Source organism: Carya illinoinensis, chromosome 3 (genome assembly GCF_018687715.1).
Source record: "Carya illinoinensis cultivar Pawnee chromosome 3, C.illinoinensisPawnee_v1, whole genome shotgun sequence".
Lineage (NCBI taxonomy): Eukaryota > Viridiplantae > Streptophyta > Magnoliopsida > Fagales > Juglandaceae > Carya > Carya illinoinensis.
The window spans coordinates 9,463,517-9,607,695 of record NC_056754.1 but is presented as its reverse complement, the minus strand read 5'-3'; the positions used below and the strand labels follow the sequence as shown (position 1 = coordinate 9,607,695).

At 35.0% G+C, this 144,179-nt stretch overlaps 15 protein-coding genes and 1 long non-coding RNA gene across 22 annotated transcripts in view; 9 read left to right on the top strand and 7 right to left on the bottom strand.

Annotated features, from left to right (window-relative positions):
* Positions 1 to 4,388: 4,388 nt before the first annotated feature.
* On the top strand, positions 4,389 to 4,793 carry LOC122304452 (gibberellin 2-beta-dioxygenase-like). The gene has a single exon (XM_043116727.1). It carries the CDS (start codon positions 4,389 to 4,391, stop codon positions 4,791 to 4,793), a length of 405 nt encoding a protein of 134 aa, XP_042972661.1.
* A 10,908-nt stretch (positions 4,794 to 15,701) lies between these two features.
* On the top strand, positions 15,702 to 16,979 carry LOC122303143 (protein EXORDIUM-like 3). The gene has a single exon (XM_043114767.1). The coding sequence runs from the start codon at positions 15,759 to 15,761 to the stop codon at positions 16,788 to 16,790; it is 1,032 nt and encodes a 343-aa protein (XP_042970701.1). The 5' UTR covers positions 15,702 to 15,758; the 3' UTR covers positions 16,791 to 16,979.
* A 4,757-nt stretch (positions 16,980 to 21,736) lies between these two features.
* On the bottom strand, positions 21,737 to 25,856 carry LOC122303019. Its single transcript, XR_006240588.1, has 2 exons — positions 25,659 to 25,856; positions 21,737 to 22,134 (listed from the first exon to the last, which is right to left on the bottom strand). It is a non-coding gene; the product is annotated as an uncharacterized LOC122303019 (long non-coding RNA).
* Positions 25,857 to 32,638: 6,782 nt separating this feature from the next.
* On the top strand, positions 32,639 to 45,887 carry LOC122303141 (probable serine/threonine protein kinase IRE). 2 transcript variants are annotated; one of them, XM_043114764.1, is made up of 17 exons: positions 32,639 to 33,250; positions 33,372 to 33,439; positions 33,589 to 33,765; positions 33,900 to 35,276; positions 35,847 to 36,019; positions 36,140 to 36,386; positions 36,770 to 36,862; positions 36,952 to 37,092; positions 37,191 to 37,283; positions 42,303 to 42,501; positions 42,599 to 42,684; positions 43,149 to 43,237; positions 44,173 to 44,224; positions 44,312 to 44,368; positions 44,451 to 44,609; positions 44,965 to 45,045; positions 45,388 to 45,887. In XM_043114764.1, exons 1-17 carry the CDS (start codon positions 32,788 to 32,790, stop codon positions 45,475 to 45,477), a joined length of 3,645 nt encoding a protein of 1,214 aa, XP_042970698.1. In that variant the 5' UTR covers positions 32,639 to 32,787; the 3' UTR covers positions 45,478 to 45,887. The 2 variants fall into 2 exon arrangements, with proteins under 2 accessions (XP_042970698.1, XP_042970699.1); XM_043114765.1 differs by having other exon boundaries at positions 33,175 to 33,250; positions 33,935 to 35,276.
* Positions 45,888 to 47,315: 1,428 nt separating this feature from the next.
* Positions 47,316 to 49,564, bottom strand: LOC122303142 (MYB-like transcription factor ODO1). The gene is made up of 2 exons (XM_043114766.1): positions 49,248 to 49,564; positions 47,316 to 48,351 (listed from the first exon to the last, which is right to left on the bottom strand). The coding sequence occupies exons 1-2, from the start codon at positions 49,508 to 49,510 to the stop codon at positions 47,817 to 47,819; spliced, it is 798 nt and encodes a 265-aa protein (XP_042970700.1). The 5' UTR covers positions 49,511 to 49,564; the 3' UTR covers positions 47,316 to 47,816.
* Positions 49,565 to 56,803: 7,239 nt separating this feature from the next.
* LOC122303140 (UMP-CMP kinase) lies at positions 56,804 to 62,425 on the top strand. Of its 3 annotated transcripts, none has more exons than XM_043114763.1 (9): positions 56,804 to 57,086; positions 57,795 to 57,848; positions 58,608 to 58,751; positions 59,893 to 60,010; positions 60,109 to 60,265; positions 60,570 to 60,650; positions 60,730 to 60,837; positions 61,566 to 61,631; positions 62,025 to 62,425. In XM_043114763.1, the coding sequence occupies exons 3-9, from the start codon at positions 58,691 to 58,693 to the stop codon at positions 62,043 to 62,045; spliced, it is 612 nt and encodes a 203-aa protein (XP_042970697.1). In that variant the 5' UTR covers positions 56,804 to 57,086; positions 57,795 to 57,848; positions 58,608 to 58,690; the 3' UTR covers positions 62,046 to 62,425. The 3 variants fall into 3 exon arrangements, with proteins under 3 accessions (XP_042970697.1, XP_042970696.1, XP_042970695.1); XM_043114762.1 differs by having other exon boundaries at positions 56,805 to 57,086; positions 58,697 to 58,751; positions 62,028 to 62,425; XM_043114761.1 differs by having other exon boundaries at positions 56,805 to 57,086; positions 58,697 to 58,751.
* A 583-nt stretch (positions 62,426 to 63,008) lies between these two features.
* Positions 63,009 to 65,314, top strand: LOC122303138 (pentatricopeptide repeat-containing protein At4g25270, chloroplastic). Its single transcript, XM_043114760.1, has one exon. The coding sequence runs from the start codon at positions 63,056 to 63,058 to the stop codon at positions 64,688 to 64,690; it is 1,635 nt and encodes a 544-aa protein (XP_042970694.1). The 5' UTR covers positions 63,009 to 63,055; the 3' UTR covers positions 64,691 to 65,314.
* A 2,896-nt stretch (positions 65,315 to 68,210) lies between these two features.
* LOC122303137 (21 kDa protein-like) lies at positions 68,211 to 69,121 on the top strand. The gene has a single exon (XM_043114759.1). It carries the CDS (start codon positions 68,313 to 68,315, stop codon positions 68,904 to 68,906), a length of 594 nt encoding a protein of 197 aa, XP_042970693.1. The 5' UTR covers positions 68,211 to 68,312; the 3' UTR covers positions 68,907 to 69,121.
* A 3,372-nt stretch (positions 69,122 to 72,493) lies between these two features.
* Positions 72,494 to 73,195, bottom strand: LOC122302639 (pectinesterase inhibitor 4-like). Its single transcript, XM_043114008.1, has one exon. It carries the CDS (start codon positions 73,193 to 73,195, stop codon positions 72,608 to 72,610), a length of 588 nt encoding a protein of 195 aa, XP_042969942.1. The 3' UTR covers positions 72,494 to 72,607.
* A 1,667-nt stretch (positions 73,196 to 74,862) lies between these two features.
* Positions 74,863 to 75,631, bottom strand: LOC122302382 (pectinesterase inhibitor 4-like). Its single transcript, XM_043113606.1, has one exon. It carries the CDS (start codon positions 75,616 to 75,618, stop codon positions 74,986 to 74,988), a length of 633 nt encoding a protein of 210 aa, XP_042969540.1. The 5' UTR covers positions 75,619 to 75,631; the 3' UTR covers positions 74,863 to 74,985.
* A 2,525-nt stretch (positions 75,632 to 78,156) lies between these two features.
* On the top strand, positions 78,157 to 82,834 carry LOC122304450 (the record flags this gene model as incomplete). The annotated part of the gene is made up of 3 exons (XM_043116726.1): positions 78,157 to 78,756; positions 79,850 to 81,094; positions 81,635 to 82,834. Coding segments are annotated over 3 exons (3,045 nt in total), but the record flags the coding sequence as incomplete, so codon positions are not given.
* A 5,118-nt stretch (positions 82,835 to 87,952) lies between these two features.
* LOC122304449 lies at positions 87,953 to 92,630 on the bottom strand (the record flags this gene model as incomplete). Its single annotated transcript, XM_043116725.1, has 3 exons — positions 87,953 to 89,152; positions 89,693 to 90,937; positions 92,031 to 92,630. Coding segments are annotated over 3 exons (3,045 nt in total), but the record flags the coding sequence as incomplete, so codon positions are not given.
* Positions 92,631 to 113,989: 21,359 nt separating this feature from the next.
* Positions 113,990 to 115,000, top strand: LOC122303136 (21 kDa protein-like). Its single transcript, XM_043114758.1, has one exon. The coding sequence runs from the start codon at positions 114,084 to 114,086 to the stop codon at positions 114,684 to 114,686; it is 603 nt and encodes a 200-aa protein (XP_042970692.1). The 5' UTR covers positions 113,990 to 114,083; the 3' UTR covers positions 114,687 to 115,000.
* A 3,188-nt stretch (positions 115,001 to 118,188) lies between these two features.
* LOC122303135 (pentatricopeptide repeat-containing protein At5g62370) lies at positions 118,189 to 126,801 on the bottom strand. 4 transcript variants are annotated; one of them, XM_043114755.1, is made up of 8 exons: positions 123,234 to 126,801; positions 122,991 to 123,052; positions 121,784 to 122,332; positions 118,983 to 119,609; positions 118,802 to 118,892; positions 118,568 to 118,703; positions 118,415 to 118,475; positions 118,189 to 118,320 (listed from the first exon to the last, which is right to left on the bottom strand). In XM_043114755.1, the coding sequence occupies exon 1, from the start codon at positions 126,296 to 126,298 to the stop codon at positions 123,287 to 123,289; it is 3,012 nt and encodes a 1,003-aa protein (XP_042970689.1). In that variant the 5' UTR covers positions 126,299 to 126,801; the 3' UTR covers positions 118,189 to 118,320; positions 118,415 to 118,475; positions 118,568 to 118,703; positions 118,802 to 118,892; positions 118,983 to 119,609; positions 121,784 to 122,332; positions 122,991 to 123,052; positions 123,234 to 123,286. The 4 variants fall into 4 exon arrangements, with proteins under 4 accessions (XP_042970689.1, XP_042970690.1, XP_042970688.1 ...); XM_043114756.1 differs by having other exon boundaries at positions 118,983 to 119,141; XM_043114754.1 differs by having other exon boundaries at positions 118,983 to 122,332.
* Positions 126,802 to 133,638: 6,837 nt separating this feature from the next.
* LOC122303429 (NAC domain-containing protein 7-like) lies at positions 133,639 to 139,121 on the top strand. Its single transcript, XM_043115213.1, has 4 exons — positions 133,639 to 134,501; positions 135,867 to 136,047; positions 136,136 to 136,407; positions 137,938 to 139,121. The coding sequence occupies exons 2-4, from the start codon at positions 135,888 to 135,890 to the stop codon at positions 138,589 to 138,591; spliced, it is 1,086 nt and encodes a 361-aa protein (XP_042971147.1). The 5' UTR covers positions 133,639 to 134,501; positions 135,867 to 135,887; the 3' UTR covers positions 138,592 to 139,121.
* Positions 139,122 to 143,770: 4,649 nt separating this feature from the next.
* LOC122303134 (monocopper oxidase-like protein SKS1) overlaps positions 143,771 to 144,179 on the bottom strand; it is a 4,494-nt gene continuing 4,085 nt past the window's right edge. The window contains exon 9 of the mRNA XM_043114753.1: positions 143,771 to 144,071. Within this exon, the coding sequence (XP_042970687.1) occupies positions 143,972 to 144,071 (100 nt within the window). The 3' untranslated portion in view covers positions 143,771 to 143,971. The remainder of the gene's footprint in view (positions 144,072 to 144,179) is intronic.

Here is a 144,179-nt window from a genome sequence, read left to right as displayed (position 1 = left end):
TCGTCCCGAGATCCATGGCTGGGTATTTCAAAGTCGAATGGAGTTGTATTTCTCTTTTAAGTTAATTCCACTTTCTGTTGGGTTTTAATGAACTATTTTAGTTAATACATAATAATATAATAAAAATTATAATAAAATTAACATGAAAATGAAATCAATTTAGACTAGGTACGAAAATCTCATTTTCTTGAAAGAGATTCAAGTCTTCTATACTATACGAAATTTCAAATGAAACGGTGCAGCAGATCTCCTCTTGACTTATTTTTTTTAAAATACAACAGCTCAACTGATCGTTGTATAGTTCAAACCTACTCTGCACAAGTAGTTGAACCCAAAGCTCTACTAAAAAACACACATCTCGTCTGCAAATAATCCAAAAAATATGACCTACATTTCTTTAGTAATGTAGAATATAGTTATACTAAATTACTGATTCACCGCAACTAATATTAATAATATATAGCTTTACTAATAGTCTGATGCTAATACTATTATATAGTTATACTAATCATAATAAATAAATCACTATAAGTCTATAAATATATATATTTAGTATCAACGTATTATTTTATTTTTTAATGTATAACTGTAATATATAGTACTAGTATATATTAATATATTAACATATTATAAGAGTTATTGTATAAATTATAATATATGTATAAATTTATAATAATATTAGTGTAGTTAACGTATTAAATCACTATAATTACATAGATTATCACTAACATATAGTGTTTTAGTAATATTACTAGTCTACTAGTATAGTTATTAGTTAATATAGTTATAGTATTAGTACTAGTGTAATTGTGTATTCTTAATTTATTAGTTATAGTAAATAAGTTAATAATGTATTATTCATTATAGTAAATACGTTAATAATTATTACTATATACTAATAGACTAATAGTATTATATTTATACTAATATATATATTAATAAATATATATCATAGTATACTATATGTATATATATTAAATTATTTAATGTATCACGATATAAGTATTAAAAAAATGCTCATTATGCATTAACTATCATAATACATTGATATACTCAAGTAGCAATTAATATCATCAATATAATTTTAATAAGTTATTTTTTAATGAGTTAATTAAATAATCCACATTAAATAGTTTATTTTTCTTTCTAGTTCTTTTTTAGTATTTTGGCTTAAAATTGGATAAATTGTTAGTGGGCTTTTATTATTGGACCAAAAAATATGGGATATGAAAATTGGTCCATTTGGAATAGGGTTGGACCTACTAGACCAAACCTAATTGGCCCGGTCCTTAGGTTGCTCAGTCTGATCCAGGGTGGGTTTTGAACGAATAGGTCCAGTCCGATCCTATCCACAGAACCTCTCGGGATTGGACCAAACTCCCCTTAGTTGAGTTAGCAATAATGGTTTGTTTTATATTTCCAGGCACAATCATCCACATTAAAAACATAACGTGTAGTTGAAAGATAATCACTCGACAAAGTATTCCAATCGGCATCATTAAAGCTTTCGAGCACAGCAGAATACTTTTTATAAAATAAGCCATAATTTTTTGTATTGGATAAATATTTCATTATCCTATCCATTGCATACTAATTGCCTCTTCCAAGCTTGGTAATGAATATACTAAGTACTCCTACCGCATAAGCAATGTCAGGTTTAGTACAATCAGTCGCATAACGTAAACTCCCACAATCATGCTAGCATATTCATTTTGATTAATCACATCATCATCATTTTACATAGAAAATAAATAACACTAGGATCAAAAGAAGTAACAACATGCTTGCATTCAACATAATTATATTTCTTTAATAATTTTTCTACACAATGCAATGATTAAGAAAAAATACCATCAAATATTTTGGTGATTTTCATACCCAAAATAAAATTAGTCTCACCAAGATCTTTTGTATCAAAATAGTTACTAAGCATGCTTTTTGTTTCATCTATCACATGCAAATTAGAACCAAATATCAATAAATCATCCACATATTGGCTAATAATAACATGAGAGTTTTTCCAAGATTTATGATAAATACATTTATCACTTTTCTTTGACTTATAGCCATTCTCAATCATGCAAGAGTCAAATTCGCATGCCACTGTTTAGGGGTCTATTTTAAGCCATATATGGATTTTGTTAACTTACACACTTTGCTTTCTTGCCTAGGCTCAAGAAAGCTTTTGAATTGATCTATATAGATTTTTTCATCTAGGTCCCTATTAAAAAAATCTGTTTTAAAATCTATTTGATGATTTTTTAAATAATAGATTGTTGCAATGATAATCAATAATCTAATGGATTCTATTATTGTGACGGGAGAAAAAGTATTAAAAAATAAGATCGATTTTTTGTTTAAAACTTTTTGTGACTAGCCTAGCCTTGAATTTTTCAACCGTTCCATCCGGTCTAATTTTTTTTCAAAGCACCCATTTACACACTATGATTTTGCAACCTGGTGGTAATTCAACTAATTTTCAAGTTTTGTTAAAAATTAGTGAATCCATCTCATCATTCACAACCTCTTTCCAAAACATAGAATCAGGTGATGTTAAAACTTCTTTTAAAGAATTTGAGTTTTCCTCAATATTATAAATATAATAGTTAGGACCAAAATCTTTTTCAATTCTAACTCTCTTAACGCACTCTTAATGGATTAGTTAAAGCTAAATGACACTTTTAGTTAATGGGAGATGAATTTTAGGGCTGTTCAACCGGGTTCCAACCCGGAAAGTCGGGTCCACCCAAATCGGAATCTGGGTTTTCAATCCGGGCTGGAACCCGGACCGGGTTAACCCGGGTCAGATCCGGGCCGAAACCCGGTTGAATCCGGTTTTTTAAAAACCCGGATTCCGGTTCCAGATTCAACCCGGTTTTTTTTTTTTTTTTTTTAAGTCTGCAGCTTGGATAAATAGGAAATTAAGACATACATGTTTCGGTCATTCTAGTTTTATTCTCTTGAACAAATCAAACTCACTCAAACTTTCTTAATGAATCATTGGAGTAAAGGTTTTATACTTAATTGGTACACCGCCTTCATAAAACTGTGGAAGAATCCTTTTAAAATTGGCTTTTTTTTAACTGCCTGAACCAAAAAAGGGGGAAATATTAATATTTTTCCACCACTTCAATGATTTTATCTTGTCAAACCTGTTTTAAATGAACGGTTTCAAGTACCAACTCTTAAAAATAAAATCTAGCATACTAATTGATCAAAAAAGCTACATTTAAATGCAAACAAATCTCCAAAAAATATAAGAACGATTGAAGTAAAAACTTCAGCAGCACTTTAGACTTCAATTATCTTCCCCCATTAGATTCAGCTTATATAAAATATACTCAGCAGCACTGTAGAAAAAGAAAGATGCAATGTGTGAGCAAATAAATAAATGGTATCTTAGCTATGCACACAAAATTAGTCCAACAAAGACCTATTTGAAAACTGAAAAATAAAAACAGATTTTGATACAGATTTTCTACAAACAAGAAAACAGATGCAAGCAGTAGAAAGCACGTTATACATGCAGTGTTCATTTCCAAAAATAGATCATATCATCCTTTGTTTTGATAAAATCCACTTGGCATATCCAAATACATAGCACATTGTTTTGAATTCAAGTTCCCATAAAACATTGACATTTGTACATATCCAAATATCATCTTAAACCCAACAAAACCAACATGTTCAAATCAGTTATTTGTGTGTTGATTCCAAACACCCTCTGCATAAGCAGTAGCATGACCTTCCTCTTTTGCTGTTCTCATAAACTTTTCATTCTCTCCTATAACATACTAGGCATTTTCAGTGTGTAAAATCTCTGGTTGATAAAGTACATGCATGAAGTTTTTATTTAGGTGGTTAGAGTTTGAAACTCTGGTTTTTGACAAGAGGAGAGTGAAAATCTCTAGTTGATAAACAGTCAAGTTGCAATAGGTAAAAATATTTTGATAACAATATTTTTACCTTTCAGCATAGTTAGAATGTATTTAGGTCTTTTTCTGTATACTTCCGGTGTACATGGCTTTGACCTATCTCATTCATATCAATAATATCTATCTTTTACTTATAAAAAAATTTTGATCCAATATTAGTCCCTGATTTTGTAGGGTTTTAGCTAGCTAGCTAGGATTTAGACTTAAAGCAACAAAGTTAAAATATGAGATATAAAAAAAAGTGCAGAGGAATAAGAGAAAGCACGCATTGCCTAATGGCTAATGGTGACAAAGTCAGAAATCAGAAGAGCAAAAAACCATATAAAATTCGCTCATTTAAACCCCCCATCAATCTCATCACCCTCTCAACCAAACGAGTCTCCTTCTCCTTCTCCTCCTCCTCTTCCTCCTCCTTCTTCTCTCTGAAAAACCAAAACAGCAGAAACAACTACTATGGTGGTTCTTTCTCAGCCTGCAGCATTAGACGACTACTCTTTGATACAGACACACAAGCCCCCTGACTTGTTCACTGGAATTCCAGTGGTGGACCTCTCAGACCCTAATGTCAAGACCCTTATAGCTAAGGCCTTGGAATTTGGGATCTTCAAGGTGGTGAATCAAGGATTCCCAGTGGAGTTCATGAAAAAGCTGGAAGCTGAAGCCCTCAGGTTCTTCAACTTACCCCAGTCTAAGAAAGACAGCGTTGGCCCTCCTGACCTATTTGGCTATGGCAGCAAGAGAATCGGTCCCAACGGTGACGTGGGTTGGATTGAATATATCCTCCTTAACACTAATCCTGAAGTCATCTCCCACAAGTCATTTTTCATTTTCCAGGAAAACCCAGTAATATTTCGGTAAAGTCTCTAAACAGAGTCCTCTGTTTCTCCTACAACCTCTCTTTGAAAAATACTTCTGTTTAAAAAAAATCGTCCATCTAATCCATTTCAAATGCAAAAACAACCAAACAAACCAGAGATTCTGAACAAAGCAAAGGTAACATAGTAGAAAAACATTTAAGCAAGACCCAGAGAGAGGAGAAAAACTGACCGAACGGCACACAGCAAACTAATGAAGACGATCGCGCGACGTGAGGAAGAAGACGGCACGAGGATGAAGACCAAGCACGCGGATGAAGACGAGGCACGAGGTTGAAGATGATGGCTAGGGTTTCGGAGAGAGTCCTCAGACTGATTTCGGCGTAGAGAGAGAGAGAGAGAGAGAGAGAGAGAGAGAGAGAGAGAGAGAGAGAGAGAGAGAGAGAGAGAGAGAGAGAGAGAGAGAGAGAGAGAGAGAGAGAGAGAGAGAGAAGCGTTATATATAAACCCGGGTTATAATCCGGAACCCGGATTTCATACTCGGGTCCGGACCGCATACATGCGGTTTTGAAAATCCGGATTTCGACCCAGATAAAATCCGGGCCAAAACCCGTAACCGGAAATCTGGTTTTCCGGTTTCCGGTGCGGGCTGGGTAAAACCCGGCCCGTATGAACAATCCTAATGAATTTGACTTTAGCTATTTTAGTCTCTAAATTTGAATGACTATTTTTTATTATATTAATAATAAAATAATATGAGATGAATTTAGCTCTGGTTATTTCATTCACATCAAATCCCTAACATTAGATTATCTATTTTTTCGTTACATAATAATAAAATAATTATTAATTTAAAAACCACAAACGTCTAATTAAATCAATTATTAATTTATTTATTTTTATCGTATTATTTAATGCTAATAACCACAAATGTCTAATTAAAAAAAGAACTAACTCTAAATTAATAGTTATTCATAACAAAATAAATTAATGTATGTACACTAATCCCAGTAACATCGAGATGTATGTACAGTAATAAAATGAATTTATTCATGTAAAATAAATTCATCTTAGTAACATCGAGTATATCCTAGTAATGGACGTAGCAAAATGAATTTATTCATGCAAAATAATTCCGTAGCAAGAGAATTAACATCAAGTATATACTAGAATGAGAACTGAGAAGATGAGAAGGTGAAAGAAAAAGAATAATAAAATATTAATTTGATGTATGTACATTAGCTCTCAAATTTGAAAATTATTTTAACGTAGCTAAAGTCTAATTTTTTAGAATTTAGCTAATCCATTACGCTTGATTTTTGTTGTCTAATAGCTAAATACTCAATCTAATCTATTGAAAATGCTCTTACTCATTCTTAATTCGCAATTTTCTTTATTTTATAGAAAGGTAGAATAACTAGCTTAAGGTTAGGTTTGGCAAATAATATAAAACATAAAATTCTGATTTTATCTTATCTCATTATTATAATTTTTTTAAATTCATACATAAAATATAATAAATAATTTAATTTTTTTAAATTTTAATTTAATTTTTTTAATTTTATAATAATAATAATATTTTAAATTTTCATTTAAAACTAAAATTTTCCATATCACTTACCAGAAAAAGTATTTTACCTAAATTCTTGACACGCACTGTTTTTTAACTGAGGTCTTATACCCTTGTTGACATAGATTCAAAAGAGTCAGAAAATTTTAAAATTTCCGCAATTATTTCATGTATATAATGATTGACCTGTTTGCAATCATGTTTCTGGTGCAAAATAAGGATTGGGTATAAAAAAGAAAGTAATGTTATATATAATTATATAGTGTATAAATATTATATAGTCGTTTAAAAAATAATAAAATTTATGATAAAAAAATTAATTTTTTTATGTGAATTTTATATTAATTTATATTTTTTAAATAGACTGCATGGTACTTATATAATCACTATTATAAATATTTTTTTTTTTTAAAAAATACAATACTGCACAAGATACTCAATCCTAATAAATAAATAAATCACACATGCCATAAAAAAAAGAACTTTATATACAATCTTGTTTAAATTAACAGAATATGTGTTATATTTAATACATGAATTGGTAGAAGATGCAAAAAGCTAGCTCAAAAATAGAACATCCAAGATACCCTATTCTGATCATAAGCCATCAAAATCAAACAACATGAAAAACCTGGCTACTAATTAATCTCAGTTACAGAAGTTTTAACCATTCTTGAGTACAAGACAAGAAAGAGAACGTCATGGTGCTGCAAATACCATGCATTTGGAGGCTCTGTTTGTGTGTGTGTGAGAGAGAGAGGCCCCAGTCAGATGAAAAGAAACAAAAACAGTCTCACGATAAGCATGATTTCCAATCACATACCGATTCTGACGATTACTGTGGGTGGTTTTATTTGTTGATCTTTTGTAATAATTTGATGGTGTCGAGCCACATCATTTCATTGCTTTTGTTTCACCTACAAATCATGACTTGGAGAGTTTCTTTCGGTTCTTTTTCATCAAACAGGATTGCACTCTCTCTTTTCAGTCATTCGTGTCCCCCCCCCCCCCCCCCCAATCATCATTTCTGAAAAATTATCTTTTTCTTAAACCATAAACACCACAACTCAAGCTTTAATTATCTTCATCAACGCGTTTTCCTATGTAGAAATTATGTCGTTGAACTAATTAATCGTTTCAACCCTGGAAAGAACATCGTCAAGAAAAGGAATCAACCACCCAACAATATCAATTTGCAGAAGATATTTTCACCTACGAGGGTTTCTGTGGAGATTAATATGGCACGAAATTCAAAGGGCTTTGAAGGTTGAGACCCAAAATTCAAGGAAACAAAGGCGAGTGATTTTGATTTTTTTTTTTTTTTCCTCATAACATAAAAATCGCTGCTTTGATATCAGGAATAAAGTAATTGACATCATCGTTGCAGAAACCCAAAAGGTTCAGATTAGGGGCGCTACCCGCACCGTATGGTGCGGGGTAGCCCGCACCCCACTCCGCACCATGCGGGGGTGGGGTTTTTCTTCCCGTTATCCACTCTCGCATTTTCGGGGTGGGGTACTTTGCCCCGCTAGGTGGGGTGCGGGGCAGATACTCAATCCGTCCCGTTTTATTTTCACTTCAAATATTAACTATATTTTATTATTTTAAAAAATTATTTCTATTATTAAAAGCAATAAAAAATATATGTTTAGATCTAAATTATAAATTTAAATTTTATAAATATGACTATAATTTAAAAATTATGTCATTTTTAAATTTACTAATGCATATTTTGTATAAGTTGTAGTGTAGTAGTTTTTAAACTATATAATTTTTAAATTTGTTAATGCATAATTTGTGAACAAGTCTAACAAATTATAATATATATATATTTATATATACACAATTTGTAAAATATAAATATATATTTATATATATAAACATATATTTATGTTTTTGTAAATATAAATATTTATGTTTATATATATATATATATATATATATAATATATATAGGTGAGGGCGAGGCGAGGGAAATGCAGGGCGGGGTTGGGCTCTCCCCGCCCCCCGCCCCCTCTAGGGGGACTAGATGCGGGGCGGGCGACCCATGCGGGGCGGTGTATCCCGCCCCGTCGTGCGGGGGCGGGGCGAACGGGAGCGGGGTAGCGGGATGCGGGGCCCCGTTGCCCACCCCTAGTTCAGATCCCTATCTTGCCAAACCATTAACATTTCTAAACTTGTCCATAACCGATACGAGAGAGGTCTTTGATTACAAGGCCTGGAGCCACGGCGGTGGGGGCCTCCACAGGGAGATTCCACAGTAGTGGGGGCCTTGACGCAGAGGTAAAATGATTCTCGCAAAGCTGTGTTGGCCTCTTTTGCCAGTCCTTCTCTATATATGGTCATTGGAAGTTAACCTCATCCACTTATTCTTTTGCATCACGAAACAAGTAAGGAAAATAATTTACAAAAGGATTATGTAAAAAGAAAAAATTATAAACTCATGTGGTTAAATATGGTCTATTAAATTATAAAATTATTTTTTTATAAAATAAATTTAATGAATTTTATAAATTTATATCAATTTATAAGTTTATTTTATATAATTTTTTTATATTTATAGAAGTTCTTAACAAATAATCAAAATGACTTTTCAAAGAAAAAATGAAAATTACATTATATTTCCAAAATTAACTTCAAGGTTTTCTCACCGCTTTCGGAGCTACTATTGACATTTTTTTTTTTAAATTTTGTGATTAAAGACATGTTTTTTAATAATATTGTAAATTTTTTTAAAAAAATATATTTAAAAGTATTAAAAATATATATATAAAAATAAAATAAAATACTAACATAACTAATAATCTCATTGCAAGCGGTGGACGTAGAACTATCCATTAGAATTACATAAGACAGGAGAAGTGTGATTTGTTATATATAAAAATTTCATTACATTGATTGCAATCCATGTTCCTTAATTGAGCCAAGGAAGAGACAGCTAAAGGCAACTTGTTTTGATCCAACAAATAAAATTGGATTTGGTTTGAAGTCATATTCAGTAGAAAGACAGTGCGATTGTATGCTTTTTTTGAACATTTCAAATCAATTACGACGTAGATGCTCTTTAATGGTGTAATTTAAAGAGAGATGGACTTGAATCTTAATATTGAATATCGTTTTAGCTAAAATCTTTAGATACGATAAACTCTACCATCTAATGGGCACAGATTAATATGAATTGAGTTAAGTGAGCGGTTGAAAATATCATAGTCTAAAATATGTTTTACATTTTAAAAGATAAATATTACGGTTATAAAAAGATTTTTAAAAAATAAATTAATATTATTTTAATTAATATATTAAATTTATTTTATAATAAAAATAATTTTATAATCTAATATTTCATATTAAATTATATTAATTTATAAATTTATTTTTATAATATCTATTTATGAATCTGGTATTAATATTTAAATGCAAAATATAGATATTTATTTTCTGAGAGAATCATTTTGGTTTCCAAATTCCATCCGTACACTGACAGCTTAAAATCATTTCCCCCACTGGGAACCTTTGCGTTTTGCAGCAAATGTTGGACCATTTAAATCCGTAATGTTTTGTCATATCTCGTGATTATAAATTTTTAAATAGTTATATAAAATATAATAAATAATTTAATTTTTTAAAAATTTAAAATAATAAAAATAAATAATATTATAATATTTTATTTAATTTTTAAATTTTATTTAAAATTATTTTATCTCATCTCATTATAATAAAAATAGAGTCAATAGATTTGATGGAGAGCGCTATACGAATCTTCACCTTTAATTTTAATTAAAAATTAATGACAATTTCACTGTATCAAATCAAATAAGATGAAAATAAAATGAGTAACATTTTCATTGAATATGTTATATTTGAATGCTCAGGAAAAAAAAAAAAAAAAAAAAAAAGGCATTAAGTTGAAAAAATGTGACCATGAACTATTTATTTATATTTTATCATTTTACTTCTCAATAAACAGTGGAGCCATTGAATTCAGCTCACGAAAATAAGTAGAGTTTAGTGGCTGAGTGAGACTATTTAGTTTTTCATTTTATTTTATTTTATTTTTATCATGTATCCTAATATCTGGTTTATTTAAAAGTTGAGACACGAAACAATGGGCCAAAAGTTAAGGGGATGAGTAACTTTTACCAAAGTCTGGTTTAAAAGTTTCACATCCAAAGTCGCAACCCCATACCCAAAACTCAAAAGTGATTTTCCACCTCCCCAACTAATTATTTTAGCTCGTTTTGTTTACCTTTTCTAGTCTATTTAGCTTATGAAAAATATAAAATGTGGCAAAAATAAGTGTTATGGGATGTGACGCACCAATTAGATTAAGGTCTGCATCATTTATTACAAGTTATATGAATATTTCAGACAACATTAAATAAATAGTAAGTATTGTAGTCAATAAGATTTATATTATATATTATGTGTTTATCTCTATCGTACAGACCCTCTAATTTGTATAAGAATTTGAATGATCTCCTTTTCACATCAATTTGATCCCTCATTACTAAATTGATTTTAGAAGAAAGTACTTACCCCATCCAAATATGAGTCCTACTATAATAAAAATAAAATTATTTGTTGACGTATTAAACAACTAATTGATTTACAATTCTATAGCGTCAACTAATACAGACAATGTTTATAGTTTATTTTTTTAAAATTATTTTTTAATAAAAATTTCTATCTATAAACCGTTAGAAAAATCACATTTTCTATGTAGTTGGCATGACAATATTTAATTTAAAAGAAAATTGTAAATTTAAATATTTTTTAAATTAAATATTGTCACGTTAGTTATTAAAAAAATACTTTATACATCGAAGAATAATTTTTTAAAAATGATTAGTTATACCCGATCCGTCAGGCAGTGGATTAATCACGAGAGAGTAGCATTGGAGACTCTTGACCATCTTCAACTGGCCGCTTCAACCTAATTTGAACTTATTTTTATGTATTATTTGGTTATCAAAGATTTCTTATTTTAAATATAAAATTTTTATCTTATTAAAATATAAAAATAATTTAATTTTTTGTTTAATTTTTAAAATAATAATAATATTAAAATATTATATTTAATATTTAATTTTAAAATTTAAAATTTTTAAAAATCTAAATGGCAAGCAGAACCTTATTCTTTTGCACTTCTTTTTCATGGAACTCTTGAAGACACGCGCCTAGACAAGGGAGTACGGTGCTCGTCATACTGAGGAAATTAGGAATGTAACCCATTTCACCCGCATATGCCCCAAAGTTTCCGCAGTTGTGTCTAGCACTAGGCGCGTGAGAACGCAAAGACAGGGACAAACATGTCAGCGCACGCGTGTGTTGTCTCGACTCTTGCGCGTCGCAGTCAAGCTGCGGGACCCATCTCGAGTTCTTCACGGTTTGTTCATCCTCAGCTGGTGATTTTGCATAGGGGAGTGCCCCACACGGTCGCTCTCAATCCCTGCTGTTCGATCGCTACTGTCCGTCACTCATCATTAGGAGTCGCGCAATTTACTCCGTGATTAGATTAGAAAAATGCACTCTGAAATTTTATTTGTAATAAATATTTACGAATGCCAAGTCTTCAATGGAACATAATTCTGTAGAATTTATTATTAAATTACTTTTTTATTAAATTTATATATCAATCCCTTTTCTTTAAATATGAAAAAAAAAAAAAAGTAATTTGAATCTCTCTCGCCTCTCATTTGTTGTCTCTTGAGGGATGACATGCAATCCTCAATGGTAGGGCGGAATTAATATTTATTATATTTCAATATAAATGATAATTTTATTAATTTTATACTTTTTAAAAACTCGAATTATGATTATAATGTATAGTTTCTCATCTCGTATATACAATTCTATTTATTGATATACTAATCATATTGTTGATATCAAAACTTGTTACATAAGCTAAGAAATGTATTTATGCACTGAATTTTTAAAGACAATAAAATATGGTAAGTGATATTTATGCATTGATTTGTAAGAAACAAAATTATTTATTTTAATTTTTAATTCATTAAATTAACTTAAATGCAAAAAACTTAAATTCTTCATATATATATATAATATAAGAAATAATATTTACAGTATTAAAATGGATAAGTTTCGTATATTTCTTTTAAAAAAAGTAAGTAAATATGAGATTTACGTAAAAATAAATTATTTTTTTAATAATAATTTTTTTTTTTTAAATTACGTTAGATTTATGTATTCTAAAATTGTATATAGCATTACTTATACACAACAAGAGTTGTACTTTAAAACAATAATAGTCACGTACCTCCCTTTCTTTTCTAGAAAGTTAACTAATATACTAGACCCACTTCACAAGACAACGACATGACGAAATGCACTTTGCTTATCAACATTCAACACAGCATGCAATATGCATATAAAATCTTTATGTAATTTTGAGTAATTATAATATATATAGCTAATTTACAACTCAATTTATAATTAACAAATATGCTTTCATTATTTTGTACAAAATAATAATCGTATGAATTTTCTATTCGATTTGAACATAAAACTTTATACAATTAATTTTCATTTAGAACAAAGTCGTAAAAAGAGTTGAGTTGTATATCGTTATTCATTTTTTAAAATTCAAACATAGTTGTTAAAATTATTGTAGATAAGTATATGAATAGGTTTACATCTTTGAAAATACTTTTATTATCTAATCACTGAAAAAAAAATTAAAATAAATCCCCCCAGCTAAATCACAAGTTTTTAAAAGATAGATAAATGAAATAGATTTTTTAATGTTTATTAAATATACAATAACTATTATAAACATAGTTTACTTTAAGTATATTTATTTATCTCATTTTATGGTTTTATTTAAAATAATAATAATATTTACACTTGTAAAATTTGTATACTATTTTTTAAAATAAATAAATAAATATAAGATTTATATAAAAAATTAAAATTTTAATAATAAATTTAATTTTTTTAAAAATAAGAAAAATATGCTTGTCATCCTTAGACAATACATTATACATAATTTTTAATTTTATTTTTTTACTAAATATGTATTGTATCAATGTGAATGATAAGTATAAAAATCTAATTAATTTAAGATAAATAAAAAAATGAAAAAAATGTGATATATAATATATAGAGACAATAATAATTACAAAATTAAAAAAAAAATACACGACGTTAGACTCTTGCACGAAAAAAGGCCCAAAAAGTTTTAAAAAGATAATGGGTGACAGCAACTTTTTACTGGAGAGCCTAAGGAGTAGGTGCCGGAAACAGCACTTCGTACAGGCATGGGTTGGGTTTAACGCCCCCAAAGTCTTTAGTGTCGCCCCCGAATACGACTTCTGTTTCGATAACTGTTACAACATCTGAGATTATATTGCCTTCAAAAAAAAAAAAAATCTGAGATTATATAAAATAAATTTATAAGTGGATATGAATTTATGAAATCTATTAAATATAATTTATAATAAAATTAATTTTATAATTTAATTGTATTATATTAAATTATATATTTATTTTTATGAATTTATTTATGATTAAAATATTTTTCTTTATTAATATTGGAGATGCCATTTGAATGCCACCTTTAGATGGAATTCCCTCTAACTCCCCCACTGTACAAAAAGGGAACTTAATTAGTCATATAGGTATGGGAACTTCATCACGATTCACGAACCAAAAAAAAAAAAAAAAACATCGTACGATTGAATTTTCCTCTCAGCTTTCAATTTGTTTAACATTTTAAATCACACAGTTATCTATGTTGGATACGCTAATAAATGTCAATGTTCTGGTTCTACTTCTTCTCCTACCACGCATCTGGTCCATTTGGGAAGGTTTTTGCAAATTATTGTTCACGTACGTATAGATTTACATTCAAGTGTGACTTCTTTAAGCATGATAAATGTGGAAACTTAGGACTGCCCTTTCTTTTCTTGTATTCCCATGTCATTTAAAGGGAATTTTGGATAATAAATTGAGATAAAAATTGAATAAAATATTATTTAAATATAAAATTTTAATATAATTAAAAATTTAAAAAATTATAACAATAAATTGAGATAAAGTAAAAATGATATTAGTTAGGAGTTTCTTTTATCCAAACATAATCTAAAAGTGAGATAGGGAGTACGGAGTTTAATTTTCAAATTAGTAGCTCCCCAAAAATAGTAAATTCAAGAGCCTGCATGCAAATAAGGCCGATGGTTGTCCTATCGTAGATTCGTAAGAGGTTATCAAAGGGTTTCTTTCATGTTTCCATTTTGTATCGAATAATGTTATTTTAGCTTTATTTCCACGACAAAAGTGGCAGCTTCACGGAAGCAGCAACTCTTTTGGGTTGGCTGAAATAACACCCTCAATTGTAAAAATGGTTCAAAAGTTAGCTTTGAGGATGTCCCATGCATGTTTTATTTATCTGTAATGTTATATATAATTTTAAAGTGTATAAATCTTATTACTAGATGGCACTACTTGGACAAAGAGCATAACGTAAAGATTAGTTTGAATTTAGAAATAAGATGATTGTAGATAAAAGTTAAATAAAATATTATTAAAATATTAATTTATAATAATATTATTATTTTAAAATTATATTATTTATTATATTTTGTATATAAAAATTTAAAAAAATTATAATAATAAAAAGGGATAAATGGACTCTCTGAGATGAAAATTTTGAGTTTAAGATAAAATATTAAAATATTATATTTTAATATTATTATTGTTTTAAACTTAAAAAAAATTAAATTATTTATTATATTTTATATAAAAAATTAAAAAAATTATAATGATAAAATAAAAATTTTAAATTTAAAATAAAATTTTTTTATTATCAAACCATAACTAAATGTCCAAGAGTCCACGGTTCGTGTCTTTGGTCTGGACCACGCACTGCACCCTGGTCCAACCCCCCCCGCCACCCCACTTCACCAAAATTATCCCTCTCCTACTCTTTTCCCGCGCTGTACGAGCAAAGTACTAAGACAGGATTTGATCAGATGAGAACAACCATTATCACGATCATCATCCTGATCATCCCTCTCCACTCCCTACCTGCACGGTACATTCTCTCCCAATTTACGTAGGTCCCGCCCTTCCCTACTTTAAGATCCACTCGACAGCTGTCCTCCACTATCCTCAAATCAATGCCTCCAATTTTTTTCAAGAAATATTTTTAAAAAAGAAATGATTTCTATACAACCCTACTTACAATGTTGTGAATTGACGTAAAATAGGATATTTAAAAAAAAATATAATTGTAAAATATATAGCTAAAAGTATTTTATTTATTTATTTTTATTTTAAAAAAGCTAAAAAAATAAAAATAATTTTAGGTACAGCGGACAGTAATTCCCCTCTAAAATCTCCTACTATATAATATATATGGACTTTGCCTTCCTTCACATTTGTACTGAAAGCTGGTCACTCATTCTCACTCGTCACTAACATGCGCCTGGGTTGTCCTCGCCGGTATCCGGCGCTCCGCCCCCTTACCCTTGTTACGACACTCTTCTTTATCAGCCCGGTGATCGGGTGGCGCCCATGGCCTCACAACAAGACCAACGCCCATGATTTAGTCTTCGGAGACTCCAAAAAATTCGAGGGCTCATCCGAGTTCGTCCGCTTAAGGTACCACATGGGACCGGTGCTCACCGCCAACATTACCGTCCACACAATCTGGTATGGCACTTGGGAGAGGAACCAAAAGAAGATCATCCGCGCGTTCATCAACTCCATCTCTGCTGTCGATTCCAAGCACCCCTCAGTGTCCGGCTGGTGGAAGACGGTACAGCTCTATACGGACCAGACCGGCGCCAACATTTCCCGTACGGTGCGTCTCGGCATGGAGAAAAACGACCGGTTTTACTCGCACGGGAAATCACTCACGCGCCTGTCCATCCAGTCGGTGATAAAGAGCGCCGTTACGGCCAAGTCGAGACCTTTGCCGTTAAATCCGCAGAGTGGGCTCTACCTCTTGCTCACATCTGCTGACGTGTACGTCCAGGATTTCTGCGGACAAGTGTGTGGCTTCCACTATTTCACGTTCCCGTCCATTGTGGGGTACACGCTGCCTTACGCATGGGTTGGGAACTCGGCGAAGCTGTGCCCGGGTGTGTGCGCTTACCCCTTCGCCGTGCCGAATTATATCCCTGGGCTGAAGCCGTTGAAGTCACCAAACGGCGACGTAGGGGTGGACGGGATGGTTAGCGTGATCGCGCACGAGATCGCCGAGCTGGCGACGAATCCTTTGGTGAACGCCTGGTACGCCGGGCAGGATCCTAGCTTCCCGGTGGAGATTGCAGACCTGTGCGAGGGGATATACGGAACTGGCGGTGGTGGGTCCTACACCGGTCAGCTCTTCAACGGCGAAGATGGCACTACGTTTAATATGAACGGGATCAGGCGGCGGTTCTTGGTTCAGTGGGTTTGGAACCATGTGGTTAGCTATTGTACCGGCCCAAATGCACTCGATCAGTAAAAACCTCTCACCCTCTCTGTCTGTCTTTTCATTTTTCGTGTATTTGGTATTTTTTGCTGTTGATGTTTGGTTTGTGTTTTGGGAGTGATTAGTTAAGGTAGTTAAGTTTGTTAATTATGTATTAATAATATTGTCGACAGTTGTATACCGTCTTTGTATACAAATTACATGTGGGTTGTTCCCGCCTCATTTGAAGCCAGCCAGACAGTTCGGGTTAGGTACTGCTGATCTTAAAGATATTTAAAATTGTGCTTAAACCACTTTTGTCTTAATACTACACAATACAATACCCTTCTCGACCACTGCAAATTTGGGTTCGAGAGGGGCCCTTGCCTTAGGTGGTTTGAATCGACGAAGACAAAGACCTGAAAGACAATATTGCATTTGGATTTGGATTTGCATTTGCTTGTGTGTCCTCCCTTATCTGCTCATTCCTCCGATCCTTTTTCTGTGGACTCTAGTACTCTGTCCAGTGTTGTGTGTGTCTCTCTCTGTGTCTCTGTTTTTTGTGATTTCGTTTATACAACTTCATTTATATGGTCTTAATTTTAACGTTGTGCCTATACATCTTCATGCCCTGTTTCAATTTGGTGCATGAAAATGTAAAATGCAGAAAAAATGATTGAGGATCTCCATTGGAGTAACATGTTTAAGTAGTCATTTTCTAATATCTATATTTAGAATGATTATCTATGTACCCTTATCTTAATTGTTTGGGAAATAGAATACCTCTCCCCTATAAAAAAAAAGTCGATTAGGAGAGGTATAATGCTGCACCACATACAAACAAATTCTATAATAATACTGTTGCGAGAGACATGTTCTATATCCCAAGTAGAGACATCCGATAAAAACATATATACGAGAATAAGTTCGTACTCCTAGATTAGACGTGCCTCATTAAGAGAGCTCTTTTTTTTTATAAGAGATTCGAATAAGAAGAAGGATCCTTCGACTGGCCGCCCGTCCCTAGTACAATCTTATTTCTCCATTAAAGAGAGCTCTTTTAGCGGTTAAATGCAAACTAGCATTTTTGAATTGGACCTCATTTCGCATTTTTCAGCCAACCTATGCTTAATATTTTGAAGTGTGGGGAAGGAGCTTTAGCATATTTAGGGACCCACACACTCCTAATTTTTGCCATTTTCTGAGGGAACTTTATTGGGATTTGGAAAGCTTAGGTTATGATCGATGTAATATTTTTATCATATGAACGCTTTATTTCAGTTTCCCTTTTTCTAAAGGTCCATTGTTTGTTACGTACTTTGAAAACAAAAGTCATCGATTGCTCGGTGCCCATCAAATAAAAAGGCTGAAAAAGATGACCCAAGTGCCAGTAATACCTGGGTAACATATTGTTATTGTAGGGTCAGCTTGCAGACAAACCACCCCCCCCCCCCCCCCCTCTCTCCCTCTCTTCTTGGGACAGTAAAATCATTCCAAGAATTTAAGAACACACATAGTAAAATTTCAAAACTTTGTCAATCGGTTCAATGTTGTAAAATGGCCATTTCAAGAAAAGTTTGCGTGAGAAATACAGCATGGGTGACATCCAAGCCAGAGGTCCCCCCCCCCCCCCCCCCCCCCCCCCCCCCCCCCCCAATTTTCTAATAATGGTTCCCTGCTCCGATCCCTCTTCGCCTCCATACCCATTTAATAATGCTAATCAATCTTCACCAACTCTCTTTTACTTCGAACGCATGTGTATAGGCATTCTTCTCCTATCATAATTTTTTCCCTTTTTTTTTTATCTTTTGGTTTGGATTTATACAATAACTCCCTGCAACAATAATTTACATACGCATCATGCATACGTGCAGCAAGCTTGTGACTAGAATTTAAGTACGTTTAATGCCATTGCCACCTTCACGGCTCATTGAAAAGTAAGATCACGAGTACCATGAAAATAAAAAGCAAAATGAAGTAACAGACGTATCAATAAAAATAAATAATAAGAGGTTGAGAAGATAAAAAAGGATTTTCAAATTTAGAAAGATAAGTATTATAGTTATAAAAAAAAAAAAAAACTTAAAAGATAAATCTATAAATTAATTTTATAATTTAATATATCATATCAAATTTTTTTTTAAGTGAAGAAAAGATTTTTAATTTTAGAAAGGAGTGGACTATAGAAGCTTAAAGATGAAAATGAAAGACCAACCTGATGAGGCGCCGCTTCTGGTTTAGGCCTTTACCGGCTGTGCCAGCTATTAATGTTTTATATATTGTGGTTTACTTTTGTAGGAGCTAGAATTCAACCTACTCCGACGACCAAGAGAGTCGATTAGAGGCCAAATATACAAGACGATGTTAGGGGTACTGAGTATTAAATGTGTACGATATTATAAATAATTTTTTATTTTATTTTTTAAACCTTCTTAATTATTAAAAAAATATAAATCCATTAATAGTTACTTACTCAATTATTTTAAAAAAATAAACACATTTAATAAACATTTTTAATATATTACCATTTTCCAATATACAAATATCTTTTTGCATTAGAGGAAGTGAGAGCCAGCTGTTTTGTTCTCAAATGCGTTTAACGATGACTTTGAACCCAAAATTGTTTTTTTTTTTAATGCATATATTTCTGGTGGGGTCCGGTTATTACCCAACCAGATTGGTTCAACTCCATAGGAATGGTAGTTGTTGAACATTCCTGTAATCTTCGAGACTTGTATCAAAATTGTCGGCATTTTCCCTAGCTGTCCCAGGGATTTTGTACCTTTTGAGACGAGAAACATTTCACTTACCACTCGAATCCACCCAAAGTATGAGATCAGTGGTTGAAATAATTTGTGGAAGGTATTAATTAAGAGAAGAAAATTTACTGTCTTATTGCTTGTCACCCCCTTCAATCAAATCTATAACAATCACAACAATTTTCAAGTCTTTGTAGACCTGGTCCTAGTAACACTTTGACTAAATCAAAGACTAGGGAAAAAGAAGAAATTATGAGATGAATACGAACAATCAATAATCAGTGCTACATACAGGAGAGCATCAGCCGGTCCGGATCGGATCATTTTTTGACCGCATTGAATTGGTTTGGTTTAAAAATGGGAGGACCGAATTCATTTGATCCAGTCTATAGTTTAGAAATTTTTCATTTTGGACTAGATGGAATGGAAAAAAAATTATATATATTATTTATATAAATTAATTATATATATCACAATATTACATAAATATTATATTTTTTAATGTATAACTATAATATATAGTACTAGTATATATTAATATATTAAAATATTATATATTAGTATTAGTATATATTAGTTATATATATGTAGTATTAGTATAATTAACTTAATATATTAGTATTAAATCACTATAATTACATAGAGTATTATTTATATAGTATTTAATATAACTACATAGAGTATTAGTATAACTATATAGAGTATTAGTAATAAGAGTATTACTATTATTTAATATAGTATTACATATAGTATTAATCAATGTGGAGTTTGAAGAGATATAGTAAAACTAATATATTACATATAGTATTACCATTATTACCTATAATTATAGTATTAGTACTAGTGCATTATTAGTTATAGTAAATAAGTTAATATTTATTACTAATTTACTATATATTAATAGACTAATAGTATTAGCATATTATTAATATATATAATAGTATACTATATGTATATATATTAAATATATCATAATATAATTACATAAGTATTAAACAAAATTTCATTGGATATTAAAAAAAGAAAGAAAAAAGAAAGAAAGAAAGTGTATAGTGGACCGAACGGACTAAACCAGTACTTAGGGAGGTCGGTTCTGTCTAGGGTGGGAAAAATTTGGATCGAATAAATCCAGTCCGGTCCACAAAACCTCATTCGACAGGACCAGACCTAACCGAACTCCTCCCTAGCTACAACTATTCTAAGGCTAATATAGATATATCTATCCTAACCCAGTTATTATGTGTTATCTAGGGCTTTACAAGAACCAGTCAAATCAACGGGGATTGATTTAGATAAGTTGCCAGTGCTCAGAACTGGTCGGTCGACAATAGTTTTTTTAATCAAAACCAACGTCCAGCAGTTTAGTCTTGGTTTCAGTTTAGATTGGACCGCTGAACCAACCAATAATTTAAATGTAATTTTTTAAAAAAATTATACATATATGAAATGACGTTGTTTTACTCGTCGTTGTTTTAGGACTTAGTGTTTGAACAAAATTTAAAGGAAATGGTGCCCGCCCTTTCACCCTAGGATTTAAACACCCTCATCCTTCTTATCTCTCTCTCTCTCTCTCTCTCTCTCTCTCTCTCTCTCTCCACGGTGTCATCGCACACTACCATGCAGGGCCACCTCCATCGCCACCAAAGACACTAACGAACTGAATGGAATTATGCCGAGACCAATGTCGATAGTTTTCTCCCCCTTCATCAGTCAATTTCAATCAAGATTTACACTTTTTTAAGGAATTGGTGTGGTTTCGATTTAATACCTTCGTTTTTACCCCTAGTTTTATCTTTTCATCTCTATGTATGGGATATTTAATTATATAAAATATAATATAGAGTCAATATTGGAACTTGAGATTCCTATTCTGTTACTATTTATCTAACAAACTTAAGAATTAACTTATGAAAATAAATAGATTTTATTAATATTAACAAAATCCAACGATTCTATTTTTCCCTCATTCTCAACACTGCAAGTTAATTGTATAGACTTTGTTCTCTCTCTGAGTCTCTAATTCTAGTTTGAATGATACTCTCTATATTTACCGTAAAAAAATAAACAAAAAATTAGTCACTCCAAAAGAATCCAGCGGCATGTTTTCAGCTCATTTTCGTTAGCCGCCTCCAAGTAAAAGTGAACCATTTTGCACATAAAGGCCAAATTGAACAGCACTAGCTACCATGCACCATCGATCATTGCATACAACTGATTATGGTATAACAAAATTCATATATAGTCTCGAATGGCTGCCAATTAAAGAGATAATCCCACTGTGCCCAATATATAGCTGCATGTAGAAAACAAAATCCTGCACTAAAAACGATCAATACAAGCTAGCTGTGGGGTTTCATTCTGGTTGAATCACAACTTGGACTCATAAACACTGAGTCCCCATATTTTTATATTGAAAGCGAAGTACAAAGTTCACGAACACCACATAATTTTGGATGATCAAAGCATGATTGATAAGGGGAGATCAGACACTTTAGAAGAACAGATGCTCCACCAGGTAATTGGCAAACAATTTACTTAAGGGATCCACCAGAGATGATCCTCATTCCCTGAAAAAAACCTTTGCAGTTTCACTCTTCATCTTTGTTTGTAATTGGCATGAAAGGCACTTCGAATTCAGCCTAAAGAAAGAGGAATCAGATAATTAAGAAATTGTTTGCAGAACCTGAATATCAATCAGTCTACGCTAATTAAATATCATTTGTGATCTTGAAGTTTGTCGTTCTACAAGTAGTTGAACACTCCGTAAGCATTATCAATGTTCTAGCAATAAACAAGGACAGTCGTGTAAATGATGAGTATAAACGAGAGCTATTACAGACACAAATAGATTATATAAAATAAAACCTACAAATTGATGTGGTTTCATAAAATCTGTTAGATCTATTTTATAATAAAAACTACTTTACAATATCACGTATCACATTAAACTGCATTAATTTATAAATTTACTTTTATATAATCCCTTTGTGACTAAAATATTTTCTTAAATAAATACTTCACAAAGAATTGATCATCCCACTTTTCCGGTTGGAAAGTCTGAAAATACAGATTAGCTTATCAATTAAACCATTCAAGCAATACAAGTAATAATTTTAGAAATCAAGACACCTCAATTTCTCAACTTATATTTATTAGAAAATTCTGCCCTACATTCTTATTCCACTATGATGAAATGGTATTCTCTATCAACCTTTAAAATTTTCTTTGAACAAAATAAAAATTGATCCAAGAGTGATTAAAGTGCCACGTTAGATACTAATTATAGAATGAGAGTGTGATCTTGTCAATCCGCGTTTGATGAAATGCAAATACTAGACAAGAAAGTGCTCTTATCATAATATATATTTGGAGTGAGCACTCTTAAATGGATTATTCATCTTATTTTTTAAAATACATAATCAAAACTTATTTTTTCTATTTTATACATTGATTTTTATAATATACCATACATATTTATTTTTTATTCATATCATTTAAATACTATACTTTTTAATATTTTGTGGGAGAAAATGTACAAAAAGAGATAAATTATTGTGAGATAAAAAGTACAATAAGAGATAGAAAATAAATAAAAAAATATTTACATTTGTGTACAATCCCTTCTACATGTAGAAGCAACACTGTAGATAAATTGAAAATAGAAATGGAATGCATTATCCATTGGATGCATTTTTAAACCGATTTCCTTCAAATTTTACATAAAAATTAGTTTTACAAAACCTATTGGGTGCGCTCCTTGGTCAAGTGAATTTATTACTTTTCAGCCACGTTATTATTTTTAATAAATTAGAATCTGAAAGGGTACGCCATGCTCCGCATTTTGTTGGTTACACAAATTAAATTATTATTATTTATTTAATTATTATAATTATTTTAAATTTTTATGTAAAATATAATAAATAATAAAATTTTTTCAAGTTTTTAAATAAAAATAATACTAAAAAATAAAATTTTAATTAATTTTTATTTTATCTTGTATAATACAAGATTAGAAATTTAAGGGAAAAAAAATAAAGAGAGGCATTTAATCAGGAAAAAATATAGTTGCAAGCACAATTGTGCATTAATCTATGCATCAATGTAATGTGATTGGTCAAAAAATAGATTTTATTGAAAACAATATTAATTTAAATTTTAAATATAAATAAATCAGTATTGGTACACAGATTAATGCGCAACTATATTTATATGTAGCAAAACTCTTTAATCAGAAAACCTTTCGAAGTGAATTGGTACAACAGCAGTTTGAGGTGGTAATAAGACCTCATGGCCAAAGTCGTGTTGAGAATTTGAAAAAATGCATTGGGTGGAGAACATAAATGAATTACCAAAAAACATTGCACGTCCACGTGAAAATATTCATGTGCAACTACCAATAAAAGAACTAGTACATGATAAATGAAGGGGGTGCATCCTCATCCACATCAACCTGGACAATACCAAAATCATCAATTAAAAATTTAAAAAAAAAAAGTCCAAAAAGTGGAATAATGGATGAACCGGATAGCCTGTACGTAGGTACAACTTTAAGATTATATATACATAAATCTCGTATCAGATGTCGCAAACAGGTTGCTTGCAGTTATACAATCATAGACAGTAACCGATTAGGCCCATATCAACGCGGCCCATCAATAGCAAACTTCATCAATATATCTTCTATATATAAAAAGTGTGTATGAAACGGAAAATCTTGTTTTAACGGTTTTTCCGTTAAAGTTAACACCGTTTGTTTTAACGGTTTGACATATAAAATGAAGACATAAATGTTGAGAGAGATAGCATTCAATGTTATTATATGATTTATTAATCTCAATAATTATAATACTTAATAGTTTATATAATAATAAGTAATTAAAGATTAGTTATTATATTTTTCTCTTTCTCCTTAACATATACACTGTATTAGGTGCATAAGACGTGAATCCCTAAGTATAATATACGTGTATTATACGTTTCATTAACTCAGATTATTGAGTATTTCAAATTTAAAAATCTCATATAATATATAATATAAGTGTGTTTAATCAAAGTGTTTTTTTTTTCCCCATGGTAGTAGGACGTAGCTTCCGCTAAGTCATATTCCATACATGGGCTTGCTATGATAGGCACGTGACAAATGCCGTGATCCTTGAGCTAATCAAGCAAGAGTAAATTCGGCCAACAATTTCAAAATATATTTTATGATTTATATATATGCTATATATAGAAAATATTATACCACAAATTTTATAAAAAGATTATGTTTTAACTTTATGTTGTCCCTGATCGACTCAACCAACAGCAAAATAAGAATTTCAATGTTGTCTCTGTTGATTGTCTACAGGATGACATAAATTGATGAATTATAATACAAACATCAAACGACACATATTTTGAACTACCATTTGTGTTAGACTTTTATTAAATTTTTCGTATACATCTTTGCTAAAATTATAGATGTTATAAACATGTATTGAATTATATGATACTTTGAACTAATTTTTTTATTTTCTCCAATATGCCTTAAATTATTAAGTGACATCAATAATTTCTATAAAATATATATTATTTTTTAGAAATAATCATTTCATAAAATTAGACAAACGTGCTTTGCACGTTATTCCCACCTAGTATATATATAAAATAATTATACGTGAAAACAGCTATAAATATGAAAAGATTATATAAAATAAATTTATAAATTAATGTAATTTCATAAAATTTATTAGATTTATTTTATAATAAACGTAATTTTAAAATCTGACATACCATATCAAACCACCTCGACTAATATATATATTTGTATACATATATATATTAATCCCAGTTTGTTTCGATTTTTCCTTTTATGGCTGAACTTGGATGATCTGAATTCTTAAGCCCTTTGTAACTAAGTTGAATTTCACCCAACCAACTTAATTTCCAGAAAGCTCAGTTGAATTTTCAACTGAATCAATCGGTACTGAAAAAAGATGATCGAGAACTTCCCATGCCACAAGGTACACACAACCAGATCGAGCCAGACAACAAACAAGAAATCAATGACACGACTTCCAAGCCAAGTCCCACAATACTGCATCCGCTAATGACTTTGATGAGCTCAACCAACGATTTTCGATGATCATAATTTTTATCACAAACTAAAAACAAGAATTCACACCTGATGCAGAGAGAACAATGCCCGCCACAACAATGACATGACCCCGCCCAGCCCCAACGTACAAAGCAAGAAGAAAAGTACTTTCATTCCTGTTATCCTCTTTCGCCTTGACATGATGAGTAAGTTTGGGTTTGGTCGGAGAGTGGAAAAGAGGCTTGGTCGAGGAAGATGAGGTTGTGGTTTGCTGGTGTAGGAAGATGCAGAATGGATCTGGATCACGTGTGGCTCCATTTTCAGTTAATTTTTAGTTGGTTAGTAAATGTGTTTTGGTTTTTGCGTGGTGTCGTCAGTCGTGTTAAAAGTAATCGACACATAAAATTAAGATTAAAGCTTCTTAATCTAATTATAAATGGAATTAAAAATTAAGAAGTTTATTCGTAAATTCGTTTCACTGACACACTATAAATAAATAAAAATTTAAAATTAATATAATATTTTTGTTGTGAATTGTTGAAAAGAGAGAGCCTCCATATTATTGATTCATGAACCTAAAAATATCTCCATATATATAGGGGTATAAAAGTCTTAATTGACTGCTAAGATTTGATCAATAATGACGGTTAAATGTGGTCATACAATACAAGATGGTTTATAACATTTTCTCCTTGGATGACCATATTTAAAGAATATGCCTCATTAAAACCTTGTAAAAAAAAACCTTGTAGGAAAAAAAATAATGGCGAAGGAAAAAGAGTACAGTATTCATATGTACCGCCAAGTGCTTTAGAATTGTCTTATTAAAACCTTACAAAGGAAAACCCAGTGAGATAAAACCTTAGAGAAGGAAAAAGAGTACAATTAGCACAAGTATTCAAGACATTACTCCTCCTGAAAAGTGTATGATAATAGGTCTTCAAGTATCCGTATTCCAATGTTTTGCATAATCTTCTTAAATGTTGCAGTTGGTAATGTTTTAGCGAATAAATTTGCCAAATTATTACTTGACCGTATCTGCTTGACATCAATTTCATATTTCTCCTCATGAATTGTAATGATTTTTTTGTGTGGATCTAAAAAATAACCTGCATCCGTATATCCAACTAATTGTGGACTTGATCAATGTTGATAAAATAATCACATATTCAGGGCTTCAATTGCACTGAAATAAGGTATTTCAGAACCAAGAATTTCTTCATTGTATTTACAAGGATGAAACGGATCTTTCTGCTCATCAAATGATCGAGCAACCATTGGAGTACTCAGGGGATGAGTTTTTTCATATAAAAGTGCTTCAAAACTTTATAGTGAAATTCACCATATTGAATTCAAGATCATTTTAACATTAAATTCACTACTCTTATAGAGTTATGCTCTTCTGGAGTTCTTGTAAATAACATAGTTAGTGGAGAATTCATCAAAATTAAACCGCCAACCTCATTTTTCAATAAAAACGGTGGCCATCTTTTTAAACCAAACACCGTAGGATCTTACAGCTCTTATATAGCTATCAGGCGCCGCAGGGTTATGATGTTATATCTCTTATCTCTTGTAGAGAGATGCTTTATGAGAAATGTAGTGAAGCAATAGAGATGTTTTGTCATACTTTTATCTATAAAAAAAATATTAAACTCATCTTCATTCGCATATCATCTTCTTCACTTTTCTGTAATTAGTCTATATTCTTACTCTGCAATCTCTTTCTGCATTCTTACTCTGCAATGGCCCAGCAATCTTCTCATAACCAATATATGAGGTATTCTGCACCTCGTTCACCAGTTATTTCTGTTTCTTCCATAGATGCTATAATGCAATACAATAATAATCTGATTAATAAGTCAGATAATGAAACTATCTACGAGCTTGTGAGTCTCGGTACTCAATACTCATAAAGCATTGTCGCATTTTCTTAGCGACTACAATCCAAAACTTGTGGGGTTGACAAACTCCACGAGAATATTTATATCCTTCATCGACTTCTTCTGGAGTCCAACATGAAGATATGAGTAATAAAGCAAGAGAATAGGAATTTAAAATTCTTGATTAAATCTTCTTTTCGATTGCCTACTCTTTTAGATAAGGATGCCATGTAGATTCTTGAAGAACAAGAGCGTTTAAAGAATGAGGCGAAAAGCCTTAAATTTCTGTAATTTTGTTTCGAGATAATAAAATAATATTTCTCAAATATTCATATTTGTGTTTATATCTTCTAGTAGATGTTCTGTGTGCTCCATTTTATTTCTCATTTAATAATGCACACATCTTACAAAATCGTAATATGAATTTGAAATACTAATTGTATTTAAGAGATGATATTTCAGAATTAATAATTTCATTCATCTCTCCTTTGAAGCTGCAGGGGTTTTAAATTTATATTTCAAATATGTGCAATTTTTATGAGCTCTTTTGGAGTCTCAATGACATTTAAATTATCTACATAACCTGCAATAAAAATTAATATAGATACTAAAAATATATTGACAATAGTTTGTTCCACGTGTGTTTAGATTGTTTTAGATCATATAAGGATTTTTGAAACTTGATATAATACATATTTCTGGATGTATTCAGTTTAGAAGTTTCAAACATTTTATATCCTTCATGGATTTTCATATATATGTCGTGATCCAATGATCCATATAAATATACAGTTAATCATGCATATCCAAACTCTCGGTAACTTTCAAACTAATAAAAATTTCAATATAATTTCAACCACTTTAAAAATATATCTGTATTATTTTTGCAAGAAACCAACTTGTGATTTATATATCACATTTTAATTTCTTCTATATAAATACCCACTGATATTCAACAAGTATCACCTCTTTAGGTGTTTGGACTACAAGTCTTTATGCATCATATTTTACTAGTGATATCAATTCTACAGAAATTGTTTCTTTCAAATTATGCCAATATTTTTACGTCGGTATTCTTCGACGGTTTTTTATTCACTTTTTTCATTACTTCTGGTAATGTCAATTACCATCTTATATGAAAATATGTTGTTAACAACGATTTTATGTCTATCCAGAATTTCTCCAATATTTATGAAATGTATCGATATATCGTTATTTTCAGGTACTTGTCCTTCTTCAAGAGAAGACATTTCATGAAAAACCTCTTCAAGAGGCACTCTTCAGGAGATTTATATTCTTCAAAAGTTTATATGGGAGAATTTTATACAGAAAATTTGGATGGATCTTATTGTTTATTTTGTGGGTACGGCCTCTTCAGGAGTACCAAATTATTTGTGTTTTTTCTCTTTCGAGATGCTTTGTTTTTTGTATCAATAGGTCTCATATACTTTTAGACATGTCTTATGTTCATTAGACTGCTAAATTTCTCAATTCTCGCTGGAATTTTAGCTGCTAGAATATGAGATATTTTTATCTTATTGCATCCATAATTTAATTATCATCTGAACTTCCAGTTCACCTATGATAATCAAGATAACGTCGAATTATTTCATTTTATTTGCTTTTAGCAATTTTTTTTTCCACTCCTGGTTGTAAGACTTTATAGTAAAAGAATCTTCTGATTCTTTTATGGATGTCCATATTAAAATTATTTGACTTATCGTAATTGATTTTGGGTGATCAAGATAATCATGAAAAAGATACAAATATTTTGAATCATATCACTTTTGATGCATCATAATATTTGATTCAATAGTTGTATAATATCATCTCAAAGATAAATCTATTAGTTTTTCCAAGACGAGCTTTTGACCCGAAATCATAAAATTAATATAAAGATATTCGTTATCATGTCCAATCTTTTTCCTTTTTTTGAATAGAATGCATCATTCTCTTCACTTTCGGGAAGAAAATGATATAAATTCAATATAATTCATTTCAGGGAATGATGTGGAACTAGTAGGACGTGACTAATGATTTCTTAATAAAAAACTCATTATTTTACTTAGCCACTAGAAGACCAGATATAAATTTAAAATATATTGTGAACTTTTGTACTCGATATTACTAATTCAAGAGTACATTCGAGGCATTTATTTAAACATATATTCTTTAGTGGCTTTTTTTAACACAATTTCAATTATGCAACTTCAGGTGCATTAATCATAATGAGCTTTTAGTACACCTATCACTCATTTAAATTATGAGATACTCAATAAAATTATTGATTTATAACGATCTTTCAGGGATGTTACATTTCCATTCTAAGATGAATCATATCATCAATAATTCATAACAAGTATAAAAAATAAATAGAACTTATATATAAACTATGTGAATAAAAATTTACCACAGATATAATTGAAATGTAAATTATAGAAATTTTAATTCACCATAGATATAACTGATATGTAAACTATGTGAATAAATATAGAATTTTATCAAGTAATAATAATGAATATAATCTTTAATACTTACTTTGAAGATTGCAAATAATATATTAAAAAATTTACTTGAAGTAGAAGACTAATAACTTCAGAATCATCAGAACCTCCGTGCTGAATAGAAAATCCAATTATCCCTATAAAAAGTGTGCCCACATGGGATGAATGTCGTGCCTTTCTTCCTTACCATGCACACGCAGCACACTGAATCACTCCCCACGGCCCCTCTTTTGTGCTGATCAGTCTGTCTGCACGCTTTCTCTCCTTTTTTTTTCATAAGATCCTCATCTGATCTTGGTTCAGCTGGCCTATCTAAGATAGACTCAAACCCAGGATGGGCAACCGAGTCGGCGCCCATTTCGGATCTGGGTGAGCTGAAGTGGAGGTCATGTTGACTAGAAGGGTTTGGAACCTGATGGAGGGTTCGGTGATTCGGTAATGGAGACACTGAGAGCAGTGAGGGGTCTGTACCCGTAAGTCCGTGGCCCGTCGAGTTCCTGGGCAAGCGAACGGTGAAGATCGAAGCTAGCCCAAGCCAGTAGGGGTGTACACGAAACCGGCAAACCGGCCGTGACCGACTCAGACCGGCCGCCGGAGACCGGAACCGGCCGAAACCGCCAAGGAACCGGTCGGCGGTCGGCAGCGATTTAGCAAAACCGACGTTCGTCGGTTCGGTCGCGGTTTGAGGCCGGCTCAAACCGTTAAACCGGCCGACAACATAAACATATATATTTTTTAATTTATACCTAAATAAAACGACGCCGTTCCACTAAGTGGAACGGCGTCGTTTGATTCTGTTATGATAAAACACATGTAAACGACGCCGTTGGATTTAAAACCAAACGGCGTCGTTTTGATCTCCTTCTTCCTCCTTCTTCTTCTTCCCCCGATTCTCACAGCTTCTCTCTCTCTCCTCTGTAACTCTCTCTCTCTCTACTCTCTTCGAGCACCAGCGCCGCTAGAGGAACCGACAACCGACCGAGAACCGCCAGAGAACCGCCGGAGTAGATACGGACGGTTTTCCTCCCCCCCATCGACCGGTTACGGTCGGTTGCTCCGGTGAATCTCACCTCATCGGTCGGCGTCGGTTTTACCCAAAAACCGCGCCGATGAGGTCGGTTTTCACCCCTACAAGCCAGGGCGGAGACGGGCCCAATGTCGCACCAATGAATCCACTCCTTTCGGTAGGTGGTGCCGTCTACTTCGACGGTCCAACTGGCCTCTTTGTAGAGAGCTTTAAGGACCTCATTGTTGTCGCAATGCTTCGGGAGCTTGTTGTAGCAATACTTCGACAGTCCAACCGGCCTCTTTGTGTTCTCCGGTGTAGCACCAGTCTCATTCTCGTCCCCTCTCGACGGCCAACCCGTCTCGGAGATGTGAACAGGCAGCTTCTTGTAATCAGCGAAGCTAGAGTGGCGTACACGGCGTCGATCTATGCAATCAACATGTTGTCGTAGCGGAGGTTTGTGGAAGGGTCTATGATCCCTGAGTTCAAATGGAAGATAACGAAGTCCAGTGAGACCTGCTTCGGGAGCTTGTAGTTCCCGTACATCTAGAGATTGGTGTAGATCTTTGCGATGAAGGCCCGCCTCCTTGGCTCCCTCCTCTTGTTTTTCTCCCTCTCCTTCCACGTTGGCATTCTCGCCCTCGACGTCATTTTCAGCTACTACTCTTTTCTTCATCAGGATCTATAACAGCACTGGTACCATTTTGGTTTTGAGCTCAAGCTACCTCAACCATGCCAAAGATGCAAGCAACATAGATGGCATCAAAAGCTAAAACCGGTGTTCTTGTCCTCCCACAGGACCCTTTTCATGGTGCTTTGGATCGCGGCCTTTACCTCAGTTTTTGCATGGTAGAATAATCTCGTGGGCCGGTTTACCGACGTTGACTCAGTCACTTGTGATGGATCGACTTTGGAGGTTGCAAATTGAAGGAGGAAGATAACTGGACAGGTCTACCTCACTTCCTCTCTCTCTGTTGGAAAAGCCATAGTTTCAAGTTGTCAGATTTGGAAGTGAGCGTACACGAACCTCATCTTGTACCGGTAGCCCTTGGTGACATCGATGATGAGGTTCTTGACGTGGCTGAGAGCAGTATAGATTGCCAGTGGCCTCGTTAATGATGAGGTCTTTACCCAGATCATGCTCGGCAGGGGCAGCCCAGAGGCTGAGCCTTAGAGCTTCGGTTATTGTTTCGCCCAGATCACGTGATTCTCAGTTTCGGTTCGGCTCCAGCTGAATAAAAATCCACCGACTGTTTGGTTTTTCGAGGAAGAAGACGAAGTTTTTAGAGAGAGAAGAAAGACAATAGAATCGTGCTGATAACATGTCGTGAATTGTTGAAAAGAGAGAGCCTCCGTATTATTGATTCATGAACCTAGAAATATCTCCATATATATAGGAGTATAAAAGTTTTAATTGACGATTAAGATCTGATCAATAATAACGATTAAATATGGTCATATATAATAAGAGGGTTTATAACAATTATAGATTTTTTCACCGACAACTGTAGCATAATATATAACTATCGTCTCATGTAATTAAAACGACGTTCTGTTTCCGTGGAGGAGCAACGTGTACGGACAGGAACTGAAAAGATGCTGTGTGGGACCCACACCAAGTCCACCCACAAAACAATCTTAGCGGGAAGCACGTTTTGAAACTGAACCCACCGAGACCCGCTTTCGTGTCGCCCTCTAACCCACCTTCCTTCCCGCGAAAATCTCTCTCTTCTCCGAACGCGTCCTCCCGATCCCTCATCCTCAAATATCACTCCCATTCAGCCCTCGAAATTATGCAATGAAGGACCCCAATCCGATCCCTCATGTCCGACCCGCCTGTTCCTCCTCCTCTAGCTCCTGCGACGACGTCGTCTTCCTCCCCATCCGCTGCTGTTCCTCCTTCCTCCCGAGCCAAGCTCCGCAAGATCCCTCCCATACCAATCCGCGGTTCCCCCAACCATGAATTCACTACGAAAAGCGATGAAGACCTAGATGAAGGACAACAAGAAGATGAGGATGAGGAGGAAGACGAAGAGGAAGGCGACGACGACAATGAGAACCCCGACGTATCAGACCCCGTCGATGCCGATGCGCCGGTGCTCCTTGCTTCCCTTCTGGGGCTCAACCGCATTCGCACTCGCTCAGCTCCTTCTCCGCTCCGGTTTTCGTCATCCATCGGTGCGCCTTTAAATTTGGGAGACGATTCGATCAGTACTACGGCCGCCAACCCTCCCGCGACCAAATTGTCCAATTTGCATCACCGTGCATCCTCGTTGTTAGAGCAAGGTGTAGATCGCTTTGACAACAAATTTCAACTTTTTGTTAAAACCAGGATTAATTTTGTCCCAGAAAAAGAAAATGAAAGTTAACTGTTTTTATTTTTATATGTATTTATAACTATTTGCAGAGAAAAAGGTTCAATGGAGTCAATCGAGATCGCTGAGAACCCCATTGCCACTCAATCCGAGGTTGGAGGTAATGAATTGTTAATGAATAATACAGCTGTTTTTCTTAAAAAAAAAAAAAATTTGTTTTGAATGTCTACATATTATTATTTATTTTGGGTTTGTTGGAAGAATATAGATAGCTCATGTTTATGGCATTGTGGTGTTTTATATATACAGGCTAATCATGCGGTCCTTGACAAGGAAATTCAATCCCCGCGTTTCCAGGCGATACTGCGTGTTACAAGTGGGCGCAAGAAGAGAACCCCTGATATCAAGAGCTTTTCCCATGAACTCAACTCCAAAGGGGTTCGACCATTTCCAGTTTGGAAGTCTCGTGCATTCGGGCACATGGAGGTATGTGTATGAATTGTTGGATTAGTTATTAAGGAGAAAAAAAAAATGTTAGTTGCCCATGGATGCCCAATTATTATTCTTGTTGCCATCTCTTACTCATTTCTATATTTACTTTCCTCTAATTTTCCATATAGGAGATTATGTTGGCAATAAGGGCAAAATTTGACAGGTTAAAGGAAGAAGTTAACTCAGATTTAGGTGCATATGCTGGAGATTTGGTGGGTATACTAGAGAAGACTTCAGAGTTTCACCCTAAATGGAAAGAGGACTTGGAGGATTTATTGGTCACTGCACAGCGCTGTGCGAAGATGTCTTCTGGTGAATTTTGGGTAAAGTGTGATGCCATTGTTCAGAATTTGGATGACCGGCGTCAGGAGCTACCGATGGGGATCCTCAAACAAGCGCATACACGACTCCTTTTTATCCTCACTCGGTGCACCCGGCTTGTGCAGTTCCAGAAAGAGAGTGGTTATGAACAAGAACACATTCTGGGACTTCACCAACTCAGTGATCTTGGAGTTTACTCAGAACAAGTTTTTCAGGCTACACGGAAGGACTTTTCTGGGCGATTGGGTGGGAAGGAATTGAATAAGAAGCAGACAAAGAAATCACATGGGCAGGAAAAAGTCAGCCAGATTAAGAAGCAAGTTCAAGTAGATCAGGATATTAGTAGTGGAGCTGATGGCGTGGAAGTTAACACTGCCAGAAGTGCTGATTCATCTTCAAGCAGTTTTAGAATGTCATCTTGGAAGAAACTTCCAGGTGCTGCTGAGAAAAATCGGAAAGGCCCTGATGCTGTAGATGCACCCTCCAAGGATAAACCGGATCAGGTGCAACTTAAGGATGAAAAACAAACTCGTGGAGGTTACCATATTGAAAACGTGGATGCTCCATTATGCCACCCTGAATATTCAGAGGCTTCTCATGTAGGTTTACAAACACTGGGACTCTGGGATCAGCAAAATGTTACATATGAGAATTCAATTATCTGTCGTATCTGTGAGGTCGAAATACCAACTGTCCATGTAGAGGAGCACTCTCAAATATGTACGGCTGCTGATAGATGTGACTTGAAAGGCTTAACTGTTAATGAGCGGCTCGAAAGAGTAGCCAAAACGCTGGAAAGGATCCTGGAATCTTGGACTCCAAAGAGCACACCTGGAAGCACTGATACTCCAAGGCGAAGTTTTGAGGTTGCTAGAGTGTCTACTTCAAGCATGCACGACTTAGATGACATGTCACCCAAGCATAACAATCTGTCTCATCAATGCTGTGAAGACATCCTTGATGTTGCTTCCGATGTTCATAACAACTTTGTCATGGATGATCTGAACGTTTTGCCTGAACTATCATGTGAAGCTCGTCCTAAAATGACGCCTGATGAATGCACAAAATCTTCGCCAGCTCGAAGCTCGACACCAAGATCACCATTAGTGACGCCACGAACCAGCCAGATTGAATTGATTTTGAGTGGACGGAGAACATTATCAGAGCTTGAGAATTATCAGCAGGTAGGCATGCAACTGATAAATTAACATTTCCATGCATATTACAATCCCGCTGTACTCTGTGTGTTTTTTTAAGACTATTGGGTTTTGATATCCCTGTTTGCCATCTTGTTTATTGTTATCTTGGATCATATTCACCTGGCTTCTCATCTTAGTAACTCTTAGCGCCCCCCTCAGGTTCCCAAAAAGAAAAGAGGCCCTATTGCCTTTCATTTAAAAAAGAAAAATAACATGCTGAAATTTTACTATTTATCTTCAGCAATCAACGCTTAGCTTTCTTTTTCTTCATCAATTAACATTTTCCCTCATTACACATCAATTTCTGTTTTGTCTGGTTAAGCATCTTCAACAGTTTTTTTATCTTGCTTAGTCCTTTATATAAATTATTGTAATTCAAGGAATTCTTTTAATATATTGTTTTGATGCTTACCATGTATGTTTTAATAACATTACTGGTAGAACTAGTTCGATTATCTGGATTGTAATGATGGAAATTCTTTCAATTGCTGTTATTCTTATATATACACGGTTTTTGCTGTGACTTCCATTTGTTAATCAAATCATGAATGACAGATAAACAAGTTGCTGGATATTGCTCGTTCTGTTGCAAGTGTAAACAATTGTGACTACGGTGCGTTGGAGTGTATGATTGACCGACTAGAAGACCTAAAGTATGCCATCCAGGACAGAAAGGTGGATGCCCTTGTTGTGGAGACTTTTGGAAGGCGTATAGAGAAACTATTGCAGTGAGTCAAGTTTTGATGTTAGACCATATCCCCAGTTATCTATGCATTGTGTCTAGTCCAGCATCTCTGCATACGATCCCATTTCCTCTAATTCCGTGTTTTTAATCCTGAAATTTACAGGGAGAAATATGTAGATCTTTGTGGGCAAATAGAAGATGAAAAAGTAGACCCAAACGCCATGGTTGACGAAGAAAGCTCGATGGAAGATGATACAGTCCGTAGTCTACGTGCAAGTCCTATTGATCCATGTTCTAAGGACCGGACATCAATAGAAGACTTTGAAATAATAAAACCAATTAGTAGGGGGGCATTTGGACGAGTGTTTCTTGCCCGAAAAAGAGCAACTGGTGACTTATTTGCTATAAAGGTCAGCATCCATACCGACCTGAAATGGCTGAAAGAGAGGACGTTAATAGGACAGGCTTTTATTGATTCTGTAATTGGACATATCTGCATAGTCACCATGCAATAGTACGATTAAGGGTATGTGACAAGGACAGACCAAACTGTTTCTCTTTGATTTCTCGAAGACTTGTGAATTCAGTGCCTCAGCTCTAGTAGATTTTGTAATGCATGATTAGGCGAGTAGTTCGAAACTTCGAATAGAGGACTCATTGCATCTCTCTACGTTCATTAGGATATTACTGGGTGTATATTCACATGGTCTGAAAGTGTCAATTGCTTGCATATGGTTGAGACTTGAGGCAATCTTTATCTCGAAGTCTCTTATACGTTCTGAATGTCGTACAGGTTTTAAAGAAGGCTGATATGATCCGCAAAAATGCCGTTGAAAGCATTTTGGCGGAACGCAACATCCTTATATCAGTTCGCAATCCCTTCGTGGTAAGCAGGTCCCACAATGTATAAATCTTTGAGACTGCAGTTTACATAGATATATACTTCTAATGTGTATGTAATGTGATGACGGACAGGTCCGATTTTTCTACTCCTTTACATGCAGGGAAAATCTTTATTTGGTAATGGAGTATTTAAATGGTGGAGATCTCTACTCTTTGTTGAGAAATCTAGGCTGCTTGGACGAAGACATGGCCCGTGTATATATTGCAGAAGTTGTAGGGACATTTTTACGTCCTCGTTTGTTTTGTATTTGCATAGCATCTATCGGTTCACAAGTAGTACAATTGTATAAGTTATGTTTTATTTTCCTCAGGTTCTTGCTTTGGAGTATTTGCATTCTTTAAATGTCATTCATAGAGACTTGAAGCCAGACAACTTGTTGATTGCTCAAGATGGTCACATCAAGGTCAGTATTTTGCATTTAAGTTCAATTAATACAAATTGGCAATAGCTAATATTTCTGGCGTTTTATAAGACAACTTAGGTTTATAGAATCTGATAATTTTATTAAGAGCTGCTCATATAAAACTATTTATTTTTTTATGAAAATAGATTATATTTCATTTAATGAATCTGAAGTTATAACTATGACTTATCAATACAGAAAAAACTCAGACTATAAGCTAAATTACGCATATGTTCTGGAGTACCTCCACATAAATTTCCTTATGACAGATATTGTCTTAACTTCTATAAACTCTTCTCTTACACAGAGAAAGTACTTTGTAAATACAAAACTAAACGACCATTCTTCCAAAAGAAAAGAATTACTATCACGCTCCTCCTAAGAAGGAAGAGTACTATCCCACTCCCTCCTCTCCTCCCAAGGAGGAGGACTATCAGCCACAATCCTTCAAAGAAGGATGAGGACTATTACCTCTGCTATGGACAACAAGTCCAATAGCTTATTTTTTTTTAATTTTTTAATTTTTTAATTTAGAACAAATAATAAAGCATAAAAAACATAGAAAAATAAAAGACACAGATTGAGGAAAAAATTGCTCTAGGCTTACATCTCAATCGCTTTCTACCACCTTTTTTTTTTCCTGCCTTATACCCGACGCTGCCTTCTTTCCCCTATACTCGAGACCCCCTCCTTCGTTCCTATTGCAGTCGCCACTCATTGGCTTTGCACGAGCACTAGCTCCGTCCAAGCATCGGCAAGTCACCTCCGCATGAGCATCAGCGAGTCTCCCATCCCTCGCGCCCATCGCCACCCTATCACCCACGACCACCCAATCCAGATCCGCTCCAGTCGATCCTGTTGCCACCACCTACGCAGGCGGCCTACCCAGATTTGCTCATGCGATCTGCAAGTCTCTTTCTTCTGGCTGCTGCCTCCGCTTCCCGCTTCCCTCATCCCCTCCTCTCTGTGATCCCTTTTACGTAGAAGAACAAAAAAAAAATAAACAAGCAGATAAAATAATAGGGGGGGTCACCAGAGAAACTCAGATGAGTGTTTTCCTCTTATTAAACTAGAAAAAACACAAGGAAAGTGAAGTAAGAGCATTTCCATCCGGGTCTACATATCTCCCATATCCTCAAAATTTAGGAAAATTTTTAGGGTTTAACCCAAAAACCCCTCTCCATCTGCGTCTTCATTTTGCGGTTGCCATTTACGATCTGTATAGAGTTTCCCCATATTTGTTGTTTCACTATGCGTCCGCATCCCCAACAAACCCCATTCTGGTTTTCCCTTCCCCCGCGTCTTCTTCTCTCTCGCCAAGGTAAACGGTTGGCCCCTCCCTCTCGAAGCATCTCTGTCGGTTGCAGCTCTCCATCGGTTGTATGTTTCTCTTTAAAATGTTTGTGGTTTCATGATTTCATGTTTCTCTGGTTCTCTATTTCTTTCTTTCCATTGTTGTTGGTCTCGACGCTAAGACCCATTTCTCTTCCTCAAGTCTGTGAGAGATCTTTGTGAAGAGAAAAACAGAGGTTTTTTTGTGGAATTTGGATCTTTTACTGGGATATGATTCTCGATTTTTAGTTGAAGATTTGGAGTTTTTTTGATTTGGTCGAATTGCTCAATCCTTGCTCCGAATCTTTGCATCATGAAATGGTTGATTTTTTATTTATTTATTTGATATTCATCTTTATGCTTGGTTTTTGAATCATATTTTTGTTGGTTTATTGTGTTTGAATCCTTACTCCATCTATTCAGTTGTTGTTTTTATTTCTAGTGCATTTTCGAACGAGGAATTTTATTCTCTGTAAATATTATTTTGATATGTAGAAATTGTTTGTATACTGCTTTGTTATGGAATATGAGAAGCCCTTTTCCTTTATTAAGATATTGACCAGTTGATTGTTTAGAGCATGAACAAAGCTTTAGAAGCTTTCTTAGGATGAGCACTGGCAGTGCTTAGTGTATTTCCAGTATCACTATCAAGTGCCAAGACATATTAGTCCTTTGTTGCCACAACCACAATTTTCTTCTCAAAACTGTGTAAACTGTAGGTTTGGAATTGATGCTTTGTTTAGGCATGCTGTTTGTTTGGATGCTTGGTTTATTGGTGCATTGGGGTTGCTCGTTATAATAAAAAAGTTTGATGAAGTGAATCAAACTGATTTAAAATGTGATCTCCCACAGAAACTAAAACTATATGGTGCCTACCCTCTTCCAATGCATGTATTGAATCAAAATACATGGCCATATTTTTTGTCTCCTCTCTTGCTGTTTGTTGGGTTAAAATCTTTGATTAGTAATGAAAAAAACTTGATACCAAGGCAATATTCCCCATAAAGTTTGGGTGGAAATTGTTAGGACTTTTTGGCTCTTTTAAGTTTGGTTTTGTTTATTGCCTCTAATGCGTTGTGAGTCTTTGAAAGATATAGATAGTGACATTAATATTTGTTTGAATGTTGGTTTGTTGTTAATGCACTAAAGGCAATCGGTTAACCTTATATATTTTTGTATTAAATATAATAGTTTGTATTGATTTGTTTTTAACCGTCTCCTATAACATGATGGTTATGTACTCCCTGCATTTTGCATTTTTGTGTCTCATATCGATGCTCTGTTTTGTACAGCTATGATTTTTTCCCATGCAAATGGTACTGTGTTGTTGTTGGGTCATTTGGATTCTTGTACAGTTATCTGCACTTTGATTGCTGTTTTCCAGAAAATACGTAATTTCTTCTATGTTGTTGGGTCATTTGTAGTGTTTCGTTTCTTTCGAGGGAGGGGGCTATTATTAGGTTGTGATGATGGGGTTAATTCAGAAGTGTTAATAGGGCCCATCGATATGGCGGGGTAATCCTCACCCGAATGGCCCAAGTTGCAGTTTGTGGTACTTTCCACAAAAGGCAATTGGAGTTCGGGTGAGTTTTTACAGCCATTCCATGTTGGACTCTTTGCTTACGCATGCTGTCAATATTTACACCATACAATCAATGCTTCCTAGCATTCTTGGGAATCCTTGTTGTTCACCAACCACAAGCAATCGTGCAATATTATTAACATTTGGAGACCGCAGATATTCATATGGAAAAAACACTTACTTTTGTCTCAAAGAATTTTTTGAGACTATCCATTGCGGTTTTTTCACCAATATGTATGTATTCATCCATAAAATCTCTAGTAACTCCATACGCCACCATTATAAGTGTTGCGGTTATTTTTTGCATACAAGATAAACCCAGTCTTCCGGCATTATCTCCCCTGGACGAAGTACGGCTTGTAAGACTCTACCTTATTTAGAATATGAAGAAATAGGAGACGGGTCATCCGAAATCTCATTCGAAATAGATTTGAGGGATATATTGAATTTTCTGCAAAATAATCGCAAAATAGGCGCTCGTGTCCCTGAATATGATCACGCTGAATAAACTTATGACGTTGGCGATTGCCACGATGCTTCGATGACTGTCCATCGGCCTCCTCATTAAGAATATCGCTATCATCTTCAGAGGATACATATGTCAACAATTTGCAAAAGAAGGTACGAGTCATTTGATGAAGGGAGTGAGAGATCAAAGGATACAATAGAATTTCGGTTCTATAGATGAAATGAGACTTAAGTTTGTGAGAATGTGAATGCTAGCAATATAGGAAAAAGTTACCGTTATATATAGGATAAAAAATGTTACCGTTTGAGAGAAGACCAAAAAAGTTGCCGTTGGAGAAAAGATAAAAAATATTATCGTTGTAGAAAGGATAAAAAATATTACTTTTACAAAAATGACAATTTTATCATCAATACGTGACTATCCATTAGAGAAACTGATAAAGAGTACTAAATAAAAAAATTGGCCATCACGTTAGAAAATGCACTAATAAAAAAATTACTATTTTTATAATATGAATTTCGGTTTGAAAAAAAATACTGTGTTGGATAGTTAAAATCATATAAATATTTAGTAGAGAGTGATATTTGAAAAAAAGATAATAAGACAAAAGAGTTAGTAGTTAAGAATGTAAATGGAAGAGAGAAAAAAAATAATAAAAAAGAATAAAAAAATATTATTTAATAGAATAAAGATAAGGATAAGGAATGAGATTTATGAGATTTTTAAAAGATGAATAAAATTTAAAAATAAATTTTAAAAAATATGATTTTGAATTAAATTACACAAAATTTTATAGGAATCTGAAAATCTGGATGGGATGCTCTAATGGTGGCGCCAAACCCCCTCTAGCTATTTTCGGTTTTAGAGGGTATTTAGACAGAGGTTGGAGGTTTATCTCTTCATATAAAACTAATTGATATGACCTGAAGTGTGCTTAAAACTAATTGATACAATGCACAGTGACATCTTGGTCCTAATTTATTTCGAAAAGGGTTGTGTTACGTCTATTGATTTTGGGTTCGATTCTGGATTCCAAGATGTTTAATCATTTTTTATTTATAGGTTTTTTCATACATTCTTTTAATTCACATAAACATTTAAAAAGAATTCAAAACATCATTAAAAAATATTTTTTTAATTATTAATTAAATAATAATAATTATAATAATAATAATTATTATTATTATTGAATCCATTGGCGGGACCCATAGCATTTTCCTTTCGAAAAACCTGACTCAATCTGACCTTTTCATCATGTAAGTTACGTTGCGGAGATTCAAGATGAAATATTTCCGTGAAATATTTAACTCGTTTTTTTAATTATTGAATTTCTATCTTCACCAACCTCTTATATTTGAAGAGCAGTTTTCCTCTCATCCACAAATTATCAGAGAAAGCTACTTATCTAATATGTTTGAGTTCTAATGCATATATGTGGGAGTCGCATTGATCTGAATAAAGACGCTACCTTCTCCTTCTCGTATTTTTTTTAATGTTTCTTGTTTATTAATTTATTCGTGGAGAAGTATATGTTCTATTTTTCTATATTTAATGTGATATTTGTCATTTTCTATTGTATTTATGCTGCAAAGCGTTTATGTTTCTTCTCACAAATTTCTAATCCCTTCTGTTACAGTTGACAGATTTTGGGCTTTCAAAGGTTGGCCTTATTAACAGCACAGACGACTTGCGTCCGTCGGTCAGTGGTACTGGTTTTCTTGGAGATGATGATCTAAAAAGTCAATCTTCAGTGAAAAGAGAGCAGCGCCAAAAGCAGGAAGTTGTGGGCACTCCTGATTATTTGGCACCCGAGATACTACTTGGCATGGGACATGGTTAGCAATTTATCTGCCGATTAGATATTATATCATCTACTGACAAACAACGTTCTTCAGCTCGGTCTTATTATTTTCCCACCCTTTCTTCTTGAAGGTGCAACTGCAGATTGGTGGTCTGTGGGTGTAATTATTTTTGAGATGCTTGTAGGTGTCCCACCATTCAATGCTGAACATCCACAGGTAGGCTATCTGTATAAAATCGTCACCATATTGAGAACTATGGCATTAATTTACAGGGTTTCTTTACAGTATACAGATTCCCAAAAGTTGAAAAATCACGTACATTCAGTTTTGTGCCATTCATTTTAGTTAGTTGTTTTTTTTTCTCCTAACAAAGAAAATTATTTCCCTTTTCTTTTCTTCCCAAATCTTCTTTTGCATTTCGGCACATATCTTGGCACTTTGTATGTTGCTGTTGTAGGTCTTCCGTTGGTTGTTCTTTTTGTACTGTAAGGAAGACTTTATTGCTCATTAAAGACTAAAGTTAACTCTTTACAAAACTACACACTGGTTTTGTGGTTTACTTCTTTATAAATGGACTCTTTCGAACCTTAAAACAGCGATTACAGCATTTAGTGTTTTATCATTTGATAATTATGGGTCTAGAGTAGCAATTTTTACCAATGAATTCTCTTTATTTGCAGCAAATTTTTGACAATATAATAAACAGAGATATTCCTTGGCCCAAGATACCTGAGGAGATGAGCTATGAAGCGTATGATTTGATTGACAAGTAAGACTTATAATTGGCTTGTGCATTTCCTGAGTGTACAAAACTTCAGGGTGCTGTTGTAATATCTGTGATTTCTTCTCGCAAGTTTTATGGGTTAGTCTTGTTATCTGAAGAGAATTGTGAAGTAAGAAAGTCTTGTTTTCCAAATCAAAATGACTCTGTTTCTTCCTAGGTCATCTCATTACTCATTAGGGGAACTTTTTTTCTCATGCCTTAAGATTCTACTGTTACTACTATAGGCTACTTCTCAATCGTTTCTCCTCAGAATATCTCAATAATGAATATGTGGCAGCTTTTCAGAGATTCCTCGTTCATTATTCAATCAAAACTGAGACGGTATTGAAGTTAATAGTGCAAACCATTGAGTTAGAGCGACTATGAAGGAGAATAAACTTTTTTATTTTATTATGCGTTGTGATGCTACTGTTACTCATGGGCTTTTCAACCAATTTTGTACTTTCTTGGCCTAAGAAAAACGCTAACTGTGGTCATCTTATAAAATTTACCGCTGGAGAAGTATCAATCTTAGCTGTTCAACATTGCCTCTATATTTGGTGTGACTTACATTGTTGCTGGAATATGCAGTCTTATCCAATTACAGCACCCATATAAAGCATGTAACCTACTCCAGGTTTGTTATTGTCCATCAACCTAGGAAACTGTGGCCGCTAAAATCAAGTGCTTGGCTAATAAATTGCTGAACTAACTCATCTAGCACACTACTAATCCAAGTTTAAATTTTTTACATAATAATTTTCCAAATAGTCTGATTTCCAGTTGCTTCTTGGTTACTTTCTATGGGGCTGGCAGTGGCTGCTACATTACCTAAACCAGTATATTAGTTATGTTATTGATTGGTCTTATGAAGCCTGCTTCTAATCTGGAATTAGGAAACTTCTTCTCTTCATATTACCCTAGATTGCTTTCCATTTCAGATTTTTGACTGAAAATCCAGTGCAAAGACTAGGAGCAACAGGAGCCAAAGAGGTAAATTTTTAAAGGCCAATCGGCACAATCTTATTTGCTAGTCATGGTGATGATAAAAACTAAGGAGCACCTTGACCTTCCTGGCAGGTGAAGCAACATTCTTTCTTCAAGGATATTAACTGGGACACACTTGAAAGGCAAAAGGTCCTTTCATCTGACTTAGCTGGTTATAAAGACAACTATTGACAAAGATGTGATTTTTAAAAGCACTCTTAATTGGCTGCAGGCTATGTTCATACCAACAGCAGAAGCGCATGATACAAGTTACTTTATGAGCAGATACATATGGAATCTAGAAGATGATCATAGAGTTGGAGGTTGTGAATATGATGACCTGAGTGAAACATGCAGCAGCAGATCATTCAGCAATGAACATGATGAAGATGTAGGCTTGCTTCCTATATGTGATCTTGTATGTCTATGCGCTGTGGCTTTCAATAAGCCAAAGGATGACCCTGATTCCAGTTGATATCAGTGGCTCTCATAGCAGACCAAGTTGTGATGAAATAATTATCAAAATGCTTACAAAATATACTTTGCTGTTCCATGACGTAATTTAATTTTAGAAACCCAAATTCATAAGGAATTGTGTGGAGTCACAGCTTGGTTGAATCCAAATATCTAAGTAAAGCTGAAGATCCTAAGAAATTATTAGCAAACTTGTATGAACTTTGTCTTTTTTATCCACTTACCATCGTGTCATTATATGATGTTCTTACCATTATATGTCTGTGAACCAGGGTGATGAATGTGGTAGTCTGGCAGACTTCAATTGTCCAACCCTTGCAGTGAATTACTCATTTAGTAATTTCTCATTCAAGGTAAGATCTCCCTCACCTAGTTATTCTCCTTTGATCATCAGGGAACATCAGATGTGCATGAAAATGAAACTCTTTGCATTTTGCTTATGTCTTTTCAATATGAGCCGAGTATACTTACGTACTATGTGATAGGGGTTTGAAAACTTTGCTTATATATTATTCTGGTGTGCTGGGAGGTGATTTTCAATACTTCTCATTTTCAATATTAGTGAAGAGTTTTATATTCCCTCCCTGAATTTATAAACTTATATTATAGCATTACGGGAAAGAAATATGTTGTTTTCATTCTTAACGTTCTGTCTAAACTATGGAACTTTTGATAAATGCTTCCTGTGTTCTCAGAACTTGTCTCAGCTGGCCTCTATCAATTTCGATCTTGTTGTGAAGAACACCAAGGAATTGCCAGAAACCTCCAAATCATCCATTCCATGACCATGGTTACATTGCAATCCTTTTGATTTCACCTATGAGACATCAAGTCATCTTTTGCTTTCTGCTTAGCTTTCATCACCTTTCATGGAGTCAGTCTGTATTTAATTTTTGGAGGAAAATCTTCAACTTTAAGAGTTCAAGGAAAGGCTCATCTGATCTGATATGCTTTCTATTTCTAAAATAGCAGTTTTTCTTCCTGATGGCAAGGATATGTCTAAGTCTCCGTCCATACTGACCAGCTTATTGCTAGATAAAATAAACCGGTATAGTTCTTTTCTTACTTTTACTTTTTCATTCGGTCTTCCATTTTAAGAATTGTAGTTCTATTGAGAGAGAACCATTGGTTTTCCATCACCCCTTGCGCATACAACAGGATATTATAAATAATGACTTGCTGCTTTAAATTTTCATGGATTTTTCTTGGTGATGTATTTGTTGTTCTCAAGACCAGATATCTAACAAGAGAGTCAGCAAAATTTAATATGATTGCTATATTCCTGAATCCTAGCCTCTATATTCATAAAAAAAGGTCACATTGTCGCTCCACTTGACTTTGGCTCTATGGAGACACACACAAGATTGCTAGTGAAGACTGTTCTTTTGCTTGTGCTCTCATGGTTCTTGAGGACATGTTACTGCTTCTATGGGATGCTTCCTGAAACATATTTTGGCAACATATGTAAAAACCCAACACTTTTCAGAAAATAAGAACATGATGTGGTTCAGAAGCTCCACAAAATATGAATGACACCTCATCGTGCCATACTCTGTTTCAGGGCTCTACAAAATATGAAGTACACGAAAGTTGTATTCAGGGCTCTACTAAATAAGAAGAACATGATGTCAATCATTCACAATATCCACCCCCCCGGACCCCGATTTCATTTCATTTTAGTCTTTAGAAGGATCGAGCAGTATGATGCTGTAACATTACCCAATGAAAATACGAAACCAAACCAACGAGGTGGATTATATTGTTGTGGTCATTCAAAGTCAAGGCTGGTTTTTGCTTATCAGTTGTTGTAACATGCATAATGCTATATACCACTCTCATCTTGTTTTTATTCTATTAAATAAGATGTGACACATTCATCATCATTAAATGATAAAAAAGTATGTAATAAAAGATTATTAAATAATGATAAATGTGTCACATTTTATTTAATGGGATGAAAGTGATATGGTAGAATGGTGTATAGAATTTTTCATTTTTAAAAATTAGGATACTTTTTCATCATTTTGTGCCCCTTTTATAAGCCTCCTTTTTTTTATTGGTTCATGATTCCAATGATGTCAGGATTTAATTTAGGTTGGATTGTCTTCCAATGCATTGATCTCCTTTCGTGGCTTTAGCAACCTCAGCTTACTTGTTAGAGCTCGTTATCTTCGACTTCCATCACACTTATTGATGCGGTAAATTTTAAGTGGCCTCGTGTCATCAAACATCAGCAACATGATTACTTATCAAATAAATAAAGCAATCCAACCAATCATTCCTCTAGGGAATAACGAGCGGCTGTATTGGTTCACATGTAACTTGTTGTAAACTGGAGAAGCACATAAGATCATTGCTAGGCCTCAAAAGTAGTGCCCACTCATATTTGGGTTACTTTTTGTGGCTAAAACTTGGTCGTTTCACCAATAACATGACAAGCACCTGAAACTGAAAGCAATGCGCACAAAAGTTGGGCAATTGGAGCGTCTTCCAATACTGACTCGATCATTAATATATTAAGGGCAAGAAATACTTAAATGCATGATGCCACTGCAAATAGAGAGAAAAAGTTCACGATATTTCTGGGATCAACTCAGGATTATTCCCTACCTACTCGATCTTATTTTAGTAATTGCTTGTTGTATATAGCGTAATTTATTATACACATGAGAGTAATATCATTTACATATATTGGGGTCCTGTGCTTCAACCACACGACTCTTTTGAGTGTGGGGAGCTTTTGGTACGCAGCAACATTACATCTTCTAAAATCTGAAAATAAAAACATGCTATATAGGTACGTAGCATATCTGCATTATCCTATGCAATTAGAAACCCTAGCTGGATTGGCTCCAATCAGTCCAGTAGTAACACCACATTATGAGCTACATCTAGTTTCAAAGATAGGCATCCTTGCATATCCATATCCATAACATATAGGTATGCCCATATCCTTGATAAAGTGACTATCCAATCAGAATTCTTGTAGGCTTTCTAATTGCATAAGTTTCTGTGATCTCTAAAACTTTCTCAAAATAAATGAGAACGAAATTGGAAAGTGGAAGCAGAACCAAAAAGTGCCCCACTTTTGAACCACAGCTTGGTGCCTTTTGAACTTTGTCAGTCAGTGTTTGCCACCCATGTCTAGAGAATTCATGTCCATTTCACTGAACAAACCAAGCCCAAAATCTTCTCCAAAATCCTTGCATGAGTTCAATAACCATTCGGAGTTATCCTCTGATGATGGCAACCCAAAGTTACTGCAGCTCTCTGATCTAGTGCCTGAGAGGTTCCAGAATGAATCATCTACAAATGTCTCGGACCAGATGTAACTCATCAAGAGGTCGTCGTCTCCGGGGTTCGACCATTGAAGAGACTCAGCGGTGGAGGGATTTCCAGTTGGGGCATTAGAATTATCACTGGAGGAGACATGGTGATCATGTACTTTTGGTGAATTCTGACGAGTGACTTCGACATGATCTCTTTGATCATTAGCGTGACATGATGAGTCTTGTGGGGTGTTGGCTTCTTTATGAAGAGGTTCATGTGTAATTGGATCAATACCCATTTTGATAAGCTTTTTCTTGATGTGGGTGTTCCAATGATTCTTGATCTCATTATCGGTTCTTCCTGGTAATCTTGCAGCAATTTTCGACCACCTAAAGAAAATGAAAGTGCAACGGTATTTTAAGGAGAGAAATTGAAGGGAAAGGATGAAAAGAAAAACACAGGCCCATTTAGATTCAGAAATCATCTTATCTTATCATTACAATTTTTTTAAATTTTCACACAAAATATAATAAACAATTCAAAATTTTCAAATCTCAAAACAATAATAATATTAAAAAATAATATTCTAACAATATTTTATTCAATTTTCATCTTTCATCTAAAACCATCTCTTCTCATCTTTGAATCCAAACCATCTTTACTTTTTTAAAGAACAAGTTCTCCATTGCTATTTGTTATTGTTATAAGCTAGCACTTCTACTTTTTAAGGGCCATAATCATCTGTTATCATCCACTCTCAATACTATAAAATCAAACTTCTTTGGAGCCATATGATCATAAACTTCAAAAAATAGTAAGGGCCTTTTGGACGTACATGCATCCCGCACCATCTCCGATCATATGTTTTCCTAGCTTTTCATTCACGTGTGTACAGATACATATGTGCAGTAAAAAACCTAGTTCTTTTACTCGCTTCTTTGGATTGAAATCAAAATTTTCTTCTGTGAACATATACAACCATGGAAAACGAAAATAAATCGGCGTTATAAATGCATTGGAAAACGAAAAATAAGTCAGCAGTTGGGCATATCAATGCATCATAACGTTACATATCATCTTTACTTGTTTTCATACTCACATTCCAACAAGTCGAAATTTATAAGGTTTTCTGGTGATCTCTAGTCTGATCAGTTTTCTTCGCATGCATGCATGTGTTTCCACACAACTAGACGTAGTTGAAGCTGACCAAAGTTTTCAGATTAAACCGAAAAAAGCAAAAAACTAAGAGGGATCACAAAGATCATGAGAAGAAAGATGGCAGCACCTATTGCCAAGACGAGCATGAAGATCAATAACAAGTTGTTCCTCGTCTTCATTGAGAAGGCCTCGCTTCAAGTCCGGCCGGAGGTAATTAGTCCAGCGGAGACGACAACTCTTGCCGCAGCGGCGGAGTCCAGCGAGCTTGGGGATGGCACGCCAACAACATTGGCCGTGGGTGAGGATGAAATGAACCAATTTCTTGTCCTCCTCAACTGTCCATGGCCCTTTCTTCACTCCAAGCTTGTCACAGCAAGGTTGCCTCCCCATCACTACTAGTCTAGAGCCTTGTAATCCACCAACTTTAGGAGGACCCAAGCCCCACCCCACCCACCTTTATATACTTGGGGAAGGGAATTACCTTTCTTTAATTGGGAGAAATCAAATGTCTATTTTGGAGGTTAGCCAGTCTCCAACTCGTTTTGTGCATGTCATTATTCTGATCATCAAAATATATATTTAAAAATTAATATTTATTCTTATTAAGGTCTTTGCAAAGTCATGACATATATAATGATGTCTACTAAATATGTTATTCATTAGTCTTTTATTCACCAAGAATTCTGTGATTATCAATGCAGTGTCTATAGTAAAAACTCGATGTACGTATTTGGGCAATAAGGAAAAAAGGAGAAAGGAAGTTGATAAAAGAAGTCCAAATACTTGTTTGACATTACAGATTTTTCTAAAATATATATATATATATATATATATATATATATATATATATCAAATAGTCATGCATGCACTTTGCATGGAGAAGTATGTTAAATGTGATTATATAGATCATGAAGCTTAGACATTGACAAGAGACTCGGCCTAGAAATTCCAAAAGTCGAAGCCAGTTAAGGATCAAATGTCATTGTAAAATGAAAAAGCTTTCGTAGTCCTTGTAGCTACCATTCATATATAGAACTGAATGGGATTAAGAGACTTTCGCGTAATGTGGAAGAATAAACATCGTACATATGTTTAGTGTTGGGTCTCAATCCTTTTGTAAATTGTATATGCCCACACCACACGTACATGAATGTCTTCACAGGATATATGATGCATTTTTTATTTATTTATATTTTTTTCTGTCGTTGATCGCTCTTGACATGAAGGAGCTGTGGTCCTGAAAAGAAATTAAAGAAAATAATCGCTGGTACGTATATAATTAGAAGTGTACATATGCAGGAGGAAGAGAGTTTAAGGCGGCTTGTTTGGGAAGACAAATGTTTTCTTCCACGTATTGTCAAACTTCCAGCTTTATTATTATTTAGAAAAATCTATTTGTAAATACACTTATGTATTAATATATGCACTAATTTATTGTGATTAGTTAAAAAATAAATTTTATTAAAAACAGTATTAATTTAAATTTTAAGTATGAAAGAATCAATATTAATATGTAAATTAGTACGCGACTTTATTTATATATAGCAAAATTCTTATTATTTACGTACCATTAAATATTATTTACAGGTCATTTACTATTATTTTATTATTATTGACAAATTATTTAAAATATTTTTAATATCCAAACAAAGTATTAAAATTATATTTTTGATAACAAATCATTTTATTATTATTTAATATTTTATTATTATTTATTTATATTTTATTACTATTTACTATTATTCAACGTTTTATTATTACTTTTTAATCATTATTTTAAGGATAATTTGATATCATATCACTGCAAACCTAAATGAGAAAGTGTAGAGAGGAGTGGGTGGCCCACCCATCACTTTTAGGAAAGCAACGTGGGACCAAAGATTAGAGGTGGGGTCCAGGATCGAGCATGGATGGTGGAAAGGTGGGAAAAGTGGTGTACCCACTTAACCACATAAAGCTAGCTACATCAAACTAGTTCCTTCTTTTTTTAATATGAAATTTTCCAAGCCAGCTAGCTAGCTAAAGGCTGCTGCATCAAACTAGTTCCTTCGTTTTTCATGCTTACTCATGTCTTCCATCACTCCTTTCGTCAGCCCTTAGAATCTCACCCGATCTTTGTTCTTCATATTTTTATTAGAAAAATTATATTTATAATCTTAATTGTACAAGTAGTATACAATCGATTTGAAAAAAATAAATAAATATAAAATTTACATGAAAAAAAAATTAATTTTTTAATCGTGAATCTCACTATTTTTTAAAGCGATTGCGTAGCATTTGCAATTCCACGACTGTATGTAACATTTTCGTTTTTATTTTGACTAGTTTTATTTTAGTTACTTAATTTCGCGATGATTTATAATTTATTCTTTCTTTTCAAAACTTTCATACCCAATTTCTTTTTGACTGTTAAATTACCTAATCTCGCTATAATTTATCTTAGTCAATTCAATTTAAAGCTAGATTTTAGGAAAAAGAAATGTTGAACCTAAAATTTAAATTTTCGTGTAATTATATATCTACGTATAGATTTTGGTGATAACAAATAAATTCAAAAAATAAAAAAGTCTCAATCTCAAGTTATCTACACAATAGAGTCAAGTACATCAAGAAACCAAGTATGAGCAAGAAGGAAACAAGTTCACATTAATACTCATAGAGTAATATTGTAAATCTCTTAAAAATTTGAAATTAAGATTAGGTACAAAATTAATATTTTATTATAAAGCATTAAAATACATTTTCCACATGTATATGAATATTTTGAAAATTAAATTTAAAAATTCTAAAAGATGATTGATTGTCATATTTCACATGTGTATGTTTTATTTGAATATTTTAAAAAATGATTAATACTCTTTTTAACTTATGCAAAACGTAGATGATTTTGTTTGAAAATTTTGAAAAGTAAATAGTACTCCTTTTGTCATATTCGAAAAGTAAAAAGATTAGGATTGAAATTTTTGAAAAGTGAATGATATTATCTTTGACAAATGAAAAAGAATAAAATTTTATTTGAATTTTTTGAAAAGTGGATGATGTTTTTGACAATTGAAAAATAAGAAACTTTTATTTGAATTTTTTAGAAAAGTGAATGATCATGTCTTTGACATATGAATCTTTTTAAATTTAAATATGAAGTCTCATATGCCTATAAATAGATCATTTAAGAGTTTCAAATTAACAACACCAAGAATATACAACATTCATTCAAAGTTTTCATTCTCTTTTTTCTAAGTATTGAGCTTTAATCCTTGTTCATTTTGAGAGAGATATAGTTTGCGCTGTATTGTTCTTATTTCACTCATTGATGAGTGTTATCTGATAACTTATTTACTATAAGTTCTTGTATCAATAAAAATGTGTGTATAATCCTTGTGCGTGTAGAAAGTGTTTTACACAAGGAATAGTTGAATCACCACGTGTAAGGTGATTGCAAGCGTAGATGATATTCTACATGGATCATTCGTAGCAGTATTGTTCAAAAGTGTAATATGTTTCTATCTCCACCTGAAGGAGGTTGAATAATGAATTTGAGGATTCTCAATGGGTAGCTTGAGGCAAGGACGTAGGCTGTTAATAGTAGCGCAGAGATGAAAATATAGAGCAAAGGTTGGAAAGAAGATGAGAGTTAGGGAACGCAGAGATGGATGAATAACTGAATTATATTTTTTTATGAGCGTGCTATGTTACAAGTGTGTATTGCTATTTATAGATTATAAACTGTAAAAATAATGAACGAATAAAGGAATGGATTTACAACTCATGGCCTCTAACAAAATTACATTCCTCATTTTACTACTTTATCCTTATTGGGAGGAACTGCAGGCATCTTAGATTCAATTTCATCTTGTAATTTCATCATCCCCCGCAAGATGGAGAGTAGATGTTTATCACTCCCATCTTGGACAATAATCTTTTGAAGGCTGGAGAATGGAGCGGCTTGGTCAGCAAGTCTGCTACTTGATTTGATGAAGACACATGCGTAGTGGAGACTTGTCCGACCAAAACTTAATCACTAACTAGATGACAATCTAGTTCAATGTGTTTCGTGCGCACGTGAAACATAAGATTTGCAGCAATATGTTGTGCAGCTAAATTGTCACAATGTAAGATCGTGGGAGCTGAAATGATAATGTTGAAATCCTCAAGCAAATATCGGAGCCATGTAAGCTCACACACGACAGCGCCCATGGCCCTATATTCTGACTCAGTAGAAGAGCAGGAAACAGTGTTTTGTTTCTTGAATTTTCATGCAACAAGGGACTTGCCAAGAAGAACACAAAATCCGGTTGTTGATTGTCGTGTATCTAAGCAATTTGCCTAATTGGCATCTGAGTAAGCCACAAGTTGAAGTTGATAAGTGCTTGAGAAAAATATTCCTTAGCCTGGAGTACCCTTTACATACCGAATGACCTTGATGATGGCTTCATAGTGAGGTACTTGTGGATTCTCCATGAATTGGCTCAATAAATTTACACTGTAACTAATGTATGTGCATGTATTAGTGAGATAAAGTAGCTTGCCAACTAGTTTTCGGTAAAGAGCAGGATCATGAAATGATTCTCCTTTATTTTTTTGCAGCTTGAGATTAGGCTCCATTGGAAGAGGAGATGGTTTAGCTGCAAGCAGTCCTGTCTCGGCTACTATATCCAATGCGTACTTTCATTGACATAGTTGGAGAATTTGTAGGTTTAGAATTTCCGATTTGCATGTCATTTAATATATTTTGTGTTATAGAACTATGGCCAAGTCTATAATGCCAAAGAGTAAAATCATCTAGCTTGGAAACACTTGTGGTATTAACATGATTGAAACGTAAGGTAGGAAAAAAAATATGTAATTCATTGAGGTGAGGTCTGGAAAGTTGGAGATGATAGAGTCCATTATGCACCTTCCCCACTCCAATCGTCATCCAAGATGAAAGGTCCTGAATGTAACAAGAGTTAGAGAAAAACATTAGGCAACAATTGAAATGAGTAGTAAGAGACTTAGCCGAAATCAAATTGAATGAAAAGTCAGGCATACACAAAACATTTTTAAGAATCAAACAATTGGAAATGTGGACGTCACCAAGATGAGTAGCTACTGTGGTTGTGCCATTAGGAAGCTTGATGGTGTGTGAATCTGTGGTGACATTATGTGTAAAGAAGTGAGGGCTACAAATCATATGATCTGTAGCTCCCGTATCAATTATCCAAGACACAACAACATTAGTGACGTGATTGAGTGTGTGTGTGTAAAATTGCAGGACAAGACACCAGACATAGGAGATTCGGATGTCGAAATGTTGGTAAGGACTTGGTTGGTAGCAGGTGTATGAATAGAGGAATTGGAAGAATTGAGCAAGGCAATGAGCTAGCTGTACTGCTCCGGAGTAATGGATGGTCCATTGCTGATGTGATCCTGCTCAAGAGAAGATTGGTTAGCAAATGATTTATGTTCGGTATGGTTTTTATGACTTGGAGGAAATCCATTGAGTCTATAGCACTTATCTTTAGTGTGTCTTGGTATATGGTAATGAGAACACACTGGTAAAGTTGAATTTGCTTTGAAACATCGCTCCAATGAATGTCCTGAAATGTTGCAATGAGTGCAAAACAAACGGTCTCGACAAATGGAGGAGGAACCACGATGGTCTGGTCCATTGGCAGCCATTCCAATAGGTGTTGGTGAAGAGTTGAGCTGTCTTCTTCGCTCCTCTTGTTGAACCAGAGATAGAACACGGTTCAAGGTAGGGAGAGAGTCATTGAGCAGAATTTGAACGCATACCGAATCATAAGAATCATTTAGTTCCATGATAAATTTCATGACCTTGTTTCGCTGAGCATATTCCATCAGTGTTTTCATCGATCCACACATACATGATGGCATAGGTTCATATATTTCCAGTTCATCCCAAAAACTCGTTTGTTATAATATTGACTTACCGAATCATCATCTTGGGTAAGTGATGAAATGGATTTGTTGAGTTGAAAGATTCTTGGAGCATTCTAAATCGAAAATCGTTCGCGAAGATCGTTCCATACACTAGCAGCAGTTTCGGCATGTGTGATGCTCGAGCGATGTTCAAGACCAATTGAGTGTTGTATCCAGGCAATCACCATATCATTGCAACATTCCCAAGGGGCATAGAGAGGATCGACATTGTTGGAAGGTTTGAAGATTTTGCCATCAATAAATCCGAGTTTGTTCTTGATACTGAGGCCCTGCACATGGTTCTTGACCAAGTTACATAGTTCTCCGTGGTGAGCAAGTCTGGGACGAGTGGAGAGGAAGCTCCTTCTCCAAGTTGGATGTAATAGGGATTGGCAGGATGGTGGGGATTGGTCTTAGGATGAGGAGGCATAATTGGTTCTTTGATTTCTGTGTTTGGAGGAGTATTTGTCATAGCTCTGGTACCATGTTAATAGTAGCACAAAGATGAAAATATAGAGCAAAGGTTGGAAAGAAGATGAGAGTAAGGGAACGCAAAGATGGATGAATAACTAAATTATATTATCTATGAACGTGCTCTGTTACAAGTGTGTATTGCTATTTATAAATTACAAACTGTAAAAATAATGAACGAATAAAAGAATGGATTTACAGCTCATGGCCTCTAACATAATTACATTCCTCATTTTACTACTTTATCCTTATCGGGAGGAACCCGGGCATCTTAGATTCAATTTCATCTTGTAATTTCATCATAGGTAGTGGGGCTGAACTTCATTAATATAATGAATTTATTTATTTTATTTTTTACTTTTACTCTTTATATTTATTGTTGTTTCGTATTTTATTTATATTTTATATTGTGTATTTGATTTATAATTATTAATTTTTAAATACAACACAATTTATCCCTCCTCTTGTGTTAGTCATATAGGCAACAAGAAGAAAAGAAAACTCTATTTACAAGTCTATTTATTTACACATTAAATGTATTATTAAAATAAAATTATGTTACATCTATTAACATAAGAAAATATTTGTTTCTTGACTTTTTTAATGACTCTCATGATTACACAGTATGCAATGTATTTATACATTGACTAATTATAAATAACAAAACTATTTTAAGATTAAGATTTAAAAAAAAAATTATAATGTGAAGTTGTAATATCGTAGTTTTTATCTTGGAGGCTTCCTACAGTACTATCATGACCTTATGGTATGTATCCTACGTCCTCGAGCTGAACGGAGCCTGCCAATCACATTTTTGCCACTTTGCTCTTCTTAAGTAGCAAACTAACTGAATGCAAAGTTATAAGGTTGGAAGTTTTTACCTTGCAGGCTTCCTACGGTACTACCATGGCCTTATGGTTTGTATGTCACATTCCCAGGCCAAATTGAGCCGGTTGCCTTTTTGCCACTTTGCTTTTTCTAAGTAACCAATTGAATGTAAAGTTGTAAAATTTTAAGTAATAGAATTATTTTATAATCTTCGTTGGATACGAATATTTAGTATGATATTTTGAAGAAAGTCATATTGTTACATAAATGTTCAGATCGGAAATAAGAAAACTTTTTGCCAAACATGATCGCCTAACTTAACGATCATGGGTTCTCATACCAAACTTAATTAGAACCGAACTGGAATCCAAGCCATTACTTTGGGCAGGGAGGCCCAGGGCGAGGCAGCTACAGACCAGCTCGGCCCGAATTAGGTTATAAAAAATGAAAGTTAAAAGAGTGAGAAAGAGAAGCAGTTTAGTGGGGGCCCACTCATCCCTTGTTCATCCACCTCAGGTCAACTCATTCGTCCGGGCGATGCCAACGTGCGTAGTGAGTACACGTTTGTGGAGGCCATACTTTGCGCACTGCTCGTTTGACGTAATGCGTCAGTGAACTGATACCATATCCAAGAACCCAGATCAAGAAAGAGCACCCCATAGAGAGACAGACGACGGGAGAGATGTGGAGGCGCGTGGCTTCATTTTCCCCATTCATTTCTTCCACCAAATCATCCATTCTCAGCCAGGTAACAACTCTGCTGACAAACCTTCGATGAAAAAAAAAAAAAAAAAAAAAGATCTTGAGCTTAGTTGTGTTTGTAAACAGAGCTGACTTTGCTTGATCATAGTAGTATAATTTGTTTTCCCTGAGACCATGCGAAGCCAAGAAGTGTGATAAGGGCATTAGAAGCGTCCTGATATGTATTCCTGTAGTTTTATAATCCGGCGGAGCAATTGGGTGGGATCCCACTTGTAAATTCGTTAGCAATGTTAGACTAGCTTTCAAGCTTGAAATTGATTAAGCTTGAAGAAGCGCTGCATTTGGCCACGACGTGGTGGTATATTTTCGCGTGGTTCCAACCAGTCATATTGAAATGTATCTTCTGGTAGTTTCTTTTTTGATAAGCAAGAAGAATTTATTATCCACGTAATTGGGCCATGCCTACACAGGAAATATACAAGAGAGTATTTTGTGTTAGTTAAAAGAGGAGTTTTAAAATTGGGACAACAATGAGTGTTGAAGAGCAGCCGGTTTCTCGTATTCTTGTAAGTTGCTTGATATTTTGGATGATTAATTTGCATCCATTTATGTTTACCCGCAGCTGGAAACTTTATCAGTTTTTAAGATCTCCAATATAAATCCTCCATCCCGTTTGGCATTTTGACTTTGTGTTCCTTTTGTATCCAGATTTCCAGCCTGTTTTTAACTTTTTTGTTTCTAATCTTAACTGTAGTTGGTACCTACGATGAAGATTTGGGAATCATTTACCACAGAGGCACCCATCCCGGTACTATAGGAATTCTATTTCGTTGTTGCTGTAACTTTTGTGATAAAGATTGCTTTTTGCACTCGTGCCAAAGTGTTTACTACTTTCTAGTTATTGTTTCTATGTACGAACTTTTCCAACGAATTATGATTTTGTGCTGAAGCTTGAAAATTTTGGTGACTATATTAAAGATGTTCTTTTAATGCCTATGCTAAATGCCATGTGCTCAATGTTGGATTTTGAGCGAAAAACGTGTTGTAATAGGAATTGCCTTGTTTAGGTCAAGTCTGTTTCAGATATTCATGGAATCATGGAACAACAGCATCTACCCATGTTAAAACCTGGTGAAATCATAGGCCACATAGACTTGCTTTCTAATGTCGATATGCATGTTTTTTGTCAAGATTGGCATAAGTTTGTTTCAGATATTGATGGAGTCATCGAACAACAGATTATATCCATTTTCTATGTGGCCTGCAATTGATATTGTAGTACTCCCTTTTTTTGTATGGTTTTCTAGTGTAGTTGCTTCTACTCTTTCTATATGGTGTGTAGAGGTTGCGTTCTTACACACTTGTCTTAGGCCCAAGTAAAGCATATGGTAGAGTAATGTTGCCGGCCAGTGTAGAGGATCAAATCTTTTAGTCAATCTCATCAGTTCGTAATTTGAATTGTATTAATTACTTAAGTTGTCAATTTGTAGAAGTGTTTTACTGAGATTATTTGATCGAATTGCACCTACCTTAGGTGGGGTGGTAAAGTTAATTGTTTATCATCCAGGGGCCTATTTGCAAAGTTTCTGGCTACTGAGCTTCATCTCAGTTAATTTGAAGGAAAGCATTTCTTGTCTGTTTCTTATTTTGATGCAGGTAAATCATGGAATATCCTCCAAAGATAGCACTCCATTCATAACTTTTGTCTTAGGTAATAGTTGTTTGTTATTGGGTGACTGAGTGATGGATGGGATTTTTTATTTTTTATTTTTTTGTTGGGAAGGATTCATATATAGACTGTTATGAATCCTTCCTGTTTGAAGATAACATGGTTAAATTATTCATTTAGAGTGCTAGCCATGAGGTCTGAAGAAAGTCAAAACAAATGTCACAACTTAGTTCACCTTGATTTCATCTCTTGAGGCTTAATTCATGTTTGCGTCTTGCACTGACTGCTTGTTGAGTGTTTTACTTCTTCCAAGTTAAGAATTTAGATAAATACTTCTTCCCTAACCACACAAACTCCGCGAGAGGAAGAAAAATAAATACCACTTAGCTACCAATGCTGGTTGTAGATGATCCGTCAGACATGAGATTTATTAATAAGAACTGGATGTTATTAATCACTCTTTTAAGCAAATGTTAAAAGGAAGGAAACGTATTACCATAGCTTGCGGCATTTGGGCTAAGTTAATGCCAAGAAACATCATTGTTTCTAGACCATACTGCAGAAAACATGCTTTGCCGGTAACTTTGGTAGGTATTTTGAATAGTCTTATCATTAGTAGGGTTCATGCATACTTCCTGTGTACCTGGGCTAGGCCTACTCTTTTCTATTAATAAAATTTTACTAAAAATCATTAGTATGGTCAATAGGTCAATAAAATATCTGGAATATCACTAGCGTACCAATTTTTATGCTGCTTGTTTGTGGCATACTGTCAATGGCTTGTCTGTTGACACACCAACATAGTAGAATTGCAGGGAAAATATAAGTTCTTGCATCCTCAATGTTGGATGTGTGTAGAGTATGTCAACTTAGCAGACATAAAACAACTAAGCTTTGCAACACATTTTCTATCAACATGCAGTAAAGCAAATTCTTTTCTGAGCCCCTACACCTGGGCTTCTAAACTCTCCCCTGACAGAAACAAATTATTTTTTGACTAGAAAATTATGAAATAAAATGAAAACATAAAAGAGCATATAACATATTTTTTTTCCCTGAGAAAAAACATATGTGAAGATGGAAAAATAGACGCTCTCTTGTAAATATAACTTGCAAATTTGTTGAAATGCTGAGATTTTCATTGCTTTTAAGCTGATAAATAAATTTGTTCATGTACTCTCAGGTGGCCCTGGTAGTGGAAAAGGTACACAATGTGCAAAGATTGTTGACACTTACGGATTTAAACATCTTAGTGCAGGAGATCTGTTAAGGAGGGAAATAGCTCGCAACAGTGAATATGGGTGATGATGCCTCATCTTCCCTCTTCAGAATATTTTTTTAGCACACTGTCAAATTTATGATTTTTTTTTTTTTTTTAACAATGGAATCACAATTTCAGATCCACGATTCTTGACACAATTAAAGAAGGACGGATTGTTCCTTCAGAAGTGACTGTCAGACTGATACGAAGGGAGATGGAATTGAGTGACAATCACAAATTTCTTATTGATGGTTTCCCGCGAAGTGAGGAAAACCGCATATCATTTGAAAGAATTGTGAGTCTCTCTCCCAAATATTTGTCTTATCAAAACTGGCCAAAGAAAATTTAGTCTTCCTCCATTTCTCATAATTGCCAAATGAACTCGGGGAGATCCGTACTTTTGCATTACAATATATACCCTCGATCAATAGAAACTTTGTTACACCTGCAAGAGTTAACTCTATGGCAAAATAATGATATTTACAAATAGATGTAGGACTTTAAAAAAAGTGCTATCAAGATTCCACTTAAAAAAAATTGATTCATCATTACTAGCATTATAACACTGTTAGTATGTAACCATTTTGTTCCAAATGCAGATTGGAGCTGAACCAAATATTGTGCTTTTCTTTGATTGCCCTGAAGAAGAGATGGTGAAACGAGTGCTTAACCGTAATCAGGTTCTTTTGCATTATATATTTTCATATAAGTTGCTCTGATAGAAACCATTATTCAAGGGAATGATGTCTTTTGTTGTAGGGCCGAGTTGATGATAATATAGATACCATCAAGAAACGTCTTAAAGTGTTTGAAGCATTGAATCTTCCTGTCGTCAATCACTATGCGAAGAAAGGAAAACTTCATAAGGTGCTTAATGAGTAAATGAAGATTATTAATTATCTATGGGCTGGTAGTGTTCGAGGTTCACAGCCTTCTTTTTTATATGGATACATATCTCATTGGCTTGGCTTTCATGTATCTAGTTTATTTATTTATTCCTTTATTTTAGAAGAGGGAGGTACCCAATTTTATTGATTAGCCATCACTTATGGTGGAGGAATATCTTATACAAGGAGGAGCAAGGGGGCTACAGAAATCCCAAAACCAGGCTCCAATAAAAAACTAATAAAATCTAGTTACAATCAAGATAAGGAGATAAATGAAATTAATAATGCAACATGAGAATTTCTGGACAATCCAAAGAAAAGATACCAATCATATGTTTAGGTAATTCATAGAGGGAGGAAATTGCCCATTGTGTCGAAAGTGGCAGGGCTATCTGCTAAGGCATTGCCTTCTCTGTATACATGGAATATATCAAAGTGGAAAGCCCATTTGAAATGAAGAATGTCATCCCAAATATTGAAATAGGACCAATGGGGCAGCAAATCGTTCTTGAACAAATTAACAATAAGAAGAGAGTCTGACTCCACAATAAGATCAGTAGTACTCAATTGATAACATAAGGTATGACCCAACTTCAGAGCAGAAAGTTCAGCATAGTTTATTTTCTTTCCCCCTTTTTGATGAATTTAGAGCACCTATTTGAGATTTAATGTTATAATACATGATGTAACAGAAGTCAATGTGTGCAGATCTGGGCAGTAGGAGCAGAAGATGAAATATTCGAACAAGTTCGCCCAGCTTTTGCTGGATGTGAGGTATGTTTTATTATAATCGTTCCCCCTTTCAATGCCAATAATCAGGAATTTGCCGCTTATCATTCTATTAGTGCTGCTTTATTATTGTCAGGGGCCCCTAGATTCGCGTTTGAAATCTAGAAGTCTAGGGCTAGAGAGTTGGATGTAGTGTGCGGCCCTACAATATTTATTATTTTGGATAGCAGTAAATTCTCACTAAATATTATAAATCTCATACTCTTGTTACTATCTTTCTCACATTATGAGCCTAATAGGAATTCTAGGTGATGTTGATACCTTGTGATATATATATATATATACACACAAACATTAGGAAACTAATTGTTATGTCGTAAGTTAATTCATACTCTCTCCCATTCGTGAAGGGCAATGACTTGATTCTTTGTTCCGCAGCAGGTGATAAGCGAGAGTTAATTGCGGGTGTCAACCAAAGTTCGAGCTAGGGCAGATTTAGTTGGGAGTTAGGCTTTACTAAAAGCCTTTTAAAGAGTGGGAATTCAGCAGAGGAAAACATACATAAGCTTAGAGGGAAAATGTTCTTTAATTGTTGTTTTTTTTTACTGTGTTTGTACAGAGATTAGGCTGCAACATAAAATCTGTAGTGTTACTGCTCTATTTCGAGTTCCCTTATGTTTTTTATAATGCAAAAAAAAGGGAACTTTGGGAAACAATTGCTACAGCATGAGGAAATGGGACTCGTTTCATGTTTGATGGAAGGTAATTGCCACCCACCCACAGAAACTAAAATTGTATCAGACTCTTTGAATATACATGATTTTTTTTTCCTCTTTGAATATACATATCTTTCAAAATGTTGAAAGGTTTGAAGAATTTCTGCAACCAATTCAGCCGACTACTTGAGATTAAAAACACAATTAAAGACTTATTACATGAGTAATTATTAGATAGTTTAAAGTTCCACAATCTTACCATGGTGGTGGTAGTCCAGTTGGTATGAACTAGTATTTTATGGCTTTGAAATCAGGAGTTTAAGTCGGGACATAAATTGAAACCACTTGTAGTAGTAAAACCTGACCTTTGGGTCATAGGATTGGGCTTTGGACCAACTTGATATTTTGAGAATGTTGTGGTAACGGACTTGTCCTTAAGGTAGTAACTATGATTCAAATTGGATATTTCGTAGCAAAAATGGACTCTTATAATCATGCTTAGTGAGGTTTTTTATACTGGTCGCCCCATCTCTCATTTTCTAAGAAAAAAAAAATACCAATATGTCAATGTTTTTTATATCTTATGTCATTAAAAATTTTTATTTATACTAATAATTTATTAATATACGATTTTGTGATATGAGGCAGATTTTTCATTTTAATAATTAATAAAAAGCAAAGTCACTGGGGGAACTGATTGTCACGTGACAGGGATTCCCCGTGAAGGCCACACACCCCACACCCCAGGGCTGTATGCATATGAAAGCAAATCATTTCCCTCCGAATTCATATTTCTTCCTTCGTTGGTCCGATATGGTAAGCACTATACAACTACAGCCAGTGGCTTTCCACACAACTACTTTTTCCGCCCTCCACGGCTACTACTGCTCTTCCAAGAGCAAGAAAATTAAACAAAAACGAATCCACCGAAACAAAAACACCTCCCTCTCATTCCCAAATTCAACCCCAACCCCACTCCTGATCAACCAAAAACCCTACACCCAAACAAAAGCCCAAGCCCTTGACGCCATCGTTGATGACCTCGAAGCCTCCGTTGACAGACGTATCAAAATTGACACCGAAATATTTTCTTCCCTCTTAGAAACATGCTACCGTTTACAGGCCATTGATCACGGTATCCGAGTTCACCGCCTTATTCCCCCAAACCTTTTACGTAGAAATGCAGGGTTGTCTTCGAAACTTCTGCGGTTATACGCGTCGTGCGGACGCATCGAAGAAGCTCACCAGGTGTTTGATCAAATGGTTGATCGTGATGCTTCGGCTTTTCCGTGGAATTCACTTATCGCCGGGTACGCTGAGTTGGGTCTATATGAAGATGCCATGGCGCTGTACTTCCAAATGGAGGAAGAGGGTGTTGAACCAGACCCATTCACGTTCCCTCGCGTATTGAAAGTTTGTGGGGGAATTGGTTCGATTTGTGTTGGGGAGGAGGTGCATCGCCGTGTGGTTCGTTCGGGCTTTGCAAATGATGGGTTTGTGCTCAATTCTCTTGTTGACATGTATGCGAAGTGTGGTGACATTGTAAAGGCTCGGAAGGTCTTTGACAAGATTGCTTCCCGGGACTTGGTTTCGTGGAATGCAATGCTCACGGGTTATATTCGTCATGGGCTTTTGGTGGAGGCATTGGAGATCTTCTGCCAAATGCTTCAAGAAGGGCATGCGCCAGACTCGGTTGCTATATCCACAATACTTGCCAGTTTGTCATCACTGAAGCTTACACTCCAAATTCATGGGTGGATTCTTCGTCAAGGATTTGAGTGGGATTTATCTGTTGCTAACTCATTGATCGCTGTGTACTCGAATCACGGAAAGTTGATACGAGCACAATGGTTGTTTGACCACATGCCTGAGAGGGATGTTGTGTCATGGAACTCCATAATTTCTGCTCACTCTAGAGACCTGGAAGTTCTAACGTACTTTGAGCAGATGGAGAATTCTGGTACTTTGCCAGATAGTATCACATTTGTGTCATTACTATCAGCTTGTGCCCATCTGGGCTTGGTTAAGGATGGGGAAAGATTATACTCTATGATGAAGGGGAAATATGCAATAAACCCTATCATGGAACATTATGCTTGCATGGTTAATCTCTATGGGAGGGCAGGACTGCTCATGGAGGCATATGCGGTCATAGTGGATAAAATGGAGTTTGAGGCTGGTCCAACAGTGTGGGGGGCATTGCTATATGCTTGCTTTCTTCATAGAAACGTGGATATTGGAGAAGTGGCGGCTGAAAAGCTTTTTGAGTTGGAACCAGATAATGAACTTAATTATGAGCTTTTAATCAATATTTACCGCAATGCAGGTAGATTGGATGGTGTGGAAAGAGTGAGACTGATGATGATGGAACGAGGACTGGATCTGTAGACCCATCTGTGGATAAAAGGGTTCCATATACCACGGATCAGATCCTCCATCTTTGCTCGCTAAGGCCGCAAGATGCCATTTGAGTCTCTCCTGTTTGCCCCAAAATGGGTACCAGATGCACGTTTAATGATATCAATTATCAGGTTCTTTATGTACATCTATTGGACCTGCATCGCCTTCAATTGATCATTTGGATTACAGAGAATTGGCTGGTCGTGCACAAAGCTAACCTGTTCATCAACTTTGGATTTTCATTGGGATTGTAGTACAGATTTTTGCCATACCCATGCCTAGTCATTATTCGTTCATATTTATGCTCAACTCCTCTAGCCATTACAGACTTGGGATGGAACAAAAAAAGAAAAGTTTTGTGTACATGTAATGAATCGTATCTGTTGCCAACATATCTAAAAAGGCAAGAAAATCTAAATGAAATTGGAATGTTTGGAGAAAAAATTTTGCAATCCTTGGGGAAGTATTTGTTTACAGGGTCCGCAGCGGTGGTAGATTTCGTTTCATTTTTCACTCAGCGAGGTGCCTCTCTTTATCACATTGAGTGTGGATGTTTTCTGGAGTGATTGACTGGTTATTGGCTTGGAATCATGCGTGAGTATTGCATAATATAGTGATTCTGCGACTTTGGTTCCATTTTCTTACGGACTTCCTAAAATAGTAAGTGTCCTTTATCAGTTGCATAATTCTCAGGTCCAAATTCCCAGAATGTCTTCTGCTTATGGTACGGTGTTCAAAACTCAGTATTCAGTTTTGATATTATCTTCTGCTTATGGTACGGTGTTCAAAACTGGTATTCAGCTTTGACATCGGTTTGCTCACTTGAATTTTGAGAAGAAAATTTTGAATTTTAAATAAAAAATTAAAATATTATATTTTAATAATATTATTATTTTGATATATAAAAAAGTTAAATAAATTAAATTATTTATTATATTTTATAAAAAATTTAAAAAAATTATAATAATAAAATAAAAATTTTATGTTTAGAATGAAAATTTTATGTTGACCGGATATGTCTTGGACCAAACTTCAGTTCACAAGCTAACCTTGCAAATTGATCATAAATAATTAAATAACCAAACAATCCCACAAATCATTCTTTATATTTATTGACCCGGATTTTTGGAAATTGCGCATGTGATGATTTATAGCCACCGCCCACGATTTAATATTCTATTTAGTCATGTCGGAGATCACGTGCAATAATTCAGGGATCAGGCTGGACTAAGAAAGAGTTGATTTTTAACGAATTTGGTGGGGTGATATAAAAGTTAAAAATTATTATATTATTAAATTTAAAAAAATTAAATTATTTATTATATTTTATATAAAATTTAAAAAAATTATAATAATTGAATCAGATAAATTGAAATGAATTAAAAATCTTTATACCCAAACCTAGGGAATCGCCTGCAGTCCTGATGCCATGCAAACGTCTCCGTCGTTTCTCATTCATCTTCATCGCAATTATTTTTCCCTTTTCGAAATTTCGATGAGAAAAACTTCAGAAAATAGCCCTTTAAGATTTTGGGTGAGTGCTTAGATAAACCAATTGAAATTAAGATTTTGTCAGATTCATTTCAAGAAGCATAGTTTGTGTGCCGCCAGCACTGCTATCTTTCGGTAAAAAAAATTTTAATTTTTTTTATTTAGTGATCAAGTGTATTTATGTATTTTTTTATTTTTTAAAAATATTTAAAAAATATGAAAAGAAAATTAAAAAAATAAAAGAATTAGACCGCATGTCCAATAATAAGAGCTAGCCGATACAGCAATCCGACTCTTCCTAAGAAAGCCTAAAATCCAAAGAGTGCCAAAACAAAGGTTTTGACAAATGAAGCTTCACGAAATAAAACAAATGAGAGATGAATGATCTCTTCAATCCCTCCGGAGCCATTACTTTTTTCAGACAAATACCTCGTCAATGAATAACTGTTGCCTACGATCGACAGAACGTCTTTTAACTCTCTTTAGTAATCTTCCTAACTTTTAAATTCAAGAACTTTTTGTACAATTTATTTTTGTAAACTTGGCCGAAACCAAATAAATTGAAAATTACAAACTTATACAACAACTACTTCCATTAATGTACCTTAAATAAAATACAACTATTTCAATTAACAAAAAAAAATGTAGGTGACCCGTACTGATTTTTCAAGGCTCAGATGCATGCTGGTGGTCCCTGCATTTAAATGAGCAGGTCGGTCTGTCAGTCCGTCCATTTTTTAGCCACACGACAAGAGTCAAGACACTAGACTCGAATTAATATTTGGGTCACCTATGATTTATTAGCTTTTACTTTTAGTCGCACAAAAAATGAAAAATGCTGGTGAACGGTTTCACATTACTTTGGGCGTGCCACTTCTTTTTCAAGGGTTTCATAGCCCTTTTGACCCATCTGCCCTCGCTTCTCATTGGATTCGCTTTTTTCAAGTTTCACACCATTATCAACTAGTCGTGATCAACAATATTCGAGATCAAATCCATGAGTTTTCGACAACGAATCGAAAACCCGTACGGTTTATCAAATGTTATGATGTCTGTCTGTTTAATTGGACCCTTTTCATTATTACAAAGCAAAGAGTGATCTTACAAGGAAAAAAAAAAAAAAAAAAGAAATGTCGTCATATGTGAAACAAATAAAATTTTGCTTCCGCACAGGAAGGATAACAACATCCATCATATCCAAGCATAATGACCGTACCTATTAGGTAACCAAAAATGAAAAAACAGAGAAGGAAAATGATTAGTCCAAGTTGTAGAGCAGAAGTTTTGGGTCCAGGTCGGCATCATGATTAAATTAAGAAAAATGATATTTTTAATTATAAATGTTGTATATTTTATTTTAAAAAAGAGTGAATAAATATAAACATTATAGAAAAAAAATTAAATTTTTAATAATAAATTTATTCCCTTTCTAAAATAATGTGTAACACTTACATAATTTAAGCATCATAAACTTCATTTTATCCCTTTCATTTTCTTTTTAATATTAGCATATTATGTAATGATGTTGGCACTAGGATTGAGTATCAGGTGGTGGGACACACATTTTTTCCCCGTTTGGATTGGAACCATTTAAGTTAAAATAAATAAATAAAATAGATTATGTACGGCCCTTAATAGGTCCCACCCAACTAGAAATACCAGCTATTATCTCCAAACACTAGAACAAATTACTCCAAAATTAGGTACGGGTCATGTCGGTAAGTAATGGTCAAATGTACAGCCTCCAATGTACACATGGAAAGGCCCCATATGACATTAAAATATAGAAGATCCACATCCACCCATCTCGATCTAGAAGAGAAGTGCAGCAGATCAAGATTTTCATATGATACTAATTTAACTCCATATCATGCGCCTTAATTTCTGACAACTTTGGACAAAGATTTCGGCGCTCCTGTCCTCTTTTACGCTTGATTGGTGTTTTTATTTTATCCTTTAATTTGTGTTAGTGCTTATTTCCCAGAACACAACACGAATGGGCGCACACGGCGCACGGTGCCTCATAAACCCGCTATAAATACACACACCCATCTGGCACTCAAACCACTCGTCCTCTCTAAGCTAAACTTAAGACACCCATTTCTCTCTAGCAACGATAATGGCTAAGGTTTCTTATCTTTTGCTACTTTTCTCTGTCTTGTGCTTTGCCGGTGTAGCCATGTCAGCAGCAGCCGCTTCGAGTGGCGGTGCCAGAAATTTCATCAAGGCCTCATGCAGCGCTACCACCTATCCTGCCCTGTGCGTTCAATCTCTCTCAGCCTACGCCGCAGAAATCCAACAAAACCCACGCCAGTTGGCTCAGACCGCCTTGTCCGTGAGCCTGTCCAGCGCTCAATCCACCAGGACATTCGTGTCAAAGTTAAAGAAGTTCAAGGGATTGAAGAACAAGGAGTATGAAGCTATTGCAGATTGCTTGGACGAAATGGGTGATACTGTGGACAGGCTAGGCCAGTCGATCAAAGAGCTCAAGAACATTGGTAAAGCAAAGGGTCAGGAATTTGTGTGGCACATGAGCAATGTTGAGACGTGGGTCAGTGCAGCACTAACCGATGAGAACACTTGCGTTGATGGGTTCGCTGGCAAGGCCTTGGATGGCAAAATCAAGGCGTCCATTAAAGCACGGATTGTCAAGGTTGCACAAGTCACCAGTAATGCACTATCACTAATAAATCACTATGCCTCAAAGCACTGAGCCACTTCCCAGGTTTTGTTTTTGAAGGATTCTTGGTCGCTACTTTTGTGTGGTTTGGTTCTGATGTATATTTCAGTGTGTTTTTTAATCATACATATTATAAATCTCCGTAGCGTAATCCGTAGAATATCCGGTACTCCAACAATCAAAGTTGGTTTAAAAGTTCTAAAACTGTGACATCACGCGTTCTATGAAAGTCTTACAGCTCTTTTTTCTTTGTTGGCGTTTTGTACTGGTCTGAATTCAGAAAAAGAGAGTTACATCCCCATCTTTTCCGTGATTGAAGCGATAACAGAGAAAGTGACAAAAGACTTCTGATTCCCAAAGGAAATTGGTTGATGAATGACATTTTATTGCGTGTTATGAAGTAGAGCAGTGCTACATCACGAGTATAAATCAAATTTAGATTTGGATCCGAGGTATGTTGTCAGCAGTCTGCTATTGACAAGACTTTCGTGGAGCACAGCTCTGCGGGAGTTTTGGTTCAGATGCCTCTCAATAGCTTCAAGGACGTTCAATGCAAATAAGTTAGATTCAAGGACGTTCGATGTAAATAAGCAAGTTGCCGTCCTTTTCTCATAACCCAAGAATTGGAAATACTGTTGCTCTGTACTGATCAGAGCAAACCGAGCATTAACTTTTTTCACGGCAATCTGGATGATAACCCACGCACCTGTGTCCCCTAAATGGCAAGAGTTCCAGCTTGAATAGTTAACTCCAAACGGTAGCTTTCAAATCTGATATTAGAGATAATTTTCCAATTCAATAATATCTTATCAATATTTACGTTAGATATTCATACAATATGTTAAGGGTTGTAAAATGGTAAATATCGAAGGAAAATATCTTATCATTGAATAAAAACAACTAAAACCAAACAAAGTACCTTAAAAAATCTACTAGCTAAATAATGCCAAACTGTAGGAATTAAGGTCGATAGGGGGAGAGATCGAGCATTTTTTTTTTTCTTGCCAATTGGAATAATTAGATATGGGAAAAAGAGGTTAGGCAAACTAAAGAAAATGATATGGACAGAGTGACGTGAAAGATAAAGGTTTGAAAGCAGACAGAGATAAAGGCTAAAAAAAACATCAAATGAGCAGACAAATAGGACCACGTGTGTTGCCAGCTTTGCTTTCCCTGTAAATATATGCATACACACACATGTATTTATATATATATATATATATATTATATATACATATATGTTTAGGATTTTTAGGGAAGGGACAAACCACGTGTGTGGGTTTGTCTTCGATCGGGTTGTGGAAAAGGATAAACGTCGACGCCATTTATATATATAGAAAAAATGAAAAATAAAAATAAAATGAAATGGGTTGGTCTCTAATAAATTTAAGTCCCTACAAACCAGAAAGGCCACATGCGTTCCGATGACAAATTGATTAAGCGATGGGGGCAACGCTGCAGACGGTGCACGCCACCATTGGACCCACCTTCTTTATGTTATTTCACTTTAAAAATATCTAGAATAAAAGATCATAGATCGTCTTTCGTTAACGCAAATGGAAGCTTTAAATTACTTATCTTCCTGATTGAAGATTTTATTTTTAATTTTTTTTTTAAATATAGTAATTGTTATCCAGAATGTTTTCTCGAGAAAATAAGCACGAAACATTATAACAAATCAAGACACATTTTTCACTCGGGAGCACTGGCGGTGCTCGTTGCCGCTCAATTTCTAGAAGGGCCTTGTCGATGCATGCCAGCGTGCGTACGTAGCGTAATCTGGGCCTAAATCAAACTGCTTACAGCTTACATATTTACAATACTGTACTAAGCAAAACGTACGGCTGAATGGGTTTTTGTCTTTGAGATCCTTGTATAAAAAAGAAAGAAAGAGTAGAGCTCTTGAATATCAACCAAGTGTCGTACGGGAACTTAATTAATTGATGAGATCACAATTAATCGCCATTAATTTCATTATTAAAAAAAGGTCAACATAAGCGGGTAGACATGACTTGCCATGCAAGTAGCTGGATATATATATATCATTATTGCACATGGAAGAAGAAAATGGAGTATTAGATTTAATATCTTTTAAAGATTTAATCATGTGCACCCATCCGTATCATATTGCATGGTATACTTGTTGGGGGCTTTATAATTTTGTTAATTTGTCTTTAACAAGCTGCCACGTAGGAAAAGGAAATGGGTTGGTTTCTTTTCAATTTTATCTCATTTAATTATTATAAAATTTTTAAACTCTAAAAAAAAAATATAAAAAATAAATCATTTTTTTAAAATTTTAAAATATAAATAATATTAAAAAAATTTAATAATTTTTTATTAAACTTTTAATTTTCATCTCATATTATTTCATCTATGTAATCAAACGAAGTTAAATAGTCTATTGATTTTGCCCCCTCGTGTGTTTTTAATTTAATTTAATGGTTTAAAAATTAACTACTAATGAATGTGTGTTTTTTTTTTTAAGTATTTAAATTTGTTTAAAAAATACTACAAAGAAAAATAAAAAGGCACTTGAAAATGCACTAAGGGGCGGCCCCTAGGCCCTAGCATTGTCCATAGGAAAACTTTGTTCATAACTAGTACCGCACGCTAATTAAGATGTATATATATATATGTATGTGCAATTAAGACAATCTCATCATTGAATCGGATTCGATCTCTTAGTGGTAAATTGGTTAAAATATAACAAATCTTAACCCGGCCCCTTGGATGTAGTACCTTGACATATGGGATGATGTTTTATTTACCGATCTAAAAGTCCGGGCTTTCCTTTCTATGGGCTTGACTCATATTTATATAGGAGTCATAAATGCTTTAAGTACTAATGATAGTTTTGCAATATATATATATATGAATCTTTGGGTGATACAAAACGAAGATGGATTGAGTAAAGGGTTGGCATTGGATTATAGTTTCTTTTTACATTTCATGCATGAGGAGTTTGTTGCAAGCTGCATGCCCTCGTCATCCTCTTTTTTGTTTTTTTTTTAAGGTTTATTTCAACATTTGTTGTCTTTATTTGAGCTAAAAGCTAGCTGCATGTTCAACAATAAATATAATATGGCCTTTTATATGAATGGATCATCTTCTTTTCCTTGTTCTCTAGCGTACTTTTTTGTTCTTTCTTAGTCTTCAGTATATCTATTCAGCTACTGGAATTTGAGAATTAAAAAAGTAGCAATGGATTGTTCTTTGTGCCAATACCATAAAAGACATTTTGAATAGAGAGGAGTCTCATGCACATTCTCTATTATTATTATTATTTTTTTCGCATTCCAAGCTTTTGAGTACGGTTCTTCGGATGTTTTATTACCCGGCCGTATCATTTTATCAAGTCTTGTTTTAGCTGTTTATTGAGTTAAATAGTATACAAGATGATTTTCAGTAGGACTCGCGCGAGTTGATGATTTTTTCTTCTTTCCATTTTTCTCGATACTCGTATGATTAAGGGAAAAAACCATTAAATCCTCTCGTAGACGTTGGGGCATCAAATTGCATGGGCCGGGATGGTGCAATGTAAAATGGCAATTAATGGAAACATTTCATTAATAATCATTCATTATAAGTACCGAATCGTCAATATATACAACACTGAATAGCCAATGGAAACGCTTCTAATTACTGTCGTACAACATTTAAAACAGAGAAATAAAAAGAAAAGGAAAAGAAGAGAATTAAGTACGTACTTACGTACTAGGATTAAAGAAATTTTATGAATTGGAGTAGAGATTGTTGATGAGAGACAAAGCATTGCTAGTTGGCCTTGCAACATTGAGAATACTCACTCTGATCTTGTTCCTCACAGTCGTGCTTACTCTCTGCCCGCTGAATCCATCTGTGCATGTGCCTTCATCCGTTATGGCAGCGCTGACCCACGTCTTTATATTATCTATCTTAAGCTGCACATCGGAGCCTCCAAGATTTCCCATTTCCTTCAAAGAATCTTTGAGCTCGTCGACGGTGTTTTTGATGTTCTCGATACAATCCTTAATGACCGCCGCTTCGCTACGTGTCAATCCCTTCTTTTTGGACAGATTTGATATCGTCGATGACGCGCTGCGTGCGGCTGTTATGGCCACCGAGAGAGCGGTGTTGCAAAGCTTTTGAGGGTTCGCTTTGATTTTGGAAGCGTAAGGGGAGAGGGAACCGTAACATACTTGTGGGTATATTGTTGAACTACAAACAGTTTTGATGTAAGTTTTATAGTTTTTGGTAGAAACAGCTGCTAAGGTTGTATGAATGTTTGAGAGGAATAGAAGAAGATTCATGAAGAGGATTGTGAGAGTATAGGCTTCCATCTCGACCTGTCTTTTGCATTGATATGCGTGAAGAAGATCCTCTTTTATAGTCAGATTTTGGAGTTTGAACAACATTTTCAAATACGAAGCCATGTGGCTCCGAGGAAGAAAAATGCAGTATACTGACTTGAAAAAAATAATACAAAGAAACGTACAATTCATGAGAAACCGGCAAAACTAATAATAAAAGAAAAATGTCCCAAACACATTGGATTGATCATGCACAAGCTTATTTCTCGGCCCATCCCGGTTCCATAAAATATTCTTTTAGCTTAATTAACTAAAACGATTACATGCATATAAGATTCACATTGGCTTTATCAAAGTCATTTTTAAAATTTAATAAAAACTATAATCTTACGTTAGATTAACTATTGAATTTATCAAAATAATAAAATAATATTATTTTTTAATAATAATTTTTATAATTTTTTTTTTCATATTTTACAATTACACTAACCATATGTATATTAATAATTTAATTTGATAGTTAAATTATTAATTTCCAACTAATTTTTTTCTTCAACCTAATTATCCAATAAATACATTTTACCAATCCTTCTTCTACCAAACAATCATATAAAAATAATTTATATATGATCGTTAACAAAGTTATTATCGTGTATCCCATATTAATATTTAATATTTAGTATTTAATCTTTTATATTTTTCTTCTTGATCATGATCCTAATCTAAATCTTTAAAATCATTTACGGATTAATTAGGACTTAATGCGGCCGGATCATGGTTTGACGTATAAGTTGGGCCATAATAATAATAATAATAATAATAATAATAATAATAATATGACTTGAAAGTGGAGTTTTGAGCGGACGAATGTGAAAAATAATTCGAAAAATATTATTGGACGAAGTTTACTTATTTCAGAATTTATTCAACAGATGCAAACAAATGTGAAAAATAAAAGTCTGTTCGGTTAAACTGAAATAAAATTGAAATGAAATATATGGTTGATGAATGTACAGTAACTCTTCAAATTTGAAAGAAGACTAATATTTACTATAGTTCAAAACTTGTTATAAATGTATTTAACTAATCCATTACAGGTGTATTTTGAATAAATTCATCACATTTTACATTTAGACTAATTTTTTGATGAAGCCAATACTCTAAAATGTAAAGCCTACCTTGCTGCATGTGATCTTGTTGTTTCCACCTGCTGCGTTTAGTCATTCGGGAGACCCCATATACCACATTCTGAACCCGTTCTTTTTTCTGTTTTTTTGTAAGCACATTCTGAACCGGTTCATCTATTTTGTTATATTATATTGCAGATATATTTTTTTTACATCCTGTGTGGAATGAGAACGAGAAAAGGCAAATAAATTAAGGTACTTGGGTTTTGGGCCAAACCCAATTCCATAACTTTTTGAAAAAGAAATGGATGTACAGTTATTTTGTATATTTTATATATATTTTATTGATCTGATCGGTTAAATTAATTATTTTATATTAAAAAAATAATATAATTAATTACATTAGGAGAGTTTGCAAGAAATATATAAAACAAACTGCACATATAATTTTTATTTAAAAAACCTCAAACTCAATCGGCGTCCATTCAAGACATTAGATATATATGTATGTGCATGGATGGGTATATTTAAAGAGCAAAATAAATTGTAACTTATGTTTCATATTTAAAGAGCAAACTTATAACTTTATTTACATATAATTTTCTGATCAAATTAGAAAATTTTCTCGCAACAAAATTAAAAGATCCAAGTCTTGACAAACAAGTAGTAGTACTAAGTAAGATTGCCTTTCTATTAGAACTTGAGAGTATTGATGAGAGCTAAAGCATTGCTAGTCATCATGCTGAGATTCAGTATAGACTCGCTAATCTTCTTTTTAACTGTCGTATTCACCTTCGTCTCGTCCAACCCATCCAGGCACGTATTCTCGTCCGTTATTGCGGCACTTACCCAAGTCTTTACACTATCTATTTGAAACTCCACGTTCGAACCCCCAAGTTGGCCCATCGCATTCTGAGAATCCTGGAGCTCATATATTGAATCCTTCACATTATCAATGCAGTCCTCAATGACTGCCGCTTCAGTACTCAACAATCCCGTTTGTTCAGATATCTTCGATAGTGTGGAGGATGTGTTTTGCGCAGCTTCTAGTGCAACTTCGAGGGCAGTGTTGCAAAGCTTCAGAGGATCTGTTTTGATTTCGGAGGCGTAGGAGGAGAGGGAATTGTAGCAAACTTTTGGGTACAGAGTTGAATTGCAGGTGGTTTTGATGTAAGTTTTGTAGGTTTGGTTAGAAGAAGTGGTGGCGGCGGAGGCTAAGGATATATGTGAGTTTGTGATCATGAAAAGGAGAAGGATGAGGAGAAACAAGAGAAAGCGGCGGCATGAGTATGAACCTGGGCTTGTGGAGCTCATGTATACTTCCATCTTTCATTCCGAAGTGCAGATATTTGTGTGTTGGAATTGTGGGAATGAAGATTGCAATTTATAGGCACTAAGGCAAAGTGTCTGACCGCCCAGTACTTTGATTGTAGCCATACATGCATCTGGTAGCAGTACAGGCCCGTAATATCAGATTATCTTTTATAATTAAGTAATTAAAAGAATAATGGAAGAATACGTGCCTGATGAGATGGCATGGGCACATGCGCGCATGAATATCATTTTATTCTAGTCTTTAGTCTGGGTTTTAGACCTTGCGCTAGCTAGGTTCATAAATTGAGAGAGAGAGAGAGAGAGAGAGAGAGAGAGAGAGAGAGAGAGAGAGAGAGAGAGAGAGAGAGAGATGACCAAAAAAAAAGAAGTTCGTGCACATATGTGCATGGAGCATGCAGGGTCCGGGGCTTCATGAATTAAAGTAGGAGCAGATTAACGAATAGAGAATGAATTGAAATATGTGTTTGTTGTGTGGTACGTAACGACCAAATACTACGTACTGCTGATTGCCGACCGCATGCTGAATATTTTTATTTATTGTAAGAAAAATTCTTATATATAACAAATTATTTATAACAAAAATAATGATTATTTTCAATCCAAATGAATTCATTCTTGTCGTAAATATATTTTTTTTGCAGTGATTCTTACATTTTGCTTCCTACCTTATTGGTATTGGATTCTTAAACTTTTTTATTTTAGTATATAAATTAATATATAAATATATATATATCGAATGTGTGAGATAGATAAATCAAGTGTTTTATGATATTTATTGACATTTAAATATTTTGACAATAGTAGACATTCAATAAATATCATATAACTCATTTTATATGTTTAATTTTCTTCCCTTTTATAATTTATACTTCTTACAATAACTCTTGACAATCTTTATTCACTTTCTCACATACCAAACATACATTAGATAAATCGTGTTCATCCCCAAAATGCCATTTTTTTTTATGTGAATTGCCTTGAAATTTTCTTGAAATAAAAGATTAAATTCATTTTTCTATCATTTTAATATTTTTGAAACAGTTAATAATACGCTGTTAAGAAAGATCATAAAATTGAGTTATAACGTCATGAGTTCTGTTGAACTCAAGATTTCAAGTTTCATGTGATTATAAATCTACACATGGATTTTGATGATAACAAATGAATTCAAAGAATAAAGAAGTCTCAAGCTCAAGTTGTCTACATAATGGAGTCAAGCACATCAAGGAAACAAGCATGAGCAAGAAGGGAACAAGTTCACATTAAAATTATAGAGTAATGTTGTAAATCTCTTCAAAATTCGAAATTAGGATTAATGCTCAAAATTAATATTTTATCATAAAGCATTAAAATACATTTTCCACATGTGCATGAATATTTTTGAAAATTAAATTTGAAAATTTTGAAAGATGATTGATTGTCATCTTTTGCATGTGCATGCCTTGATTAAAGGGTTGAACTTTGAAAATATTAAAGATGATTGATTGTCATCTTTCACATGTGCATGTTTTATTTGAATATTTTCAAAAGTGATTGATGCTTTTTTAGACTTATACAAAAAGTAAAAGATTAGGTTTGAATTTTTTGAAAATGAAAGTGTGCTCATTTTGTCATATGCCAAAAGTAAAATATTAGGTTTGATTTTTTTTGAAAAAGTGAATGATGTTGTCTTTGACAATTGAGAAAGAAGAACCTTTTATTTGAATTCTTTGAAAAAGTGAATGATGTTGTCTTTGACAATTGAAAAAGAAGAACCTTTTATTTGAATTTTTTGAAAAAGTGAATGATGTTGTCTTTGACATGTGAATCTTTTTAAATTTGAATATGAAGTCTCATATGCCTATAAATAGATCATTTGAGAGCTTCACATTCACAACACCAAGAGCATACAACATTCATTCAAAGCTTTCATTCTCTCTTCTCTAAACATTGAGCCTTAATCCTTGTTCATTTTGAGAGATATAGCTTGCGCTGTATTGTTCTTATTTCACTCGTTGAGGAGTGTTTTCTGATAACCTACCCACTATCAGCTTTTGTATCAGAAAAAGGGTGTGTATAACCCTTGTGTGTGTAGAAAGTATTCTACACAGGAAATAGTTGAATCACCACGTGTAAGGTGATTGCAAGTGTAGAGGGTGTTCTACACGGATCCTTTGTAGCGGTGTTGTTCAAAGGTGTAATAGGTTTCTATCTCCACCTGAAGGAGGTTGAATAGTGAATTTGGGAATCCTCAAGGGGTAGCTTGAGGCGAGGACGTAGGCAGTGGGGCCGAACCTCGTTAACATACTGAGTTTGCTTCTCTCTTACCCTTACTCCTTATATTTATTGTTATTTCATATTTTGTTTATATTTTATATTATATATTTGATTTATAATTGTTATTTTTTTTAATACAACTCAATTCACCCCCCCTCTTGTGTTAGTCATCTGGGCAACAATTGGTATCAGAGCTAAGAGCTCTATTATAAGATTAACTATCTTTTGAGTTAAGATCTTATGGCTAACATTGCAGCTTCATTTGGTGAAGGTCAATCTAGTAGTCGGCCTCCACTCTTTTGTGGAGATAATTACTTATTCTGGAAAGTTAGAATGAGAATATTTCTTCAAGCTCAAGGTAGAGAAATATGGAAATGTATTGTAAATGGACCTTATATTCCAACAAAAGTGGTTGGTGGAGTAAAGGTCAAAAAGGAAGAAGAAGAGTTTGATCGTGAAGACGATAGACTTTATACTTTAAATTTAACTGCTATGAATTTATTATATAATGCTCTTAATGGAAATGAGTTTAATAGAATAATGAATTGCGCTACGGCAAAGGAAATTTGGGATAACTTGGAAGTAACTTATGAAGGAACTTCGCAAGTCAAGGAATCAAAAATTTATATTCTTACTCATGAATATGAAATGTTTAAGATGAATGATGATGAATCTATTTCTAGTATGCACACTCGTTTTACTAACATCATAAACAGCTTGACAGCTCTTGGCAAAGTTTATTCCAAGGTGGAGATAGTAAGAAAAATTCTCAACTCTTTACCAAAACGTTGGGAATCAAAAGTTACAGCGATTCTTGAAGCTAGAGACCTCAAGAAGCTCGAAGTCAATGAACTCATCGGGTCACTTATCACCCATGAGTACACATTGAAAAGAGGAGAAGAAGAAGGAAAGCCAAAGAAGAGCTTAGCACTTAAAGCTGTTCCTCATGAAAGTGAAAGTGATGAAGATGAGGAAAATGACGATAAAGATGAAGAAGTTGCGATGATAACAAGAAGAATTCAGAGGTTCTTGAAGAAAAATAGAACTCCTCCGAGGAAATCTTTCAAAAAGTTTTCCAAGAAAGATTCAGGTAAAAACGACACTTTAATTTGTTATAAATGTAATAAACCTGGTCATATCAAGCCAGATTGTCCTCTGCTAAAGAAAGATCGAAACAAGGGCAAGAAAGCAATGAAAGCTACATGGGATGATGATTCAAGTAGCTCAGATAGTGAAGCAAGCAATGAAGAATCAGCAAATCTTTGTCTTATGGCTAAAGATGACATTGAGGTAACAAATCTTGATAATATTGAAAATCCTTCATATGAAGAATTGCAAAATGTTTTAGAAGAGATTTATGAGGAATTTGAAAAATTGGGTATAAAGTATACTGCTTTGAAAAAGAAAAATTCTTCTTTAACAAACGAAATTGAAATTTTAAGAAAAGAAAGTATCATTTTGAAAGATGAAAATCTTGAATTGAATAAGAAGAAAACCGATTTAGAAAATATTGTTGAAAACTTTACGAATGGAAAAAGAAATTTTGAAAAACTTCTTGGTAGTCAAAGATGTGTTTTTGACAAGGCAGGTTTGGGATATATGCCAAAACAAAAATACAAACCTTATAAAAATTTCTTTGATAATCATTCTACCTCAAAGACTAATATTCAAAATTCTTTTCATAAAAATAATTTTGTCAAAAAAGGATATTATTATAATCATTCAAGTTTTTCATATATGTCACATGCTATTTGTAATTTTTGTAATAGAAATGGTCATAATTATCATACTTGTCCTATTAGAAGAAATCATACAATGACTATTAGGGCCATATGGGTACCTAAAAATCTTGTTTCTTCTAATACTAATAAATAAAGGACCCAAAGAACTTGGGTACCAAGAAAAATCATTTTAATTGTTTTTATAGGTATGCATGAAGTCATCCACAAGCAAAAATAAGTGGTTTTTAGATAGTGGATGTTCAAGACACATGACGGGAGACAAGACTAAGTTCTTTGATCTTAGATCTAAAGAAGAAGGACACGTGACATTTGGAGACAACTCGAAAGGGAAGATCGTGGGAATAGGTAAAATTGGTAATGAATCTTCTCTCATAATTGAAGATGTTCTACTTGTTGAAGGTTTAAAACATAATCTTTTGAGCATAAGTCAATTATGTGATAAAGGATTTACAGTTACTTTTAAAATGGATAAATGCATTATTTTGAATGATCATGATTGTAATATTTGTTTTATTGCTTTTAGAAACAATAATGTTTATACAATTGATTTTGAAGAAATTACCTCACAAGATGCTATTTGCTTGTCAGCTCAAAATGAAACTAGTTGGTTATGGCATAGAAGATTAGGTCATGCCAACATGGAACTTATTTCCAAACTTTCAAAAAATGATCTTGTGAGAGGTTTACCAAAAACATATTTTCTTAAAGACAAAATTTGTGATGCATGTCAATTTGGTAAACAAACAAAAACTTCTTTTAAAACTAAGAAACATATTTCCACTACTAGACCATTGCAACTGATACACATGGATCTTTTTGGACCAAATAGAGTTGCAAGTTTAGGAGGAAAATATTATGCATTTGTTATTGTTGATGATTTCTCTAGATATACTTGGGTCATCTTTCTTGCTCATAAAGATGAGGCACATAATGCCTTTACCAAGTTATGCAAGAGAATTCAAAATGAAAAGGGCTATACTATTTCAAGTATCCGAAGTGATAGGGGAAAAGAATTTGTTAATAAAAATATTGAAACATTTTGTGATGAAAACGGTTTTATTCATAATTTTTCTGCTCCTCGAACTCCTCAACAAAATGGGGTAGTAGAGAGGAAAAATAGATCTCTTCAAGAGATGGCAAGAACAATGCTCAATGAGAACAACTTGCCTAGTTATTTTTGGGCCGAAGCGGTAAGTACTGCATGTTATGTTATAAATAGAGTTATGTTAAGGTCTAAATTAGATAAAACCCCCTATGAGCTTTGGAATGAGAAAAAGCCCAACATTGGTTACTTTCATGTATTTGGATGCAAATGTTTTATTTTGAATGACAGAGATAATTTAGGCAAGTTTGATGCAAAATCTGATGAAGGTATTTTTCTCGGGTATTCTACTAATAGTAAAGCTTATAGAGTATTCAACAAAAAGACTTTAACTGTACAAGAATCTATGCATGTAGTATTTGATGAATCTAATTCTCCACTCTCCAAGAAATCTATTGATGAAGAAACAGAAGGTATAAATAACACAGAAAGTCTCAATCTCAACAAAGAGAAAGCAATAGAGGAAGTTCAACATGGAGCCATCAGGAAAGATCATCAAAATTTAATACAAGATGCAACCAAACAGTGGAAATTTGTGAAAGATCATCCAGTGGAACAAATTTTGGGAGAACCTTCACAAGGTGTAAGTACTCGATCATCTCTTAGAAATATTTGTAATCATACTGCTTTTCTATCTCAAATTGAACCCAAAAATATTGATGACGCACTTCTTGATGAATCTTGGATTCTAGCTATGCAAGAAGAGTTGAATCAATTTGAAAGAAATGATGTTTGGACACTTGTTCCTAGACCCAAAAATTATACTATTATTGGAACAAAATGGGTTTTTAGAAACAAGAAAGATGAGTCTGGAGTCATTACTAGAAATAAGGCTCGACTTGTAGCCCAAGGTTTTAATCAAGAAGAAGGAATCGATTATGATGAGACATATGCACCTGTCGCAAGATTAGAAGCTATTCGAATGCTACTTGCATATGCTTGTTATAAAGATTTCAAACTTTTTCAAATGGATGTTAAAAGTGCTTTCTTAAATGGTTTTATAAATGAAGAGGTATATGTTGAGCAACCTCCGGGTTTTGAAAACCATATTTCCCCAAATCATGTTTTCAAACTCACAAAAGCACTATATGGACTTAAACAAGCTCCTAGAGCTTGGTACGAGAGACTCAGTGGTTTCTTGATTGAAAAAGGTTTTTCAAGAGGAAAAATCGACACAACTCTTTTCATTAAATATGAAAATGATGATATTCTTTTGATTCAGATTTATGTTGATGATATAATATTCGGTGCTACTAATGAAAATATGTGTCAAGTTTTTGCTAAGACTATGCAGGAAGAATTTGAGATGAGCATGATGGGTGAACTTACATTCTTTCTCGGATTGCAAATTAAGCAAGCAAAAAGTGGGACATTCATCAATCAATCAAAATATATTAAGGAATTACTGAAGAAGTTTGGGATGGAAAATGCTAAGGAAATTGGAACACCAATGAGCCCATCAACTAAACTTGATAAAGATGAATCCGGTAAGCCAGTTGACTCGAAGATATATCGAGGTATGATTGGTAGCTTATTATATTTAACAGCCAGTAGACCAGATATTATGTTTAGTGTGTGCTTATGTGCACGTTTTCAATCATCTCCAAAAGAATCACATTTAATTGCAGTTAAGCGCATTCTTAGATATCTTAGTGGTACAATTAACCTAGGGTTATGGTACCCTAAGCACACATCTTTCGATCTAATCAGCTACACAGATGCAGATTATGCTGGCTGTAAAATAGATCGAAAAAGCACTAGTGGAGCATGCCATTTCTTAGGTCATGCATTAGTTTCCTGGTTTAGTAAAAAACAAAATTCTGTTGCACTATCTACTGCTGAGGCAGAATATGTTGCTGCGGGTAGTTGTTGTGCTCAAGTTCTCTACATGAAGCAACAACTTGAAGATTTTAAACTCATGTATAATCACATTCCAATCAAATGTGATAATACAAGTGCTATAAATCTTTCAAAGAACCCAATACAACATTCTAGAACTAAGCATATTGAAATAAGGTATCATTTTCTTCGAGATCATGTGCAAAAAGGTGATATAATGTTAGAGTTCACAAACACACACGATCAGTTAGCAGATATTTTCACAAAACCTTTACCAGAAGATAGATTATGTATGATCAGAAGAGAAATAGGTATGATGCATGCTATGAATATCTCTTAAAAGATAGACCAGAGTCAATAAAAATAGAGATAGATTTTTTTTAATACTTTTACATAAATTTGAGATTCTTAGCCTCATGTTTGAGACGCTCATTCTCTTCATACAATATCATGTCATTCTTATTCATGGGAACCGGCAAGCGGAATGAAGAATCTAATAAAGATTTCAACTGTTTATTCTTCTGCCGAATGATTCCTTCCCTTGTGTGAGACTCTTGAACAATTTGTTGAAGTACAACAATTTGTTCTTTGAGCTTTTCAACTTCGTGATTTTTGGCTTGTAGCCGCTGAGAAAAAGCCACAATAGAGGAAGAGTAGCGAGTCCCAAGACTCACCAAGTCATAAATAGCATCAGAATCTGACTTATTAGTCAGATTATTATTTTCTTGCTGCAACATGGCACCAATGGTAGCTGCAGAAAGAACAGGAGGTTGAGATGCAGAATGCCTCATGGATGGATCTAGAGAAATGTTAGAAGAATGAGCCATTGAGAAAAGAATAGAAGACTTAAAACGAGAATGCTGAAAGAATGCAAATGAGTTATAGAGATGAGATGAAAACTTGATGCGGATTAGATGAACTTCAGGACTGATTTTATAGAGATAGCATAAAGAATAAGACAAACTATTTTCTCTTCAAATCTTATTTAGTCAAAAGAAATACAAGATATGCTGGACACACATTGTCAAAAGTTTTCTTACTAAGCCAGCGAGATTAACAGTAGATTGTCCCTATTTTTCTAGTAAACGATGAACCTCTGCTGTTATCTGCCGATGTTGACCTTGTATCTGAACCCTTTCTCGTTCCAGCTCTTCTATTCGTGGTTGCAGATCATGAGCATACCAATCTGCAAATTTTTTCAACTCTTGGTTTTCTTGCTTTAGCCTTTTATTCTCACTATCCTTATTAGCAAGCTTCTGTCGTAACTCAGATATTTGCATGTTAAGATGATCAATCTCACTCACCCTCGCCATTAACCTTCGAGACATGATCGTAACAGAGGCGGCATATTGATTACTGAGCATTCTTGATTCTGCAATAATCTCAGAATCAGCCTTACTAGAAAAACGGTTCACTGCTCCTATCATGGTATTGACGGCCTCAGGAGAGAAGATTGATGATTGATGCGTCAAGGGTTCCTGATTCAAGTCTGGAACATTAGTGGAAGAGAATTGCTCAGCCATTCTATCGTTGTGGAAAAACAGAACTCAGGTCAAGAAGTGATTATTTTTTTGGCATCCGATAGATGAAAATGATCATTTTTTTATAGAAACTCGGAGCCTTCAATCCCGTTTGTCAACAACATCAGGCGATTGTTTAAATCTTCAGCCGTATTAAATTCATAGAGTTAGGCCTCGAGGCTTTGCAGCACTTGTCGGGTCACGGACGGCTCCATTTTTCAACTATCTACAGTGACTATTAAACGCATCGTTTTCTTCAGTCCATTTTCTTGTTGCGGATCCTTTTTAATGATGCCAAAAGGGGGAGAAGTGTTAGACTAGAACATTAACATTGTTTAAATTGCTAAACTTGTTATATATGCTTGGAATTATATTTATACTTTTGCTTGAAAAACTAACGCATATTTTCAGGGGGAGCTTAAGTATTAATATAGGTTTCAAGTTCTATCAAATATTTGTCATCATCAAAAAGGGGGAGATTGTTGAACTCAAGATTTCAAGTTTCATGTGATTATAAATCTACACATGGATTTTGATGATAACAAATGAATTCAAAGAATAAAGAAGTCTCAAGCTCAAGTTGTCTACATAATGGAGTCAAGCACATCAAGGAAACAAGCATGAGCAAGAAGGGAACAAGTTCACATTAAAATTATAGAGTAATGTTGTAAATCTCTTCAAAATTCGAAATTAGGATTAATGCTCAAAATTAATATTTTATCATAAAGCATTAAAATACATTTTCCACATGTGCATGAATATTTTTGAAAATTAAATTTGAAAATTTTGAAAGATGATTGATTGTCATCTTTTGCATGTGCATGCCTTGATTAAAGGGTTGAACTTTGAAAATATTAAAGATGATTGATTGTCATCTTTCACATGTACATGTTTTATTTGAATATTTTCAAAAGTGATTGATGCTTTTTTAGACTTATACAAAAAGTAAAAGATTAGGTTTGAATTTTTTGAAAATGAAAGTGTGCTCATTTTGTCATATGCCAAAAGTAAAATATTAGGTTTGATTTTTTTGAAAAAGTGAATGATGTTGTCTTTGACAATTGAGAAAGAAGAACCTTTTATTTGAATTCTTTGAAAAAGTGAATGATGTTGTCTTTGACAATTGAAAAAGAAGAACCTTTTATTTGAATTTTTTGAAAAAGTGAATGATGTTGTCTTTGACATGTGAATCTTTTTAAATTTGAATATGAAGTCTCATATGCCTATAAATAGATCATTTGAGAGCTTCACATTCACAACACCAAGAGCATACAACATTCATTCAAAGCTTTCATTCTCTCTTCTCTAAACATTGAGCCTTAATCCTTGTTCATTTTGAGAGATATAGCTTGCGCTGTATTGTTCTTATTTCACTCGTTGAGGAGTGTTTTCTGATAACCTACCCACTATCAGCTTTTGTATCAGAAAAAGGGTGTGTATAACCCTTGTGTGTGTAGAAAGTATTCTACACAGGAAATAGTTGAATTACCACGTGTAAGGTGATTGCAAGTGTAGAGGGTGTTCTACACGGATCCTTTGTAGCGGTGTTGTTCAAAGGTGTAATAGGTTTCTATCTCCACCTGAAGGAGGTTGAATAGTGAATTTGGGAATCCTCAAGGGGTAGCTTGAGGCGAGGACGTAGGCAGTGGGGCCGAACCTCGTTAACATACTGAGTTTGCTTCTCTCTTACCCTTACTCCTTATATTTATTGTTATTTCATATTTTGTTTATATTTTATATTATATATTTGATTTATAATTGTTATTTTTTTTAATACAACTCAATTCACCCCCCCTCTTGTGTTAGTCATCTGGGCAACTCAATTCAAAATTTTCAAATTTAATTTTCAAAAATATTCATGCACATGTGGAAAATGTATTTTAATGCTTTATGATAAAATATTAATTTTGAGCATTAATCCTAATTTCGAATTTTGAAGAGATTTACAACATTACTCTATAATTTTAATGTGAACTTGTTCCCTTCTTGCTCATGCTTGTTTCCTTGATGTGCTTGACTCCATTGTGTAGACAACTTGAGCTTGAGACTTCTTTATTCTTTGAATTCATTTGTTATCATCAAAATCCATGTGTAGATTTATAATCACATGAAACTTGAAATCTTGAGTTCAACAATCTCCCCCTTTTTGATGATGACAAATATTTGATAGAACTTGAAACCTATATTAATACTTAAGCTCCCCCTGAAAATATGCGTTAGTTTTTCAAGCAAAAGTATAAATATAATTCCAAGCATATATAACAAGTTTAGCAATTTAAACAATGTTAATGTTCTAGTCTAACACTTCTCCCCCTTTTGGCATCATTAAAAAGGATCCGCAACAAGAAAATGGACTGAAGAAAACGATGCGTTTAATAGTCACTGTAGATAGTTGAAAAATGGAGCCGTCCGTGACCCGACAAGTGCTGCAAAGCCTCGAGGCCTAACTCTATGAATTTAATACGGCTGAAGATTTAAACAATCGCCTGATGTTGTTGACAAACGGGATTGAAGGCTCCGAGTTTCTATAAAAAAATGATCATTTTCATCTATCGGATGCCAAAAAAATAATCACTTCTTGACCTGAGTTCTGTTTTTCCACAACGATAGAATGGCTGAGCAATTCTCTTCCACTAATGTTCCAGACTTGAATCAGGAACCCTTGACGCATCAATCATCAATCTTCTCTCCTGAGGCCGTCAATACCATGATAGGAGCAGTGAACCGTTTTTCTAGTAAGGCTGATTCTGAGATTATTGCAGAATCAAGAATGCTCAGTAATCAATATGCTGCCTCTGTTACGATCATGTCTCGAAGGTTAATGGCGAGGGTGAGTGAGATTGATCATCTTAACATGCAAATATCTGAGTTACGACAGAAGCTTGCTAATAAGGATAGTGAGAATAAAAGGCTAAAGCAAGAAAACCAAGAGTTGAAAAAATTTGCAGATTGGTATGCTCATGATCTGCAACCACGAATAGAAGAGCTGGAACGAGAAAGGGTTCAGATACAAGGTCAACATCGGCAGATAACAGCAGAGGTTCATCGTTTACTAGAAAAATAGGGACAATCTACTGTTAATCTCGCTGGCTTAGTAAGAAAACTTTTGACAATGTGTGTCCAGCATATCTTGTATTTCTTTTGACTAAATAAGATTTGAAGAGAAAATAGTTTGTCTTATTCTTTATGCTATCTCTATAAAATCAGTCCTGAAGTTCATCTAATCCGCATCAAGTTTTCATCTCATCTCTATAACTCATTTGCATTCTTTCAGCATTCTCGTTTTAAGTCTTCTATTCTTTTCTCAATGGCTCATTCTTCTAACATTTCTCTAGATCCATCCATGAGGCATTCTGCATCTCAACCTCCTGTTCTTTCTGCAGCTACCATTGGTGCCATGTTGCAGCAAGAAAATAATAATCTGACTAATAAGTCAGATTCTGATGCTATTTATGACTTGGTGAGTCTTGGGACTCGCTACTCTTCCTCTATTGTGGCTTTTTCTCAGCGGCTACAAGCCAAAAATCACGAAGTTGAAAAGCTCAAAGAACAAATTGTTGTACTTCAACAAATTGTTCAAGAGTCTCACACAAGGGAAGGAATCATTCGGCAGAAGAATAAACAGTTGAAATCTTTATTAGATTCTTCATTCCGCTTGCCGGTTCCCATGAATAAGAATGACATGATATTGTATGAAGAGAATGAGCGTCTCAAACATGAGGCTAAGAATCTCAAATTTATGTAAAAGTATTAAAAAAAATCTATCTCTATTTTTATTGACTCTGGTCTATCTTTTAAGAGATATTCATAGCATGCATCATACCTATTTCTCTTCTGATCATACATAATCTATCTTCTGGTAAAGGTTTTGTGAAAATATCTGCTAACTGATCGTGTGTGTTTGTGAACTCTAACATTATATCACCTTTTTGCACATGATCTCGAAGAAAATGATACCTTATTTCAATATGCTTAGTTCTAGAATGTTGTATTGGGTTCTTTGAAAGATTTATAGCACTTGTATTATCACATTTGATTGGAATGTGATTATACATGAGTTTAAAATCTTCAAGTTGTTGCTTCATGTAGAGAACTTGAGCACAACAACTACCCGCAGCAACATATTCTGCCTCAGCAGTAGATAGTGCAACAGAATTTTGTTTTTTACTAAACCAGGAAACTAATGCATGACCTAAGAAATGGCATGCTCCACTAGTGCTTTTTCGATCTATTTTACAGCCAGCATAATCTGCATCTGTGTAGCTGATTAGATCGAAAGATGTGTGCTTAGGGTACCATAACCCTAGGTTAATTGTACCACTAAGATATCTAAGAATGCGCTTAACTGCAATTAAATGTGATTCTTTTGGAGATGATTGAAAACGTGCACATAAGCACACACTAAACATAATATCTGGTCTACTGGCTGTTAAATATAATAAGCTACCAATCATACCTCGATATATCTTCGAGTCAACTGGCTTACCGGATTCATCTTTATCAAGTTTAGTTGATGGGCTCATTGGTGTTCCAATTTCCTTAGCATTTTCCATCCCAAACTTCTTCAGTAATTCCTTAATATATTTTGATTGATTGATGAATGTCCCACTTTTTGCTTGCTTAATTTGCAATCCGAGAAAGAATGTAAGTTCACCCATCATGCTCATCTCAAATTCTTCCTGCATAGTCTTAGCAAAAACTTGACACATATTTTCATTAGTAGCACCGAATATTATATCATCAACATAAATCTGAATCAAAAGAATATCATCATTTTCATATTTAATGAAAAGAGTTGTGTCGATTTTTCCTCTTGAAAAACCTTTTTCAATCAAGAAACCACTGAGTCTCTCGTACCAAGCTCTAGGAGCTTGTTTAAGTCCATATAGTGCTTTTGTGAGTTTGAAAACATGATTTGGGGAAATATGGTTTTCAAAACCCGGAGGTTGCTCAACATATACCTCTTCATTTATAAAACCATTTAAGAAAGCACTTTTAACATCCATTTGAAAAAGTTTGAAATCTTTATAACAAGCATATGCAAGTAGCATTCGAATAGCTTCTAATCTTGCGACAGGTGCATATGTCTCATCATAATCGATTCCTTCTTCTTGATTAAAACCTTGGGCTACAAGTCGAGCCTTATTTCTAGTAATGACTCCAGACTCATCTTTCTTGTTTCTAAAAACCCATTTTGTTCCAATAATAGTATAATTTTTGGGTCTAGGAACAAGTGTCCAAACATCATTTCTTTCAAATTGATTCAACTCTTCTTGCATAGCTAGAATCCAAGATTCATCAAGAAGTGCGTCATCAATATTTTTGGGTTCAATTTGAGATAGAAAAGCAGTATGATTACAAATATTTCTAAGAGATGATCGAGTACTTACACCTTGTGAAGGTTCTCCCAAAATTTGTTCCACTGGATGATCTTTCACAAATTTCCACTGTTTGGTTGCATCTTGTATTAAATTTTGATGATCTTTCCTGATGGCTCCATGTTGAACTTCCTCTATTGCTTTCTCTTTGTTGAGATTGAGACTTTCTGTGTTATTTATACCTTCTGTTTCTTCATCAATAGATTTCTTGGAGAGTGGAGAATTAGATTCATCAAATACTACATGCATAGATTCTTGTACAGTTAAAGTCTTTTTGTTGAATACTCTATAAGCTTTACTATTAGTAGAATACCCGAGAAAAATACCTTCATCAGATTTTGCATCAAACTTGCCTAAATTATCTCTGTCATTCAAAATAAAACATTTGCATCCAAATACATGAAAGTAACCAATGTTGGGCTTTTTCTCATTCCAAAGCTCATAGGGGGTTTTATCTAATTTAGACCTTAACATAACTCTATTTATAACATAACATGCAGTACTTACCGCTTCGGCCCAAAAATAACTAGGCAAGTTGTTCTCATTGAGCATTGTTCTTGCCATCTCTTGAAGAGATCTATTTTTCCTCTCTACTACCCCATTTTGTTGAGGAGTTCGAGGAGCAGAAAAATTATGAATAAAACCGTTTTCATCACAAAATGTTTCAATATTTTTATTAACAAATTCTTTTCCCCTATCACTTCGGATACTTGAAATAGTATAGCCCTTTTCATTTTGAATTCTCTTGCATAACTTGGTAAAGGCATTATGTGCCTCATCTTTATGAGCAAGAAAGATGACCCAAGTATATCTAGAGAAATCATCAACAATAACAAATGCATAATATTTTCCTCCTAAACTTGCAACTCTATTTGGTCCAAAAAGATCCATGTGTATCAGTTGCAATGGTCTAGTAGTGGAAATATGTTTCTTAGTTTTAAAAGAAGTTTTTGTTTGTTTACCAAATTGACATGCATCACAAATTTTGTCTTTAAGAAAATATGTTTTTGGTAAACCTCTCACAAGATCATTTTTTGAAAGTTTGGAAATAAGTTCCATGTTGGCATGACCTAATCTTCTATGCCATAACCAACTAGTTTCATTTTGAGCTGACAAGCAAATAGCATCTTGTGAGGTAATTTCTTCAAAATCAATTGTATAAACATTATTGTTTCTAAAAGCAATAAAACAAATATTACAATCATGATCATTCAAAATAATGCATTTATCCATTTTAAAAGTAACTGTAAATCCTTTATCACATAATTGACTTATGCTCAAAAGATTATGTTTTAAACCTTCAACAAGTAGAACATCTTCAATTATGAGAGAAGATTCATTACCAATTTTACCTATTCCCACGATCTTCCCTTTCGAGTTGTCTCCAAATGTCACGTGTCCTTCTTCTTTAGATCTAAGATCAAAGAACTTAGTCTTGTCTCCCGTCATGTGTCTTGAACATCCACTATCTAAAAACCACTTATTTTTGCTTGTGGATGACTTCATGCATACCTATAAAAACAATTAAAATGATTTTTCTTGGTACCCAAGTTCTTTGGGTCCTTTATTTATTAGTATTAGAAGAAACAAGATTTTTAGGTACCCATATGGCCCTAATAGTCATTGTATGATTTCTTCTAATAGGACAAGTATGATAATTATGACCATTTCTATTACAAAAATTACAAATAGCATGTGACATATATGAAAAACTTGAATGATTATAATAATATCCTTTTTTGACAAAATTATTTTTATGAAAAGAATTTTGAATATTAGTCTTTGAGGTAGAATGATTATCAAAGAAATTTTTATAAGGTTTGTATTTTTGTTTTGGCATATATCCCAAACCTGCCTTGTCAAAAACACATCTTTGACTACCAAGAAGTTTTTCAAAATTTCTTTTTCCATTCGTAAAGTTTTCAACAATATTTTCTAAATCGGTTTTCTTCTTATTCAATTCAAGATTTTCATCTTTCAAAATGATACTTTCTTTTCTTAAAATTTCAATTTCGTTTGTTAAAGAAGAATTTTTCTTTTTCAAAGCAGTATACTTTATACCCAATTTTTCAAATTCCTCATAAATCTCTTCTAAAACATTTTGCAATTCTTCATATGAAGGATTTTCAATATTATCAAGATTTGTTACCTCAATGTCATCTTTTGCCATAAGACAAAGATTTGCTGATTCTTCATTGCTTGCTTCACTATCTGAGCTACTTGAATCATCATCCCATGTAGCTTTCATTGCTTTCTTGCCCTTGTTTCGATCTTTCTTTAGCAGAGGACAATCTGGCTTGATATGACCAGGTTTATTGCATTTATAACAAATTAAAGTGTCGTTTTTACCTGAATCTTTCTTGGAAAACTTTTTGAAAGATTTCCTCGGAGGAGTTCTATTTTTCTTCAAGAACCTCTGAATTCTTCTTGTTATCATCGCAACTTCTTCATCTTTATCGTCATTTTCCTCATCTTCATCACTTTCACTTTCATGAGGAACAGCTTTAAGTGCTAAGCTCTTCTTTGGCTTTCCTTCTTCTTCTCCTCTTTTCAATGTGTACTCATGGGTGATAAGTGACCCGATGAGTTCATTGACTTCGAGCTTCTTGAGGTCTCTAGCTTCAAGAATCGCTGTAACTTTTGATTCCCAACGTTTTGGTAAAGAGTTGAGAATTTTTCTTACTATCTCCACCTTGGAATAAACTTTGCCAAGAGCTGTCAAGCTGTTTATGATGTTAGTAAAACGAGTGTGCATACTAGAAATAGATTCATCATCATTCATCTTAAACATTTCATATTCATGAGTAAGAATATAAATTTTTGATTCCTTGACTTGCGAAGTTCCTTCATAAGTTACTTCCAAGTTATCCCAAATTTCCTTTGCCGTAGCGCAATTCATTATTCTATTAAACTCATTTCCATTAAGAGCATTATATAATAAATTCATAGCAGTTAAATTTAAAGTATAAAGTCTATCGTCTTCACGATCAAACTCTTCTTCTTCCTTTTTGACCTTTACTCCACCAACCACTTTTGTTGGAATATAAGGTCCATTTACAATACATTTCCATATTTCTCTACCTTGAGCTTGAAGAAATATTCTCATTCTAACTTTCCAGAATGAGTAATTATCTCCACAAAAGAGTGGAGGCCGACTACTAGATTGACCTTCACCAAATGAAGCTGCAATGTTAGCCATAAGATCTTAACTCAAAAGATAGTTAATCTTATAATAGAGCTCTTAGCTCTGATACCAATTGTTACTGATCATAGGCCGCACCTATGTCACCTAACAATTGTACCTACCAGACTAGCCGGTCACCGTCTCTACCGGTGCACCGTCACTCATGGTCGGAGAGTCTTGCTTCGGTGACACAGTCACAAGCGAGAGTTCCCATGAGTGATCTGCCTGTATGAACAGTACAGGTCAACTAGCTCTGATACCAATTGTTGCCCAGATGACTAACACAAGAGGGGGGTGAATTGAGTTGTATTAAAAAAAATAACAATTATAAATCAAATATATAATATAAAATATAAACAAAATATGAAATAACAATAAATATAAGGAGTAAGGGTAAGAGAGAAGCAAACTCAGTATGTTAACGAGGTTCGGCCCCACTGCCTACGTCCTCGCCTCAAGCTACCCCTTGAGGATTCCCAAATTCACTATTCAACCTCCTTCAGGTGGAGATAGAAACCTATTATACCTTTGAACAACACCGCTACAAAGGATCCGTGTAGAACACCCTCTACACTTGCAATCACCTTACACGTGGTGATTCAACTATTCCCTGTGTAGAATACTTTCTACACACACAAGGGTTATACACACCCTTTTTCTGATACAAAAGCTGATAGTGGGTAGGTTATCAGAAAACACTCCTTAACGAGTGAAATAAGAACAATACAGCGCAAGCTATATCTCTCAAAATGAACAAGGATTAAGGCTCAATGTTTAGAGAAGAGAGAATGAAAGCTTTGAATGAATGTTGTATGCTATTGGTGTTGTGAATGTGAAGCTCTCAAATGATCTATTTATAGGCATATGAGACTTCATATTCAAATTTAAAAAGATTCACATGTCAAAGACAACATCATTCACTTTTTCAAAAAATTCAAATAAAAGGTTCTTCTTTTTCAATTGTCAAAGACAACATCATTCACTTTTTCAAAGAATTCAAATAAAAGGTTCTTCTTTCTCAATTGTCAAAGACAACATCATTCACTTTTTCAAAAAAATCAAACCTAATCTTTTACTTTTGGCATATGACAAAATGAGCACACTTTCATTTTCAAAAAATTCAAACCTAATCTTTTACTTTTTGTATAAGTCTAAAAAAGCATCAATCACTTTTGAAAATATTCAAATAAAACATGCACATGTGAAAGATGACAATCAATCATCTTTAATATTTTCAAAGTTCAACCCTTTAATCAAGGCATGCACATGCAAAAGATGACAATCAATCATCTTTCAAAATTTTCAAATTTAATTTTCAAAAATATTCATGCACATGTGGAAAATGTATTTTAATGCTTTATGATAAAATATTAATTTTGAGCATTAATCCTAATTTCGAATTTTGAAGAGATTTACAACATTACTCTATAATTTTAATGTGAACTTGTTCCCTTCTTGCTCATGCTTGTTTCCTTGATGTGCTTGACTCCATTGTGTAGACAACTTGAGCTTGAGACTTCTTTATTCTTTGAATTCATTTGTTATCATCAAAATCCATGTGTAGATTTATAATCACATGAAACTTGAAATCTTGAGTTCAACAGTAATTATTGCATGTCAATAGGAATAGATGTTGAACATCTAGTTGCCCACACACACTCAAAATGGTTTAGCTGAATCATTGATTAAAAGGCTTCAGCTAATCGCTAGACATTTACTCATGAAATCAAATCTTCCTATTTCTGCTTGGGGATATGCTATAATTCATGCAGCATCATTAATTCGAGTTAGACCATCAGCATATCACAAATATTCACCATTACAGCTTGCATTTGGTCAGCAATCAAATATTTCTCATCTTCGTACTTTTGGATGTACTGTATATGTTCCAATTGCACCTCCACAACATAAAAAGATGGGCCCTCAACATAGACTTGGGATATATGTTGGATTTGATTCTCCATCTATTATCAGATACCTTGAGCCTCTTACAGGGGATATGTTTAAGGCACGTTTTGAGGATTTTCATTTTGACAAATCCATTTTTCCAACATTGGGTAATGAGAAGTCGGTGCCTGAAGCACGACAGGAAATTACTTGGAAAAATAAAGCTCTTTCCCAATTTGATCATTGTACAAAAGAATGTAATCTAGATGTTCAAAAGATTATTGATTTGCAAAGTGTTGCAAACCAATTACCGGATGTATTTACTGAAACTAAAGGTGTGGTAAAATCATATATTCCTGCTGGTAATGTTCCAGCAAGGATTGCAGTCCCTGAAGGACAAGTTGCCAAAATAGCAATAGGCGAGTCTAAGATACGCCTGAAGCGTGGACGGCCTATTGGTGCTAAGGACAAAATTCTTCGGAAGAGGAAAATACAAAATGAATTTGGTACTCCTGAAGAGTCCATACCAACACAGGCCATAAGAGTCATTGATGCTCTTGAAGAGAGTAAATCTCCTGAGAAAGAACCTCCTGAAGAGGTATTTCATGAAATGTCTTCCCTTTAAGAGGGACAGGTACCTGAAAATAACGAGATCTCGATACATTTCATGAGTACAGGAGAAATTTTGAATAGAAATAAAACTATTGTCGACAACATATTTTCATATAAAATGGCTCTTGACATTACCAGAAGTAATGAAGAAATTGAGCCAAGAACTGTCGAAGAATGTCGACGTAGAGATGACTGGCCAAAATGAAAATCAGCTATTGAAGCTGAATTAAACTCGCTAGCAAAGCGAGAGGTCTTTGGACCAATTATACAAACACCAAAGGGTGTAATGCCCGTTGGATATGAATGAGTATTTATACGTAAGCGTAATGAAAGCAATGAAATTGTGCGATATAAAGCACGACTTGTTGCACAAGGTTTCCTGCAGAAACCGGGGATTGATTATGAGGAAACATACTCTCCTGTTATGGATGCAATCACATTCAGATATTTGATCAGTTTGGTAGTTATAAAAAGATTGAATATGCAATTGATGGATGTGGTTACTGCATATTTATATGGATCATTAGATCATGACATATATATGAAAATCTCTGAAGGATATAAAATGCCTGAAGCTTCTAATCTGAGTACATCCAGAAGTATGTATTCTATTAAGCTTCAAAGATCTTTATATGGGTTAAAGCAATCCGGACGCATGTGGTATAAACGTCTTAGCGAATATCTATTGAAAGAAGGATTTGAGAATAATCCAATATGCCCATGTGTTTTTATTAAGAAATCAGACTCCGGATTTGTTATTATTGCGGTTTATGTTGATGATCTAAATCTTGTTGGAACTCCTGAAGAGATCAGAAGAACCGCTACATATTTAAAGAATGAATTTGAAATGAAGGATCTTGGCAAAACGAAATTTTGTCTCGGTCTGCAGCTCGAGCATTTGCCAAATGGAATTCTCATTTATCAGTCAAATTATACAGAGAAAGTCTTGAAACACTTTTACATCGACAAAACTCATCCCCTGAGTACTCCAATGGTTGTTCGATCACTTGATGTGTAAAATGATCCATTTCGTCCTTGTGAAGACAATGAAGAAATTCTTGGTTCTGAAATACCTTATCTCAGTGCAATTGGAGTCCTGATGTATCTTGCAAATTGCACTCAGTCTGATATTGCATTTTCAGTTAATTTACTTGCAAGATATAGTTCCACACCAACTCGAAGACATTGGAATGGCATTAAACATATCCTTCGATACCTTCGAGGTACGGTTGATATGGGATTATTTTATCAACATGGTTCAAGTCCACAATTAGTTGGATATGCAGATGCAGGTTATCTTTCAGATCCACACAGAGATAGATCTCAAACTGGATATGTATTTACTTATGGAAATTCTGCTATATCATGGAGATCTGTCAAACAAACACTATCTGCTACCTCTTCAAATCACTCAGAGATCATTGCAATTCATGAAGCAAGTCGAGAATGTATTTGGCTAAGATCAATGATCCAACATATTCAAGAAAAGTGTGGTCTTCCAGTGATTAATGATAGTCCAACAACTTTATACGAAAATAATGCTGCTTGTATTACTCAAATTAAAGGAGGATATATCAAAGGTGATAGAACCAAACATATTTCACCTAAATTCTTTTATACTCATGAACTTCAAGAGAAAGGTGAAATTAAAATCAAGCAGATACGATCAAGTGATAATCTGGCAGATCTATTCACAAAAGCATTACCAACTGCAACATTTAAGAAGATTGTGCAGAACATTGGAATGCGGAAACTTGAAGACCTTTTATCATGCACTTATCAGGGGGAGTAATGTCTTGAAGACTTATACTGATTGTACTCTTTTTCCTTCGCTAAGGTTTTATCCCACTGGGTTTTCCTTTACAAGGTTTTAATGAGACAATCTTAAAACATTTTACGGTACACATGAATATTGTACTCTTTTTCCTTCGCCATTGGTTTTTTCCCACAGGGTTTTTCCTTGGCAAGGTTTTAACGAGGCATATTTATTATATGTGGTCATCCAAATGGGGAGTGTTGTAAAATAACATTGTTGTAAAATAAATTATATGACCACCTTGAACTAGCCATCAAATGCATAGTGTATAGTGCTAGCATAGTGAGTTGGCTGACATATGCATAGTGCATAGTGCTAGCATAGTACTAGCATAGTGAGTTGGCCGACATATGCATAGTGCATAGTGCTAGCATAGTGAGCTAGCATAGTCCCCTTTGTACGCCTATATATATCGTTGAATTCTTTAAAAAATTCATAAGTTTCATAACTTCTCTGAGCTCTATCTCACTCTCTCTCCTTTCGATAGTTTTATAACACATCTATCTTTCTTTCTTTTTTTAATCTTTCATCTTTTATTTTTCCTAATCTCTTTCCCACCTCTAGGTTCTTCTTTCTTGCCATCTCTTTTCCCTTCTTATTTCTCTCAAACTTATCTCCACTGCCTTTCACTAATACCCTATATCATCTTTATTTTACCAAAACCACCCAATAACAACAAACTCTCTTTGATCCATTCCTCTCTCTCTCACAGACACATTTTGATCTTTTTAGATTTTTTTCAATCCCGGCCCTATGGTGCCCGTCAGATTTTCTTTTTGATGAAAAAATGTCAGGCTGGTTTTAAGATGTCTTACCATCCCATAGCATTCAATCAAAGGTTTTTTTCATTTTTTTTTAATTTGTTTTTTTCATCTTTTTGTCTTATGTCTGAGTCGGCTATGGCTTTTGCTCCTCAGGCGGTTATTAAATGGCAACTAACAAAATTGATAGAGAGAGAACGAGAGAGAGATGAGAAAAGATAAAAAAAGAAATTTATTAAATGGTGCTGAATGCGCGCCATTTGCATCTGGCACTTGCAATAAGCATTTTCCTTCATAGAAACATGGTTAGCAGCGGCCGCTGCCTTTTTATGCATGATCCATCACATATGTCTACATGAGCCCCTACTCATCATGGCCATAGGGCATGCAGCTTAATTGCTTTTATTATTTGTTATTTTTGTTGACAAAAAAGTAATGATCAAGTGGCAACAAACAATATCCTTAATCATTTCTTAAACATAATTCGTGCTGTGAGATTACAAAGCACTGGAGTAAACCAGCCCAAAGAAATATTACAAAAAATCAAACATGATTGGGGAAGAATCTTTCATTGATCTATCAATATGGTATGTAGCGCCTTTGAAAGGTTAACCTCCTATTCTGTTAGAGGAAAATATGAAAATAATATAGCGAACTGATATGTTCAAAAAGATCAATCTCCTAGATTTTCTGTTGGTTGGGAATCAGATGATTTTCATTGATGCTTTCAATAACATTTGTAAACAATGGACTCAACTAACTGGCAAAATAATTGCCTAATTACAAGGAATTGGAAATAACTACTTACTAGCACATGAATGTCGAAATACGGGGAAAGTAACAACTAAAATTAAAGACATGAAAATCACTAAGGACACGACGGGACTAGTTATTTGTTTACCAACAACTCATATAACAATTTTTATTTGCAATCTTGACTAATTCAACAATTTGAAATAAACAAACATAACTCTTAAGGCTGTGGGCCTGATGGCCACAAGTCCCTTAGGCCTAATTACTAGCTTGGCCCGTAACATTCCCCCCTTAGGCGACCTTGTCCACAAGATTAGGAAAGTCTTTTTGCAGGTTGTAATAATCTACCCAAGATGCATCCTCAGGTGCGAGACCCTTCCAGAGAACAAGAACCTTGATGCTCACTTTGTTGTTTCTTCGCACCATTCACCGTTGCAGGATCTTCTCCGGCTCATGTTTAAAAGTACCATCAACAGCTGTCGGTAGCAACTGGGTGGAGTGGAGATTGCAGTGACCCAATTTCAACTTCAAGCTGGACACATGGAAAGTGGAATGAACCTTAGAGTGGTCGGAAAGCTCCAAACGGTAAGCTACTATTCCCACTTTCTCAAGAATTTTATAGGGACCATAGAAACGAGGAGATAATTTTTTATTGCACCGATTGACTAGGGATTGTTGTTGATAAGGTTGTAATCGTAGGTAGATAAAATCTCCAATCTGAAAGTTACGTTTAGACGTTCGCATGTCGGCATATTTCTTCATACGAGCTTGAGCAAAATGAAAATTATGTTGTAACAATTTTAGTATCTCATCTCTAGTGCTTAAGTTGTCCTCGATAGCTTGAGTTTAGTTGTACCTGTAGAAAAAGATAGAAGCTTTGGGGGTGGATACCCATAGACGACCTCAAAAGGTATTAGCTTGGTAGAAGTATGAACGTTGGTGTTGTACCACCATTTAGCCAAAGGCAACCAATTTTTCCAATCCTTTGGTTCTGCACCAGAAAAACTCCTTAGATATTGTTCCACACACTTATTCATGATCTCAGTTTGGCAATCAAACTGTGGATGATAGGTTGCAGTGAATTGCAAGGTGGTTCCCTGTAATTTAAACATTTCCTTCCAAAATAGGCTTGTAAAAGTAGGGTCACAGTATGTAACTATTGATGTAGGCATTCCATACAACTTAAATACATGCTCCAGAAAAAGAGTAACTATTTTCGAAGCCATATATGGATGAGACAAATAAATGAAATGCGCATACTTTGAGAGGTGATCCACAACTACCATAATAACACCACACCCATGAGAAAGGGGGTAGGCCTTCAATAAAATCTATAGAAATATCCATCCATACCTTAGTAGGAATTGGAAGAGGGTGAAGGAATCCTAGTGTAGGAATATTTTTAGATTTATTCTGTTGACAGTTCTCACACTCTCGAATGAAAGTACGTATGCACCGACGCATTCATTTCCATTAAAACTCAGATTTCAATCTATGGTAGGTCTTGTAGAATTCAGAGTGACCCCCTAAAGGGTTGGAATGCATGAGTTCCATAAGCATATCCTGGAAAGGACATTTGGCAGGAACAAAAATTCTTTTTTTTTTTTTTTTGTAAAAAATAAGCCAATCCCTCATGGAATAAATTGAACTATCGAGTTTCCCTTTAAGAAACTGATCTTACAATTTAATTAGTTAAGGAGAAGTGGCATATTCAGAACGTAAAGTAAATAACCAAGAAACCAATGGTAATGTAAGAGTCGAGAGTTCACCATATCTTTCCTGGATAATGTATCAGCAACAGAATTTTCTTTGCCTTTCTTGTAATACACCTCAAAATCATATCCCAAAAGTTTGATGAGCCATCGTTGTTGTGCAGGAGTGCCCTTGTAAGTGAATGCCATTGATAGCTTTGAAAAATCCCATAAAATAGGTCTAAGAGTTTTCAACCATTGAACACCTAAGACCACATCACAACCATCTAAGGTGAGGACAAAAAATTTTGTGCAAAAGGTAATACCTTGCATTTGAAAATCTTCAGATTTAGTAAGTCCTTCGCTGCGGACAGCTTCTCCATTTGCACCTTTACTGTCATTCCTGGTGAATGGCATAAAGGTAATTGTGCCTTGGTGAAGATGGAAGGATCCACAAAATTGTGGGTGCTTTCGATGTCAATTAATACTATGATCGGTATGCCACGAACAAAACCAATAAGTCGCATTGTCCTAGAGTTCAGAGAACCAACAAGAGCATGAATGGATATTGCTGGTGTAGGATCTTTGGCCTCAGGCTCCAAGTTAATATGCTTGGAACTTGACCCTTCTGCCTCAAGAAGCAAGGGGGTGGACTTAACCTCACCATCCTCGTCCGAATCTTCATACTCCATAATGAAAAGATTTGCTGATTTACATCGATGACCAAGGCTCCACTTGTCATTACAATTATAGCGCAAGCCTTTGTCTCGTCGTTCCTTCATTTGGGTTGGAGATAAATGTTGAATAGGAATCAACGTCTTGGGTTGTGGCTCCAAAAAAGCCAATGGAGGCTTAGAAAAACCAATTGGATTGCAAATAATATGCTTGAGTGCTGCCACATTTTCTTCTTGCATTTTAGCTTTGCCAAAAGCATTCAATAAGGAAGTGGGGTTCATCATGCGAACCATGTAGCGAATATCTTCATGTAATCCACCTAAGAAATAGCTGAGTTTGTAAGACTCGGCTAATCCATGGAAATGATTAGAAAGATGCTCAAATTCAGACTTGTAGGCTTCCACAATCGTTGTTTGTCTCAGCTTTGTGAGGGCTTCCATAGCATCGTCATAAACTGATATGTTAGGGACCCCAGTCAATTCCCTAGAGAATAAGTCCTCCACGCCAATGGTGGTCTTGTGATGATCGGATTCTTGTTCCTCTCTTGCTTTGTTCTCGAGCAATGGTGGTCAAGATGACCACTTGGGTATGGTGTGGTTAGGTGTTTGGGCAAAGATGAGTGTATGGAGTGATGGAAATGGGCAAGAGATTGTGAGGTTCAATGGTGATGGGCGCACAGCACTAGAGTGGAGCACTAGAGTGGGCTAGGCTTGGCGCCACTTGGACAATGGGGTTTAGGATTTGGAAGATGTATGATGGACTGCTAGGATGGAGGTTTAGGGTTTTACTTGACTTGAAGAATTCTAGGAATGGAGTGATTTTAGGGATCGGGTGGTTTGAGTGATTGAATGATTTGATTGGACGGAAGATAGGGTTTTGGGAGGATTCCTAAGTGGTAGGAATCCTTGAGGATTTGGTGGGGTTAGTTTGGTAAGTCAAAGTGGACTTGAGAGATTTAAGGGATGAGAGATTTAAAGAATTGAATATGATTGACAATTTCTTAAATCAAGGGATGAGAGATTTAAGGGAATGGAGATGATTGACAATTCTTTAAATTAAGGGATGAGGTGTATGGCTGGCTATGGAAGGAGGGCTTGGTTAATTAGGATTCCTAAATTATAAGAATCTTAATTGGCAAGATGAGTAGGAGGATTAGACAATTCAAATTAGGTAAGGATTGCCAAAACTTGAATTCAATTCCCAAAGGGAGGGAATTTCGACCAAGGCTAATAAGATGGAGCAAACAATTTATGGAAAGTTGACAAATACAAGTGTTGAGAGATTTTATGGATTGGATGGATTGAAAGAGCAAAAAATATGAAGAACACTCAAGAACAATGAAGAACACTCAAAAATAATGAAGAACACTCAAGAACAAAAGAAGAACACTCAAGAACAAAATAACAAACTTATAAACTTGAATGAACAAAAGCATAAACAATACTAATTCAATACTTGATTCATGAATTGCACAAGAATTGAATAAACCTCATATATTGAAGAATTCAACTTGGATTCACGAATTGCATCAAGTTACAAGAACAAGATAAATGAATCACACCTATTCACGAATTGTAAGGTGTGATCCTCTCTTTGGGATTCACGAATTGCATCCAAAAAGCCCAAGTGCAAGGCACCGGTTTGTGATCTCTCAAACAATAGTCTTCCCTATAGGAGTTTGCCAAAAGATCCTAAAGCAAATGAAAGATGTCCTATTTATAAGCAAAACAAATTAGAAACCTCCAATAGGTCCCTTGAAAATAAATAACATGATAGTGGTCATAAACCAAGGTTAGCCGTGGCATGCATGGCCCATGGTAGGCTAAGTGGGTGCACGACGGTCTTTGGGTTGGTCCTTGGTCAGGTAGTGCGGCATGGCTTGCTGATGGTGAGCCATGGTGGTGCATGGCATGGCTTAGGCTGGTGGCCTAGGCGCTGAGTTTGCAAGGCATGGGCTGGAGCCATGCGCTGGGTGGCTTGCGTGGTGGGCATGCCAATAACCTGCTCTGCAAGGCACGGGCTGGAGCCGTGCGCTGGATGGCATGCCTGGTGGACATGCCACTAGCCTTGCTGAAGTGTGGCTGGGTGGGCTGAAAGTGTTGCGCAAGGCCTTGCGGTGCATGGGTGCATGCAAGGGCCATGCGGCCCACCATGGTACGCATGGGCCTGTGTACTAAGACTCACATGGGTGTGCGGCACCAGGCTGCACGCCCAAGCAAGCTCTCACTAGCCACGCTAGCCTGATATTGGGCGCCCCGTGTGTGCCACCGCGCGGGCCAAGGCATGCATGCATGCTGGGAGCCCCGTGCGTGTTACCCCACGAGCCAAGGCATGCTTGTGGGCTAACCAAGGAGCTGTCCTTGCCTCCCAAGGGCAGTGTCAAGGCTTGTCCCAAGGTGACTTTTCTAGAGGTTGTAACATTCTCCCTCTCTTCAAGAACATCCTTGCCCTCAAGGATTAAATTTGAGAATGTCCATGCTTTCTCCTCATTCTCTTCCTTAGCCATCTTCATGGCAAAACAATGTGCCCCTCCTTTGCCCATATTTTCTAACATTGAGACCTCTCCCGACTTGGCTTCCTTAAATGCTAAAGTTACCCATACATTCTTTTTGGACCCTAGCTTGAATTCCATTGTCCTTTTGTTGTAGTCAAGCACTACCCTTTCAAGGCCTTTGAGGCATGGATTGCCCAATACAACATCAAGCTCCACCAAAGGAAGTATGTGTAAATCCACCACTACTCTCACTCATTGCACATTCATTTTTACTTCTTTCACTAGCCCTTTACATTTCATCTTGTCCCACTAGCCATCTTTACCTCAAATGCTTTATAGCAATCGGATTCAAGCCAAGCTTGGCAACAAGGGTGCAGTTAATGAAATTGTGTGTGGAACCACTATCTATCAACAAAGGGATTTCAATTGTTCCTATCCATGCCATTACCCTCATGGAGGTATGTTTTTGGGTCCCCATCAAGGTATTAAGGGACAACTCGGCCTCCTCATAATTTTTGTTCACTTTGGTCTCCTCTTGATTGTTCTCTTGGTTAGAGGATTCCACAAAATAACCATCATCCTCTTCCTCACTTCTCTCATCAACCAACATGTACACTTGTCCTAATCTACATTTGTGCCCTATGTCCTATTTTTCTCCACACTTAAAACAAAGGCCCTTCTTTATTTTATCTTGGACATCTTCTCTTGAAAGTTTTTTCATTTCAAGTGGTTTAGATTTAGAAGCACTCTCCATTTCCTCCTTGCATTTCCAAGGAACATTGGTTTGCAAGGGTGTAGTAACCTTACTCCCCATTTTCTTAGATTGACGCTTCTCCATATTAGTGCTCTCTTCTAGGATCTCTGCTATCCTCATAGCTTCTTGAATCTTAGAGGGTTGCTTCAACTTAACATCCTTGGCTATCCAAGGTTTCAACCCATCCACAAATGCGCCCACAAGGGCCTCCTCGGACCACCCTCTCACAAGAGTTTGTAATTGCCTAAATTCTTCAATGTAACTATGCACTTTACCTTCTTGCCTCAACTTGGCAAGTTGGCCATGGTGGTTAATGGTAGGGGATGACCCAAATTGCATGAGGAACTTTTTCTCAAAAGCCGTCCAACCCAATATTCTCATATCCTTCTCATATTGGTCTCGGATCCACCTCCACCACTTGCTTGCTTTTCCTTCCAAGTAAAAATATGCCGTTGACACTCTTTCTCTCCTTGGTACTTTATAAGTGTGAAAGTAGTGATCAACCTTGTCAAGCCATTCATAAGGATCCCCATCATTGAACTTAGGAAAGTCCACATTTGGTCTCTTGGGTCTCCGGTCATTAGCCCAGTTTCCCCTTCTATCTTTATGGTGGTCAACACCATACCCTCTCTCATGATAGTCTCTATTCTCTCATAATGGCCTCCACGACCATAAGGCCTCTCATAACCATGCTCATGCTCAAATCCCCCCTAAAAAACTTCTTCTCTTGGTGGTCTCTCAAGCCTTATATCTTGATACTCTTATCTCACACTATGGGTTCTAGTGGGTTGGTCAATATTGGGGATCCATCTCTCAACAACAACTCGATTGTTTTCAATTCTACCACCCCTTCTAAACTCATTTTGTGGTAGCTCACGTAAGGACCCCGTGACACTTGTCTCGGCCCCATCCACAAGGACCTCATGCCCTTGCCTATTCGGACTTGGTGGTGGCCTTTGCCCATTAGTTTCCACCATTCTCCTCTCAAGCCTTTCAAGGCTTACATTGGTCTCCCTCTTTAAGGTCTCAATGTCCCTTCTACTCTCCTCAACCGCACGGTTGGTAGCATTCAAGGACATTGCAAATTCGGCCAAGGTAGTCTTGACCTCATTGAGGAGGTGGTTAAGCCTTAAGCCTTGCTTTTCTATGGCCTCTATGCGTTCCCGGTTGGAACCACCTTATTCCTCCTCTTGAACCACATGACTCATGGCTAGCAATTTAGTGGGTGGAGCTTGCTCTTAGTTCACAAGTCCAACCTTGGGTCCCCCACCTTCAAAGATGGTTTACCCCTCTTACACAAAAGGTCCAACCTTGGGTTTTCCACCAACTTGTGTGGTTGACCCCAAAATCACACTCCTTCGTCCTCTACCTCAACTCTCAAACTTCAATTTTCAATTTCTCAAGCAATACAAAGTAAACAATGTCGAGGTCCTCCATGGACCTCCCAATCAAATTCACAAGGGATTGAGTTAACACGTTGTTTACCTCTTGGAGAAGTGAGAACTTCTCAAGAACACCAAACAAGAATCCTCTCAATGAAAACACCAAGTTGTTAGGGACCACGGTCAAGTCCCTAGACAATAAGTCTTCCACGCCAATGGTGGTCTTGTAATGACCAGATCCTTATTCCTTTCTTGCTTGGTTCTCGAGTAATGGTGGTCAAGATGACCACTTGGTGTGGTTAGGTGTTTGGGCAAAGATGGATGTATGGAGTGATGGAAATGGGCAAGGGATTGTGGTGGGTTCAATGGTGACGGGCGCACAACACTAGAGTGGGCTAGGCTTGGTGCCACTTGGACAATGGGGTTTAGGGTTTGGAAGATGTATGATGGACGGCTAGGATGGAGGTTTAGGATTTTGCTTGACTTGAGGAATTTTAGGAATGGAGTGATTTTAGGGATCAAGTGGTTTGAGTGATTTGAGTGGATGAAGGATAGGGTTTTGGGAGAATTCCTAAGTGGTAGGAATTCTTGAAGATTTGGTGGGGCTAGTTTGGTAAGTCAAAGTGGACTTGAGAGATTTAAGAGATGAGAGATTTAAGGAATTGAAGATGATTGACAATTCCTTAAATCAAGGGATAAGGGATTTAAGGGATTGGAGATGATTAACAATTCTTTAAATTAAGGGATGAGGTGTATGGCTGGCTATGGAAGGAGGGCTTAGTCAATTAGGATTCCTAAATTATAGGAACCTTAATTGGCAAGATGAGTGGGCGGATTATGCAATTCAAATTAGGCAAGGATTGCCAAAACTTGAATTCAATTCCCAAAGGGAGGAAATTTTGGCCAAGGCTAATAAGATGGAGCAAACAATTTATGGAAAGTTGACAAACACAAGTGTTGGGAGATTTTATGGATTAGAAGAGCAAAAAATATGAAGAACACTCAAGAACAAAAGAAGAATGCTCAAGAACAAAAGAACAAACTTATGAACTTGAATGAACAAAAACATAAACAATACTAATTCAATACTTGATTTACGAATTGCATAAGAATTGAATAAACCTCATATATTGAAGAACTCAACTTGGATTCACGAATTGCACTAAGTTGCAAGAACAAACTAAATGAATCACACATATTCACGAATTGCAAGGTGTGATCCTCTCTTTGAGATTTACGAATTGCACCCAAAAAGCTCAAGTGCAAGGCACCAGTTTGTGATCTCTCAAACAATAGTCTTCCCTCTAGGAGTTTGCCAAAAGATCCTAAAGCAAATGAAAGATGTCCTATTTATAAGCAAAACAAATTGAAAACCCCCAATAGGTTCCTTGAAAATAAATAACTAAATAAAATTAAATAAATAACATGATAGTGGTCATGGACCAAGGCTAGCCGTGACATGCATGGCCCATGGAGGTCTAAGTGGGTGCACGGCGGTCTTTGGGTTGGTCCATGGTCAGGTGGTGCAGCATGGCTTGCTGATGGTGAGCCATGGTGGTGCACGGCATGGCCTAGGCTGGTGGCCTAGGCGCTGAGTCTGCAAGGCATGGAGCCATGCGCTGGGTGGCATGCCTGATGGGCATGCCACTAACTTGTTTTGCAAGGCACGGGCTGAAGCCGTGCGTTGGATGGCATGCCACTGACCTGCTCTGCAAGGCACGAGCTAGAGCCGTGCGCTGGATGGCATGCCTGGTGGGCATGCCACTAGCCTTGCTGAAGTGTGGCTAGGTGGGCTGGAAGTGCCGTGCAAGGCCTTGCGGTGCATGGGTGCATGCAAGGGCCACATGGCCCACCATGGCGTGCATGGGCCTACGTACTGAGACTCGCATGGGCGTGCGACGCCAGGCTGCACACGCAAGCAAGCTCTCACTATCCACGCTAGCCCGCATACTAGGTGCCCCGTGTGTGTCACCGCGCAGGCCAAGGTATGCATGCATGCAGGGCGCTCCATGCGTGTCACCCCATGAGTCAAGGCATGCTTGTGGGCTAACCAAGGTGCTGTCCTTACCTCCCAAGGGCAGTGTCAAGGCTTGTCCCAAGGTGACTTTTTTAGGGGTTGTAACATGATGGCCCAAAACACCTCCCAGTTAGTGAATCCGCTTGCTGTTTCCATCTCCTGGAACCACGTCAAGGCCTTACCTTCCATATGAATGGAAGCTAATAAGACACGAAATTTTGAATGTGGCTAGTGATATTTAAAAAATTGATTAGCTTGATACAACCACCCGTTGGGGTTAGTTTCATCAAACGTAGGAAACTCCAAGCAAATAGTTTTGGTTTGAATGCCCTTGGTATCCTAAAAAAGAGGATTCATAGTGTGTACGACCAGCGAGTCCACTTGTTCTTCCACAATTTTCTTGCCTTCATGTTTCGTCGATATCTCCAAATTAGAAGTTACCACTTTCATTTGTGTTACTAATCCTTCAACGATGTGCTGTAGGTGTGCTTGTTGTTTCTCCTGCGTGTCTTGAGCTTGCTTCAAAGTGGCCAAAGAGTTAGCCAACTGGGAGTGGCGTGTGCTGACATTACCCTCAGCTATGGATGCACCAGCTCTTGATACCAATGTTAGACGAAAATATGAAAATAATATAGTGAATTGATTAGTTCAAGAAGATCAATCTCCTGGATTTTCTGTTGGCTAGGAATCAGATAATTTTCATTTATGCTTTCAATAACATTTATAGACAATTGACTTAACTGACTGGCAAAATAATTACCTAATTACAAGGAATTGGAAATAACTACTTACTTGCACATGAATGCTGAAATACAAAGAAAGTAACAACTGAAATTAAAGACAAGAAAACCACTGAGGACATGACGCCACTAGTTATCTATTTACCAACAATTCAGATAACAGCTTTTATTTGCAATCTTGACTAATTCAACAATTTGAAATAAATAGATATAACTCTTAAAGCTGTACGTGGGAAGTCCCTTAGGCCTAATTATTAGCTTGGCCTGTAACATGTTCTAAAAGTGTAGCTTTTATGTTGTTATGTTGCGGAGGGTAGTCACTCGTGATCCCTTATAACCATGAATTCGTAACTACTACTGATCGTGAACATAACGCCTTAAATATAATTTGATAACATTAATTGTCAAGTTTTTATTCATTATTGGCTGATATTATGTGACGTCTAATCATTGTTGTGCGAGAAAGAGACGCATAAATTGAATTCTACCATTATTGATATCATTTAATATTGTACGAATTAGTATCTATACGGGTAACAATAAATGTTGTAGAACTCAATTCATGCATTTATCTATCTCGATCCCACTTAAGACACTAAACTACGGATTAGAATTTGAAGAGATATTTTTCCGCGATGTACTCTTTTATAGGGACCAATTCATGCATTTATCTCTCCCGCTTAAGACACTAAACTACGGAGAAGAATTTGAAGAGAGATTTTTCCATGAGGTACTCTTCATAAGGACCAATTTGTTCTCATGGTAGTTATCAAATCAATGAAATTAATTATAGCCATTTGTAATCTTCACAAGGACCAATTGAGTATGTTTCTTTAAGCTAACTAAATAGAGATAATATGGACACATAACACCATCATTTTATTACAATATGTCATATCATAAAAAATTAGTATTTACATAAACAATTTTAATTAATTATACTCGAGCTAAGAGGTTTGAGCCATTTCATGCCAAAGAAATGTCTAATTTACTTAAGATTCCAAGTAAATCCCTATAATTGGCCATTAATAGCTGAAGTGGCAAAGGGTGTAAATCGGTTCGGGCCAGGGAATGATTTTTGGTCCATCATTTTGCTCAACCAAACACCCATAGGGACCAGATCAGTAACTATTGGTCCGATCCGGTTCAGCCCAATTATTTTGTTTATTTTTTACAAATAAATTAATAAAAAAATTATTTGAATTACTAAAATTAAAATAAAATGAATTATTAATATAGATGATGTAACTAACTCATTAAGAAAATATTTAACTATAATTACATTTATGATGTTGATAGTTACTACTTACTAATTTAGACTAATTTACTGATCTCTAGTATGCCTAATTATTAATAATTTTATACATTTTATATATGGTCAATGAATATCAAATAATTTCATTGTACAATGACTATTCAAGCTTGCTTGCAACTTAGGTATTTAAAAAAAAAAAATTATCTAATTACTTATTAAGTGTAAATAGTAAAGTATGTATGAAGTATTAGCTATTTACATATAATGACATAAATTATCACTTAATTTATGATTTGTTATTAATTGATAGCATATATTATTTAATATTTTATAAGGTCAATGATAATAAATTATATAAAAATTACATTATTAACTTATATAATTATTAGATGCAAATAAGTATTGCGACCATGTTTAACCATGGTTTTGTATTTTGCAACATATGATTTATTGCAGCGACAAATATCACAGCAAAAATTTATTGTATTTGTAGCCAAATAGAAAACAGCGCAATAAATATTGTGACACTCATTCTTACCGTCCACTTCGCGCCGCACAAAGTTTACAGAAAAAAGCTTTTTGCGACAACATTCAGACTTTTTGCGTTGATTTTCAGATCACAAAAGGCTATTTTTCTTTTAGCTTCGACACATCTATAACTTTTGGTTTGGATTGCTAAAAAGCTCTTTGCATAACGTCCGTTAAATAATTAATTGCTCCATAAACATCATTATATATAATTCAAATGGTGCAAAAAATAAAAAGGTCCCCATCCTACAATATTGTTAGATCACAAGTTGCCCTACAAAAATTTTTTCCATGTGGCACTGTCGAGTGTTGAGCCCAACCTTCACGTACAATAATATGTCCATGATCCTCCCAATTATCGATCGTACAAAAACCTTATCCTTTTGGTAGGAGTGGAGTCCCTCCCTCCGACTGATCTAGTACTCCTACCAAAAGGATAAGATTTTTGGGTGAGGATGATCCATGTTCAGTGAAAATGGATGAAATTGACATGATCACAAACTAACAACAATAATGTTAAAGAAGAGATCACGATAAACTTAAGTGTACTTTTCTTTGCTCCTCTCCAATTAAGTGTTCAGCTAGCTCACATGATCTTAGTGTTTGATATATATTATAACCTTATCCACACACACACACGACACACACACACACACGTATATATCCAAAACCTTTTGCTTAATTAACTTTCTTAATTCGAAAGGTGACAGTCTGAAAAATTAATTAAGTTGCAGCTCTTATAAGATTAGTTACGGCTACTGCAAGATATTATAAAAAGCTAGATCATTTGTCACATAAATCCTAGTAGCTAAAGCTATAAGGTAGCATTCATGGAAATGGCGCAGACCAAACGAGTTTGATCGGCTACATTCGAGTTGGTGTGTCGTTGGACCCGGCCATTACAATTTTAGAACAAAAAGCAGAAAAAAATAATTTTTTATCGAAGCTAACCTAATAAGACTTCTAAATGATTGATGCGGTGTATCAATAAGAAAATTTTTTATTTTATGAATAATATTAGATACAGTCATGAATTATTCTAGTATTGTACACTTCTTTAAAAAAAAATTTAGTACATACGAGACTCATATAAAAAAAAAATTAATTTTTTAATAATAGACTTAATCACTATTTTTTAAAAGAATACGCAGTACTTATACATGACTTTAATTTATGATTATAAATGTCATTTCTCATAAAGAATAATAATAATTCAAAAATGAAAAAAGTATATACACGTGATGATATTATTAATACCATGATAATGATAGGACATGGTTCTTTAATTCCTGCAATAATGGAGGTTATGCTAGCTGATTAATTCATAAATAAAGTTTGGTCCACTCTTAGGAAAGCCAACATATATACCATTAATATAGGCCAGGTACGGATGACTCAACTAATTGCACCAGGTTGCTGGCTACCCATATGCGTGCTTAGCTCGTAGGGTATATTACCGTAAGCTAGCCTGCATTCCAATTATGTTACAAATCAATCACTTCTGGCCGGTCCCAATATTGCTATTAATTTAATACCGTTCTTGGTTTATGTTATGATTTGATAATTTTATCAAGGTACAGTAGTACTATTTAACCAAGTGGTTGGCTTAAGAAATTGTTATAATAATTTGATCATATCAAAAAATTAATATTTATATTATATATACACACGCATGCACGTACCATACGTAGAATTACAATAAAACTATATTAATTATCAGAATTAAGTTATGTAAATTTGGCCGAAATTGTAATTATTTGATACCGAGATTTCAAAACAAAAAGTTTTTCAAGAAACAGGATTATAGTTATAAGCATATATAGAAGTCTCACTCTTTAAAAAAAAAAAAAAATCTTCAAACTTTAGAGTGGGGACTAGGCCGCGACGGGAGTTTCAAATTTTTGGGGGGCCTCCCTCCGGCGCTGCATTTTGCTTTACACCTGTAACGACATTCGTTCGAGCCCTTCTGAGGTGTTCTCTTATTTATTAATTCATTTATTTTTCATTGAGCTGTTAAGATATTTTTCAGTATCTTCAAAAATATCTTCTGCAGCCCTGATCAAGTCCTTTTGGCTTTTGGTACATCGGCTTTTCTTTCTTTTAATACCCAGAAGTGGATGCAGGATGAACATAATTACATATATTGGAAGCCAAGACAAGTTGAGGTCGCTCGCTAATCGAAGTACAATGGATTGGTCTTCTTAACGACATACCTTTCGTTTAATTTTATATTTGGTAACTCTTCTATATAATTATTAATAAGGTATGAGACTGAGAAAAACGCCAAAAAAAAAAAAATCACATATGAGCACGGCAAATAAAAATAAATTGTTAAAAAAAACCTAACGATCTGAGTTCTAAAATTTCTTAATTGATGAATATATAATAATTTACCTACAATATTTTATATAATTATATTTAAAAATGAGAATATTTATTTAAAATATGAAGTAACTTTTATGAATTATTTTATAAAAATATCATTCGTTTTAAGTTATAATTATATAAAAAGATATAAATTGAATTTTACGTCTATTATTTTACTTTCTCAAATGCTAAACCCGAGTACGAATGACGAGAGAGAGAGAGAGAGAGAGAGAGATGATCTAAGCTCGAGATCACGAACATGCACATAGTTCCGACGCAGTGTGTACTGAGTCCTAGTCATCGGCTAAAATCGGCCACTTTCCTACCTGCTGGCTGCAACACGAGGCAATAATTTTTGCGGTGATCGACGTCCACAGTTATGAAGCGCGGGAATTGTCATTGACGCCGAGTCCGCAAAATATTGAACCCTACGTTGGAACGAGTTGACAAATTGGTTCACTGCAATGTGTTGGTATTTTAAATAGGTTGTATTAGTTTAAATATTAATTTATTTGTAATTTTTATTATATTAGTGTGTATTTCTCTTACACAGTGAAGCATCATCTTTTTACTTTTTGTTTTAATTTAAATTTTAAAGGAATGTGATCACTAATTATAGTACTAATACCAAATTCCCAATAGATATTTCAATTCTTATATATATACAGTTTATAATCCTGTACGTATGAAATTAGTGTATGAATAATTCTGTAGCATTTATGACAAAGATGATGACAGGCGGCTAATTGTCTTATCTAGTTTCTTCTACCACTTGTATTATTTAAATAAGTTCATGAATCAAAAGTACGTCCACGTTATCAATAATCAGTAGCCACAGTCTCAATTGGACTACTGCGTGTTCAAACGGCTTACCTTATTCGAGCAACTTGTCCCCACAATCCATGCATGAGAGAGAAAAAAGAAGAAAGAAAGAAGCAATTTCCTTTATTTTCCTTTTCTTTTTCGTATTATTGTCTATATAATAATAAAAAATATATATATAGCCCCCTTGTCGTGTTATTTACTTTGTCCAAGACACGTGTTGCATGCATAATTAATTATGTGACCCAAAACGTCCTTCAAAGAGGACGGGGGGCCCTGCAATTCAGGATCGGAGATCTTTATGCATTTTTAAAAATATCAAGAGGAAAAGTCGAAAGTAGATTTATACCAAACATTTTTTTTAAAAAAAATCCCCATTTGAAAAGCTAAATCAACACTAGTTGGGGAGTACTTGGAGAGCATCAGATCGAGCCCTCAATTCATATGGACCATCATTACAAAATATTAAAGTTACACGATCCATTTAACAGCGCTAATAACTGGGAACAGATAGGCCAACTTGGCCAAACTGGATGCCGATATTTGATAGTAAAGCAGTTTTTGAAACAAAGAATCCAGACAACCACCAATGGGAAACACTCCTCCCTCGAAGGAAGTGTGAACTTTGTATAGCGATTGTGACCTTCAGCATGCTCCTTCAAGCCCAAGTTGGGCAATTTGAGAGCCCCCACCACCCTTGCCAACTTAGATATTATAATGAGGATAAACTCTAACCAACCCTCCCCCCCCCCCCCCCCCTTTCCCAAACACCAGGACCCTTTCTTTTGCTTGTATATATACGTTTCCCTTAGCTCCTAATTTCATCGCCCCCACCACCCAAAATACTTGTGCGCTTTTTAGAAAGAGAGAGGGAGAGAGAGATGGAAGGCTCATCTTCTAAAACTTTTATGACATCCCTTTTCATGCTACTTGCCATTAGCTCATGCATAGACCCTAGCTTTGCAGCTTCGGCTAACCAGTTAAGCACTGAGTTCATTAGAACATCTTGCAGATCAACAACCTACCCAAGACTTTGCTTCAGCTCTCTCTCGGTCCATGCAAATTCAATCCAAACAAGCCCTCAACTTCTAGCCAGCACAGCCCTCAATGTGACTCTGTTCTCGGCTCAATCAACCTCTACCGCGATGGTGAGGATCTCAAGAACCAAAGGGATGAGTCCTAAAGTGGTTTCCGCCATGAAGGACTGTGTGGAGGAGTTGATAGATTCGGTGGACGAGCTTCGCAAGTCCATGGGCGAGATGAACAACTTTAAGGGCGGCTCTAATTTTCAGCTCATGATAAACGACATACAAACTTGGGTTAGCGCGGCCTTGACGGATGATAGTACGTGCAGTGATGGCTTTGCAGGAAATGCCATGAATGGGAACGTGAAGACCCTTGTGCGGGGAAGGATCGTGAACGTGGCACAACTCACTAGCAATGCCTTGGCTTTGATCAATCAATATGCCTCTCTCCATGGTTAATTAATTAGTTTAATTCTAGTGAGATTATATCGTATTAGTTCTGTGCTATAATCAGAAGAAACAATGGTACTGTCATTGGTGTGGATGCCTCTGCGGCATCATATTTGTAGACGTTGCAGTTTTGTGTATGAAGTTGGTGTATCTATATATGCTGGATGGAGCTAAGCTCTTAAAGATTTCTTGTGTCGATCGACAAGCTGCAGAGTGTTGGATGAATTTGTGGATATCCATGAGAAAGTTGCAAATTCGCAGCTTTTGCCTTGGCATAATATTGTAAAGCAAAACTACCTACTGGATATGGTTTCCTTCCTTCATATACAGTTGTTTTTTTCGAGTATTTTATTTTATTTTTTTAGTTCGAAACATCGTGATCTAAGAGAAAGACAGAGAGGACAAGAAAAGTGCCCACACGTGCGCCTGTTCAACAATGTGAATGAGTGGATCTGTCCCATATCTTGTACGTGGTACCGTTGCATGAATTAAACACGGTAAATAATATTTATAGTTGTGATTGTACAAATGGTATATAGTTATTTTAAGAAAATAAATTAATATAAGATCTATATGAAAAAAAATTAATTTTTTAATTGTTAATCTTATTTTTTTTAAAATAATTATGTAGCATTTATAATTTCACAACTATACGTATCACTACACTTATTTTCCATCCTGATTTATGCCGAAAAGGACGCTGCCGACGTCCCTCTGTTTGAAACTCGGAAGCCATTATATTAGCAATGTTCCTGTGTATTCATTTCCACTTAAAAAGAAAATACAAAATAAAACTTACTAAAATAATTTATTTATAATAAATTTTATTTTTTAAAAAAGAAAATACAATAAATTTTTATATTTTTAACTTACACAAATAATTTTCCATATGATTAATTCGACTTTTAGTTGGGTAACTAAAAATCTATTGATTGATGTAGCATATGGAAAGTCCGTATAATTCTAGACCAGCCCCAGAAAAATAAAAAAAAAAATTGGAAGTATCATATCTTGGTGTTTGGATCCTTTTTTTTTTAAATACTGTATTCTTAAATTTTATTATTAGGTGTTTAAAATTAGATTTCTTTATGAGAGGATTCTTCGAGTACATCCCAGTACTTATGTCTTGGATCCTGTAACTTCACTCTCATTTAATGAATAAGAATTCATTTAGACTGCGTTTAGAAGTTGAGTTGAGTTGAATTGAGATAAAAGTTTAATAAAATATTATTAAAATATTATTTTTTAATATTATTATTTTAAAATTAAAAAAAATTAAATTATTTATTATATTTTATATTAAAATTAAAAAAAATTATAATGATTAAATTATATAAGTTAAAATGAGTTACGTAACCAAACTGACGAATTAGAATAATTTATCAGTAATAAGAATTCGATTCCCAGTAGAACTCTGCGACACTATGGTGCAAATCGACTCTGCTTGGATGAACGCATTCATATTAGATGGTCCCAACGTGCACGGAATCTCCACTTAAAGCATGATGCTCAGCAATTGACAAGGTGGACCCAAGCTAATCAGCCAGCCCTGACGGCCACATCAGTGACCACGTTGTTTGGATGAATGCATTCACAGGCAGTCTCGGCCATGAATGCCCGTTGTCTATAGCACAAATGTCAAAATTAGTCTGTTCATCCGGACATAACCGGAACCAGAATTGGGTTTCAAATATGGGTCCGAACCCGGCCTGGATTAACCCGATTAACCCAGATGAAACAAAATTCGGGTATCAGGTTTTACCCTGATTCCTGAATTATTTTTTTTAATAGACCTATTTGTATTAAATTTTTTTAAGAAAAAAATAATGTTGAAAATCATAATACCAATATATTAAAATTGTCCATAATAATAAAAATATATCAAAATAGATAACTAAATTTTACATAAAAATAACTAAAGCTAGAAACAACTATTTACCTTTCTAACTAGATGCTAACTAGATGCATGTAACAAAAAAACCTCTAAAATTCATCATGTAAAATTTCAGACAACATACAATACACTTCACTACATATTACATTGTTTGGTATTTATAAATTACATTACAAAACACAAAATTACAATATATGAATTACAAAATCAGAATTATGTTCACATATCAACATTCTTTCCCCAAAGTCTCTATAGGGCAACTTTGAGCTCTCTCTCTTCCAATTTTGCCTGCAGGGGGACTCATGCTCATCATTTCTCATTAAGCAAAATAAAGCACCAGACCAAGCTTGAAGAACTTCTTGTGTTCATTGGAAACTGGGAAAAAAAAATACTAATTAGTACTTATTTGGTTGACGGCTTGATCTGGCCAGACCAAACTTTTGACAGTTCTTCATAGCTTCCCAAATCGGAAGGATGTCCTCCCTCTTAAAGGATATTCCAGTGCAGGAGCCCCATTATGCTAAACTTACAATCATTTAGTAGTAAGATGCTGAACTTACAATCATTTAGTAGCAAAATAGTGAAAAGATAAATTAAATGATTGTATGTGAATTAGTATCATGTCAAGACTTTTGTAGTAAGAACTATCTCAGTACTTACCTCAAGCGGTTGAGGTGACATCTTTTCTTTCATTTGGGACAAAAAAGTCACTGTTTGGGTGGAAATGAGAGCCTTTCTTTTCAAGATTGAAGTTTCTCCCTTCTGTGCTTGTTATTACTGTGCATTACAAGTGAATTAGAAAGAGCAGGGCAGACAACTAAATTCTCCCGTCATCTACTTCTACATGTTCGATCCATATAACCTACATTATGAAAGTATGAGAAATTAGACAACAAAATTCACAAGTTGGAACAAGTGGTGAGGGACTTGGAATTCAGCTTACAAGTTCTTCAATTGCTGTAGGAGGGGATCAGAGAAGCTGGCTTTAATTCGATGGGTAGCAACAAGTGCAGACAAGCTTATGATGGCAGCTAGGGAGAGAATTAGGCATAGATCAGTTTTGCAGGGAGAAGTTTTAGGATTCTCCAGCAGTGAAAATAAATTGAACAAAAAACACAAGATTGTCACTACACTTTTACAACACAAGGACAAAAATGGTTCCAGGAGAATTAGCAAACTTACCTCAAAATCCACAGTCCAGGTCAGAAACATAGCCTTGTACTGAAGGAAAAACATTCACCCACATGCACCGATGGTTGAAGCCACTTAGATTTATTCAGGTTCCAGTAAGATAAATACATGGAAACTAAACTATTATAATCAGCAAAGCTTCTAAACTGGATGAATAGAAATAAAAATATCTATTACACATAACATACCAATGCCCGTGCTGCCCCAGAAGACATTCGATGCAAATCTAAACAAGAATTAGACCAAACACTCTACCCTACACTCTGGCGCTCCGCTTCACGCACAACCAGTTGAGCCCCTTTTTTCTGGTTAGACAAAAACCCACAATAATATTATAAAGTTAGGAACCAATTTTATACAAAATCCCACAGTAACCAATTCAAAAAACATAAAATGGCTAAAGACGATTTCTCTACCAATGACAACCTCACATCAGAAGGACAAATTTCGAACAGCGTGATATGCCACTTAACAGTTGTGCACATTTACTGCATCCGTTTTACAAAAACTACTGAAGTTGTGTTCCCCAAAAAACCTTTTTTCTGCCTCCTCCATAGCCTGTTCAAACATGGACCAAAAAGAAGGAAGTTTCTCAGTTCTATGAATAGTACCAAAATCAATTCAAAACATATTGCAAACCTAATCTGCATACCAACAAATTCAGGTTCTCCCGCCAAAAGATATATTTATACTCCCTGCTCAAACAACTAAACCTGCAAGGAAAAGAAAACAGATTATTTTAACGCAAAAGAAGGTGAATATAGTCTGTTATTAATTAAGCTGATTCACAAAAATTCTTACAGACCTGAAGATGACATGGCTGATTCCTCTCATCAGCTAGGATGGCCTTCAAACAGCCCCTTGATTTTTGCAGTACTTACCAAAACTCGAATATCAACAGGAAGGACTCTATTCAGCACACCCTACATAATCTATTTCTCCTGTAGGAAACATTTTAAAAATTGAAAAAAAAAATAATAATACCACCATTTGAAAATACCAAAGAAAGAAAATTGAACAGTAAAGTTGAGCCAATTACCTTCTTGTTCGAGGCAACCCTTAGAAGAAGTGCTTTTGTGTAATTGGGTTGGATACTCAAGGCTTGGTTGAAGATGGAGCTGGATGATCATCTATACAAAATATTACAAAACTGAGTTAAATAGATAATAAACTAATACAAACAAGATTTCAAGTTTCAAGTAACTTATATATAAATTTACCTTCTAGGTCAATTGATTGTACGTATTCTTCCAACTCTCAAATGTCAACTGGTTTGGTACTTAACTAATTTTGGGTGCAAATGAGGGCTTCAACAGTCTCTGGAGATAATGAACTCCTAAAAGGATCCAAGATGCGTCCTCCAATACTAAACATAGACTCTGAGGCGACAATGGAAATGAGAGTGGCTAACACATCACGTGCTACCTCAACAATAACAAGATAATTGGCTGTATTAACCCTCCACCAATTTAAAATGTCAAAATTGGGGTGAGTTTTTTACACACCCCTCAGACAAATACCTCTCTAGCTCCAATCTAAACTCCATAACATCCTGCTCCTCAAGGTAATTGGCGAATATGATATCAAATTTACTTGAAGGCGATGCTGGCTCATTACCAATATTTGTAAAAATAGTGCTTGGCCTCCCTTGAGCCACATTAGAACTCCCCCCACTAGTCACACGAAACGTATTTTACTACTCAATCAAGCGGCTTAAAAGGAGTTTAACCTTGGCTTCTATCCTATCCGCCAACTTATCTCCTTTGCACTTTTTCAAGCAAAACTTCATTGCCATCATTTTGTAGTGTGGATCAAGCACAAAAGCAACATATATCATCAAGTTGAACCTATATATGCGACACCAATACTTGTCATACTTTTCATATTTATGCTCATGGTACTAGTGACAATATCATTACTCATGCACATATCATTTAATGCATATTCAATCATGTAGAATTCTTGAAAATATATATTAGTCATCACATACAAAGAATCAGAAATGTTCACTGTAATATCAAAAAAAAAAATTCAACAACTCTACTAAAATCCGTGCATTTTTCCAATCATCACTAGCAGGGTTCACGAATTGATCATCCACATACACATATCATTCAAAGACTTGTTTGTGTTTTTCAGCAGTATTCAACATCAAATATGGAGTTCCATCTAGTAGGAACATCCAAGCAAATCATTCTCTCACTAATCTTTTCCTTTGCCACACAAGTTTTGAACTTAGCAAATCTTGGCGGTGAAGATATCACATGTATTGTTACAAATTCATAAACATCTTTCAAGTCATCATGAACAATCAAATTCAATATATGGGCAACCACCGCATTTGAAGAAATTCACCACCCAATATAGTACAATTATTGTCTTTTATTCTTCTCCTCATGTAATCAATGACAACATTATTAGAGGAGGCATTATCAACTATGATGGTCAAAATCTTATCAATAACCCATTCATACAATCCCAAGTCTAGCACCCTCCCAATAGTTTCGCCCATATAGTCAGAAGTTTTGACAAAACTTGAATATTTTCTTATACAATCTCTAATTGCAATCAATAAAATGTGCGATAATGCAGATGTACTTCATATTTTGCACTGATATCCAAGTATCGGTAGTAAGACAAATTCTTTGACCATCAAACAACTTTTTTAATTGTATCTTCTCTTCATTATACAGCTTAACACAATCCCTTTGTAAAGTAGTTCAGGATGACAATGTAAATTTGCACTCCAAATCAGCCACAAACTCAATAAACCGATTGTCCTCCACAAGCCTAAAAGGCCACACCTGATAAAAAACTTAGCGGTTGACATACTAAGTTTTTCTGCATCATACTTCACAAGTTCTTGTGGACTACACGCTCTTCCCTTCACATCCCTCCTAACACTAAAGGTTTTGACTTTTTTCAGTTCCTTTAATTCTAAGAGGAGAGCTGTCACATGCATTATGGAGGTGATGCATCATGGATGAAGTGTCATTCACATACCACAGATTGATTGCTAGGGGTTTTTTTTGGGTTTCTTGGGTAAAGGTGGGATGGACTGGGTATGGTGTTGTGTATATATGGATGAAGGGGTTGTAAGGCTATCATGCTCCTCTACATCCACTGGAATAGAAAAAGAGTTACCGCTACCCCTCTGTGTTATACCAACATTACAATTCAATATATCTTCTTCCATCTATTATTGAGTAATAAAAACCACCAAACACAGCAGAATAATTTATAATTTAATTAATTTATACTAATATTTATTTAAATGTACACACAACATGAATAGAATCACGTCACTAAGGGCTGCACATGGGTCATTACCGGCCCATGCACAAGTAGTGCAGCAGCAAGCCTGGGAATTAATAAAAAAACAAAATAACAAAGTTCCAAGACTTACAAGTTGCCTATATATATATACATATACAAAAGCTCTATATACAGTCACTTTTGCGTACTCCTTAAGCACTCCACTAATGTGATTGACTGCATCATTTTCTTTAAATATAAAATAACGGCTTTGACAAATCAAATTAATAGAGTACGCAAGGAGTACACAAAAATGACTATAAGTAGCAAAACTCATATATATATATATATGGCTCTTCAGGTTTTTCAGGTTCTTCAGATTAGATATATATATACACATACATAAAAGTCAAAGGAAAGTGCACAGCAGCAGGGCAATTAAGTTTTCTTTGGTAGATTTTTCAGATTTTTCATTATCACTATTATTCCTAGTCTGAGCCATGATTTTGAGAATCTGTAAGCATCCATTCCAAAATCCTTCATCAACTCTATATCATTCCTAGTCTGTCAAAACCGAAGAGCATGGACGAGATTGAGGGCTATGCTTGACGCAAGGCCTATGTACCTTAAAAATCTAGGGCCTGCTCTTGGAATTTCATCCAGGGGGCAGCGTATGTGCACACTCGGATGCACATGAAGAGAAAGAACAAAGGGTTTTTTTCTCATTATTTTTCCTAGTTAATTGAGGTTTGTAGGGAAATCCCACCTGTAAATCAAGTCCCACATCATCCAGTAAGAAAGCGGAAGTTCCGTCAAGCCAAAGGCCTCTGAAGTCTGACCTTTCTCTGATTTTTATGTCTAACTCAGCAAGCCAAAAAAAAAAAAACTGCATGATTTACGCAAGTAAACCCATGAGTGGGGCGACAGATCAACACGGTCATAGGCTCACAGCCCAAGGTAGGACTGACTCTAGCTGATTTCAATCCATAATTTACAGAGTCGTGGCTGCAGCAGCAGACCTTGTACCAGTGCTGAGCTCAATGGAATCGATCCACGACGGAAGGAGTACTCACTAAGTGTTTTCCTCCAGAGTGTTGGCCAACAACCTCTTTTCATATGTTGGTTTGATTTAGTAGAAAGAAACTAGTTGCACAGATTCCGATCAGTCTGACCAATGGAGTCAGCAATGACCTCCACCATGACGGTAATGTTGTGAACCCTATGAGACATCCACAGTCTTGACCAAACTACTTCTTCTCGGATGTTGGTTTGATATAGTAAGAGAATCTTGTAGCACCGCGACAAGCTCCTGAATCTGTATAGTAATCAAATTAAGCAAGTCAAGGTTCAACATAGGCAAAAGGACTTGTCCTTTAACAAACAACACACCAGACCATGTGAGCAAAATGTGAAATAAAAAACTATTGCTGTTCTCTACATCCAAATGATTCTCTATATAAAGCATAAGGCACATTATGTTCTCTTAACTTACAAGAGCTGAAAGGGAAGCTGAAACCTATGTGTGTGTGTAAATATATATATGCATTGAAGGACACCGTTATCTGCCCCATAGTTAAACCTAGAAAAACATAACATTTGAACCATCTGCATCAAATGTGCAAGCATCTGTATTCCAAGTGGAATCGCAATTTTAGATCATGCTCTCTTTTAGAAAGCAGTAATTGCTATGTACATTGTGAAATGAACAATAATATTCTCTTTGTTGCGTGCCAAAGTCATCATGAATAAAACGATTGAGTTCTGGAGGGTAAAGATTCTAAATAAATATATCATGAATAGAAAGATTCTAGCTCAGAAAATTCCTGGAAACAGAAATTCCTTTTGCATCAATATAGTGGAATTGCTACTATCAAGTATGTCCCTGCAAATAACTCCTATGTGCTTCAATGAGTTTGGTGATTTTCAACTCATATTTTAAAGAAAGCAGCAGGACACATCAAAATTTAAATTACCTGATTCTAGTCAGCAAACGACTCATTGTCACTAGAAGGAAGTGCATGAATTTCAACCATTCCTACATAAAATACCCATATGGTTATTGATCCCACCAATAACAATTCTCAAGTCAGGTAATTGTAATTACACGCTTGAAATTGTGAGTGTGTTTTAGGGGGGAACACAATGATGTGGAAGGAAGAAAGACAGACAATTGAAGAAAGGTATGTTTGGCACATGAAAATTCGGCCACCACCAACCTTTGAATGTGTTGAACTGAATCAGAAACTATATTTTTCCATGTACTCGGAAACTAAATTGACTTCTCCTCCCTTATGCATGTTTCCAAAGAGGCTTCCTTGTCACATTTCTGGAGATTTCCGTCTTTGAAGCCTCTATCAGTTACCACACTAGCTTTGTGCAATTTATTATTCTCGCACAATATGCAAAGCAACCATTTGCGATTAAACTGGCAGGGTATATAATTTTGAGCAACCATTTCTTCAAATATCTTGATGGCATATACTCTCAGATCATTTGCACAAAAACATCTGAGTAAATAATCATAAGAAACTCGATTCGGGAGAACCCCCCTCTTGCGCATAGTATATGAGAGTGACAAGGCATCAAGCAGTCTCCCAGCCTTGCAAAGGCCTCTCAGTAAAGTGTTGTATGCAACTCTGTCTGGAGCAAAACCATCTACATTCATCTTGTTGAACAATCCTGTTGCACTGTTAATATCACCAGATTGGATATGTCCATCGATGAGAATGGTATAAGAAACCTGATTGGGACGTACACCCTCTCTTTGCATCATTTCAAAATGATCATAGGCATCCTGCATCCGCTCTGCCCTGCAAAATCCAGAGATTATACCATTGTATAGGTATAAGTTTGGCATAAAGCTATTGTCTTTAATCTTCTCAATCAGCCTCACTGCAAAGCATTTCATTTCCTCAAGAGAATTAGCGGAAACTCTCAAAATGTTTTCACTATGCATAACAGTTCCCTGATTGAGCAAATGAAACAACATTTCTCTCTCCCTTTCTGACCTTTTGCTCAAAATGGACCAGTTGTTAATACCAATGATGTTTCTGCTAATGCCACTGATCAGTGAGATATACATAATGAGGTCACTTTCAAACTGGTTTCGTTCCATCAGATGAACTAACCTAAAGGCGAATTCAAACTCTCCTTTCTTCAAAAAATGATTAATAAGCGAGGTATACAGCACAATATTGGGCTCAAGACCATCTCTCAACATTCTATCAAGGTACATGCATCCCTTATGAATCATGTTTCTCTTCACCAATCCACTTATAAGTGCAGTGTATGAATAAGAACTGGGCCGAATGGAATTCTCTATCATTTTATCAAACAACTGGCGGGCTTCAATGGCTCTACCATTCTTGGAGTAGCCATTAATCATTGTCATATAAACAATCTCGTCAGGATCCACACCAGACTCGAGCATCCTCTTAAACATTTCCTCTGCTTCAAAAATTCTTTTCTGTCTACTTAGACCAGCAATAATAGTGTCATATATAGCAACGCTATGTCTCAATCCCCTCTCATCCATTTGCTCAAGAATATCAAAGGCAGACACCAGATCACCCCGTTTGCAACGTTCATTTACTATTATCAAATAAGTTGCTTGATCAGCAACCACCCCCCGATCTTGCATAATTTCAATTAGGGACTTCGCATCCTCATAAAGCCCCTCTTGGCAAAGACACTTGATCAAAGTGTTGTAAGTAAAGGGTAGAGGCATGCATCCAACTCTCACCATTTTATCCATGTAAAGCAAAGCATCATCAATCTTTCCTTGTTCACACAAAGCACTGATAAAAACACCAAATGCTACATTACCTAGATTCAAGTTACTTCTCACAATTCCCTCAAGCAGGATCTCAATTTCTTGCTCCAAATCTCTAGGAGTACCCAGACTGGCAGAGGATGAGAACATAGAAGGGTCGAACCCACACCCATTCTTGGCAATTGCCTGCAGAATCATATAAGCCAGCTGAAGCTCGTGTCCCTTCGGATAAATCTTCTTAAGAACAAAAAATAGAACGTGATCAGGGATGACCCCATTGCCCAGCATGCTTTTGAGCAACTCATCAATTTCCATTAGCCTATTCTCCTTGTACAGTGCAGCCATCAAAACTGTGTAACAGTGAACACTGGGAGCCATGTTGCAACTAACCAGGTTGTTCAAAAGCATCAAAGCACAATCAGTCTTCTGTTCCCTGCAGTACTGACTGATCAAAATGTGATTAGTTACCGCATCAGGTTGCATTCCCCACTCTGCCATCTGGTTGTAAACGACCCACCCCTTATCAAACAAACCCAATTTCACAAACCCATGAATCAGTGTATTACATGTGTAATTATCTGGATCACAACCTGTCTTCAGCATTCTCAACAAAATCCGCATTGCCATTTTCATTTTCTTATCCTTACAATATTGATAAATTAAACAAGTATACATTGTCCTGTCTATATAAAGACCCTGAGACTCCATTTCACTTAATAGTGTCTCTGCCTCCACAACAAGCCCTCTCTTACAAAGACCATAAAACAACGATTTGTACAGATGGACTGTAGGCGGACACCCACATTTGCCACGCATTATATCAAACAATTCAAGAGCTTCGTCCATATACCCTTTGCAGCATAGCCCATCAATCAACTTATTAAAACACCAAAAACCCGGAATAACTCCAGCCTCATTAATTCTAACTATATAATCAAATGCTTCTAAAATTCTATCTTGGGCACAAAACTCTCGAAGCAACGCATTAGAAGCAGATTTGCAAGGAACAAGGCCCATGGCAAGCAACCTTTCAAATTGAGCTCTTGCCTCCTCTATTTTCCCCAACTTACAAAAACAAATCACCATCGAATTCAAAATTGAAAAGTCAGGATCAATACCTCTGCCAACAATGCTACCACGGAAAAGCACCTCAGCTAGCTGTGGCTGACCCAAGCTCATCAGCTTCCTAATGAGTGCACCGTAACTACCTAAATCAATCTTCAAGCCCCTTACAGCAGCGTAATGAACAACTAAAACAGCATCTGAAAACGACAAAGAACGTGCAATTATTCGCTGAACAAGTTTCTGTGCCAAGGATAACGAGCCGCGTTGGATGAGTTGATCCACTGAAGTGAGGCAGAGAGCTTTGTGGTCATATCTAACAGATGCAATGGAATCATTTTGTACATCTAGTGGTAGAGTAGAAGTCGTAATTGTTCTTCTGGTTCTGAAGAAATAGTAATAACAATAAGCACCAGGCCTTCTCTTAATCATTGGAAAGCATCGCATATATGACTACAAAGGGGCGAAGGGCTGCAAAGACGAAAATTCAGTACTTTGTGACCGACCCAAGGGCCAATGGTGGGAACTTTCCAGAGACCCAGAAGCGATAAATACCAAAAATCTTAGAAAAGAACACGTATAGGTGGTGAAAATAAAGCACAAATAGGCCAACCCAAGTGCCTATACGGAGAGTTTTCAGTGACTCTGAATCGAGAAAGGCCAAAAATCATTAGAAAGACTACCAAAAGACAAGTCATAGACGGAGGAGCAAAGCGAAAATGAAAACGGACCCAGTTTGATATCGGAGATATGCACCGAGCTAGATGGCAAAAATGAAGCAGAAATCGCAGCGTGTCATCAGAAGAAATTGAAGAAGAAGCGGTGAATATGTTACATGGGGAGTTTTGCACTTTTGCCACACTTGGTGGCATTGAACAACGGCAGGGCGCCAATGCCCTATTCCTAAAACCCTTCCCCCAACGGGGCCAACCGGTTTACCGAATAGGGATGGATCCGTGTTAGGGTTTTACAGGTCAAACCCAGGAATTAATAAATAAATAAATAAATCTCTCTTTTAATTTCAAGAATTAATAAAAAAAAAATTACGTCTTTTAAGATATAATAGTAATAATGATTTTAGAATTTGGTATCTATTGTCCTCAAGAGTAAAAAAAACAACAGTAAATTGTTTTTCTTTTTACTTGTTTTCTAAATTTTCAATTTAGAAAAAAAAAAAAAAAAAACTGGAGAAATGCGTTTGGAATGCATAATTACAATCAATTTAATTTGTTTTAGGTACAAGTAATTGTCCTAAAAAATTCCATATTTGGCTCATTTATTTTATTTTTTTATATATTTAAAAATATTTGAAAGAAAATAAAAGTATAATTATAGTAGTAATAATTTTGAGATGACAAAATGATGGTACTTAATAGCATTATCGAATGATAAAATTGGGCTTATTACTGGGTTTAGGACGAGGAGTCCAGATAAAACAGGAAGTCGGGCTAGGAGGATTTGGGCTGCTATTAGCAAGAAGACCAGACCATTGGCACAGAATCCACTTGCTCACTCTATGACCCAAGCACTTCGTTCTCGGAGTTTTCTTAACACCAATTAAACAGGCTCTCCCCGTAATGCATAAGATTTTAGTACGAGAGGCAGATGGAGAAGATCTCATACTGTCTCATGAGACACAAAAACTTATACCATTTACACTGATTTCGAGAGATTCAAATCGTGAACATTTTATTACCAGTTTTTATAAATATAAGCCAAATTCTTAACTTACAAAAGTCAAAAAGATTGAGATATAGATAATAGATACATGCATTAAGTGGTAAAGGGTCAATAAATTTTTTGAACCTTATAATATTATAAGGTTCACGTCATGTGTATCTCTCTCGTACTTTAGACACTCAAATTCACATATAGATCCTTAAAAGAACTTGTATTATTGTCACATGTTGAGGTTTAAGGCAAGGTCCAGTACATCATATGCATCACTTGAGACATTGAAGTTTAAATATCGATCTTTAGATCAACTTATACTTTGGTTGCATGTATAACTTTTTATTGTCACACGTTCGTACGTTCAGTTCAACCTTGGGAGGTTTAAGGCAGTTCTCTGAAGCTTGTGACGTTTGATCATGATCCGAAATTCATTCCACATATTGTAACATTTTCTCGTGTTCTTTTATTAGCTTTTAATTTCCCCCACAATGAAAATATCATTGCAGGTGAGGCTTGAGCATGAGAATTCATGTGATCATGAGACCAGAGTTATCTAAATATATAGCCCGTAAATACGTGTACGATCGATATTTAATCATTTAAACTTTGCACTTTTTTGGCCCTTTATTTGTTATCATCTTTAATTCTTAGTGTTCTAGTTATAATTGGTATTATAATTCCGAAGATGACATATAAACCAAAAATGCAATCATAAATCCTCACGGTTCGTAATTATTATTTTAATTTAGGTAAGATACATAGATCATTTTGTAAATAAACAAGCAACAAGGACTGCTACATACAAAATAATCTGAAAACACAACCATTAATTAGTATCATTTATTACCTTAATGTTGTTGTTTCCATATATGAGCGTGTGCGTGCGTGCGTGCGTGCGTAAAAGGTCTATGATGGCGCCTTTGACAAAACTTCTATATATGCATATGTTCTGTTTTTAAAAGCTAATGGCCGGCCCAACAACAAGTTGTAATATTTATGTTTTAAAACTCGCACACAAATGCCACTTTACGATTCTTCCCTTTTATTTTATTTTATTTATTTATTTTTGTTGTAATTATGAGTTCAGAGAACATGTTACTGTAGATTTGTCTTTACCGAATGAATTTCTTATTGGCATGCATATATTGGAGTAATTAGCTAATTTAATTAGGTGAAATCAATTATCAATCAGAGCATATATGCATCTAGACTTTGAGGTTCACATCAATCACTACTATTTATGCAAATGACTTTAAATTCTCGAAGTACTTTAATAAATTTATTTATTCCAACATTAGTCTAGTCAACCATTTTTTTTGTCGGTTCCTTATTCGATCCAAAATTAGAGCTAAACAGTCGCTTTTGTTCACATGTTTGACATGCCTCTGTATCTAACTTCATCATGTTTATGGGCTCCGGTGTCTCATCCCTTGGAACAGACTCATGCTACCAATTAGCTGCTCGGTGTCAACATTTTCATAAGATCATGGGGTTTAGAATGGTCAACCAGATGCATTGCACAGGTGCTTATTCTCCAACTCGATCGTAGATGTCCAACATGTGGACATGATGACATGTAACCTGTGTCATACCATTGCAACAATGTACGTACAAGCCCGCTCTACCGAACATTTCCGATAATATATAGAAGGGAACAACACCTAAGATTAATGAATGCTAATTACCATTTTTTCCAGACCACCTATGACAAATAGAAGTAATGAATGGATCGATGCAGCATTATTTCGAAATATATAGATATATATATATATGTGTGTGTGTGTGTGTATGTATATATTTAAAAAAAATGCTGGTGGACGGTCATATCGTTTAAAGTCTATACAAAATGATTTAGTATATGTATAATAATATCCGTTGTCACATATGGCTGGCCTACCTGTATTCATACCCTGGCCTTGAGTATTCCATACTCCTGTCAGGTACATTTATACGCTAATTTAGATATTTTCTCAATTTCTATTTCCCATATTACCCCCTCATTGTATGTACATTTGACATATTTTGACACTTCTAGATTGCTGGCAATGACGCTGGATATGATAGTGATTATTTTGTAAATTAGTTTCAATAGATAATTCACAAAAAATAAAAACAAGAGAATCACCCAAAACATAGAGAAAATAACTATAATGTTCAATTTAAAATTATCAAATTTAAGAATAATTAAAAATTAACCTACAAGCTGAGCTGTAATAGTTCAAAATCGTCCATATTAAAATTTTATCAAAAATAGCAAAATTCTAATAATCGCTTTAAAAATAAATATGTAATAAAAGAAGTAATCTATCAAAAATTTTGTTCAAATGGAGTTTAGAATCATTTCTTAAATAATCAATGAAATATTATCATAAACAGAGAAAATAATTAAAAATGAGGATTCAGATGGGAAAATAGCGAATTTTGGCCTTGAAAAAGATGTACACCAAATAACTCGGTGACCGCTATTTGCATGTTGAAAAGAGCTTTTCGAATTGGGGTTATATGTACGGTTCTGATACTCGTAGTCAAAATTAAGGTCAAAATACCAAAACTATCATAATTAGAAAAAAAAAAATTCGGTTTCATGCCATATTTGTACTGATATGCTAACTCAAAGTATTTTAATATCATCAACATGCAATCTAACAATTCAACATCATCTAACTCGGATCATTTGCATCACAAATTCAAAACTAATATTTTAAGAAATGAAAATTCTATACATCATACTATCATCTCATTATATAAGATATGTCATATTTATCACTTTTTTATTAGATGATTAATTTAATAGTAATAAATATATCATATATTATATAATAAGATAAAAATAAAACGATAATATAGTTTATAATATTACTGTTTAATAAAACAATATAAAATGTGAAATTGTTGTCATTATCCTAAAGAAGCGTGTAATTAACTTAACGAAGTAATTGGTCTTTTCAGGGGATGAATGTGTCAATGGGGACAACGTCCGATGCGGACGCAGTCCATATAGGAAACAGGCAAGAAAAGAGAAAGAAAGAAAGAAAGAAGTACGCGCAGGTAGGGAAGGAGCATCCGAGCATGTAGGTAAGGTAAGATAAAACCTTTCCGTGGGGGAATAAATAGGTATGATGAGACATGGACATTTATAAATATTGCAAGTGGGGCCCGAGGTACATTAAAGAAGCCGCTTCCCCTATTTGTTGTTGCTTGCGGTCAAGTTCCTACCACAACGGAGTTCTCACCCCCGAAACGTTCGGCCCGAAACAAATGATGTTACACTGCCGTCATGATTCAATTTTTGGACCCACATGATCGAATCCAGGCCCACTTCCCCTGAGCACTTTTTTTTTTTTTTTAAATTAAAAAAAATTCCTATAAATAACATATTTTTTTTTTTTTTTGAAAAGTATAAATAACATATTTTACATGGTCCTGTAAACTGAGTTCTCCTTCTCTCTCCCTCTCTCTCTCTATATATATTAATTATCTCATATACTTCTTCTTAAAAATAATATTTGAATTTACATAAATATTATTATGATGAGATTTTTATACTATAAAAGGAGGAGTAAACAGGGCTCTATAAATATGTGTGGACATGGTAATTTTGTTATTTAATCCATGTTTACGAATATATATATATATATATATATATATATGTCAATGATTGATAACAGAGTAGTGGGTTAAATTAAGGTTTAAGTTTATTCGGGTGGCGTGGCTGATTTTAAGAGTGGAGGTTGGTGATACCAATTTACCTTTTGATTAAAAGAAACAGAAAAAATAAAAGAACATTTTTCGAGACTTTTGGTTCACTTCACCACCTCAACATGCCCCCTCCCTCTCAAAGTAATCGTACTCATTGTAATTATCTATAAATCTTCAGTAATCAAAGAGTGGAAGCATTAGGCCAGATAACATAAACAAAGTACATGGGGCCCATCCCTCACTACCGTATCAGGATGAGAGCGTGCAACTAAAATACAGTTTGGATTGAAATAAAATAATTTTAAATAAAAGTTAAAAAATTAAATAAATTATTATTAAAATATTATATTTTATTATTATTATTATTAAATTAAATTATTTATTATATTTTATATGAAAATTTTAAAAAAAATTATAATGATGAGATAAGTTTTCCAATTCTATTATAGCTATCACCAAAGGTGATATTTTTTTTTATTTTTTTAATCAAAATGGTCTTAGTTAGTTTTTACCTTTCGATTGCACGTCTTTCATTTTTAATTTTTATAAAATTGATTTTCAAATTTTAAGATATTTATAATTAAAATATTTCATTAATTTTTTGTTAGGAGATTAATAAGATGTTACATGTCAATTCTTTATTGGCTCATGCTTAGTATCAATATCTATGATATTAATCAATCGAAGGTTGACACGTAACATATCTATGTCATGTGTTTAATTTTGTCCTTAATTTCTTAATAGAAATTAACGAAGATATCAAGTTACCAATTTTTTATAATTAAGATATCAAGTTTTAAAAATTAAAAATTGAGATTTTGAATTGCAAAAATCCGAAAATTCCATTACGAGTAGAATATTTTTTATTATTATACACTATATACACTCAAATATTTTTCTAATTCAAATATTTACTTAAATAATTATATAAGATACGACACAGCATATATATATTTAAATAATAAATTTAAAACTTAGAACAAAATTCCTTGATAAAGATATAAATTTCTTATTTGGAGAAATTCTTTTCAGAATTGGGATTAAATTGACATAAGAAAAAATAAATAAAAAATTGCACGTGGTAGGCTTTAGTCGCAATGAAGCTGGAAGGTTCCTGGGACCCACTCGGAGACACAGCATTGGACCCACAAGGGACAAGGGAAAGCGAGGGACCCACTGTACAGCCCGGCCTAAACAACCTTCTCCAAGTTGCGAGCTCAATCATAGTGGCTAGCCCACGCCAGACCGCAAGCCGCCCGCCACGTACTGGGAAGTCCAGACTCCAGGCCCAGAGTACTTCGCAGGGGCAGCGGCAATCATTTCCTAGCGCGTGATGGGACCCACATTCCACTCGCACTGACCATTTCAGCCCCGCTCGACCTTAGCTGCCTTGTTTTTGTTTGCGTTTTGAGGGGGTATTTGCATTTGGAGCACCGTCTCTTTCGTGGATCCTAGGGCATACTGTATCAAAATCTATTCATGAAAGAGATTGTAACAGGAAAGGAGAGACATCAAAGGTTAACCCACCAATTAAAATAAGCCAAGTTGTCAGCGGTTGATTGTCTCAGAAGCTAATTCTCACAAAGTAGTAAGTACCCTAGGTAGCTAGCTCATGTTGACCTTTAAATGTGTTGTACATGATGTGTTATATGGAAACTTTATAAACGTCATTTTTTTGTGGATCATGAAAAAAGTATTACAAATTATGATACATAAGACATGAGGTTTATGTGGAATAAGTAGTTTTGTCTCCTAATAATCAATGCTATATCTATTAGACTGAGTGGTTATTTTCGTTACCAACTTACCAGCAATCATTGGGGTATTTCGCCACACCTAACTGAGGTTACCGGCTGACCAGTGCTAACCCTTTTTTTTTTCTTTTTTTTAATTTCGAAAGTTACATTTGAATGAAATTCATTTGAACATAGATCGATTTTTGGATGAATTAAACAAATCTCTATATATCCATTAATTTTATCTTATGTATTTATATATTGTGCTAGTTTAGGAAGAAGATCCTCATTTTCTTAGAACCATCTGTACTGCATGCTACTCAATCGTCACTGCAATGGAGACTCATAAAAGACCTGTAAAAACTAAATACATTCAAATACAAACAGTACTCTGATTGGGATCGATGTTGTTTGCCAAACATATATAGTACTAGTAACGTTAGGAGAGTTGGGAAAGACAAATTAAGGATTATTGATCATCATCCACTATTTTCATTCACACTCGATGTTGGGCCAAGATTGCGCGAAACAACCATGAGACCGAGGGTGTACCCCATCATCGTGATCATCCCATTAATGTTATTAGAGTTATGCCTTGAAGGAGAATAGCGGAAATCCCACATGCCTCATTGAGAGAGAGAGAGAGAGAGAGATGGGGTTTTGTGGATGGCTTTGAGGCTGTTCCATTACGTCACCAGCTAGCTAGCAGAATATCCTCCTATATATTTTATTCTCTCCTTTCCGGAGGCTATTAAGATTGGTGATTGGTCTTTTCCGTTGGTTGTTCTGACCTCACCGTTTGCTTCTTCCCTTAATTTGTCTCGCTTGCACATATTTAGAACTGTGTAGAGAAAGACCTTTGAAAGAGAAACATATTCTGTCAAAGCTCTGTGTCGGGTCTCTCTCAGTTGCGGGTGGAGGTGGCGCAGTGGAGAGAGAGGCATTCCTTTGTCCTCTCCTTCAGCCATTTTTGCGCCACCTTTTTTCCCGTCCAAAAGCTTCCCCACCAATTCAGCCCATCCCGACAATGAGAGCTTATGATAGAGAAAACAAGCTTCTCCAATAATTTTTTGCCTTTCAATTTTTTCTCGTATCTACTTTTTTATTATTATAATTATCAGCAGGGTTTCTTCGGTTTCTTATTTAACCCTACATGCTTTTTCTTCTATTCCTCAGCCTTTCTTGTCTTTGATGCCCCCTCGGGATTAGATCCTTGACTACTCGACAGCCTCGGAGACAGTTTCTGGGATTGAAAACCAGTTTTGGTTCAATTCCCGAAAATACAATTAAGTGCAAGTCTTTTACGCTGTCGTGTCTTTGTCTCGTCTGATTAATCAAGGGGCTTCTCGATAGGTGGAGTGAAGCTGAGAAAATAACCAGATAATAATTTTGGATAAAAAGGGTTTCCTCTTCTGCCAACCAGATCTGCGGGTTACAAGAACTAGAGCCGTTCTGGCTTGATCTGTGATCTCTCTCTCTCTCCAATAGTCGTCGTCTTCATCATTTTCATCTTCTTGTTCTCGATATCATACAACTTACAGGTACGGCTAGATACAAGATTCATTCATCTGTTTTTGAGACTTGAATTTGCATGAAGTTGGAAAACATGCATGTAAGGTGTGGAAACTTGCTTTGCGGATCTAAAATCTCAAGAAAAATTATCTTCTGAAACTAATGAAACAACGGTCATTATTCTCTTTCGATTTGGAAATACCATCTGCCTAATCAGGCAGACGGTCTCAATCAAACAACTAAAATCTAGCTTATTCTCTCATCCCATCACATATATTTCCTTTCATATATTTATTTTCCCTTCATTTTTGTCTGATTTAATTTCTTTTTCTTTATAATTGCCTAGCCATACTTAGATGTTAACCACTCAAAAACTTTAGAGATATTTTTTTGGGATGCACAATGAGTGCACAACTCATAACTAGAGAGCACTAGCTTGTATTTTCGTTCCAACCCTAGAAATTAATATCTTGTTCGATCTATATATCATGTTTAATGAGTATACCTGCATACATATCACATGCACGCATAATCAACTAACCACAAGATGTGTTGCACACACGAAGACTAGCTATGGTAAGAATCGGATCATCTTTATATTATGTTTTCCACTAAGGAATTACCTCCTGAGTATTAATTGTAGCTGTAAAGGGAGCTGCTGCTGATTCCTCCTAAAGTTAACTCAAAGCGCATTTGTGTATGATTTCTGCAGAAACTTTTAATTTTCTTTTCTTCTCATGCTGAACAAGATCTGAGTGGACAAAGTACTATCGACTGTTCATCCCAGTCGTCAAGCTTCTAGCTATTTCAGCATTTATTTTCATTATTTCGTCCCAGTCGTCAAGACATTTAATTACTTCACTTTCACAAAATTAATTATCATATTCATGAGATAATATTGTTGTTAGTATTTCAAGATCGTACATAAACGGTAGTACCGGAGACCCTATATTGGGTTGAACCTCAAACCTCCCATCTTTAAAAGAAGGAGATCGATTACGTGTTCTTTTGGATGTACTTTTACGTGAGGTGGTATTAAATGTCAAATTAATGAGTACACTCACCATATACGTTATAATTCGACACGACATGGATTAATGCTAAATAGATCGACACAATAAACATTCGGTGCAGAGACTGATCTCGTGACAATCATTCTCATATTGGTCTGTTCATTTTACCAAAATATAGCTTGATGCATGTGCTGATCCCCCATCTTGTTTATATATATATATATATATATATATATGTGTGATATATATGAGCTGTTTCAAAATATTTGAATTCATTTAGATGAAAGCCAAGGGGTTCTATCTATAAATGTTTAGTAATTTAAGGTAAAACTAATATATTAGCATTTGATGATGAATTAATATGCTGTACATATGTTGCAGGACTAATATAAGTGGAAGGGTATGAATACTTTTTCGCATGTTCCCCCTGGTTTTCGGTTTCATCCAACCGATGAAGAACTTGTTCATTATTACCTTAGGAAGAAAGTCACCTCACGAAGGATTGATCTAGATGTCATTAAAGATGTTGACCTCTATAGAATTGAGCCTTGGGATCTTGAAGGTATTGATTATTAATTATTTCTGAAACATTAGAGATTAATAATCGAATAAAGCTAATTAACCTTTAACATTCTGCAAAATTTGAAAAGAGCTATGCAGGATAGGAACAGAAGATCAAAATGAGTGGTACTTTTTTAGCCATAAAGATAAGAAGTATCCAACAGGAACTCGGACAAATAGAGCCACAGCGGCAGGATTTTGGAAAGCTACAGGAAGAGACAAGGCAATATACTCTAAGCATGATTTAATCGGAATGAGGAAGACCTTAGTCTTTTACAAAGGTCGAGCCCCAAATGGACAAAAATCAGACTGGATAATGCATGAGTACCGGCTTGAAACAGAGGAAAACGGGACTCCACAGGCAAGTGTCCGGGCCAAATGCTTTTATACAGTACTAGAAAATATTGCTTATATGCACTACTTCATTAATGCATGAGAAGATATATATATATTTTTTTCAATTATATAGAAATTCGAAATTGCTGCATAATTACTATAATTAATTTCTTATGCATGCGTAGTGATCCGATCCTAGTTTTATTTTTTTGCTTAATGAATGTAATTAAGGCAATAACACTTCGTGTTAGACTTTTAACGCAATATAAGTACTACTTGAACGCGTGCATTATTTGGCTTTCTATATATATCATAGTGTTCACGATCGGCCTCCTATAGGCATCTCATGACATGTATTGTTCTATTTGTGAGTTTTTCTTTTTAATTTATCGGTTTTGATCAGTTTTTTATGAGTTATTATATATATACATACCGACGTACGTGCCGTTGCTTCAAATAATGTCTTGTTGCAAACTTGCATGCAATAATATGGCAGATGATCCGTGGTAGTTAAAGACAAAAACTTTCATTTGCTAGGCTGCCTGCTTTAATGTTTGGTTGAAAAAAATGAACGAATCTGTCTGCGCAAATAGACAAGACATGTGAGTGAATATAAATCTCGTTCATCCATTTTTAGAACTTTTTGTACTGCTATATAAATTTTCTTCCGACCGTGAACTACAGACTACAGTTCTAGTAGTACTAGGACCCCAAGTGACAAGTGATTTCCACTACTTAATTAGCAAAACAGCATTGTTTCATCTCATAAAAGAAGCTCAAAAGCAGTAGGGCTGACTACTCTTTCTCCTGGACTTTAGTTTTGATCCCTATAAGGAATATATCAAGCGGATGTTTTCTCTTATTTATAACATTAAGAGAAATATTTTAAACACAAAAGAGATTAGACAAAATTAAATCCATAAACTAATATAGGATGTTAGATTGTAGAGTTATTTGATTGTATTGTAAATTAGACCTAACAAATATCATCAAACTACGTAAGTTTATGAGTTTACTTTTATATAATCTCTTTATGATTGGATCATACAATTTTCATATATTAATGTTCATCCTATGTACGTCTCCGTAAGAATTAATTCTAGATGCATGCAAATCTGGAACATATTTACAAACCGACCTTTCCACAAATATATACCTACCAACTCAGCACTACACATATAGACACTGTGCAACATGGTTTTGTATAATGCTACAGACGACTGCATGATGTAGAGGCCTTGTAATATATTTTATTAATTTTTCTTAATTGTTTCTTATATAAATTCTAATTCTATGCATATATACATTTTCAGAAAAACTAAGCCAATTATATATAGGTTTTGTGCATTAATGTGGAATACTACGTAGATCTAGATCCTATTGTTGAATCTTGCCGGCGCGCGGCCAGCTGTTGTATTTGAATCTGTTGGCTTTCTTATGTGTGTGTGTGTGTGTGTGAATATCTGTTTTAATCTTATTATAAAAGTTACATAAGTTGTTTTCCTGAAAAGAGAGTGTAAATATTCATGCATGTAAGTTTGTGTAATTGAAGCAGGAAGAAGGTTGGGTTGTCTGTAGGGTATTCAAGAAAAGGATAACAACCGTGCGTAAAGTGAGCGACCACGAATCGTCTTGGTACGATGATCAAGCCTCATATATGCAGGACTTGGACTCGCCTAAGCAGAATTCACAGTCCAATAATATGGTGTTCCAGCAGCCACCTTATCCATGCAAGAAAGAGCTTCATCATTTGCCCTACCACATTCATCCCCACGAACACTTCCTCCAGCTCCCACTTCTAGAGAGCCCAAAGTTGCTCCACCAACCAGCTGCCACTTTAAGCTCCAATAACTGTTTGGCACCGTTTGCAATAGACATAAACCAGGCCACCACCGTGCAGTCCTCATCAATCTCCCAAGAAGAGCAAAACTTCCATCCGGTTTTTGGTAACAACTGCAACGAGCAAGCGGTGGATCAAGTCACAGATTGGAGAGTCCTTGACAAATTTGTTGCTTCTCAACTCAGCCAAGATGATCATCATCATGTATCCAAGGAAAATAGCTACCCAAATGCAGCCAACAACAACAATATCTTTCAAGCATCGGGCAACACGACTGCTCTACTCGTCAGACATTTGGAAAAGCAGGAAATGGTGCTGGAAAAGTCCTCTTTGTCAACTTCTGATTGTCAAATTGGGCTGTGGAAATGACACACCTACTTAAACTTGAATGGCCGTAATATACATACTGATCCTAGGAGATTAAGTTTGAGTACGTAGGAAAAATGGAGTAATGATCCCAATTTCTGTACATAATGAACTAAACATGAATATATATGTTGGTGAATATTAAGTTAGTACCACCCCCATCTAGTTGGTGAAAAACCCTTGTCCTTGTGTGATGAAGATATCTAGGGTGTAGTACTGTGTAGCTAGCTGAGTGGTTGGAGTCGCATCATGGTTTGCATGTACGTAGTTGGGCTTTATATTATTTCCGCCCAATGAAGAAAGGGGTAGCTTTATTTTGTAGCCTAAGAATTACTTACAGCCACATGCATGATGCGCCGCTGTCACAGAGTCGGCCGGATGGTCGATCACAGCTATGCTTTTATGCTTAACTAGATCATGATTTAGTTGTAGAATAAATAACATTTCCGTTTTTTGTTTATTGAGTTCTTTGTATTGTATAATGAATATGTTTCAACAGATTGTTTAATTCCAATTCTTTCCCTTTGTCGTTTTTTGAGCTTCTTAATTTTATATCTTCTAATTTGCTCTCCATTTTGCTTTATTTGATGAAAAAAATGATTCTAACATATGCTCAATGTAATTAATATCGAGATGGAAGTCAACTGAACTTTGAATAATCACAAATCCAATATTGCATGCAACTCCAAATTAATAACCATACTGATCTGAGACTCTATATTGTTCTTTATATTTTCTTTCATGGGAATTTACTTGATGCTCTAAAATCTTAATTAGCCATTAACAATGGCATGGTTAATTTATTAACTTATATGGTTTATTTTGGTCAGGAGTTTTCATTCCAATCATCTGGAATTTATATCTTGTTAATCAGACTCATTATAAGAGCGCTGCAGATGAACCAAATCAACTTATAAAGCAAGATCGAAGAGATGTGGGAAAAAGTCTACTAGATCATACGTTGTGACCAGAAAAGAATATCAATGATAATGCTAATGCTTTGCTGCAAAGTTTTGCAAATTCACATATCCAGGTGTAGAAGGCAAGCAACTGGGACATCCAGAATAAGAATAAAGTTGGCAGTAAAAAATTAAAGGAGATAACTTTTTAAGTTCTTTCCTGCCATGCACAATGCAAAGGATCTACTTTAATTAAAGTGTAAATTGTAACAACTATATATCAGAAAGTGCTCTAACTAATATATATTCTATTAATTACCTTTAGTGGGTGGCAATTAGATGCGGAGAGATTTGACCTTGACGGCATGTTAACAAGGGGTTGAATTATGTTGAGAATATCGATCTGGCTGCGCAATGCACACCACCCTGGCCTTTCTAATAAATTTCCATGACAGGATCTTGATCAGTACTAGCTCTTCTTGGTTGGTTAGCTAGCCATGGCAGCAGACGATCAAACTAAAGATTAATCAAACATTTAAGAGATGATCATCCATGCATCCTGCGCGTTACTAATTAAGTAAAATTCCACGTCCATTAACTTATAAACAAGTTGAGAAAGAAACAACAAAAGGATGAGAAGCTAATGATTACGAATTACACTGAAAATTATATCACAAAGAATTAATCAGGGTAAAGGCCGGAGCTGTAAACTGGGCATCGGGACTTGTTTAATTTCTAGGAAGCATTAATTTGCTAATGAAGTACTTTGATAGAAAAAGGGAAGAAATCTTTCTTTCTTTTTTGATTAAAAAAACCAGAGTTGATCCAAAGGTATCTTTGATAGAAAAGGAAGAGAAAGTTAAAACGAAGAGTTAAAAAGCCGGTTATAAGGCTCGAAACTGCTTCATCAACACATGAGTAGAATGACAGTGTAATTACGGAATATGCAGTACTTTCTTAGGAAAAAAAAAAAAAAAATCCAAAACGAATTTTTTTTTCCCACGTTTTAAAGATTTTGACAAACTGATCAATGTATCCTATATATGTATCCATTCTTATTACCGACACCGAGATATGGAGTCGAACTTGAAACCAATCGGTGACCTCAAAAACAAAGCGCCATTCGTGATGACAAATTGAGCTCATCGCTCCCTATGGATCCTCAGGATTTTCACATGATATCCAACTTCTACTGCAAAAGTTGGAATATGTACAGAAGCTCAACATCTTTTAGACTGCATCAAGTTTCCGACGTTTATTATATTAGAAAGAACAAGTCAGAGATACTACCTAATAGAGAACAAGCCGGGACTCCCTTTTCTGTTTCGAGTAAAACCAATATTGAAACTGGTACCTGCATGCATATATACCACGTACGTACGTAGTTTGAGCGACGGCGGGAAGGAGCTGCAAATATGTAGGAGCTAGAGCGCGCACCAAAGAGAAAATAAACGACAATATGCGCTGTAAAAAAGTCTAAATGGATTTATTTTGTGACGGTTTAACAACAGTACTCTTTCCTCCTAATAACCGTGGCAATTGCAAAATAAGGACTTCCAGTGATCCAGGACGATTATAAGCGTTCGAACAATTATTAAATGGATTGGTCTTTTACTTGTGGTGAGGTCAAGCCGAAAGCTAGCTAGTCCCGTTTAAGCAATGATCAATGTTCTAAAAAACATACTCATTGGCCATGTTCGAGAATGAGAGAGTGAATTAACGCGAGGAATCCTAGGAGGAAAAAAAAAAAGCTAGCTAGCTAGTGAAGAACTCAGTGATACTTTCTGACTAAGTTTACCGTATACATTAATTACAATTTACCTCTTTCCATTTAGAGATTCTCTGTATCGAGAGAGAGAGAGAGACAGAGAGACAGAGTGCCTGCAAAGTCAAAGGACAGCCATACGCATGACATGAAAAGCACATGGGTTGCCGGATAATTAGGGCTTTATTTTTTATTTTTTAATCTTTACTAATTGTATTGTTGTTTAAGAGGGAAGGAAGATAACATCATGCACCTTCTTCTCATGAGTCAAGTCCATTTGAGTGCTATTATATATACATATACATATCTATATATATATATATTCTTCTTACCTCTAAAAAATCCACCATTAGTTTCAATCCAAGATATATAATACCTGAGATAGCTACTTGGATGATTTGAGACGCACTTGAAAAGTTATGGTCAACGGGGCTTCATTCACTACCCCGCCCTTCAAATTTCTCATAGAAACGCTTAAAAAAATAAAAAAACAAAAAAGAACCTAAGATCAATTGTGTCCTCCCGCATATATATATATATTAGGATTAATATTAATTAGTACTACTACTACTACTAGTTTTCACCATTGAAATGTAACCCCGATCATCAGCTAGCACTTTTGATATTTTGGCTGTTAGCTAGCTAATGTTGACCACTGGGGAAATTAAGGTTTCGGGTACTATCTGCATGAATATTCTTATCAACTTTAATTTCACTTTGGAAAGTGTTATCCTTTCATGGAACCAGAATTATTATCGTTGTTTTAATAAGATCAGAGTTACGGGAGACAAGGGCAACTAACTATGTAAGGCCAGCCCCCTAGTGTATGATCTGAGAAAGAGAGAGAGACGTTGGATATTATCGTTGATTTTCTTTGTATTACAAATGCAATTATGCAAATTTAGCTGTCTTTATATTCTCCTGCATGAGTAAAGCATGTTTAGATATGTTCCTTATTATTACAGTCTTCTGTTCCAAAAATCCACAAGAAACATGCATGATTTTCTTTAAAGTGTGCTTGCCATAATATACCTGAACACCTGTAATTATGGAACCCTTAATTTGAGATGAACCTCCTTAAAGTGTGCTTGCCATAAGATTCTTCAGCAACTGTAATTACGGAGCCGCCCTTAATTTGCGATGAACCTCCTTATGGTACTGTGCTCGTGCTTGCCATAAGATACAACTCATGTAATTATGAAACCTTAATTTGAGAAGAACATCCTTAAAAAGTGTTCTTGCCATTCATTAGAAACTTCAACAACTGTAATTGTTTTGAGGCCTTAATTTGAGATGAACACTACTGGAGGATTTCCTTTTTCCTCTTTTCTTTTGTTCTTTTCCCCGGCCCTTTCCGAACATAGATTCGTGAAACCACCTAATTAACTGTGGCTATGGCTGTGGCGTTTTAGGTTCAATATAGGACCTCCAAATAAATATAGCGTGTCTAACATTAACAGATGTTGCATTAAAAATAATTTCTACGACATGATCTGCTCAAATGCTTCATTGTTCTCCTCGGTCGGACAACCTTCGAACTGTTGAGAATTGAGATGGTATATAGCCAAGATCAGCCCACAAGGCTCAGAAATAGTTTTTTGGGACCGTTTTAATTAGCCTATTTATTTCTAGCCCAAATTGCTCCATCTTGGGCTAGAACGAAGAAATCGTAAGAGTAACCAAAACCAAAAGGGCCCAAGCAACAATATTTCATACTAATAGTTTATTATCTTTTGTTTTACCATTGCGAGGAAAAAGGAGCAATGAAGAAAAATCCTATTTTGCAGCTATCTGGGTTTGTTGATTTGAAGATGAGTCATGTATGTAGAGAAAGGGAGTTTTTTGGCTGATGAATTAGCTAGTATGCAGCTATCTGGGTCTGGTCAAAATGCTTTTTTCTCCGGAATCTCTTATAGGAATGTGTGTGTATATATATATTTTTATATATAGCCGACTCAATATATAAAGCTTTGTTGTGAATATTCCCCAACCGAAAGAAAGAGATAATAACAAAATTGGAGGTAACGTCTCCCTTCTATAAAAAAATAATAATAATATATATTTATATATATCCATGTAGTCTTTAGCACCAAGCAATCATATGGGAAGGGCATGTGAGCAACAACTTGAGAACTAATCTACTAACTGACATTGAAAGCACAGACCAACCATATTCCAAGGAATTATTACTCAAATGATCATGACAAGTGTTCCACAAATCAAATAGAATTATGGAGGAGGCATGGTATGTATGGTATATAATCCACCGGACCACCAGACCCTATCTTTCTCCATGAGTTCGAATATATTGTTCACATGGAACACAATGATTTCTCAGGATATATATCAAACTCGAGTATGAAACACTTCAAATGGAATTAAGAATGAATCAATCTGCATAATGAGTGTGACTTTAAGGTGCAATTGGAATAATGGAGACCTAGTTACTTAAATTACAGGAAATGTGTGGACGCTCAATGTGGAAAAGGAAATAAAAAAAAAAAAGAGGAAATGAAAGTCAATGAAACCATAAAATATATATATATTTTTATAGGAAATCAACTCACAAAATACTGTACTGAAAAATCTCAGTATGGGCACCTAAACTAAATATGTTTCAATAGACCCAAGAGTAACATCCCCCACCTGCAACAAAGCTAGGACAAAGCTGTCACCGCCTGGAATTCATAGAACTTCTCACCAATGCAGCAGCAGAATCTTAGCTAAAAATGGTAATCAGAGGAAAGAATGCCACCAGCAGATTAAAAAACAACTTTGAGCTTCCCCTTACAATTGATACCGCAGAGTTGGTCTGATTCCTGAAGATGCCAGCAAAAGAAGAAATTAAATTAGATCAAATATATGTGCGTGCGAGAGGAGAGAAAGGGGAGGGAGAGAGAGAGAGAGAGAGAGAGAGAGAGAGAGTT

What these genes read in the sequence shown, in the direction of transcription:
- LOC122303137 (XM_043114759.1), top strand. Translation starts at nt 68,313, where the DNA reads ATGGCTAAGGTTTCTTATCTTTTGCTACTTTTCTCTGTCTTGTGCTTT.
- LOC122302382 (XM_043113606.1), bottom strand. Translation starts at nt 75,618, where the DNA reads ATGGAAGTATACATGAGCTCCACAAGCCCAGGTTCATACTCATGCCGC.
- LOC122303141 (XM_043114764.1), top strand. Translation starts at nt 32,788, where the DNA reads ATGTCCGACCCGCCTGTTCCTCCTCCTCTAGCTCCTGCGACGACGTCG. An exon ending in GCGTATGATTTGATTGACAA is followed by an intron (nt 43,238 to 44,172) that starts GTAAGACTTATA and finishes TTTCCATTTCAG; the next exon opens with ATTTTTGACTGAAAATCCAG. An exon ending in GCAATGAACATGATGAAGAT is followed by an intron (nt 44,610 to 44,964) that starts GTAGGCTTGCTT and finishes TCTGTGAACCAG; the next exon opens with GGTGATGAATGTGGTAGTCT.
- LOC122304452 (XM_043116727.1), top strand. Translation starts at nt 4,389, where the DNA reads ATGGTGGTTCTTTCTCAGCCTGCAGCATTAGACGACTACTCTTTGATA.
- LOC122303140 (XM_043114761.1), top strand. Translation starts at nt 57,021, where the DNA reads ATGTGGAGGCGCGTGGCTTCATTTTCCCCATTCATTTCTTCCACCAAA. An exon ending in GCTCGCAACAGTGAATATGG is followed by an intron (nt 60,011 to 60,108) that starts GTGATGATGCCT and finishes TCACAATTTCAG; the next exon opens with ATCCACGATTCTTGACACAA. An exon ending in GCATATCATTTGAAAGAATT is followed by an intron (nt 60,266 to 60,569) that starts GTGAGTCTCTCT and finishes TTCCAAATGCAG; the next exon opens with ATTGGAGCTGAACCAAATAT.
- LOC122303142 (XM_043114766.1), bottom strand. Translation starts at nt 49,510, where the DNA reads ATGGGGAGGCAACCTTGCTGTGACAAGCTTGGAGTGAAGAAAGGGCCA. An exon ending in CATGCTCGTCTTGGCAATAG is followed by an intron (nt 48,352 to 49,247) that starts GTGCTGCCATCT and finishes CATTTTCTTTAG; the next exon opens with GTGGTCGAAAATTGCTGCAA.
- LOC122302639 (XM_043114008.1), bottom strand. Translation starts at nt 73,195, where the DNA reads ATGGAAGCCTATACTCTCACAATCCTCTTCATGAATCTTCTTCTATTC.
- LOC122303429 (XM_043115213.1), top strand. Translation starts at nt 135,888, where the DNA reads ATGAATACTTTTTCGCATGTTCCCCCTGGTTTTCGGTTTCATCCAACC. An exon ending in TGAGCCTTGGGATCTTGAAG is followed by an intron (nt 136,048 to 136,135) that starts GTATTGATTATT and finishes AAATTTGAAAAG; the next exon opens with AGCTATGCAGGATAGGAACA. An exon ending in AGGAAAACGGGACTCCACAG is followed by an intron (nt 136,408 to 137,937) that starts GCAAGTGTCCGG and finishes TAATTGAAGCAG; the next exon opens with GAAGAAGGTTGGGTTGTCTG.
- LOC122303138 (XM_043114760.1), top strand. Translation starts at nt 63,056, where the DNA reads ATGCATATGAAAGCAAATCATTTCCCTCCGAATTCATATTTCTTCCTT.
- LOC122303136 (XM_043114758.1), top strand. Translation starts at nt 114,084, where the DNA reads ATGGAAGGCTCATCTTCTAAAACTTTTATGACATCCCTTTTCATGCTA.
- LOC122303135 (XM_043114754.1), bottom strand. Translation starts at nt 126,298, where the DNA reads ATGCGATGCTTTCCAATGATTAAGAGAAGGCCTGGTGCTTATTGTTAT.
- LOC122303143 (XM_043114767.1), top strand. Translation starts at nt 15,759, where the DNA reads ATGCGCCTGGGTTGTCCTCGCCGGTATCCGGCGCTCCGCCCCCTTACC.